General features: G+C 37.1%; 1 protein-coding gene across 11 annotated transcripts, besides 5 other annotated features; it reads left to right on the top strand.

The window, feature by feature from the left end:
- Positions 55,716-56,010: a silencer, noted in NCBI's record as "tiled region #5946; K562 Repressive DNase unmatched - State 1:Tss". NCBI's record gives its function as "represses a minimal TATA promoter and a strong SV40 promoter by Sharpr-MPRA in K562 cells {active_cell/tissue: K562}" and the evidence as "EXISTENCE:reporter gene assay evidence [ECO:0000049][PMID:27701403]".
- Positions 55,716-56,254: a biological region, named in NCBI's record as "Sharpr-MPRA regulatory region 5946".
- Positions 55,743-56,254: an enhancer, noted in NCBI's record as "H3K27ac hESC enhancer chr6:99395705-99396216 (GRCh37/hg19 assembly coordinates)". NCBI's record gives its function as "activates a minimal SCP1, AML or CMV promoter by ChIP-STARR-seq in primed H9 embryonic stem cells {active_cell/tissue: H9 hESC(primed)}" and the evidence as "EXISTENCE:reporter gene assay evidence [ECO:0000049][PMID:30033119]".
- Positions 56,137-135,548, top strand: FBXL4 (F-box and leucine rich repeat protein 4). Of its 11 annotated transcripts, NM_001278716.2 has the most exons (10): positions 56,137-56,277; positions 69,204-69,321; positions 76,261-76,378; positions 77,023-77,606; positions 86,364-86,709; positions 98,413-98,657; positions 104,602-104,815; positions 123,459-123,530; positions 128,356-128,668; positions 129,642-135,548. In NM_001278716.2, the coding sequence occupies exons 4-10, from the start codon at positions 77,095-77,097 to the stop codon at positions 129,803-129,805; spliced, it is 1,866 nt and encodes a 621-aa protein (NP_001265645.1). In that variant the 5' UTR covers positions 56,137-56,277; positions 69,204-69,321; positions 76,261-76,378; positions 77,023-77,094; the 3' UTR covers positions 129,806-135,548. The 11 variants fall into 11 exon arrangements, 9 of the variants coding, with proteins under 9 accessions (NP_001265645.1, NP_036292.2, XP_016866215.1 ...); NM_012160.5 differs by lacking the exon at positions 69,204-69,321; XM_017010726.2 differs by lacking the exon at positions 76,261-76,378.
- Positions 56,308-56,617: a silencer, noted in NCBI's record as "silent region_17413". NCBI's record gives its function as "represses an Ori minimal core promoter by ATAC-STARR-seq in GM12878 lymphoblastoid cells {active_cell/tissue: GM12878}" and the evidence as "EXISTENCE:reporter gene assay evidence [ECO:0000049][PMID:35858748]".
- Positions 57,058-57,247: an enhancer, noted in NCBI's record as "active region_24852". NCBI's record gives its function as "activates an Ori minimal core promoter by ATAC-STARR-seq in GM12878 lymphoblastoid cells {active_cell/tissue: GM12878}" and the evidence as "EXISTENCE:reporter gene assay evidence [ECO:0000049][PMID:35858748]".

Here is a 144,179-nt window from a genome sequence, read left to right as displayed (position 1 = left end):
CCATGCACCTCTTGAGGAAATCAGGCAAATTGAGGGCAGAGATTGTGAGGAGCAGGCAAGAATCCTGAAGCAGGAACTCTGTGACACTAGCTGCTCTAGAAGAGAGTGAGTTGGGAATGGATTGGGTGGAATCAAGGGGAGAAAGATCTCAAGAGGAAACAGATTCTCCCATTTAAAAGTGAATAAACCTGATTCTGCCTGTCACTCAAGGAGCTCCTTTAGTGTGATGATTTAATCTTCATAAAACTTGGACTTCATGAATATCAGTGTTTTCAAAGCATTTCATATTCATTTTATGATTAATAATCACCACTTACAAAACTATAACACAAATAGTATTTTACTGTTTTCTTATCAAAGAGGCAACGGGAGCTAGAGAACTTGAGAAATTTAACCAAGGTTACTCAGTTTAGTCAGGAGAAAGCTTAGTCAGGATTCTGATGGCAAGCCCTTAGGCAGTACTATCTCTGGGTACATAGTTGGAAAAATATACATGGATGATATAGGATATTCATCTCCTATTAGTGTCTGAGAAGGTGTGACTTTTCAGATATGAATAGGACAATTAAAAAGAAAGCACAAGATCTATTCTTTATAAAAGTGAAATAATTTCAATAAGTTATTCATGGATTTGATATTTGATTAGTGTTATTCTAATTCTGTGATACAGTTGGGTTCCCTTGGACCTTTTAATACAGGGGAAATTTCAAAGCTGTGGTAAAAGTGATAAAATATCTAACAAAAACATAGTTTGCATCAGTGCTAAATTGTGATTTGTATAATTATTTCACCCAATCATTCAAAAATAGCATTTAACATAAGGAATCTCAGATTTTTTTTTCTCAAAAGTGTACTTGTCCCCAGTCTTCATCAGGGCACCCTCCAACAATCTTTAAACCTTAATTAAATAAGGGCAGGAGAGAGCATCAGGCTTGGGTTTAGGATAAATATCCCTGGCTTGAACAGGAGATGTTGCTTTAATGACTTGGAATATGTCCAGAAAGCTCAGACTGGCTAGCAGGCAAATCTGACAGCTACCGGATCTTGCAGCAATAACATTCTAACCAATTAAAAGCTGAGCTAGAAATAATGGTTTGTTACTGAATGGTGTTTCAGAAACCAATTGGTCCAGATTAACCAGAGGATTAACTTTTCCAACAGAATTTAAAGGTCACAAAAAACTGACTAATTAAAGAGAAAAGCATTCAATTAGAAGGGGAAATCTTACATATAGAAATTAGTTGAACAGACCTTGCTGTATTATTTATAGATAACTAAACTGCTGTCTTATTTTATGGCAGGAGTTCATAGCCAAGGATAAATATGTTCATTATTTTAAAAATTAAATGAGCAATCAGGTACTTCTAAGAAATTCGTCTACTGAAAAATGGCATTCGTGGGTTTCTAACATCCACAAGTGTGTTCATTTTTTAAAAAGATTTTTGGGCCGGGCGCGGTGGCTCACGCCTGTAATCCCAGCACTTTGGGAGGCCGAGGCGGGTGGATCATGAGGTCAGGAGATCGAGACCATCCTGGCTAACAAGGTGAAACCCCGTCTCTACTAAAAATATAAAAAATTAGCCGGGCGCGGTGGCGGGCGCCTGTAGTCCCAGCTACTCGGGAGGCTGAGGCAGGAGAATGGCGTGAACCCGGGAAGCGGAGCTTGCAGTGAGCCGAGATTGCGCCACTGCAGTCCGCAGTCCGGCCTGGGCGACAGAGCGAGACTCCGTCTCAAAAAAAAAAAAAAAAAAAAAAAGATTTTTAGCAGGTAAATACAGCCTACTGTTGACTGATACTCAACTCTGATGGAATCAAAGTCAAGTTAATGGTTTGGCTTTTGATATGTGGGGGCATCTGAGATCAGCTCTTCAGATGGCTCTTGCATAGATAAGATCATGCCAGTGGTCCATTCTTATCTGGGCCACTGAAACAGGTGTGTGCGAAAGGAAGGCTTCAGTACCTTCAGTGCAACTTGCCAGGCTTTCACCCACTGTATCGATGATGACATTTCCTCATTGAAAATACCACTCCTTTAAGAATCCCTCTTCCTGCAGTTACCTCCCCCAACAGGATCCATCTCCTGTGGGAAACTGTGCCCCTCACACACATAGTAAGAGTAGCTTGCTATGGGTGGAAGGATGTTGACATAGACTTTAACTGAATTAATGGTGTACAGGTAAGCATTAAAATGATTTCTTGTTAATATTATTTCCTGTACCTAGCACAATGCCTGGCACATAGTGGGTTTTAATAAACATTTGTTCAGAGAAGGTTGGGTGTAGGGAGTGGAATTGTACAGAGGGAAAGAGAGAAGGGTTAGGCTGAAGGAAGCAAGGTATTGCTACAGACTGTAAGGAATTAGAATGGCCAAATAACCCAGTCAATTTCAGTTTTTATTGTACACGTGTAGAACTTGAGTTAAGTGAACTGGATTTTGATGTGACAAGTACTATTGTGTCAGAGGTGTGTGCTAGAAGTTAAAGTATGACATCCCCATTGGTTAAAGGAAACCTTTTGATCTCTCTCTGTGATACGTGTCAACAGCCCCCAGTAGGCATCATTTGATCCAACCCAAGCTCAACAAGAGATCACACTGGATCTACCAACAGACAACCAGGGAGCGGTCAATTTCCTGGACACTCCCCTTTGGTTGCTTGGCCTAATGTTCAGTCCAGCTGGAATGTTCGTACGAATGGGCTTGAACACTTGAGCACTAATAGCAGCTCCTCATGGATGAAAACCAGACTTTATGTCCATATCAAGGAGGTAATTTTCAACAAGTGTACACTGGTTTGGTTGTACTGACTGTTAAGAGATCAAGATATTTTTGTACCAGTGGTAAACGTCTGCTGCCACAAGCACTACCCACCCTCCTATACCGAGTGCTCCCAACTTGCTGCCTTGGTCTCCCTCACTATCCAGCAATGCCCGACCCAAAATGGTTCTTCCCAGACTCTGGACCATAGCTGCAGCCAGTGTCCATTCTTAGGGGTCAGTTGTTGCATGGTTTGAATATTGCTCCTGCCTACATCTGTGCTATGCTCTTTTCAGTTACTCCTCAAGTGTTTTTGTGTTTCTTCCTCACTGATTCAGTCCAGAGAGGTTACCACATTCACTCCTGTTTATTAGAAGCATATAAGCAAACTACCTGCAGTTATCAATGAAGCAACTAGTTAACATCTTTAGCCTATCGACACAGAGACTGGGCCCAAATATCCCAAGGTGAAGTTTAGAAGGCAGTCGAACTAGTTTTCTTTATACCAAATACACTTTGCTGACTGAATTATTTAAGTTGGCTAGTTAGGGAGACTGAATAAATCAGATAGTTGACAATCTCACTTTGTTCTAGGTAAACCTTACTGTTAGCATTTTATAGAAAGAAATATAAGCACTTCAAACATTTTTAGCATTAGCAAAATTCCTTTGTTGATAGTTCATTTTTCTAAGCTATCAATTTGTTTTCTTTCCTTTTAAATCAATTTTATTCAAATTGTAAGAAGTAACCATGACCAAATTAGTTGACAAATGTCCATATTTTAAAATACAAAGCCCTTATCCTTCTAGTAAAACTTCAGCTTAAACTAAAGTTATTCTTCATGTATGGTGGCAGAATGAGCCTGAGCACAGCAGTGTTTGTTCCACTTCTAAGACTCAGCTGAGCTACAGTTGATAGGTTTTGCCAGAAGTACATTCAACAAATGCTGATTGAGTTCTTATTATGAGCCACACACTTTTCTGGGTTATATGGATTCAGCAATGAGCAAAACGAGGTCCTTTCCCTCCTGGGGCTTAAATAACCCTAAACTACTATGCTATTGACTAGAAAAGAATCACAAATTCCTTAAGTGTTTTGAAGAGCTTAAAAAAAGATTCTGCTAAATTATTTTTTATCTTACTTTTCATTAATTCTAATACTTTTCCATTCTATATTGTATCCCAGCTGGCAATGCATAAACCTGTAAGGAATTTTTAAAATTTTAGAAAGATTCTTCTGGTTGTATTTACCATTTACTTATGCTACAAATCATTAGATGTATTCCTGCAACCTGTTAATAAACTGCTTTCCCCTACATGTTTCAGGAAAGGGCCACCTTATTTGTTGGCTTTGGTAAAATGTACAGTGCTTGGGAGGATGTCTCCATCCTAGAACCCTCCCTGCACTGTGCTGAATTAGCCCTCACATCGGCACCTCTGAATGCAAAGCTCTTCCCCGCTCATCTCCACCTGTGGAAGCTCTATCTTCCTGGTCATTTACAGAGTAACTTCTTTGCTCCACACTTTCTCCTTTATACATGATATGAAAGGGGAAAAAGGTGGGTTATTACACCTATCTTAGTTTGTCCATCTGCTGTAATAAAATACCATAGACTGGATGGCTTATAAACAACAGAAATTCATTTCTCCTAGTTCTGCAGGTGGGGAAGTACAAGATCAAGGCACTGGCAGGTTAGATGTCTGTTGCAGGCCTGCTTCCTCATAGATGACACCTTCTTGCTGTGTGCTCACATGATGGGAGAGGCAAGCCAGCTTTCTCAGGCCTGTTTGTATAGAGGCACTAATCTCAGCCATGAGGGCTCTGCTCTCATGATTTAATCACCTCCCAAAGGCCTTTAAATTCCTAATACCATCACCTTGGAGATTAGATTTCAATTTATGAATTTCAGGGAAGCACAAATATTCAAACCATAGCAACAGCTATGTGAAGACCAACACTTCCTTCAAAGCGTTGCTCAAGCATTGCTTGCTCCAGTAACCCTTCTCAGATTCCCTGGGATGGAGAGCACATCTCTCTTTCCTCTCTGCCATGGTTCATTATTTGGTACCCTAGGGCACTTTGTGTATGTGCCTGCCTCTTCCTCTAAAGTTGGCACTTGTAGAGGGCAAAAGCTGTATTTTAATCCCTTTTGTATTTCCCAGAGTGCCTAGCACAGTGAGCTATACAAAATAGTCACCTAATAAATGCTTATAGAATAGAATAGAATAAGTTAGTGTTAATGCAATCCTTTATCACTCACTTGAAAAGATGGAAAGAGAAAAAATTGGATTGAGCTAAACCATACTATGTTTGCAATATACTGTATCAGACATAAAGGTTGTTCAACGTATTTGTTTCAAGTTTCTTCTAGAGCATTCCTTCAAATCCTAGATATACTGTAGACTGGAGTGCTGAAGTGAATTACACATGAGGTGCCCAGTCTCACGTATACAGGATTTACAGAATTCCCTGTGCTTTGTGGGACCCCCAAAATGAGGAAAATAAAGCCCATCAAACTTTTTTTGAAATCCACTGGAGAGGAATAAAATACAAAAAGGCAATCATGCAGTAGCAGCAGCAACCAGGCTCTCTAAGTTGTGTCAAACTGCCTGACTAGTTAGAGTCGTGTTCAGGGCGTCTCTCCCGCCTGATTCTCTAACTCTCCCTCTCTCCCTCTGCTGCCTTGGGAAGCTTGCTCTCATTAAAAGGGATGAGAAACTAGCCACATCATTATATTCACTTAAGGCAGAGTTTAGCTGGTCAGTTTTTGCCACTGTCAGTAATAGTTGCCACTTTGGGATTTTGAGCTCTTATTGGCATCATGGTTTGGGTTGGGATTTTTATTTGTCTTACTTTGAAATTTACATGTCTTCAGAACAACTAAAATTCACAAGAACAAACTAATTAATGGATTCCATTTTTGACAGCTACAAGAAGACGGATGAGAAAGTAACATGCTTCTGGCAGCGTGTTATCAATTGGGAGGCAGCAGTGCATTCCCTCTATGTGGAACAGTGAGCTGGAACCGACACTGACAGATGACATGGCCCTTTGACAGTGACGCCTGTATGAGCTGACAGCTCCACTTGCAGTCAGTCAAGTCCATGCTTTGCAGTGAAATTTTAACGGGCTTGATTTGCAGAATATTTTTTGTCTACTTCTCAGCTTGTGGTAGAAGTGAACAAAAATTTCAAAGCATTCACATTAAAAGAGGATTCTAGGATCTGTTACCCAACCTTCTTTTCCCCTCAAAGCTAATAGTAATAATAGTAAATAAAACATAATCTTGGGGGCAAAAACCTGTAGGACATCTAGAAAAGGGACAATTCTCCTCCTGAAAGTTAGGTTTTCTATAATGCAAGGTAATTTATATATTATTAAAAATCTTTTAGGAATGATGAGATACCAAATTTCCCAAATTAATTATAATTTAATCATAAAATACGTGTGTATGTATGTGTATATATATACACACACATGTGCATATACACACACAAATAATATTAAAGGAGACTGATTTAATTATGCTTTTAAAACTTATTATATGATCAAGTAAACTGCTTACAAATACTAGAAAATATTTTTCTGTAAGAGAAAGAAACTTGCTCATTCACTTTCAGGTTTTAGGTCATGCTTTCCATTTTACCTTTTTACAATCTATTCTCTTTGAACAAGACATAGGCATGAAGCTGATTTCCTGTGTGACTTTTGTAAAGTTACTATTCTGTGTTTCAATTCCTTCACCAACAAAATGTAGCTAATCACCCTGTCACCACCAACATCCCTCACAGGCTAAGAGCAAGAAATAAGGGCATCAGGGGTTGCAAACTAGTGAGTGGAAGGCCAAATTGGACTGGCAGGGGTGTTGTGAATTTTTGCATTTGAATGCCCCTAGGCTGGGCAGGCACCTCCAGTTTACATAGCCTCTGCTCCCTGTCTAACACTGTATCTCTTTACACATTTATATAACTTGCTTGGGCCCTGAAGGCAATTGAATTTGTCACTGTGGCATCATCAACCAATGTGTTCGCACTACTCATAGAAACACATAATAATTCTAACATTGTTGGTTTCAAAAGACTCACCATAAATGGATAAAATAAATAGAATATAATGATGGAGACAGGCAAATACAAATGAAATAGACATACAATGACAAAGAACAGCTAAAAAGCTAATATTGATATATAATGCAAACTCTGTTCCTAGGGTAATAAGCTAGCACTGAGCCACACACTCTGCAACTGTCCTAACTAGTCCTTCCTCTTGCTCCCCACTTCCCCATAAACAAATGCAGCAGAGAGCTGAGTCTAGCAATCTTATGCCAGGCAAAGATAAATGATTCACTTGTTATTGGGATTATCTAGCCAATTAAGGTGACTGATTCAACTGCTATGGTTTTAATGTTTGTCTCCTCTAAAACTCATGTTGAAATTTAATTTCCATTGTAACAGTATTAAAAGGTGGGACCTTTTAGAGGTGATTAGGCCATGAAGGCTCCACCCTCATGGGTGGGAATGTTGCCCTTGTAAAAGGGCATGTTCAACCTCCTCTTGTCCTCTTTTGCCCTCTTACCTTTGACATGGGATGATGCAGCAAGAAAGCCCTTGCTGCAAGATGCCAGCTTCTTGATCTTGGACTTCCCAGCCTCCAGAACTGTGAGCCAGTAAATTCCTCTTTAGTGTAAATTACCCTGTCTCAGGTCTTATGTTATAGCAAAATAAAATGAACTAAGACACCAACCTTCATATATGTATAATTATAAATGATTAAAGAAAGTGACATGGAAAGCATATTAGGAGAGATGAGTTTTTGAAAAGTCTTGGAAAAAAAAATTCATAGATTGGCAGAGGAAAGGAAAAAGCCATTTTATGCAGAGAGAATGGTTTATGCAAAGGTTCAGAGATGAGAAAGTCTTGAGTTACCATTGCTAGAAAAGAGCCCAAACAGTTCATAATGAGGAAAAGATAAGGTTGGGTTCCCTGGATTAACTACATATACAAAGTATTACAGCAAGTTAATTTGTAAGGAAACAAAATTCACAGACTGCATACAAAAACCAAGCAAAATATAATGGCCTTCCATTTGTTTTATGGTAATTGGACATTTATTTCATAAAGTAAGTACTGCTATTATACCATGACCCACGATAAAAAGGAAAACTTCTCAGTTTACATTTCACCCATCATAACCTTGAATATTAAAATAAACTTACATGCTTCATTAACTAGAAAATAATTCCCTTCCATACTTTGAATTTGCCTAGGGTGTGGTTCTCGGTGAAGACAAGTTCAATTGATATGCTTGAAGAATTCTAATTAAGAAACAAGGTAATTTCAAAGGTATGACATTTAATGTTTTACTAGCATCTTTTTAATGCCTACTTTTATTCCATCCTTCAATTTCTTGAAACTTTATATGATTTTTGAGATTTAACTTTGTGATTTCTATATCAATTAAACCTTATTGGCCACCTCTTATACCAGAGATGAAAATTATCATAGGCTGATAAAGAATATTTGATTAGTACCTAGTATGCTTAGAATAATGCATCAATGAATATTTGTCAGATATCTATGTGTTAGGTGCCCTGGTGATGAAGCAGTTGATAATATAAAATAGATAATTGTGGAAATAGATTTCCTCATCAAATTAATGCTCCTTGTCGGGTTTCTCTTTTTCTTTAATCTCTGAACAAATAGTTTTTATTGGGAAATCCATTGATCAATTATATGATAGAAAAACACAAAGTGGTTATACTATAATATCAAGTATTCAGGTTACATAAGAGTTTAAAATAAGATGAGTAAATTGCAAGAAATTATTAAACATTTTCCCATTATAGATTGAAAAACAGAGGAACCAAAATTCAAATGAATAACTCCACTCAGGCAGCAGGGAGGTATTTAAGTCAGCTGGGACTCTTACACACTCAGGACATGCAGGGCTCTTGTCAGATCTCTCATTGCCATTTCTGTGGACTACAGACCATTGCATTCCCTCAGTGGAACTGAAAGCCTATTTGTAGGAGAGCCACAACCCAACACCACATTGTATGGGAATGAAAAAATGAAGCCAGTCAGGAAACACATGGTGAGGTGGATTACTTTTCTGTGACTGGATTCCTCGCCCCTGCCATTTTTAACCAGGATAACAAATGTTCTTTGTTTGGACATCATTCTGAGCATATAAGGATTCAGGACAGGATTACAGGTGGCTAAGATCAGAAGTAATGGTTCCTGAATTGAATGAGCAATATGTTCAAAACATTAATCTTTAAATTAAGTAAAAACTCTATTTGATTATTTCTGTATACCTAAATCAAGTTATCTGTGTTATGAATTTCCAAGAAAATAGGTTGTGTGGAATTATGTTGGTTGGCATATTCCTCTTTCCTCATTAGTCAAGATAAAATTGAAAAATGGAACGTTATCTGATATTAAATGACAATTTTAATTAATAAGAATTCCTTAATAGCAAATATAACTAGTAATGAGTATATTAACTACAAACAGTCTTTGTTTTTGAAAACCTATTGACTTCATTTATTTATTTTTTCTTTTCTTTCCTAAACATAATTTTGGACTCAAGTGCTTCAGTGTTTGCCTTCTCACATCTTCTGGGACTCCACTCAGTCTGTCTTACAAGAGCCAGGAAAACCAAGACAACAGCAACTGAGTCAGCTCAGGCTACAGATATCTTCCCTTCCCCTCTTCTTTTCTTCATTCATTTAACAAACATTTATTGACTGTGTGTTGGACTGTGCTTAATGCTGAAGACACAGTGATGAACAACATAGTCATGGTCACTGTCCCCTGGAGCTCACAGTCTCAGCAGAGGCAACTACTCAAGCAGTTACAATGCAGTATAGGAGGTGCCATAATAGGGAAACATAGGAAGGGAACCCAACCCAAAGGGCTGGGAAGACTTCCTGGAAGAAACGACACTTAAGCAGACACCTCAAGGATAAAAAAGAATTGGCCAGTGAAGAGGTGGAACATGTTCCTGGCAGATGGTACAGCATATGCCAAGACCCATAGGCAAGAGACTCTGAAAGAAATTCAATATGGCTAGAATAGAATGGTGGGGATGAGACTGAAGTTAGACAAATAGGCAGGAGCTAGATCACGTGAGGCCTTACAAACCATGCTAAGTTAAGACTTCATCCTTAGAGCAATGGGGGAGCCACTCCAGGAACTTCTATTTGAAGCACATATACATTATCTATACTCCCCTTGATGTCATGGGCAAGGAGGGGAAGGGGGACATAATTCCTTTCACTGACAAATACCATATTATCCTCTTTATCTCATTATGGGCTCTCTCTTTCTCCCCCCAACTCCCCCCCCCAAGTGTGTATGTGCATATGTGCTGGCAGAAAAGAATTTCCCATCTATCTGGCATTCTTTCTCCCCCAAAATGGTCTTCCAAAGGACTCTCTGTCTTCTTTAGCCTCCAAACCTCCTGTAGGAAAACAACCTGTTGCATGGCAACAGTGATGCCATCTGGAAGCAGAACTGCTATGATGACCGATGTTTCATCCCTGCATGCCACAGTATTCTGCAGCAAGATCTTCAAACTATGCTCATAGCATAGATAACCCCTCATAAAGAAACAATACCTGTAGCATGGACAACTCTTCATGAAGATGCTTACTCCCCAGTGATCATGAGATTCAAAAGAAAGTATGCAACACGACCACCTGCACATATTTCACCAAAAACACGATGTCTCCCAGCCACTGAGACATCGTGTCTGTTGGTAAGTCCCTATTAAATGTTTCTCTTTGAGAAACTAGATTTGTCAGTCTCTTTCTTCAGCTTCTCAGCTTCTTTTGTCTTTTGGGATATGTTTGCATAGATCTGTCACCGTGGAACACCTCCTTTCTAAAGTGAGTCTTCATTGATGATACTATAATATAATATATTATATTTATATTATATTATTATTGTTTCTTTTTTTTAAGAGACTGGGTCTTATTCTGTTACTCAGGCTGGAGTGCAATGGTGTGATCATAGCACATTGCAATGTTGAAATCCTGGGCTCAAGCCATCCTCCTACCTCAGCCTCCTGAGTAGCTGAGACTACAGGCATGTGCCAAAATATATATATTTTGAAGCCCTACTATTGCCAGTCATTGTGCTAAGCAGGGAGATAAAATTGTGGTCAAAGACACACTCTGCCTGCTCATTTGGAATTTACATCTTTGTCACAGTTTCTTAAAAAAAACCCCACTAAGTTAAATAAATAATAGATATTTTCCCAGTGATAAAGGAGTAAAAGTTTAGAAGCACAGAGCAATTTTTTTTTCCTAAAAAGAACCCTTCAGAGAATACAGATCTGGATTGAAATGAATTATTGGCTCATGTTTAAACCCTGTTGACATGATGATAAATAAATATTTAGGCAAGTTATAAACTGATGTGTGAAGGCCACAGCAGTATCTTAACTTCCTCATCCCCTCTCCCTGCTTCACTCAGAAATGTTTTGTGAAAATGTTTCAAACTGCTGTAGAATACTGTCACACCAAAGGCAGGTTTCCAGGAAAAAAAAAATGTGGCAGCAGCTTCTCTGCCACCACAGAGATGAATGTTTTTCAGTTATTTATATCCCATAGCATGTGACTGTATGGCAGGCCTGAAGGTGTTAGAGAGCAGGAGAGAATAGGGTACTTTCACCAAGGAGAACACGTGAAAGGCAATTGAAACATATGGTGACAAAAAGAGGAGACATGAAGGCAGGAGAAAATAAAATGTATGCAGTTTTTCACAGGATTCAATGAAGATGCATATTAATTAAACCTCACTTGAGAAATTCACATCCCATAGGTGATACGTATTTTGCTGATATGATGGGAGGTTGACTCTAAGCTTATGATAATTAGTCAATGAGTATGTATTGACTGCTTTTGATTTGTACTGGATGGCGCAGGGACATACAGAAGAACAGAAATCCAATGAGGATGTGAGAGAGTTTTGCTTTATCTTATTTCTATGCCACTCGTTCCCACTCTCTGGTGGGGAGGAGCAACTGATCCCTGGGGTGAAGCTGCCAACACCTTGGAAAACACTCAGGGTCAGGTACTCTTCCCTCTGGTTTCTCTCATGCTGTTCTGGGACTTCCTCATATTGGCCAAAGCTTTAGAGAGTTAAAAAAGGACACTTCTGTAATGAGGCTGTAGATGCTGCGATATGGACATTCTTTATCCAGGAACACTTGGGATGGGGTTACCATCTATTGAAGGCTCATCTGGCTAACAGAAATGCTGGGGAAAACTTTTACTGAATTGAAAGTGCGTTTCAAGTAATGTTCCAAAATCTGACTATCCATCAGAATCCCTGTAAGGGCTTTTAAAAATATGCACGCATAGCCTAATACCTGACCTACTGACTGATTCAGAAGATTCAGAGCACCAGAATCTTGATTTTCAAAAAGATTCCCCAGGTGAGTCTTATGCAACCTACACTTTGATATGTTTGGAAAAGACTAAATGGCAACCCATACAAAGACTCTGCTGTTTAATACTGAACACTTTACCTTTTGAATTTCATTTCATTTCAACAATGATATTTTAAATATCTACCGGGTGCTATTCAGAAGCCATCTATAAAGATGTTTGGAAGTGTTTTTTGTTTGTTTGTTTTTGAGACAGAGTCTCACTTTGTCTCCCAGGCTGCAGTGCAATGGCACAATCTCGGCTCACTGCAACCCCTGCTTCCTGGGTTCAAGCGATTCTCCTGCCTCAGCCTTCCGAGTAGGTGGGATTACAGGTGCCTGCAACCACATCTGGCTAATTTTTGTATTTTTAGTAGAGATGGGGTTTCACCATGTTGGCCAGGCTGGTCTTGAACTCCCAACCTCAAGTGATCCACCTGCCTCGGCCTCCCAAAGTGCTAGGATTACAGGTATGCACCACTGCGCCCAGCCCAGAAGTGTTTTTTTAAATGTAAATTAACAACTGTAATCCTTAGCCTGTGCTGAGCCTATCACAGACATCAGCTAAACAGTTACAACAGCCCTATGAGGTAGATACTACTATTATCCCATTTACAGATGGAAACACTGAGGCTTAGGCAGTTTAAATATCTTGACTAAGTCACGTCAGGATTTGAATTCAGGTAAGTATAACTCAAGAGCCTTGAGCTCGTAACCTTTCTGCCTATTGGATCTCTCTATATACTTTACCTTAGAAAGAAACACTATTCAGTGTATTGTTAAAGTAACTGGAAAAATTATCGCTTTCTGGATAAATGCTTTAAGTGGGCTACTTGCCTAAAGAACTATTTTTTAAAGTTAAATTAGTGGGTGAGCAATATGTCAGATCTACTCACAGGTAAGAATCCAAATTTATAATATTGCTGAATTAAATATTTATGAATACGAGTAGACAGTTTCTTATTTACATAGATCGGTGTGAATATAGCCAAATATAGATGTCTATAATTTTTTCCTCAATCAACCTTTTCCTAGAATTCCTACTTTGATATATTTTAGCTGACTTATATTTACATCAATGCTGTGGTGTTTATGCACTTCAAAGTTGGCAGATTTTAAGGTATCTTCTAAATTTGCCTGTGTCCAAATTTAGACAAATAACAAAATGACCTTGATGCAAATGCCACACTTTATTGAATTATGGGAAATAATATATGTGACCACAGAAGAGGGTACATCAGTTTGATCATGCTTTTTAAAATTATCTATTTTTAGTACAGACCTATATAAAATAAATGTTTTCATATAAGGTTATGCTGTTTGCTAATGATTTTGTTTTGGCCAGAAAAGAGAGTATGAAAGATAAAAAAGCATTTATAATAAACCCGTTGGAAACCAATAATATATGTCATAATCTGAGAAAATCCTTCACTTTTTAATTACATATTTAATTATAGTGTGACTGAGCAGGTTACTTAACCTCTTTGTACTTCAGCTCCCTTATCAGCAAAATAGAGTTGAGAGTAGTACCCTCCTCTCTGGGTGGTAGAAAAGATGAAATGAAATAGTGCATGTAAAGCTGTTTCAACAGTACTTGTCACAGAGTAGGCACCCAATATTAATGGCTCTCATTATTAATTCAATTCAGCAAATATTCACTGAATGACAATCATAAAAACAATTGATCATTTTACAAATAATAGCTTGTATCTCAGACACTAAGCCACACACTATATTCATATTATCTCATTAAATGTTCATAATAACTCCATAGAGTCAGTATACTTTTAATCTCATTTTACAGATGAATAGACAGGCTTAGGGAGGTGATATAGTTAGAAGATGCTGATACCAGTGTTTTAACAAGCAGTCGAACTCCCTGGCCCTCCTGACTACCAGACTGTGACTCTATATCTAGTACCACACCTGGCACTGGAAGGCAATGGTGAGTTGAAGAGCCAGGGTTGCTTACCCTTGGGAAGGCTACCGTCTAGAAGAGAAGGCAGCCATCAATCAAAACATTACAAAAATAATTATGATCTGATGCTTTTCTGAGGAATTGACATTTAAACGGATTACAGATCCCCCAAGGAGTTAGCCTAGTAAAGGAAGGGTGGTAGCCACTAGGGGAACATTTCAGGTCAAAGAACAGTACAAGCAAAGCCCAGAGGTGGGAAGGAACATGGCTCACTCCAGGAAATGCCATTCAGCTTGAAACAGCAGAACACTCATGTGAGGAGATCACTTTTAATCCAAGCAATAATAACAGAGGGAGATATTCCACAGAGGAAGAACTTCTGAGTAATGGGGCAAGAGAATCTTCCAAATCACAGTCAACACAGAAAACATGTAAAACCTAAAACCTGAAGAGTTATAATTCCATTCTTGTCATGGGCACCGCAGACATTCATGGACACGAGAAACTCATAAACCTAACGAAAAGCAGGATTTTATAGGAGTCATTTGAAAATAAATTTGCATGTAAAGGGTCATGCCTCTAGTCAAAGGACCAGCAGATTATGGTTTGTAAGCCAAATCCAATTGTCTATCTGTTCTTTTACAACCCACAAGCTATGAATAGTTTGTGCATACATTCTTTAATGGTTGAAAATCATTCCAAAAGAGAATAATATTTCACAACGTATGAAAATCAGGTGAACTTCACATTTTAGTGGCCATAAGTAAAATTTGAGTAGAACACATCTACATCCATTTATTCATATTGCCTCTGGCCACTTTTATGGTACACAGGCAGAGCTGAGTAGTTGTGACAGAGACTGCATGGTCTGAAAGACCTAAAGTATTTCCTACCTCCTATATGGCCCTTTACAGGAAAAGTTTGCCAAGCCTTAATCCAGCCTATCGTCATTGCTGAGAACTATGTAGTTGCAAAAAGGAATTTTAAAAATCGGTACAAATGCCCCAATGTCTACAAGGCAAAAAAGTCTTTGCATTTTAAAACCTAGACTTTGAACCATTGCAGAAATCGAAGGAGCAATCTCAGTGCAATTAGTGTATAATTTTCTATACAAAGAAATTGCCAGCCCAGCAAGTTCTAGTGTGGATCTGTGATGCAAGGCAGAGTTAGTGGCTGTCTTGCTTGCCTTTGTCTATCCAGTGCCTAGACAAATGCCTTGTTCATAGTAGTATATGTTCAATAAATATTTGTTGGATGAACCATTGACATGTCAAATAGATGAGGCAGAATCAGTATAATGAAAGATAAGGCTTTTGGGCAGCATTAGAATAGCAACACCACCCTAGCTTCCTAGCTGAGAGCCTCACTGATTCTTTAGTGGTAAAAGACCATGGTTATACCTATAATCAATTGTGGAGCAGTCTGGTATTGATAGAGTAGAAACATAATCACTTTTCCCCTTTCAAATCACAGCTTTTAACTACAATCTGAAAAATTTTTCTTTCTCATCATTCCATAAGAACATTATCAACAGTCTCTTTTGATTAAAAAGTCCATTCTAATTGAAACTTCAGTCTCACACCTGATTTAGTGTTCACTTCTTCTTCCCTCCCCAGCATCAGCCTGGCATCAGCCTAGCTTTGATAGAGGGACTTGGCTTCTTCCCCTTTTCCTCTCACAGGTTTGCACAAGGAGGAGGACAATGTAAAGGGAACAGAAGCTCTTATTTACCTGGGTGTAGCCATGGGCCTGTCAGCTGTCTCTGCTTTCCTGGCCAGGAATGACCCTCTGGGTGGCAGGTATCCATATCCTGTCTCTCTCATGAGATGAAGGTGTTCCAGGTGTTCGACAATGAGGGTTCTTGCTCTTTAGGAGACTTTGCAGGGATGTTGCATGTCCCACTGCACCGTGCCCTGACTTTTGAGGCTCACTTGGCTCATCTCTTCCAATGCCCCTACTTTCTTCTCTAGGAATACACCCCACTATGTCTTGATTCCAGTGTCCTCTCACTGTTGAGTTAAGTTCAGCTAATTATGTCCTTTGTGTCCATTTGATCCATGGAGAACCCAGCCATCTTTGCCAGACCAAATGGTGGGAGTAAGGCCACTTGTATAGTCTTCTCCTCACCTTGCCATCTCGCTCTGTTCTTTCTACTCAAAAAGGCACTGCGAGTAATGTAAGTACATGTTCAACCAGAGAGTGAGAGGCCAGTCTCTTCTTTTGACAGACAATCTCTACAAGCAATCCTCTTAAAGCCTTCTTCCTAATTTGGAAACTGTTAGGAAAGAGGAAATAGAAAGAAAACTCACAGTGTTCCCCACTGAGTTGATAACTTATGACTCCAGTAATTCCTTTGAATTCTCCCTCCCTGTTGTTTGGCCAATTCTTAATAAGCTCTGAGGAGGTATTTGTTTTTAATTGTTTTCTGATCTCTTTATAATATGAGGTAATTGATTCCTCTTTAGTTTCAGTCTTGGGTCCTAGATGCCAATTCCAGGGGAATAAAAAATATTTCTAATTAATATCTTATTATATCTTTCACATTTTTCAGTTTACTGTTCACAATTTATGCTACCACCTGACATCTTGAGGGGAGGAGGGGAGGCATTTCCTCAAACCCCAGCTTCTGAACACAGGCCTCCCTTCTGGCTCTATAAGTCTTCCATCCCATATATTCGTATATTCTTTCTGCTGATATTTTTGTGGCTTACTAGTGCCAGGTGCTTTTTGGGGGATGGGGGCAATAAAGAAAACAGAAAAATTGGCTACCCCCATGGAGATTACACTCTAGTTTAGAGCAAACATTCTCCAAACATTCTAGTTTAGAGCAAACATTCTCCAGGAGTTTAGCCGTAAGTCCTTTCAGGTTCTAAGGTATAATAATCTACCTACATGAATGTCCTGGGCTGGCCCAGATTCTTGTCCTTCTTCTGTCTGTCTGTCTGTCTCTCTCATTGACTAATTCTTAATCTGTCTTAGCTATACTCCTTTGGCTACCTACAAGACCTCTTTCTTTCTAAAACTGTCCTCTGCCTCTTGATCCACTCCACTGAGTTTAATTTTGATCTCTTGTACCCTGAAACGAGAACCACTGAACTCCTGGGTGATCCACACCGCTTCCTCATCTTTTAGAATAGATGTCTCCTGCCCCTTTGCTCCCACAGCTTTTGGCCATGCCTCCATTAGAGCATTGACCATACTTGAGGTCAGGGACTAGGTCATTCCTTTTTGTAACTCTCTCCCCCTCACAGACGCACACATACCACCAACTCAACCTCCATCACCATCACCCCCACCCATGCTACAGCTGTCAACACTACCATCTTTGTGCGTTGGACAGAGTAAGAATTCAACAGAAACTGTTTGAGTTGAACTGTTTATCTATTAGCAATTAACCTTTCACAATGCCAATGTAGTCTTTTAATAACTCTGCCAGGTCATGCAATATAAAGCCTCTTCCACTTCCAAGCTGGCAATGAGGACAATTCACTGCAGATGATTCTATGGGAAGTGACTGACTCTCACTGCTCAGCTCCCCAGTAGCTGTGACTATTGTAAGAATAACCAGAGGCCTCCAAATTCCATGTCCTCTTATGATCCATGAACTTGAGAAAGATAGATACATAAAGGAGAGATCTGTTTCAAAAAAGCTTTGCAGTGTTAAGCCAGCCTTTGAAACCTTATTTATTGTGTTTCATAATACGTCAATTTAGGACTCATGTTTGGTCAACTCTGCTAAAAAATGTTAGAATTGCAATCTGAGCTTCCTTTGTTAGTTTGAATTTTCCATAAAAGAATTTCTTCTATAATGAAAATAACCAAAAGGGCTTTCATTCATGAAAATATTTGAGGCATCTGAAAGCCTAGTACATGTAGGAGTACTTTTGTACTGGTCTTTTTGAAGGCAATTTCTTTTAACTCTTTTTTAACTGTATCAAAAATGTCATGACAGCTCTCTCGGTACTTGCTTCTTTACAAATGACCAAAAAATAGATGCTAATTTTATAAAAATATATTTCACTGGGAATGGACAAAAGTGAAGGGTAGATCAAGGTTAGTCACAGTCAAAAGAAAATAAAGATCAAAAAGCCTCCTGGGGTAATATGCTGAAAAAAAATGAATTTTCCAATGCCAATTTATGGCAAATTTTCTATGTCAATTACTGATTAAACAAAAGAATAAATAGAGAGCTTTACATGCCACTTGTTCTCCACCTGACTTGGAGAAATTGTGAACTGTACACACTTTCCCTAATTTTCCCCCTCGTTACTTGAAACTGAGCCAAAGCCTTGGCCATTGAGTTAGAGAATTGGAAGAGCAATCCCTGGAACCCTTAGCCACTCATTGTTCATTAGTAATGTGGTCTTTCAGGAGATCTTGGAGGAAAAAAGTCAAGTTTAACATTACAGAGGAGAATGTAAAGGAGGATTACATGAGGGATAGACATGGAGGGGATGATAGTCATTAATTTAAAGTGGTTTAGAACAGAGCTGGCTGTTATTTGTTTCTACTTGAGAAAACAGTAGATGATTACCCTGTTAATCCATTCAGTCATGTTACAAATATTTATTTTTCATCTATTATGTGCCGTGATGAAGAGAAATAGATAACTAAAGCTAGAGAAAAAAGCACTCAGGTAATAAAATTAAACTCACTTATTTTTAAATTTTTAAATTTTTAAATTCTGGCTTCCATGAAACCTTAAACATTTTTATATTTCTGGGGTTTTCTCAGAATTATGAAAGGCAAAGCAGAGAGGTTATGTCAGTGTGTTGTTGAAAATCACAGGATTGGTGATTACATTTGGTGTATCTCATAAAACAAAGTAAGTATCTAACATATTAGAAAATTAAAATTTTAATAATAAAATTGTTTATAATTGTAATAATATGTTAAGAGGGAGATTCTTTCCTTTCTATCCCTACAGAATAAATTCCAAACAAACATATATGAATAATTCAATAGCTTAGTAATTAAAAATACAAATTAAAATAGCGATGAGATACCTTTTTGCTTCAAATTGATAAATATCAATTTACAGTGATAGCGACTGTTGTTGGTGAGAGTTCTTGAAAATAGGCAACCTCAAATAGCTATTGGTAGAGGTGTGAAGTCATACAGTCTTTCTGGAGGACATTTTAATAAATATAAAAAGCTCTAAAAGTATTCATTCTTTTTAATCCCGCACTTCTACTTTGAGGAATGAAAGCTATACAAAGAGATAAATATCCAAGGATGTTTATCACAGCATTACTTAAATAGCTCAAAATTATAATCCTCTAAATGTCCAACAGTAGAGAATTGCTAAAAAAAATTAGATTGTATCCATATTTTGCTATATTTTAAAGTAATTCAAATCACACTGTAGAATTGTCAATGCATGGAGAAATGTTCACAATGTATTAAGCAAAAAAACCCTAAATGATGTAGAAGTGTATTAATATGTGTGAATTAGTCTGCTTGGGCTGGGCTGGCGTAACAAATACCATCAACTGGGTGGCTTAAACAACAGAAATTTATTTCTGGTAGTTCTGGAGGCTGGAAGTTCAAGATCAAAGTGTCAGTTGATCTGGTTCCTGGTGAGGGCTGTCTGCCTGGCTCACAGATGGCTGCCTTCTTGCTGTGACCTCACATGGCTTGGGAAGGGATGTGGCAGGGAGTTCTCTGGTATCTCTTCTTATAAAAACATTAGTCCTATCAGGCTAGGGCTTTGCCCTTTTGACCTCATTTAATATTAACTACCTTCCACAGGCCCTATCTCCAAATACACTGGGGCTTAGGGCTTCAATATTTGAATCTGGAGAGTACACAAGCATTCAGTTCATAATAACACATATATTGTCAAATATACAATGTGTGCTATATATACGTGGGAAAGAAGCCAGAAGGATATACATGAGGTATATTAAAATGTTAACAATGTTTGTGTTTGGGTAGTAGGATTAAGGGTAGTTTATGTTTTTTCTTTCTTTGTACATTTCTGTCATTTCAAAATGTTCTATTGAAAATGTATCGGAAAAACACTACAAACAGCATATGTGTTTTTAATTTCGACACCATAGAACCAGCCCTCACTGAGCAGACCATGTGCAGAGCAGGCTGCCCATTTCAGGGCTGGCCCTGGAATCACTCTGGGCAATGTATGCACAGCACAGTAGGGAACAGAGAAACTTGCTGAACTTCCAAAGGAACCCATAAGAGATAATACAAAGACAAAGCTTTCATGGGATTTCAAGAAACAGCTACTTTTCCAGGAAAGCCTTATTATAAACGAGGTTTCCAAAGAATATGAAAGCCAAATAGGAATAACTAACGCTTGAGTGGCACTTTTAACTTTTCCAAAGCACTCTCCCATTTATTAATTCATTTGATCTTCATAACAACTATGCAGGCAGGGCGTCTATTAGTATTCCTATTTTAACAATGAAGACATAAAGGTAGAGAGCGATTAAGAGGCAAACTCCAATCACAATTAGCAAAGTGGGATCCAGATGTCCCAGCTCTCAGTCCAGCACTCCTGCCCCTGCCTGGGCACCCTCACACATAACACAGCCTCTGGGAAAATCTAGGATTTTTTCAGCTCTTATTAAAAGAAAAAATTTCCTTAGCTTTCTTGTGAAAAGAATGAAGCCAAATAGGGCTGTAAGAAATAATGTAATTCAAAAGGCAAAATACAGCCTGCTATCACCCAGACGGAAGGCTTTGCAGCTAGTGTGTTATGTGGTTATTTCTGGTCTTAAGAAGGTGTCAGTTTTTTCATTGACTATATACTGTTGCTCATTTGCCCTGAGACCCAGACAGGTAACAACTCTTTGAAAGCTAAGTGTAGTGAATCCCACCATGGTAAAGTGCTTTAGGGACAGTGAGTTGTGTAATATAAAATTAAATGGTCCTAACCTCCATCTTAATTAAGAGTGATTTCCTATCTAAGGATATTGTTTTATATACTAGATGACTTCACAGTTCTACTTAAATGCAGTGTAAGAATATAATCTAAATCATTTTTTTTTGTTTTAAACCCTCAAATATGGCAGCTTGGGAGATAGTTTACAATTCTATTTTTAATGAACTGATTTAACTATAGATATTATAACTGCAAATAAAACACATTTACAAAAAGCTGTTGTCTTTAGGATTGTAAATCTGGCAAGGTTTTCAGCAGTAGAGTCTTAGATAAATAAAAAGTTGCATCTTTTTAAACTGTGGGTGTTAATTGGGCTTTTCTTATCATCATGAAGAATAAAAGCAGATGTTGATCTGAAACAATGCCTTATCATGCATAGTGGTCTTAAGGGAATGCATTTTCTTTGATGCCCTTATTTGTTCTGATTTATTATCAGCCAGATTTACCTGCTGGTCACATACTTATTCTGACTTGGAAATACCAACCAATGGTAATTCAGGAGATAGCTATTACTAGAGAGAAAGTATCCAACAAGAATGTCACAAACGTGTTTTGTCAGTGGACTATAGCCGTGTCAAGGTGAGATAAACTAATCGTTTCACCTTGACATGCTAAATTAAGTAGTGTGAAGAAATCAGAAGACAATGGTGAATAAAATGAGCTGAGTGAATAACTTGCTATTTCCTTGCATAAATAAATTTTTTTGTGATGATTAGAGCTTAGTGAATAAGGTCAGGGATGGGGGTGGGAGAGGCAATTATTTCACATAACAGAAGAAAGCATCTATAATTATTTCATGATGACTATTTAGAGTCAAACAGAAGTTATCAGAAGGGATGTAGTTGTATATTTATTTAGTAAGCTAGGAAAGGCAGACTTTGCCATTCAAACTCTGAAAAGTTGGATTCAAACCCATCTCTTTCCAAATGAAAAAGAAATACTATAAACATGGTCATTTAGGAGAAGATCAAGTACTAAGAGAATGAATGTAAATACTAGAACCTGTTGGGTTTAAAGCAAGTAGTAGAAGATGAACAAAAACAAGAAAGCTTGCTCTTGTTGTCCTCTCTTTCTTGATTGTACTCTTTTTCTCCTTCATTTAGTTCATTTCACTTCAAAGACAGTATTTATTGAGCATTTTCTAAGTTCAAGGTTCCATGCAGATAGGCCCTGTGAATGCAGCAGAATCAGTTACTACACACCGGGAACTCTAGGATAGGGAGGTAGTTCTAGTAGATGAATTTCTTGCTTTATTTAAGTGCTGCCCAACTGGGAGACTTTCCACATCAGATTGGATATGAAAAAGTAGCCTCAAAGCAGCTAATCAAGGCTGAACAAAACAAATACATATTACTAGATAAAATGTTGATGAGCAACAGCTGCTTTTTGGGAGTGTCCATTTAGCCTCTCCCTCAGCTGTGTGTGCATATGTATGTACATGTACATGTTCATGTATATGTGTACATGGATATGTGAGTGAGTACATGTCTGTGTGTACATATGTGTGTATTTCTGTATGTATATATATGTATGTGCCTCTAGTAGATCAACAGTCAGTATGGCATGGAATCTTGCAAGTTTAAGTGCATAAGTCCAGGACTTTAACAATTCTACTTTTATATTACTATTTATTCTATTTCTAAAGTTGGTGATTTTCCATTGTGTATGTATTCTAACAGAAAGCTTCCCCAAATTTCCCTCACTTACATTGTTCCCACTTGCGGGTTTACATTATGCCAACATTTTGGTTGAAACTTCTCTTGCCTACCCTAACTCTCTTTGGTTTATACTCTTTTTTTTTTAACCAATCCTGACTGAAAAAATACTTTACCAAAGCTAGTGCAGCACACATGTACTTGGAATTTTTTTGCTTTCCTTACAGAGGAGCAAGCTGACAATGTCACTGAGAGTTGTAACATTGCATTTTTTTTTAAATGGGGCAAAGCAAGGTCAAATGCCAAACCTATTATGCTTGGCTGCTGCTTACAAGAGTGTGAATTCAGGTTTCCTGCTTAGCACCATGTAAGTGTCATGACATGCCATTGTCATAGGAAGGGCACCGGGCTTAGGCTATGTAGTGAAGGGAGTCTTCCTGGAGGAGGCACTGTCTAAACTGAGATGTGAAAGATGAGTAGGAGCTAGTCAGGCAAAAGGGAGAGGGAGAGAAAGCATATTTCAGGTAGAGGGCCCAACAAGGGTTATTTCAGAGGTTAGAGAAAGTTATACGTTTAAGAAGCTTGTATTAGTTTGCTAGGGCTGCCATAAGAAAAGGCTGGATGGCTTAAACAACTGAGGTTTATTTTCTCAGCATCCTGGCAGCTAGAAGTCTAAGATTAAGCTGCTAGCATGGTTGGTTTCCCCTGAGACCTCTCTCCTAGGCTTACGGATGCCTACGTCCCCTCTTGCTGCCTCTTCACATGGTTTTTTGTGTGCACACTCGTATCCCTGATATCTCTCCTTTTGTGATTAAATTTCTTCTTCTTATAAGGACACCAGACAGACTGGATTAAGGCCCATTTTAACAGCCTCATTTTAACTTAGTCATCTCTTTAAAGGTTCTAACTCCAAATACGGTCACATTCTGCATTTGTACTACACTGCATAAATACTGGGGATTCAACATATGAATTTTGGGGGCCACAATTCAGCCCCATAACACAACTTAATGCAAAATTCAATATTATAAAAGCACTTATTAAAGACAAAATATATGCCTAAATCTTACAACCAAACCACAACATCAAACACATCAATATTCTGAGACAACTCAAGAGATTGCATTAACTGTTTCACAAGGAACTACGGGTCTATCTCCTCTCCCTTCCAAATGGAACTGAAGACAATACTTTTTCTACATGAGTTGAAGATCTGGGGTTAAAAACATCTTAGCAACTTGATAGTAGCAGTTTCTGGAATATTTGTTAGAAAAACAAAACCTCTGCTTTAAACCTGAAGGACTTTGGGGAAGAACTAACAACACTACCACGTGTGATTCTTGTCCAAGCACCTAGAGTGACATGGCCGTGAAAAGGCCTGTAGGCCAAGAGTCACTTTTGTTAGCTGATGACACAGAGTGTCATCATTTTTATTAAGACTAAAGAAAGTCTGTACATGTATAGAGCATATGCTGTCTGGGTAAACTTGTAATGAAAAAGGTAATCACAAATAAGGCTTGGGCCTTTAGGGCATATCACGATGGTCTAACTAAGAGAGTGACCTCTGCCTGAGCTGTCAAGAGACACAATTTGAGTACAACAAGTTCTGCTGCTTACTGTGATCCTGATGTTGCTTTTGGCACTGATATTCTGTGATTCTATATCCCTAGTATATCAAGTCATGTCTGAAAAGTATCACAGCTAAAGAGTTAAGCTGTACTTATTCTTTGTCAACATCTCCAATCACGAACGATGAGCTGACGTCAGAAAGCTGGCCTCACATACCCCCAGCCCTGAGACCATGGGGATGGCACTATTAACGGTAGGACACCTCACTTTTCTTTTCTGGGTCTCTGGGCACTAGGCAGTGAAACCGTGCAAAACTTAGAAAGCTCTTGCCTTCATGATTTATGGCTATAGCCACTTCTTTATTCCCTTACTTTCATAAGCACCAAATTCTGTTAGAAAACTTAGGGGAAAATCTGCCAATCCTGGACTATTTTGAGGTTTCTTCATCATCTCTTGACCTTTGATTTGACAAGCCAAATAGCAAAATGAAAAATGGGCTCTGTAGTCTTGCCTATGATTACCAGCCAGGACAGGCAGCATCTGGAAGGAAAAACAAAAAAGCCACCAACCATTTGGAGTAAAAGGCTCTGAGCTAGTAGCAAAGGAGAAACTTGAGAATTTGGACACAATGTCCCAATAAAGGAAAGTAAATTATTTTAAGTTTGACAAATTATGTTTCTAATTTGCATCTATCTTTGTGAGATAGAAATGGAAGCTTCAGGAATTGCATGCTGTTTTAAGTGGCCGTCTGTATCAGGCACATCTTAAAGGGTAATTTTGACATTCTTGACTTCTACGAGAGTGAGGCTATTGGGTCTATATAATCTACTTGGTATTATTAATATCTTTAAGATAGTCTGCAAAGTTAACATTTTAAAATTTTGCTTGCCAACAATCATGATTTTCCTGTATCGTGTTGTAATTTTGTATGAACATCAAGGTATTTCAGTATTGTTGACAGTTTTCCATTCTTGCTATATATAACATGTCTAAATTTGAAAGTGAAAGCAAAGTAATGAGGAAATTTGCAAAGCACAGAAATATATTCCACTCGTTCCCTTCCTGAATTTTTCCTTGCAGGTAAGGAAGAAGGTGCAATGTGTCAGTTAATCTATTTAAATGAAACCATAGCTTTTTAAGATTTGAGGGAAAATATTTTTCAGACATTTACATACATAAACAATTGCTCTATGAAAGCTAAACTTAGTCATACAATCTACCTAGATCTTTAGAACATGCACATACATTAAACCACTTCAAAATTAATAAAACTCTCTAAATTATGCATGGCGCAAAGGGTGAAAAAAGTTGATAACAGGAACTGCTGCCTGGCTGGTGCTATGCATTTGGTAATGCACTGAGAGCAACCCTATGGCTATGCACTAGAGAAGATCATAATAAGGTATAATTGTTGCTTGCTCATTTGTTCGAACTCTAAAACTATATCAAATAACACTTAATTATACACATAGAATACCATTACAGCAAAGAACTCACACTTGAATAGCTCAGTATAAGTGAGGACATTTAATATTATTTGGCTCCAATAGGTGCAAAAAAGATACAAAGTAGCAGCTGCTAATTAATCTGGAGTTCTAGGTTTACAACCTCAAAAGAAAATCTAAAGAATATTTCCTGGAGTTTGAATATGTAAAGTTTTAACTGCTCCATCTGGTACATGCCCTCTGATTACCCACAATGTTGGCTGGCAGTTTGAGGGACGCATTTGATAGCCAGCCAAGTTTAAAGGTCTATTGGAGGTAAAACAATGCCCACCCTTTAACAAGAGTGCCATTGTTCCTTAACAATGAAGCTCTCTGGCTTATTTGAATGTCAACAATTCAGAAAAGTTGATGTTTGGAGCCATCAAATAAAATGTTTTTGTGAAACAGTTTATTATTTCAGTGGTAATTATTTGAATCATTCATGGTAAAGGATGTTTGCTAATGAGAGCTTGGCTGCTGTAAATTCCAGAGAGATTGAATGCTCTTTGTGCTGACAAAAAGACCCAAATCACTGGAGAGTGACTGACTGGACAAATCATTCATCTATGCAAATGCCAGCTGAAATGGTCAGATGCATTTATTACCCTCCTCATTATAGTAAACAAGGCAGGAATCGTGACTGGCAGTTATCAACTTGCCCTGAAGTATGATTTGTTCTCCTACTACTATTTAAATGAGAGGAAAAAAGGCATGCCACCAGGGACTTTGTTGGTTTATAAAAGAGTAAATGTCACATAGCCCAGTGCTTAAAGACTTTTGATTGACAAATGTTTTATTTGACATATCAAACAGTGATGGTTTTCATATCAAATAGTCCATATTTGTTAGCAAAAATCTTAACCCCTTGAAGTTTGGCCAATGCTTTTAGCTCGCTTCTGCCAATGCTTAGAAACTAGAACACAGATGGCAAGTTACATTAAAGGCAATACCAAATATCTCTACACATAATGTGCAAAGACCTAAAAATACTCTGCATTGGGTGACAGAAATGACACAGTGTTTTATCACAACACATATAGTGTAAAATGTTCTTCTGAACTGATAATGCAAATTAAAGTGATGTTGACCTACTTGCACTTACTAAGTATTCTTCTGCTGTTTAGTGCAAGATAAGCTAAACATTAAAGAATTTATACAGCATATGTCACAGTGAAATCTAAATTGTCTGGTGTAACTCTTCTTAAATGTCACAACAGTGTCACAACACGCTCAGGGTTTCAGGGCTTACAGTTAAAGCCACAGCACCCTTACATAACCCCTTGTTCTCATATGCTCAAAACTTTTCCCTTCTTGTTTCCTGTGACTTAAGTTTTATATGCTTCATTTCAGCCTGGTTGATATTTACAAGTATACCTCATAATACAGAAGCATGCCAGGCAGATATGTGAGCTTACAGAATTTGTAATCGAGGTTGTCACTTGATAAACATCATATGACAACTTGCCTGGGAGACACTTAGGGCGATGTGTTCCCACACATGCTCTCCTCTCCTTTGTTGCTATATTTTAGGCTGTCACCACTGCTGGAGTTTGGTGCCTCTTCATTCTTTGAACTGCGATGGAACTGTTCATTTTCAAAAGCCAGAAGTAACTACAATCACTGGAAAAGGTTCTAAACAAACCTAAAACTGTGGTTTGGTTTCCTAGCATAGAATACAATATGAAATTTTCATGGAAACGAAAGGTTTTTCAGGCCATTGTGTTGCATTCAGTTAAGCTGATGTATTTTTTGGCTAGTGTATTATTATTCAAAACATGAAAATACATTTAGTAGCCTTCACTGATATAATTTGAGTATTTAAATATGCATTTTATCAGAAGGAATAATAGCATCCCTCCTTTAAATATATGATTATAAAAGTTTGGTGGTTCTTAAGTAAAATCATATCATCTTGGATTTGAACTTTGTCCATAGAAACATTTCTATTTTTATGATAAGTTGTAATCACAAAAGAGAATATAATTGTTAGGGGATGACACTTATTCCTAATGCTCCTGCTTCCTTCCATGTGCATGGGGGGCCATCCATTAGGAAACCCTCAGCCTATGTTGTCCCCATCACTCAGTGGTTTCTGGGCCTGGTGCACTTGGGAAAAGACTATCCTTTTCTCTGACTATCACTTTGGGGTACATCTGCCTGGAGAAAGCATGAGCTCTGATCTGCCCCTGGAGGGGGAAGGTTGGATCTTCAGCTCCTCCTGACACTGAGTGTAAATCTGCCTAATTCTGGGTGCAGCATTAGGAAGCCCACAGGAATGCCATGGTCTTCAGTAGTTCCATCGGAAATTTGATCGTTATCCTGTTGACTCTTTTATCTCTCAGTCAGTTCAGAACTTGGATGAGCAGAAGAAGTATATTAATATTAATGTACAATGAAATTTATTTCATTAACAAGGTTTTGAGAACATATTTCTTCTGCACAGGATGGCACAAATGAATTAAGAAAGTCTGGACTCAGCTGGCTCTGGTAAGTTCAGAGATTTGGGGGTTGAACAAGAAAGAGATGGGATCATGGGAAGTAGCAACACAAAATAAAGTTACTGGGTAGTGCCTTGATAGGGCTGCATGAGAGGGGAAGTCCCTTCTAGCGAGCTACCTTCCAGTAACAGCAGCAAGAGGCCACCACCTAAAAAAGGGTATAGGGCAGGGAAACTCACAAGGGAGAGGGCAAAATCAGAGAGGGGGCTTCCAGGTCTAAGTGATGTTGCTCAGCAACAAGGTGGGGTGTTTCTAGGTCAGAGAACTCTGAAAGGCAACAGAGTTTTGGCATCTTTTATAGCTACAGGCTTTGTCTTATCTATGGCGAGCAGATGTTGGGTGCAGTTTCATGGAGTATATAAGTAGGTAGGCTCTGAATGGCTAAAAATATGTTTATTTGGACTATATTTAATGGATGTGAGGTAATTTGGGTTTGCTGTTGGCTTTGGGCTAATGGTTCCAGCCTACTGTGAGGAAGTAACATTGGAGCCATTCTAGGCTAATAAACAAGACCTGTCTCTGGCTCACTTACATAACACTGGCTCAGTCAAATTTCATTTCTTTTAGAGGATATATATATATAACAAATGCACTAGGCTTTGTTCTCTAACTCACTAAAATTTCTCTGGGGTGGGAGATTTTGGCTTAAGTAGAAGGGAATATAAAAGGTCCAAAGTGAAAGCACTTTTCTGATCAAATGAAAACTTGTAGTCCTGAAATCACACTATGTGCATGGCTCCCTATTTCACTTTCTGTATGGGCTGAGAAGTACATTTCTTGATGGAAAGCTTCCTGAGGGCATACTGCTTCAGATCAATGGCACTTACTTTGGCTTCAGCTATCGACTTTGCAGTTTTTCATTGACAGTGAGATTCCATGTATGAATTTGTCTAGTCAAACCTGGACTAGACCAGCTATTTTTCTTACACTGTCTATAGTCAAACCCTGTCTTTTGGTCTGTGGTTAAAGCTGCTCCTTAAAGAAATAATCACCTTTGTCACAGGGCTTTTGCTGAAGAAATGGTCTCATCTTGCATGGTAATTTCTGTGTATTGCTATTGATGATAAGTATGACATGGTTTTACTCTTCTGGTTTATGCCCCAAACACAGCCTTCATTTTCCAGCTATAAGAGTGTCTTCATCCAATTGACTCTCCCTATTGAAATTCTGCCCTCTGAAATGTTACCTTGGTCACCTTTGGATGATAGGATTATGAGCATTGAGATTATTTGCTACTTTAGCCCACTTTGTATTGTCTTTATGCTTTGCTATGTTTCATTTTATAATTAAGAAAAGACTATGAAGCTATAAATAGAAAATACTCAGATTCAAATGATGTCATCAGTTGCTCTCTGGTTCCTCTTTCTTTACTGCTGGACTATGCTTTATTTATGTTGATCTTATTCTCAGTCTTACATTCTTTTCATTTATGCAAGATGGCTGCCAATTGTCCTTGGGGTTACAGTCTTCCTGGCTCATGCCCAACAGGAAAATGTGAGAATATTAGTTCCAGGATTCTCATTAAAAATCCTGAAATTTACTTTTTTGGACCAGGTTAGGTCATGAGTTTATTTGAACCAATCATTGTGGTCATAAAATATGATGTATTGATTGGCTTAGGCCTGGGACTACCCCCTAGGGCCAGAAGGAGAGCCTCACCTCACCCCAACAATGAGAACTGAGCATGGAGGAGAGAAGCATCACCAGTCAGGAATTATCCAGTGAAGAACAAATGTCCACTCTGTGTTTCTGGCCACCTTCATGTGAAGTGGCCAAAAGAATAGTTACTAACACTACAATGTTGGTAGGATTCTTATGACTCTCTCTAACATATCTGAGTTACCTTTTCTGTGTTGGTGGCTATGATTTTTGTCATAAAGATTTTTAAAAGTTATTTCATTTTTCAGAAGTTCCATATAGTTTCATGTATAGCACCTTGAGTTTCAGTTATTCCAGAGCAAAATTTAAAAATAACAATACATTAGCACACATAAAGTTTTGTAAATCATGCAGACCTGCTAAGTCAACTGTTGATAGATCTACAGTGGGAGACTGAATATACAAACAGGCATTAGCCAGGCTGTGCATAAAAATAGAAGTCTGGCCCACAGTGTGCAGTAATCAGTCCAGGAAACTAACTCATTATCTGCAATAACCAGCATGGAAGCCAGTCTGCTGTAAGTCAGATTTGTAGGAAGTAAGACCACGATCTCTAGCAATTGATTCTGGAAGCCAAATAATATCCTTTGTAACAATTGGCCCCAAATGGCCAGGATTTGATTAGTAACAGAGAGCTTCATAGTTTTTGTTCTTGCTCCCAACTCAGGACCAACCAGAGAAAGCCAAATTTGAACCCTTAACCAATCATGTGGGATGTCCCACTTTTAGTTAGTCTGCCTACAGCTTCTCCATGCCAACAACCTCCAATCAGGGCATACCTAAAGGTGTTTTTTTTTTTTTTTTTCCTCAACTATAAAGCTTTCCCATTCTTCTGCCTGCCTGTGAATCTTTGCCAAAATGCAAGTGATGGTGGCTGACTCCTTCGATATATTATAGCAAGTCCTGAATAAAAAGCCTTTGTTTGTTCTCTTATCGATGGTCTTTATTTCCATAAGTTACTTGAGAAACCACCTAATCAATAAAACTTGTATCCTATAGTCTTTTGTATGCCTGCAAATAAATCTGTAATTCTGTTCACTAAAATGGTATTTTTCAGTTACATAGTAGCAGATATTTAAAAAATATTAATTCTGGCAGGGTCCTTATATTGGTATCTCTATTTTACAAATGAAGTGACCTAAAACTGCTAAATTGAGTTACTTATAATGAATAAAAGGCAGAGTTAGGATTTGAATTTGACAGTTTTGTTTCACAACTGATCTTTAAACAAACAGATAATAGAAACTATAAGAGAAAAATAGGGCTAAAATTAGATTTCTTTTTTATATCAATGTCTGAAGAGAGAAAAGATTGAAGTTTATAAAATAAAGAAATATATCTATACTATGGATATCCTCTGATATTTGAAAGGCAACATTAAGACAAATGAAATAAATTGCTATTTTGTTTGGATGACATAAAACATATTTCTTAGTTGCTGTGTTCTTTGGACTGGTAAAGGATAATAGGAAAGTGGAAGAATTGTGTAGTTAAGCAAAAATCAAAGGCCTACCTACTTACTTCCCAGGACTCATTATATCCATCTTAGCAATCATGGACAAGCCACTTTACCTCTCTGGACCTCAATTTCCTCATCTTCTAAAATGAGGTTTGTAACCTCTATCTGCCAGACTATTGCAGGGATTAAATGAGGTAACGTGAGAATATCCTCAGTAACTGGCATTTAATACATACTGGTTCCTTTTTCCTCTCTGTTCAGGGTGTTGTCACTATCAGAATCATAGCTGTACATAGATGGCATAGTATCATCATCACTGATTTGCCAGTCAGTCATTGTCTCTCCAGATTGGATTTCTCCAGGATAGGAATGGAAACTTAGTTATCTCTGTAAAATTAGTGGCTGCTTGGACATAAACACTCTGCAAATGATCACTAATGTAGATAATCTTGGACTTCAGGAAGTATGTACTCCACAAGAAAAGAATAACGTGTGATATGATAAAGGAATGACATAAGACAGCAAAAACTAAAGTGATAAAATAGAAGGCACTGAGTAAATGAACAAAAAAGAGTAGGTGATGTTGGGAAAAACATCACTGGAGATGGATGAGCCTTGAGGTAGACATTAGCAAGGGAGAGGATTTTGCTACTAAAAAAAGGTACAAAATGTAGTGCAAGAGGAATGTGTAAAGGCATAGAGGTAGAAATAGACATGAATGTCTTGGAGGGATGCTGAAAATATAAGCTTAAGTAGCAGAAAATTCATCTGACAATGAAAAGAAAAAGAAGATTGCATAGCTATGGTCACTAATGTAGATAATCTTGGACTTCAGGAAGTATGTACTCCACAAGAGAAGAATAATGCATGTGATGTAATAAAGGAATGACATGAGACAGCAAAAACTAAAGTGATAAAATGTGAGGCACTGTGTTTATGTCCTATCAGGCACTAGTGATACAGAGATAACGAAGTTTCCATTCCCATCCTGGAGAAATTCAATCTGGAGAGAGAATGACCGGCAAATCAATAATGATGATACTATGCCATCAATGTACAGCTATGATTCTATTTAATCTGTTAAATGGGGTCTTGAGTTTGTCAACAGGTATGTCTGAGTACCTAATAATTGCCTATGCTTGCAACAGCCTACATCCTCTGCTAAACAAACAAAAGAAAGTCATTAACATAAAAACAGACTATTCAAAGAGTAGAGCCAGAGTCCTTACAAGGGCTCCCAAAGCCCTGCTGTTCTGATCCTCCATGGTGCTGCCCTGACTGCCTCTCCTTCCACTATCCTCCTGGCCTGCTCCACTCCACTCACACTGGCCTCCTGTTTCTGGAACATTCTAGGCAATGACCCACAGTAGAGTCTTTGCCCTGCTCTTCCCTCTGCCTGGAATGCTCTTTCTTTCTGGCATTTCCTTCACATCCTTCAGGTTTGTGCTCCTTTCTCACCTCCAGGAGGTTGGCTTGATCTCCACCTTTAAAACAGCAGCACCTCCAGCCCACCCTACTCTCTATTCCTTCCTACCCTGCTCTACATTTTCTTCTTCTCAGAGCACCAATCACCTCCTCACCTATCATAGATGTACTTATTTGTCATGCTTATTGTTTTATATCACCACTCTGGTGTAAGCTTCATGAGTGAAAAGTCTTAGTTTTGTTCACTGAGGTATACCGAGTACCTGGCACAGAGTAGGCCTCAACAAGCAATCATTCACTGAATACATGAAGAAATAGAAAATATTCAGTTTTACCAAATGAAAACAAGAATGAGGTTCCAGATTCAAGTAAACCTCTCTCTAGAAGTCAGTTTTAGGATTATTGATATTTTAGCATTTTAATTTAAGATCCTGACCATTTTACTACTCAGACCTATACAGAATCTGGACTTGTATTTTTTCATTCATTTACTCCACTGAAAGTCATTTGAACTTTATAAAAGTTGGAGAAAAAAGAGAAAATAATAGATGGAGGGCCACAGATTTCACACTGACATTAGCTGCAGCCAAGGAGACAAATGCAGAACAGAAAGCCCTCAATCAATGAACTTAGTTTCAAATGTGTATTAAGAAAGCCTGAAGTCTTAATTCCTTTTCTCAGAAATGTAGAAAGGTCAGGAACCTTGGTGACAGAATTTTGTTTGATCTTTCAGCTGAGGTTTCCAAGTGTTTTTCAGATATTTAAATGTGGATAAAAAGGTCAAACATCTTGAACTAAAAGTTATGACTAGGCTTTAAAACTTGGTGCGTTAAACAGCTACACAAACTAAATCATCGTTCATCAGGGAGCAAGAGTAACTTAGAAACAAAAGCTATGACACTTACACATTGTCAGCACAAATGGTAATTTGGCAATCAGCTTAATTCTGGGCAAGAAAACTTCTTTTGCCAATGGGGATAATGGTTCTAAGTATAATGAGAATCTTGTGCCAAATGGAAGAAAATAATTTAATCATACACTAAAAATTCAAAGAGAAGTTTCTTATTAGGATGAATAATATTATTTACCCATGGTACTCCAATCATGTGTCTTTGGTACTTTAGACAGGACTTAAAAATTGAAACACAGGAGTCATCTTTAATTTTTGTTTTTTCTTCTTAATACACTGTATTATATTAATCAATCATCAGAGTTTATAAACTTTTCTTTTTTTTTTTTTTTTTTTTTTTTTGTGAGACGGAGTCTAGCTCTGTCACCCAGGCTGGAGTGCAGTGACACGATCTCGGCTCACTGCAAGCTCTGCCTCCCAGGTTCACGCCATTCTCCTGCCTCAGCCTCCCGAATAGCTGGGCCTACAGGCGTCCGCCACCACGCCCAGCTAATTTTTTTGTATCTTTAGTAGAGACAGGGTTTCACCATGTTAGCCAGGATAGTCTCGATCTCCTGACCTCGTGATCCACCCGCCTCAGACTCCCAAAGTGCTGGGATTACAGGCATGATCCACCGTGCCCGGCCAACTTTTCTTTTGAAATAGAGTGGGCTGGGTCAAGCAGCTCCCTCTCCATCTCCACGTCATCACCATCTCTGTTCCTGTCCTCGGCCACCACTGCCATGGACCATTTGCTGGGTCCCCACGAAGTGGCTCAGGAGCTCTGACCCTCCCAAATTACCCTTTTGAAAATTCACTAATGCTTATACCTGTTTTTTGCTCTGGGCAGGTGGTGGGGTCTGAATACCTGAGATCAGTCATATGTCACTGCATGCCTACATGACTTCAATAGACTAAATGTTCTATATGTGGACACTTAATTCCTAATATGATAATATTGGAGATGGGGCCTTTTGAGGTGATTTGGTCATGCTAGTGGAACCCTCATGAATAGGATTAGTGCCCTTATATAAAAGAAACCCCAGAGCACTCCCTTGCCCCTTTCTGCCATTGAGGTTAGAGTGAGAAGGTACTGTCTATAAAGATATTATGAACCAGAAAATGGCCCTTCTCCAGATACTGAATCTACCAGTGCCCTGATCTTGACCTTCCCAGCCTCCTGAACTGTGAGAAATAAATTTCTGTTGTTTATAAGTGCTATTGTTTGTCCCCACCAAAAGTCACATTGGAAGTTTAATTGCCAGTGTGGCAGTGTTGGGAGGTAGAGCCTAGTGGGAGGTGTTTGGGTTATCGGGGTAGATTCCTCATGAATAGATTAATGCCTGTTAATCTTTGAAGTAAGTGACTGAGTTCTCACTCTCTCGGGAATGGATTTGTTCTCTCAAGAATGAGTTGTTATGAAGTGACTTGTTTAGTCTCTCTTTGCACATTCCACTTGCCTTTCTGCTTACCCACCAAGTCTTGATACAGCACAGCACATGACATCACCAAAAGCTGAGCAGAGGCTGGCACCATGCATTTGAACTTTCCAGCCACCACAATCATGAGCTAAAAAAACCTATTTTTTTCAAATAAATTACCCAGCCTCAGGTATTCTATTATAACAACACAAAATGGACAAAGACAATAAGCCACTCAGTTTATGGCATCTTGTGATAGCAGCCTGAACAGACTAAGACAATGACTGACCCCCAGTAAAAACCCTGAACCCAAGACTTAGTTGAGTTGCTTGTTTGATAACACCTCATATTTGTTGTCACCTATTGTTGCTGGGAGAATTAAGTGTGTCTTTGTGCAACTCCATTGGGAGGGGACACCTAGAAGCTTGTGCCTGGTGTTTCTTGAACTTTGCCCTATGTCTTTTTTCCCTTTGTTGATCTTTATCTGTATCTTCTCACTGTAATAAACCATAATTATGAATATATCAGTTTTTTTGACTCGATACAGATGCATATGCATGCAAACCAACAAATTATTTTTTAAAAAGTAATCACATACTTAGATTTCAAACATCATCTTTTCAGTCAAATTTATGTTTATTACATTATAAACTATTTTCATCATCTACTATGCCATAGTTTTCCTCTAATTTATGGGACAGTCAGGAGATCAAAGAGTGAAAACATTAGAAAGTGACATCTGCTTTGGGCATTACCCTCAAAAGTACAACCAGCTGGGACATATCCAAGTCCTCAATAGGCCATGCTCTGTTTCATACAGGCAGCCTCTTTAGGATAATGGGGCAATGCCAGTGGCTCATATCAACCCTATTAATATGAAGTGAGTTTCTTGTTTGGTGAAAATGTTTTGTAGAAGGAAATGAGGGTTGTAATGTATTCAATGAGTCAATGAAAAGAGTTTATGGCAAAGGCATCAGGTGTCAAAGGTGGGTAGGGAAAGCAAATCCAAATTCAGAATAATTATCTATTCCCATAAGGACAAACTGCTCTGCCATCTATGATGAAAAGAGGCTAAAATGATCAACTTGTCAGCTGAAATCTGTCATTTTCCACCCAGTCTTATGCTCTAGCTACTTTGGGCTCTTTGTGGTTCCCCACATGTATCACACTATTTCACAACTCTTGGTGTTCGTGCATACTCTCCTCTGTGCCTGGAATACCTTTCCATTGCTTCTCCACATGGGTAACTGCTACTCGGATATTATGTAGTTTTTTTTTTTTTAACTGTCATGCTTAACAGAGTGGAAACACAGTGAATGTTTTTGGATTAAAATGGAAGATGATATTACCAAAAGAGAATAGAGTGAGAATAAAACCTGATGAAAAACCTTGGAGAATACTTAAATTTAGGCCATATGATATATAATTCTCTATCCAAGGCCTAAATATATATATAATGATATATTATATATCACTACATATAATCAATATATAATTATATATAATATATATCATTATACTATTATATATAACATGTGTTATCTATAATAATAAAATAGATTATATCAATTATATATATTATGTATAATATATAATACATATAGTACACTATTATATATCATTATAAACTATATATCTCCAATACTGTAACTATATTTGGCTATATATATGTGATGTGAAGTCAAAGAAGTGAGAGTCTCAGGAAGGAGAGTTGATTGACTATCAGATATCGCAGAGAAGTCAGGGGACCTAACTGGATCTCATTCTCCAGGCTCCTCATTGGACTTTATTCTCAGACTGACTCTCTCCATAGGATGGTCACTTCCAATTCAATGTTTATATTGTCCTGTTTAAGAATTCCAGTGAAAAAAAACAGCATCTGTTTCCCAATAACTTCTTCAAGAGACCTAAGTCTAACACTCACTGACTCTGATGAACCAGTCACTGGCCAGAGGGACACGGTGCTCTGCTGGGCCAATCCTGATTCAAGTGGCCAACCCAGAGCTATTGGGATGGGGTAAGCCCCATCTGAATTTCTTCAGTGGATTTTCCCTAAATAAAGTGCAGGTGGGCCAGGTGCGGTGGCTCATGCCTGTAATCTCAGTACTTTGGGAGGCTGAGTGGGGAAGATCATTTGAGCCTAGGAATTCAAGACCAGCCTGGGCAATATAGGAAAACCCCATCTCTACAAGAAAATAAATAATAAAGAAATTAGTCAGGCATGGTGGTGCAAACCTGTGGTTCCAGCTCTTTGGGAGGCTGAAGTGGGAGGATCACTTGGGCCTGGGAGTTAGAGGCTTCAGTGAGCCATGAGGGTGCCACCGCACTCCAGCCTGGGTGACAGAACAAGAACCTGCCTCAAAAAATTTTTTTAAATAAATTTAAAGAAAAGAAAGCACAGGTGCTGTCACTAGAGGAACGTGAATGAGTGTTAGGCAAAAACAATAGAAATCTACTCTAGCAGTACATGAAGTAGCATAATTCTCAGTGTAATTAGTAAAATACTCTACCAACATGTAGATCATAAGAGAAACTACGGAAAGGAAAATTATTTTTAAAAATTCTGTACACATTTGAATCTATCTCCCTCTTTTGGTGTGGAATGGCAAAATGAGTTAAGTCAGCCCTTTCTGAATTGTGAATGGTGGAGAGCCATCAGTGCCTCTGGAGTGACTGGAGGAGACCTGTGTGAATGCTTACCTAGAGTTCTGTTTTTGAGGCAACAAATTCAGGACATATGTGTGTGTATGTATGTGTGTGTATATGTTTTCCATACTATCCCTTAAAACTGGCTACAATATATATTTCAAAGTCATAGAAATTAAATTCACTATTTTTTCATTCATTAGTTATATTTTTATTTAAGCTTGAAATATTGGTTAGGAGAAGAGGGTACAACAAAACCATATTTGTATCTATCCTATTATTGCCCATATCTGGCTATATCCATGATGCATTACTTCAAATAATAAAATCTGGCCAGAGCACTTCCTATTAGTAAATCCAGCTCCTCATATCAGCATCACAAAGGTATTCTACTATCAATGTAATATGGATTTTAGAGCAGTAAGGGACTGCAATTCTGCACTTATCATCTAGCTGAGACTGGTCATTTTACAAATGAATAAACTGAAGGTCAGAGAAGTGAGTAACTTGCCCAAGATCTATCAATGTCAGAGCCAGGTCTACAGCAGGAAGACTGGGACTAGAATTGTGCTATTGTTATTATATCCCAACGCTCAATGCTCTCAGAACCTAATGGAAACATCCATAAACATTTACATACATGTTGCATTTTGATATATGTGGTCCAGTCAAGAATTCTGATCTTTATTTGAGTCTGTCTCAAAATTTGAGGGGTGAGATACTTAGTACACAGGAACTCATCTTATATCATCCTCCTCTTCTACTGTTTAGCCTGAAATTCCTAGGAGCTTATCAGTCTTTTATTCAAGATCTCTGTCTCTCTCTCTCTGTGTCTCTCTCTCTGTCTCTCTCTCTTGTTCTCTCTCTCTCTCTCTCTCTGATCCTGAACCTTCACCATCCATTATCTTACTCTCTCAGTTATCTGTTTATTCCATGCTACCTTTACGTGACACATTCTCGTGCCACTCACAACTATCTAGGGATTATTGTTCTTTCTTCTGCTTTGACTTTTTTATTTTTTAAAGAGAATCCATGTAGATGTTGTACCTGTTTTCCTCTAAGAGCAAGGATGGGTAGAGAAAGTACCAGGAGAAGCTAAAAAGGGCAGTGGGAGGGAAGGCGTACATCTGTGGAGGTGTATAGTAATGATAATGAAGAGCATATCCTTATTATATTTCAAATCTGGGCTTGCTCTCTCAGTAAGCAGAACTGCAGCTCACCCTTGCTCACGACATCTTTGTTCTCATAAGAAACGATTGTGTGGATTTACCACCAGTCAAAAAAGAATGCTCCATTTAAACAAAGTTTGGCTCAACCATTAGGTTGCCTTTGGTTCCTATATCAAACTCTTCTCCAATCTGCAGTTGCTAAAGTGGCAGAGTTGTTTTGCTTGAAGCTGGAGGCATATCTCATGCCAGCTTTTGAGGGGGGATAAAACACAGTTTAGTAGACTCTCCTTAAAAAGTGGCTGAACATCCTGCAGGCTCTTAAGTCTTCATGGACTTTTGTAATATGGCAAGCACACTCCTCCTTCCTACCCTACAGGTTGTACAATGAACTTAACTATCAATAAATATTCAAATCTACAGTGCATACCCAGTATGGTTCCAGGTGTAGCTAAGGTAATGGTTTCTGTCCTGTTCTAGTTGGCTACTCTTCTTGTATCGAGCTGGCTTATTGAATTTTTTTTCTGTGTTCCACGCTGTTCAGGTTCTCTATAGTCTGTGTGTTACAGATCACGGCTTCATACCAGAGCTGTTATTGTCAGTTCCAGAGCATGGGAAGCCTTTCTATCAGTATTTGCTTCTTTATCAGCTGTATTTCTCCCTGACAACACGTTCAGCAAAATGCCTGCTGTAGCTGCTTGTTTTCCTAGGAGTGGGGTTTTTATATCTGTGCAGTGTTTTCTGCTCCCTACTTTGTCTCCCTGTACTCTATACCCTCTCTGCTCCAGGGCAGTGCTGTGGGAAGCACTTTGCAACCCATTCTCCATTTCTGAGAGAAAGGAATAGATAGAATTAGACCAAAACAAATTCCTCCACTGTACAGAATGTTTGGAGTTTATGATGCTTTGTGGAGTCTCAGGGTTTTATTGTTTAACCACTTCATACCCATTTTAAAAGTAGATGATAGTTATGGCAAACATGGAATATGCATGCATCTTCCTAGTTCAAATTTATCAAAACAAATGACCTTTTTGTATCACAGGATGATGATATGATTTTTCTCTTTTGATCTATTAATAAATTTTCTACTGTCAAATTAACCTTGCATTTCTGAAATTAATTTACTAGGTCATTCCCTAACATTTAAAAATATTTAAAGTAATTAAGTGTACCTTTTGTTTAGGAGTTTTGAGTCAGTTCTTTTAAGGGCGATTGTTCTGAAGTTTGTGCTTTCTTTGTTAGATGGATGCTGACTTCATATAAAGAATAGAGACAGTTTCTTTCTTTATCTATGTTCTGGACCAGTTTATATAGCATAGAAACAATTTGTTCCTGGAAAGTTTGAAATAATTCATCTGTAAAACCATCTGGGTCCTGCACATTTTTGAGGAGTAGTTCTGTGACAACTTTATTTTTTCCATGAAAATTGATTTATTTAGGTTTTCTACCTCTTCAAGGGCCAATTTTGGTAATTTATTTTCTTAGACTACTGTTCATTTCTTTAAGATTTTATTAATATAGAGTTGTGCAAAGTACTTTCTTGGAGTTCTTTTAATAGTCTCTTGGTTCCCTTTTCATTTCTAAGTTTGTGTATAGGGCACTTCTGACAGCACAATTGGTTCTTGTACAATAGTTAGAAGTCAAGTCATGCTTAGGCAAATTCTTTTTATCCTGTTTATACAATCTTACAAATTAGAGTTCTGGTTCTCTTCATACTATAAAAATACCAATGTTAATCACAGAAGCAAATGCAAGGAAAGTACAAAATAGACTTGTTAACTAGAAGCAAATATTTATAAATACATAAAGCAAACATTTAGAATAAAATATAGATTTCAAATATTTCAAATACTCCATTTGAAGGATTTTTCTCTGTGGAATTACACTAGGTAAGCTTTTTCAAAATGAATTTAGAAGGTTTGGATTGAGGTTTTTTTTTTTTTAACTTGTTTTCTTTTGCTTGAAAAATACCTTGAGGCACACAGAGGTACTGTTCGTTAATCCAGTGAAGATCTGCCTTGAAAATTTCTATTGCACAAAGTTATTGAAGGATAAATTCCGGAGGATGGGTTTATTTTCATGATAATTCTATATAGCTGATCACAGGATGACAAGGTAGAGGTGAATCTAGAGACAGAGGCAGGGAGCGGAGAACAATGTGTCATGGATATTTTGTACCATATATAGAATTCAAGGCCAGATCTTGTAGATCGTGGGAGGCTATTGAAGAGTTTTAACCATTTGTGTGTTAGGTTGGTGCAAAAGGAATCATGGGTTTGCAATTGCTTTTAATTGCAAGAACCGCAATTACTTTTGCACCAATCCATTTTGCACTTCATAAATACAACTCTGACAGCAATGTGAGGCATAGATTAGAAGGAAGAAAGCATGAAGGCAGGGAAACCAGTTATAACAGAAGGGAAATAAGTTAGAGGTCAGAAGGGTCAGATCCAAGTAATATTTAAAAGGCAAAAGGGCAAGACTTAGAGACCAGTTGAATGTGAGGAGTAAGGGGAGAAGAAACATTTAGTTTGGTTTACAGATCACCCATGGCCTGAATAATTGAATGAATTATGGTAACAATTCAATTACTTAAGGTAATTCAGAGAGACCCCTCCATTTTAGGATTATTTTCTCAATTTTTTTTTTAATCTAAAACTGCCACTCCGCCTCCCTAGTGGGTTTCAACTGGAGTACAAAGTAATGCCTAGTGCCTGCACTTGCATTCTCAGCTGAGAGACTCTTACCCCAGTGACCTCTTATGCCTTCCCAGACATCTTCTCTGTATACTGAGCTTGTCAGATGGTTACCAATATAGCATTACCAGATGACTCGCTTTACCATTTTTTTGAGTACTCTGTAGACTCTCAGTGAATGTTTATAATGTTAGTGAATGCAATCCTCAGTTGTCCTGGGCAATTTAAAGAATTAAAATTATTGTGTATGTGCTCCTTAGAAAATCACTTTCTGATTTAGAATTTCTTCACATACCAATCTGTACTCAAAAAGTATTTTCACAGTCTTGATGAAAGCAGGTGAAATTCTAGATAGAACACTTTGAGGAAGGAGATGCTTTACTGTTTTTTCCATAATCCCTCTCTAATCACCAATCCCAAAATACTCCAGCCTTTTTCTCCCTTTGTCTTAGTCTGTTTTTTGCTGCTACAATAGAATACCTAAGACTGGGTAATTTATAACGAAGAGAAATTTATTGGCTGACAGCTCTGGAGGCTGAGAAGTCCAATATCAAGGTGCTAGCATCTGGGGAGGGCCTTCTTGCTGTGTCATCTCATGGTGGAAGGAAGAAGGGCCAAGAGAGGACTGAAGTCATCCTGTGATAACGGCACCAATCTCATCCATAAGGGTGGAGTCCTCATGGCCTAATCACCTCTTAAAAGTCCCACCTCTTAATACTGTTACAATGGCAATTAAATTTCAACATGAGTTTTGGAGGGGACAAAAATTCAAACCACAGCACACCTGAAGGCTTTTGCTCATGCAACTGTCTTTGTTGGGAAATTCTAGAAATTGTACCTATTTTTTTAAGCTCAGTTCAATATGCCAACTGCTTTAAAAAGCTGGTCCTAGTGGCAATCTTGTCTTATTTTATGCTCCCATGGAATTTTATTCATGATACTTTTAAACCCTCTTCTTGTGGGTTATTTGTACACATGGATTATGTCCTTGGCTTGATAGTGAGGTCCTTGTTAGTCTTTATTTCTCCTACAACATTTAGCATAGTGCCTTTCACATAATAAATCATCAAAACAAATTTGTTGAGTTAAATTTGAGTTAAATTTCTAACTGAAAAGGAATGGTAAAATATTATAATTAGGTTATAATATTATAATAAGTTTTATATGTTATATATTATGATAAGCTTTAGGTATTTTAAGCTGATGAGAGGCCTTGACTTGAGACTAGGGGTGTGTGTTCATGTATATGTGTGTGTGTGTGTGTGTGTGTGTGTGCGCGTGCACATGTATATTTCATGCAATATACATTGATATGTCATTTCCTTCAGCATTTCTATAAAGTATTGTTCCCAGTATTTGGACTTAACTTTGTGTATAAATTTGAGAAGGGTCTGAAGGGCCTACCTGGGAAAAACCAAGGAATTTGAGTGATGACAAGTTAAGACACACATCTAGTGTTAAATCTGGATAGTAACTGGAAGTTTATACTAATTATTCAGGTCTGATTACAAATTAATAAACCCTTATAGCAGCTAAATGTGAAAATTTGAACATCAAAAGTGATAGCAAATATTATAATAAAGAGCAAGAAAGAAATTTCAATACTTTACTATAGCTCCTACTTTAATTTTAAAAATGTATTAGCATTTTGCTATCTCAAAATATTTGCTAGATATATGGAATAGTGTCTATTTTGGAAGTGAGATAAACCACATAAAATAGTTATTTAGAACAAGTACACATTTATGAATTATATCTCACTAACAATATAATATACATCTTCCATTCAATTATATTAATATCAATTATTTGATATTTGAGATTTTTTTTCAGTTGCAGCATTCCAACTAACGTAACCATCTCTTTCCATAAACAGAGATATGTGTTAATTTTACACTAATTCCTAAGATGATTAATTGATATATTGGATGAAATGCTTTAAAAAATCTGAACCTTGATTGGTGCTTGAAGTAACAAGTCCCAAGCCACGGGTTAATCAAGAAAACTATACATTGGTCTTCATCAACATATCAAGAATCAGCCCACCAATAACAGAATCATCAAACATGTACATTTACTGTGGAAAATTCTATTACCCTTAACTCAGCTTGAAAATATCAGTGTCTTAATAATCTCTTGTTTGATATAGACTAGAACTTTTCCTGTGGAGAGAGCATAGTTCTTTTGCACATTTTCTTTGATTAACTACATTTAAGAGCAGATACCATTATCCACACTTGACAAAATATCTAGAAGGTGAAGTAATTCAGCCAAGGTCACACTGCTAGAGAGAGACCTAAATCAGCTCTAGACATCTTGGCTGCAATTAACACTCTCCTGAATCCAGAAATAAGTTGGAAAACATATATTTCTATGCTTGGACAGTTCCAAGTTATTGTAAGGTCCCAGATGATGTTGTCACCAACCTCTGCTTCCCTCCTAATGCTAATGAAGGGTGAAAAGTGATGGAGGAGACATCTGACAGGATTTTTCCTGGAAAAGGGTATAGATGAGAACCTGAGACATAGCTATGTGTCCCACTATTGTGAGCTGTGGATTGGCAACAAACATTCTATAGTATGGTTTAAGTTTGCTATAATGTGGTCATTCATGAGTGTGGAATGAGTTACAAAGCACCCAAGGCAATACGTGTCCCTTTTAATATGCTGGAGAACAACAGTTGCCATGGATGTGTTCTGGGGAGTCCCTGGTGCTGGTTAATGATAAAACAAGAGGTAGGAGAAGTTTGAAGGTAAGGTGAAGTTGGTAGAGTTGTCCTAGGCTCTTGGTATAATCCTTCCTCAGATTTAATTCTGGTGCCTGGTTGATACTTTTATCTTACATAGAGGGTGCCAGATAATGGGGAAAAGGAAAGAAAAGAAAAGAAAAAAGGAAAGAAGAACATGGAATAGAAGTGTGGTTGGTATTAGATCTTGATTAGAAAATGAAAGGCACATCTACTTACATTTCTCTATTGTATGGCACTGGAAGTGAAACCTATTTGTCACCAAGGACTAGATGCTCTTTAGAAATCATTCTTAGTTGTATCATTATTTTATTGCACTTAAGTAAAGAGCTTTTGAAAATTATAGAACAATAAAATTTATTCCCCACATGCCATATTCTCATTAATTGCCTTCTGTGAATGCGCAGACGTGTGGCTGTTTTTTTCAAACCGATAACTTAAGGCAAGTAAAGTGTTGACAGCAACAGGTAAAAGAGCAAGACATCATCTTTTTAGATATAAAAACAGCAAAGCTCAAAGAGAACGTGAACTTACTGATTCAACGTGTTTTCAGAAGATGAAGGTCTGTTAGAGTCCTGAAGAAAACAAGACTGAGAAAACTTTGCCCATAAATCAGCAATTACTGGTAGTTAGTCAATATTACAGATTTGATAAAGTGCCAGAGCGCACTAATGATATGAGAACATTAAGTATTTGGTCACAAAGTCACAGCAAGTCCTTGCTCAGATTTACTTTGGAGCTGTCTGGACTTGGAGCTGTTGCTATGAATAATAAATCTGATGTTTTTCTTATGCCCTCATTTCTGTGGCATTGTGCTGCACTCACACTTGGTGAAAACAAAGGCAGGCCAAAATGCAACAGCAGCTGGAGACGTGACGTTACTGGTTTAGAATTTTTACATATAGAAAGTTAAACTGATGAAGCTCATGTATTCTTGGTAATGCCAAAATTCTGTCTCCCAAATTCTGCTGATATTGGTTACTGGGTTGCTCAATTGCTTGCAAGAAGGGCCAGGTATTTAGTCTTCTGAAATGAAAGGAATGCCCACTTGTGCCATCACCTCCTAGGTTTTTATCTTGCACCTGCCTTTACAGTAAAATGGAAATACAATATGGAATACCTCTCTCCATTCCCAAGGAAATCCAAAAACTGTCCAAATGAGTCAACACAGATATTTAACAAGATTCTATCCATTTGCTTTGCCCATGTCTCCAGCTAAAGTTAAGGCATTGCTTTGTAATTTTAGTACCTGTTCATGGTCAGTCTTCGTAGTTCAGATAAAATATTCTGCAAGTGGAATGGCCTACAACTTTCTACTCAGGGGGTAGTTCTGGGTTCAGTGACATCTGTTATCACCTGGGAGCTTGTTATTAATTCAGAACTCAGGCCCCACCCAGAATCAGAATCTGCATTTTAACATGATCTCCAGAAGATTCATAAGCACATTAAAGTTTGAGAAGCAGTGGCCTATAGGACTTTTATTACTTTTACTGCAAATGGTATTTATCAGGCATTTTATGTAAAAGAATGCCTGCTTAGATACTTATGATAGCAGTTGGAGGCACAGACAAATTGGAATAGAATATCATACCAAACACAATTTATATGTAAGATCTAACTTTTAGTTTAAGTAAACATAAATTCTTATTAGTGAGTGAATAAAATACTAATACTGTTATTGTCAAAAAATGGCCTCTCCTACCATCAAAATGCTACCTTCAAAGAAAGTAGCTCAAAACTCTACTCTTCTGAGTTTCAAATACTTGTGTTAGTCCCCTAAAGAGGTTTTTTTTTTTTTAAGTAATTGCATTAGGATTCCCTTCTAGCTGCACTAATGGCTATGGAAGAATATTCATTTTTAGGGAAATAGAACATACAAATATGAAATTAGTTCAAGACCTCTCATCCTATAAAATGGTCCAACACTATATGAATAGCAATCTACTTAGTAAATAGTAAATAAAGTGCTTGGTTCCATAATGAATTTATCACACTGATCATCGTTAAATCTTGTCTGATCCAGCTCCAATTTGTTTATACTGCCCTGGCAGCCACAGGCATTCTCAAAGGGCAAGAGGCCAGGAGCCAGGCGGAAGGAAAAATGCTGCCTGCAGCCCTTCCTGGATTATCATCCTCTTGTAATCCTAGTGGCTTGCTTTGTGAGTCATCTGTTTTGGAGGAAAAGACCGCTACTCTAAAGCAATCAAATTTCTTACCATTAAAGGCTGAAATGATAAGCAAGAAAAAAATAGTAAGAGAATGATGTATAATAAGGAGCTTTATTTATCCTTGGTTACATTTTTTTTATTATTATGCTTGAAGTTCTGGGATACATGTGCAGAACGTGCAGGTTTGTTACATAGGTATACATGTGCCATGGTGGTTTGCTGCAACCATCAGCCTGTCATTTACATTAGCTATTTCTCCTAATGCCATCCCTACCAACACCCCCACCCCCTGACAGGCCCCAGTGTATGATGTTCCCCTCCCTGTGTCTAGGTGTTCTTATTGTTCAACTCCCACTTATGGATGAGAACATGTGGTGTTTGGTTTTCTGTTCCTGTGTCAGTTTGCTGAGAATGATGGTTTCCAGCTTCATCCATGTCCCTGCAAAAGACATGAACTCATCCTTTTTATGGCTGCATAGTATTCCATTGTGTATATGTGCCACATTTTCTTTATCCAGTCTATCATTGATGGGCATTTGGGTTGGTTCCAAGTCTTTGCTATTGTGAATAGTGCTGCAATAAACATACTTGTGCATGTGTCTTTATAGTAGAATGATTTATAATCCTTTGGTTATGTACCCAGTAATGGGATTGCTGGGTCAAATGGTATTTCTGGTTCTAGATCCTTGAGGAATCGCCACACTGTCTTCCACAATGGTTGAACTAATTTACACTCCCACCAACAGCATAAAAGTGTTCCTATTTCTCCACACCCTCTCCAGCATCTGTTGTTTCTTGACTTTTTAATGATCGCCGTTCTAATTGGCATGAGATGGCATCTCATTGTGGTTTTGATTTGCATTTCTCTAATGCTTGGTCACATTTTTGATCAGCACATTAAAGAGGCAAAGGCATTTGCACCTCAAAATTCTAGAGACCTTCTACCAATGTATAACCAGAAGAAAAGAAGGGAAAGCATATTTTAAAAATCATTTTCTTTATTTCTTTTTAAATGACTTTGAAACAGAGGAATTTTTCCCAACAAGGCACTGAAAAATCTGACCAAGAAACCCCTTAACAGTTATAGTATCACAAAGGATGATATTTAAAGATGCGCTTTTAGGGAGCCTCTTATCAGATTACCTTTTTCCTTTCACAAATTATTCAGGAGAGATATAGGGCTGCCAGATGAAGGAAATGCATTATTGAAGGGTACTGGGTTTGGGGAAAACTTTATAATACAGTCTCATTAATTATTATAATTATTTAATTTTGAAATACACAAATTATTCTTGAGTCATTTGTATTTACTATGTACATTATATTACTTAAATATTAAGCATAAGGGGAAATATATTTATGGCTCAATAACAAGAACAGGATTCACTTTTGTATGTTTCAAAGGAGATGGGTAACCCAGGAAAGCATTATCTTCCATTTTTTGTTTTAAATTCACAGTTTGTGTTAACATGGGGAAGGAACATTAACAGTTGTGCAAGGGCATGTATAAAATGTATATAAAAAATCCATGTATATAAAAAATCCAGAGTTTATCTGGATAATCCAGCCCCCTCAAGTCTTCCACAGAGGACAAAATAATTGCAAGACATTGAAGACCTTGAATTATATGGAACATTCATGTTGAAACTCTCAGATAATCACTTGTCGCTTTTGAGTTACCTGTATGGACAGAAAATCCTTGTTTTTCTATAGATTACCACGTCACCCTATGAACAGACCACAGGCACCTGCCTAATACAGATACACAGGAGCTCTTTCAAAAGCAACTCCACTTAAAAAAGGAAAAAGTAGGGAGGAAAGGAATTGTAGCCTCAGTTGAGCTTACCCAAGGCCCTGGCCATAAGCTTCGTTTTCCTAGCTGTTGGTAGGTGTAAAGTTACCTCAGGAAGAGGGCTCTTTGGTCCTTTGTCTCTAGGTAGTATTTCTCCTGCATTACTCCTGACCACTGACAATCTTGATTAATGCTAAGTTTTTGAGTATATAACCCAGGCTACAGAAAAAGGGACAAATCAAATCAAAACAGCATAAACAGAACAAATTAGAAAGGCTTTTGTTTTTTAAATATATTTCAAGATATTGCTTGTAGGCCTGTGTAAAGTCAGTTTTAAGTTTTATCATATTATTTTAAATAATCTTGTAATTGGTATTCACTTATTAAGGATATTAGAAATTGTTCAGTGTAAGCTGCAAGTTAAGAGACCTACATTCAAGTCTTCACTTTGCAAGCAACTTGTCACAAATCTTTGGGTAAGTCATCCAGTCTTTCTAGGCTTTTCTTTCTTCCGGTGACAATTAAAAGGGTTAGACTAGAATGAACTTGAAGGTTCTATTCTGACATTTTGTGTTGGAAAGGCTCAATTACTGATCTTCCACATGTTTTAATAAATATTAATAAAATTCACACATTTGCATACTACCTTGTAGCTCACAAAGTACTTTCATATATATGATCTCTTTTAAATCTCTCCAGTACCTGTGAGTTAGGAACGTTTCATAAAAGCAAGAAAACTCAGAGAAGTTGCAACTTATCTAGGATCACAGAACTACTAAAATGGCAGAGCTGGATAGCAGGTCTTCCTACTTCCAAGCTCAATTTTTCCTTCTATTATATTCAGCTACTTCAAGGTTATGGTAATATGGGAGCATATTTAGTTAAGTTTATTGAAGTGTAAAGAAATATGACATCATTAAAAAAACCCAAATTTCTGGATTTAAAGTCACAGAACTAGATTTCATTGACAGCTCTGTCACTCTGATTTGGGGAATTCATTTTGTCTCTCCAAGCCTCAGTTTCCTCATCTATAATAAAAAGAATTTGGACTCCATGGATTTGGGCTTCTTCTTTGAAATTCTAGTTTTTGGGCCGGGAGTGGTGGCTCACCCCTGTAACCCCAGCACTTTGGGAGGCCCAAGCAGGCAGATTACTTGAGGCCAGGAGTTTGAAACCTGCCTGGCCAACATGGTGAAACCCCGTCTCTACTGAAAAAACAAAAATTAGTGAAGTGTGGTAGTGCACGGCTGTAATCCCAGCTACACGGGAGGCTGAGGGATGAGAATCGCTTGAACCCAGGAGGCAGAGGCTGCAGTGAGCTGAGATCACGCCACTGCACTCCAGCCTGGGCAACAGAGCGAGACTCTGTCTCAAAAATAAATAAATAAATAGGTTGGGCGTGGTGGCTCATGCCTGTAATTCCCAGACTTTGAGAGGCAGAGGCAGAGACCAGCCTGGCCAACGTGGTGAAACCCTGTCTCTACTAAAAATACAAATAATTAGCTGAGTGTGGTGGTACACGCCTATAACCCCAGCTACTCGGGAGGCTGAGACAGGAGAATCACTGGAACCTGGGAGGTGGAGGTTGCAGTAAGCTGAGATCATGCCATTGCACTCCAGCCTGGGCGACAGAGTAAGCCTTCATCTCAAAAAATAAATAAATAAGTAAATTCAAAAATTAAATAAATAACAAAATAAAATAAATAAGTAAATACAATAAAATTATGGTTTTCTTTTTAAAAACAGTGACTATTTCTAGATTAATAAATATTAAGTGGAACCTTTTTATGGACGATAAGAGGTTAAAGAAAAAAGTAGACTACAAAATTAGTCCTACTGGCTACTATTCATGCTCTTTGGCCACTGGGATATTAAAAATCTTGAACTAATATGATTGACTGAACTCTACTTTCCAGCAAACTAGTTAACCTAAGATTTCACAGAAGGATAAATTATTTTAGTGGAGTTATGTAGAAAATATATGGAGTTGCATTTTCTGAAAGGCCTTGACTTGAGAGAAGAACTTTCTTAGAAATCAATGATAGAAAACCAAAGGGACTTACTGTGAAGACATTTTTGGCCCTCTGCAATGTTCTGATTCTCTGCCCTCTGACATTGTCATGCATACTTACAATCCTGAAAGTTAATAATTGGTAGACATTTTATTTTAAGATAAAGAAAAATTACTTGAAAATAGTAAAGGGGATGATGGTGAGTGTTTCAAGAGTTAGGGACAAAGAAGAGTTTTGAACCTGCTGCTTTTTTTGCCCGCCTCCCCATCTGAGTAGAACATTGCAACTTTTGAAGCTCACATAGAATAGATCATAACTAGCTTGCTGAGTTGGTGACTTTATGCACAATTAAGCCTTGTTGGGACTTTCTTTATTTGTGATAGTGCTGTTACAGCGTGGGATGCTATTCATTTCCAAACAACATTCCATTTAATAACGAGGCATTAGTTCACCCATTAAATCAGGGCCATCACTAACTGATAAGCATCACCCTTTTTTTTTTTTTTTTGGCCTCACTTGGCTCTCCTGCCCAGCAAACAAAGCATGGCAACAACATGGCCCTTGAGATGTAAAGGTTGGAGGAAGGGTAGATTGAACAATGATGACCAAAATTCTATCTAGTCACAGAAATCTAACATTCCCCTAGGCTTTTCCTTTCTTTAAATAAGAACTTTTTATTTCTAAGCAGTACTTAAAGTGCCATTACAAACAAAGCTAAGCAAAAAAACTAAATAAATAATAGCACCAACTTCCACATCTCTTAAACATTAAAGAGATGAAAATGTATGGAGGGAAATGCAACAGATAGGCACCCAAAAGATAAGAACAAGAATGTTAATAGCAGCATTGCTTACAATAATCAAAACTAAAAACAGCTCAATGTCTATCAAGAGTAGAATAGATAAATAAATTATGGTATATTTATGTAATAGAAACTCAAGAAACTATCACTACACTTGACAACATGAATAACCCTCACAAAGCTAATGTTGTGAGAAAGAAGCCAGACTCAAAAGAGTGTGTAATGTATGATCCCATCTACCTAAAGGACAAAACTTAGGAAAATTAATCTCTGGTGTTAGAATTCAGGTTACCTTTGGGCAGGAGTAAGGAGAAGAGATTTAGGAGAGAATCTGGGAGGTTTCTGAGTACTGGTGATTATCTACTTTTTTGTCTGAATGGTGAATACAAGGGTATGTACACTCATCTTTTGCATTCTTTTCTGAATATACTTTATACTTAAATAAAAACTTATTTAGAAGTTATCTAGGATTAAGAAACCACTGTTAGACTGAATTTGAGCATTGAGTTGATGCTTATCAAATCAATGAAGTCTCACCAGCAACCATAAACAGATCAGTCTTATTTACTTATTATATTATTTTTTAATCCAGTTTTAATTTTACAATAGATTTAGATTTACAGAAAAGTTGCAGTGAATAGACTGACATTTACAGAAGAATTGCAATGACAATACAGAGAGTTCCATACATCACTCATCTAGTTTCCCCTTATTGTTAAGAGCTCATGTTACAATAGTATGTTTATTACAACTAAGAAATCAGCACTGGTGTGTTATTATTAAATAAATTCTACTCTTCATTCTAATTTCACTAGTTTTTCTACTAACGTCCTTTTTCTGTTCCAGGATTTCATTCAAAATATCATATTAGATTTTTTGAAAAGATAAGTAAAATCGACAAACCATTAGCCAGACTAAGAAAAAATGAGAAATGACCCAAATAAACAAAATCAGAGATAAAAAAGGAGACATTACAACTGATACCAGAGGAATATAAAGATCATAAGAAACTATTAGGAACAATGATATGCCAACAAATTTGGTAACCCAGAAGAAATGGATAAATTTCTGGACACATACAACCTACCAATACTGAATCATGAAGCTATAGAAAATGTGAACAAATCAGTAACAAGTGGCAGATTGAATTAGTATAAAAGGTCTCCTATTAAAGAAAAGCCCAGGACATGATGGCTTTACTTCTACCAAACATTTAAATAACAAATTGCAATTCTTCTCAAACTCTTCCAAAAAACTGAAGAGGGGGAAATACTGCCAAGGTCATTCTATGGGGCAGGCATTACCCTGATAGCAAAATCAGGCAAGGACACAACAAAAAAACAAAGCTTATAGGCCAGTATCCCTGATGAATATAAATGCAAAAATCTTCAACAAAAGAGATCACTAACGATGGTCAAGAAGGATTCATAGCAGACATGCAAGAATGATTCAACATAAAGCAAATTAATAAATGTGATACATCACTTTAACAGAATGAAGGACAAAAACCACATTGATCATTTCAATAGATACAGAAAAACATTTGACACAATTCGTTATTTTTCTCTGATAAAAGCTCAATGAATTAGGTATAAAAGGAATGTACTTCAGTACAATAAAGGCCATATATGACAAGTCCCCAACAGCTAATACACTGAATAGACAAAAGTTGAATGCTTTTCCTCTAAGAACCAGAACAAGACAAGGATGCCCGCTTTCTCACTTCTATTCAACATAGTACTGGCAATCCTAGCTAGAGCAGTTAGGTAAGAAAAAAATAAGGCATCTAAATTGTATAGAAGTTAAACGGTCCTTGTTTGCAGATGATATGACCTTATATATATAGAAAAACCTAAAGACTTTACTAAAAAAAACTGTTATAATAAATTTAGTAAGTTTGCAGGATGTAAAATCAACATACAAAAATCAGTAGCATTTCTATACACAGAAAGCACACTATTTGAAAAAGACATCAAGAAAACAATTCCACTTACAATGACTACAAAAACAACCCATAAAATAAAATACTTAGGAATAAATTTAACCAAGGAGGTGAAAGATCTGTACACTCAAACTATAAAACCTTGATGAAAGAAATTAGAGAAGATGCAAAAAATGGAAAGATATTCTGTGTTTATGGATTGGAGGAATAGTTAAAATGTCCATACCTACCCAAAGCAATCTACATATTCAATGCAGTCTCTAACAATATATCAATGATGTTCTTCCCAGAAATAGAAAAAAAAATCCTAAAATTTGTATGGAACCACAGAAAATCCTGGATAGAGAAAACAATGTTGAGCAAAAAGAATAAAGCTGAAGTCATCACAATACGTCACTTCAAAATATATTACAAAGCTATAGCAATCGAAACAGCATGGTAGTGGCATAAAAACAGACACATTAACTAATGGAACAGAATATAGAGGCCAGAAATAAAGCCACACATCTATGGTCAATTGCTTTTTTTACAAAAGGTGCCAAGAACACACAATGGAGAAAGGACAGTCTGTTCAACAGTGTTGGCAAAAACTAATGTCCACACGCAGAAAAATGAAATTAGAACCTTATCTCTCACCATATAGAAAAGTCAAGTCAAAATGGATTAAAGGCTTAAATTTAAGACCCAAAACTATGAAACTTCTAGAAGAAAGCATAGGGAAAAGTCTCCATGACATAAGTCTGGGCAAGATCTTATCTTTTTGGTTAAGATCTGAAACACATAGGCAACAAAAGTGAAAATAGACAAATGGGATAACATCAAGCTTAAAAGCTTCTGCATAGCAAAGGAAACAATCAAGTGAAGAGACAACCCACAGAATGGGAGAAAATATTTGCAAACTATTTATTTAACAAGGGATTAATAACCAGAATATTTTATATAAGGAGCTCAAACAACTCAATAGGAAAGCAAAAACAAAAACAAAAACAAAAACAAATAATCCAATTAAAAAATGGGCAGAAGATCTGAACAGGCATTTCTCAAAAGAAGACATACAAATGGCCAACTGGTATATGAAAAAATGCTCCTTATCACTAATCATCAGATAAATGCAAATCAAAACAATGAGATATCTCACCCCAGTGAGAATGGCTTTTATCAAAAAAAAAAAAAAAAAAAAAAAGCCAGGAACAAAAGATACTGGTGAGAATGTGGAGAAAGGGGAACCCGTGTGCACTGTTGGCAGGAATGAATATTACTAGAGCCACTGTGAAAAACTGTTTGAAGATTCTTCAAAAAACTAAAAATAGAACTACTATATGATTCAGCAATTCTACTATTGGGTATAGATCCAACAGAAAGGAAATACATATATCAAAGAGATATCTGCACTTCTATGTTTATTGCAGCACTATTTACAATAGCCAAGATTTAGAATTGACCTAAGTGTCCGCGCAACAGATGAATGGATAAAGAAAATGGGGTACATATACACAATAGAATATTATTCAGCCATAAAACCCTCCACAAAATCCTTTTATTTGCAACAAACATGGATAGAACTGGAGGTCATTATGATGAGTGAAATAAGCCAAGCACAGAAAGGCAAATAATGCATGTTCTCACTCATATGTGGGAGTTCAGAAAGTGGATCTCAGAGACTGAGAAGTATTGGGGGGGTGGGCCATGGGGGAGCAAGGGGAGGTAAACATACACTTAGAAGAAACATACACTTAGAAGAAATAAGACCCGGTGTTCCATAGATCAGTAGGGTGACTACAGCTAACATTTATCAATAGTACATGTCAAAATAGCCAGAAGAGAACAATTTGAATGTTCCTAGCACAAAGAAAAGATAAATATTTAAGGGGATGAGTAACCCAGTTATGCTGATTTGATTACAGAAATGAATCAAATTATCACATATACCCTGAAAATATGTACAGCTATTATGCATCAAAAAGTTGAAGAAAATAAAAATTTTAATTTTTTTGTATACAATGTATATTGCATATCATATATTGATTCTGTTCATATATAAGTAAATATCCTTACTGGTTTGCCTCATTGGAGCATTCAGACAGCAAATAATGTGTAGTTCAACATTTTATTAAATATTTTCCATCTTAGTGGATATTTTGTAACAAGATAAATATGATGCAAACTAAAAAAAGTGCCAAGGGCGGGCGCGGTGGCTCACGGCTGTAATCCCAGCACTTTAGGAGGCTGAGGCAGGTGGATCACAAGGTCAGGAGATCAAGACCATCCTAGCCAATATGGTGAAACCCCGTCTCTACTAAAAATACAAAATATTAGCTTGGCGCCCTTGTAGTCCCAGCTACTCGGGAGGCTGAGGCAGGAGAATCGCTTGAACCTGGGAGGTGGAGGTTGCAGTGAGCCGAGATCGCGCCACTGCACTCCAGCCTGGCGACAGAGCGAGACTCCGTCTCAAAAAATACATAAATAAATAAATAAAGTGCCATACTGAATCTACCAAAAATAAATCAAAATGAGTAAGAGAGGCTGCCAGACCATCTTCTTCATCAGAGGTAATGGTCAGAGGCTTCTGAACGTTGGTATGGAAATGAGCCTGCAGGCAGGATTTGTATGCAGGGAAGAGGAGGTTTGTAAACTAGGTGAATTATACCTTCAGAGTGCATATAATGTATATTATACTTTTCCTCTACGTATGCGTACCAGCCGTATTACCTATGTATCATCTGATCCACCAAGTCTGGACTGAAGAAGTCCTTGTAGGACCACACTACACATGGCGAGCCGGTACTCGGAAGGGATTATTCCGAAGAGGATTTGTAGACACTACCCGCTGTGTATGACCTAGGCCCTTTACACGGGCACCACTGGAGCTAGGAAGCCAGCAGAAAGCTCCTCCCCCTGGCCTGGGAGCGGGCTGTCCGTAGGACCCAGAGCACCTCCCATGGGAGAAACGCCCGGCTTTGCTTCTGGCCCCGCCCCGCCTCCCTCCAGGCCCCGCCCCGCCTCCCCGGCCCCGCCCCAACCCCGCGGCCCCGCCCCTCCTCCCCGGCTCCGCCCCGCCTCCCCGGGCCCGCCGCTCCTCGCGGCCTCCGCGTCTTCCTTCCGGGTCGCGCTAGGCCGGGCTTGCGGCGGTTGTGCCGCATCTAGAGAGTCGGGGAGCCGCCCCCGCACCCAGGCCTTCTCGCGCTGCCTGGTCGCTGGTGAAGCCCGCGGCGCGCGCCTCTCCCGGACCCTGCAGGGTACGGCCCTTCCTTTACTTCTCCCTCCCGTGGGTCTCTGTCTTCTTCCTTTGGCGCCGGGGCGGGGCCGGGGCCGAGCCAGCGCGCAGCTCCGCGCTTTGGGGAGTCTGGACGCCTGGCAGAGGCCCCCGCTGCCCGCCCCTCCCCGCCCGCGGCCCCGCGCCCCCGCGCCTCCGCTTCACGCTTGCGGGGCTTGCTGGGGCCCTTGAGAACTGCTGACGTGCCTCGGGCTCTTTCTACGCTACAGTCTGCCTGCAGGCTGTGAGGCGTCGTTCGGACGTGTGCGCGGCTCAGGGTTGTTTACACCGCGGGGGACTGCGGGTCGCCCCACACCCGCGCTCAGTGCTGCGCCGGCAGCCACGCGTCGGCCACATGCCCGCCTGTGCTTGTGATTCCTGTGCCTGCTGCCTTGATTTCCCTCTGACATCCGATGGTTTTTGCCTAACCAGGCCTGTTTTCTTTCTTCAGGACTGCTACAGGGTGCCCAGCTACAACCTTGTTTCTGTGTTTAGGTTTAGGGGTGCCCCTAGAGTGTGATGATGACCATCTACTTGGCCTCCTTGTCGACATATTTATAACGGGTGGTTTTGGATTTCCTTGATTTCCCAGTAATCATTGCCACAAACCTTCGAGATGCATTCACAGATTGAAATACAGTATACAAATAACTATTATAGAAGGTGAAGATGGTATAAGCCTGTGGTCAGGTAGTTGCGTTGGCAGGATGCCCGTCTGGCTTTGTGCTCCGGAGGGCACATTACCACCAGGTGCAGGGATCTCTGCTTGCTTTGGTCTGTTCACAGACACAAGCTGCCTTTTCTGGTTCTTGCGTGCACTCCTTGGTTTCTTAAGTTCAGCTATAGGTATATATTTTTTTCTTTCAGGCTCACTTCCTGCCTCCATTATCCTGTACCGCATATTGTATCTGTTGGTTGAGTAGAGAGAGATTCATCCAGAGTCATCAGCGCTCCAATAGTCCTTTATCAGATTAAGGACTTGAGGGAAATGTGCATTATGCTTTAGTAGGCACTCTAAAAGTTCCTTGAATTGGATTCTTCTTTCCATACTTATGTTCTGAGTACTAACTTTGTTTTAAACTTCTGCGCCAAAAGTTGGCTTTTCTGAACTCTGCATTTTCAAACTCTTCCCTTCTGTTATTTGAAAATCAGATAAGTCAACTCATTGTAAGATGGATAATTTCTTTACTCACGCCGTGATGAAATAATGCGATTATAGTACTCTGTACAATGGTACATATGGTACTTGCACATATGGTCAGTTAACAAAAACTGCCCCTTCTTTCTTTACTGTGTTAGTCTCATCCTCTTAATGTTGCTGCGGTTAACATTCTCGATCTTAACTTCGCGGATCTAACACAGTGTCCTTTAAAAAAGGCCTTTATCTACATGAATTGTATATAAATATCCACCTCCGTTTTCTTCTAGTATTGTTAATGATCTTATTTATATTTAATGTGAGATAAGAAGGCTCTAACTTTATAATTTTGTTAGTGACTCCATCATCATTTGTTGGAATTCTATTTTTCCCTGCTGATCAGTCCTATAAATACCATAGGCCCTAAATTCCCGTGTATTCTTGGGACTTTCTGAACGGTCTAGTATTCTTTGGCTCCCTGTGGTGATCCTGGCTTCTGTGATGCTCTTATTGCTCTAGGTTTATAATGTGTTTTAATATCTAGGGATTTGAACGATGCCTGGCATATTGTAGACATCACTAAATATTTTTGAAATGAACACATTTAGTGGGGGCAAGTTGATTCCCTTTCTTTACCTCTTGCCTCCCTCCCCCCTTTAAAATTTTCCTGCCAGTTATTGAGATTCATTTATTTTAGCTTGCTTTTTCCATGGTCAGTTGAATCATTAACTGTTAGTAAATAAATCCCTTCTGTTGCTCATTCAGAACTTGCGACTAGAGTTGCTCCTTACAGTTACATAGAGAAGCAGCCTGATTAAAAATCTGCATGCCTTTTGACTTTGCACCGTGTCATAGTAACTGTAGTGTGTCTCTCCCCATCACCTGTGATTTAGGATGTTCTGTACCTGGTTTCTAAGAGAAAAATGGTTATCTAAGAGATAAATGGCTGTAGAAGTGTTCCCTGGGATATGAGGAAGATATCCTCATATCCATTTGTATTTTACCATCACAACTGGATATCTAAAATATAATAAATTTTACACTGGACACTTAAAACTTTATTAGCCCATGAAATAAATGTATGCATTCTTTAAAAAAGATCAAGCAATACAGAAATCCTTAAAGGAGGAAGTGAAAGTGCTGTGTGCCCACCTACCCAGTAACCTTGTTCCATAAAGATGATCACTGCTTGCAGATTTTAAAAATAAATATATTTAAGTCTACTTTTGTTTCATAAATGGCAGTGTACCATCTATAATTTTCTATAGCTTCCACTTAATAATAATTGATAAACATCCTTCTGTGTCAGTGCATATAATAGTATCTTGTCTTTTTTGTAAGTCTTTTGGTATTTCATTGTAGGAATAACCCAAAAGTTATTTAGCCAGTCCCCTGTTGGCATTATTCCAAATTTATTACAAACAGAACTGCAAGGATCATTTTTGTGTTTATTCTGTATACTGTCATGTTTGCATGTTAGTTCATTTCCTAAGATATGGAATTGCTAGGTCAGAGGCTACACATAAGTGTTAAATTATGAGAGATTCTGCCAAAGTGCTCCTCAAAAGTTGTTGGTAAGAGTAAATTTATACAATTTGTTAAAATATTGCTTTTGCCATATCACATTGCCAAGAATTGTCAAGGATCTGAGATCATACCCTACTTGCAAGCTAACAGTTTCATGGAAACTGGCAGAAAATATGAGACTCCTGACTCAGAGACAAAGCACAACAGGAACGGTAGCCAGAGGATCATCTTATGCTGATTTGCTGGAACCCTGATTTCCACAGGGTGATGTGATAAGAGCCCAGTGACACTAGCAGATGAAGTAGGTTATGTTACAGGAGAGGAGTCCTTAGTTTAGGGAACCTGAATCTTTCATAGTGGGCTGCAAATAAAGCTGTCTGATCTTTGCCAGAGAGGGAGACATTATCTTTATTTTCCCACATGGTAAACAAACCTGCCCTCTGTACCAGAGGGAGACATCTCTTTATCTGCCAAGGCTATTTGCTATATAAACACCACTGAAAAGATAAAAAATAAAGGCCGTCAGTGCCTCTACTTATATGATATGCAGAAACTTGAGAGGCCTGCTAAGATGAAATGATTATTTTTTATATTTAGTAATTTTATGGATGAAAAATGCTATTTTATTGTTTTAGTATTGCATTTCTTTGCTTATTGATGAGGTTGACTATCTGTATGTTTGTTGGTCATTTGTATTCGTTTTTACTTGCATGATCATATCCCTTGCTTAGGTTTCTGTTGAAATGTTCCTCTTTTCTAATTGATTTGTAATAGCTCTTTACATATTGTGGCTATTAATGATTTGGTTCACCATTTGCTAGTATTTTCTCATAGTCTATTCTTTAGTGTTTCTTGGGGCTTTTGCTTTATAAAAATCTTTAATATTTATGTTGCCAGTTCTGCTGTTGTTTTCCTTTACGGCCTCTGGGTTTCCACCGGAAGATTATTAAAATACTCTTTGTACACATTCTGTTATCATAGATATAGATTTTTAAAAATGGTTGCTATGGCATACTATTACAAATTTATTTTTCCAAATTGCTGGACATTTTCCTAAAACATTTATTTTGATAAACTGTCCTTTCCCTGTTATTTGATTTGACACATTTGTTGTAAGATACTATATCCTTAATTTGTTGTTTTTCTCAAAGCCAACAAATTAGTAAGCAAAGTATGTTAGATGTTTACTGTGATTATGATTTTGGTTGAATTCAGCCTTAAAGATAATATGTGTAATTGTTCTTAGTGGATTTTATCTTAAAGAATATGAAGTATCTTTTTTGCCCTGTTTAGTGATTTTTTGGCTGGGAGTCTACATTGTCTTATATGACTTTTGCCTCTCTGTCAGTTTTGTGTGTACCTGATAGGTCTTTTTTGTCCATATGTTTATTATGTTTATTTTCAGTCATTTTACACCATTTTGCTTTACTTGCCTTTCATAAACATCAAACATTCATGTAACTGAGCTGAACTTTTATTTCTCCCTGAAATCTTCCCCCTTGCCAATTTGGAAGTTTGTCTTCTTTTTTTTTTTTTTTTTTTTTGAGACAGAGTCTTGCTCTGTCACCCATGCTGGAGTGCAGTGGTGTAATGTGTAATTTTGGCTCACTGCAACCTCCATCTCCTGGACTTAAGTGATCCTCCTGCCTCAGCCTCTCAAGTAGCCTGGACTGCAGGTGCATGCCACAATACCTGGCTAATTTTTGTGTTTTTTGTAGAGATGGGGCTTCACCATGTTGCCCAGGCTGGTCTCAAACTCCTGGGCTCAAGTGATCCACCCGCCTTGGCCTCCCAACGTGCTGGGGTTACAGGTGTGAGCCACTGTGCCCGGCCTGGAATTTTGTCCTTTTTTTTTTTGTTTTACATTTTATAAAACTTTTAAAAAAGATCATTGTAGATTCATATACAGTTGTAAGAAATAATACAGAGATCTAGATCCTGTGTACATTCACCCAGTTTCCACCTATGGTAACACCTTGCATAACTACAGTACAATATTATACTCAGGAAATTGACATTGATACAATCTATAGACCTTATTCAGATTTCACCAGTTTTACTTGTACCCATCCCTGTGCCTGTTTAGTTGTAAGTAATTTTATGTAGATTCCTGTGAACACTACCACAGTCAGAATATACAACAGTTCCATCACAAGGTTACCTTGTACAAAATTGGGTTTATCTCTTAATAGGACAATTTAATCTAGTCATATTAACTATTTTTTCCCCTCTCCTGCAAGTTTGGAAATTCTGAAACCATCTATAACTGACTCTTTTTTGCCCTCATTCTTCCCATTAATAAGTTGAGACCTGGATCTCTTGCCTTCTTTACATTCTTGGTTTTATTGATTTGATTTCTTTTCTATAGTTGTAATATTCTGTTCCCACATTGCTATAAAGAAATACCTGAGACTGGGTAATTTATAAAGTAAAGAGGTTTAATTGGCTCACAGTTCCACAGGCTGTACAGGAAGCATGGTGCTGTCATCTGCTAGGCTTCTGCGAGGCCTCAGGAAATTTACAATCATTGTGGCAGGCAAAGCAGGAGCAAGGGTCTTACATGGCAGGAGCAGAAGGAAGAGAGTGGGGGATGCGCTATATGCTTTGAAACAAAAAGATCTCTTCAGAACTCATATGAGAACACCACTAGGGGCATAGTGCTAAACCATGAGAAACCACCCCCATGATCCAATCACCTTCCAGGCCCCACCTCCAGCACTGGGGATTACATTTCACTGTTAGATTTTGATGCAGACACAGATGCAAACCATATCAGTAGTTCTTCTGTTTGTTTGTTTTTTTCTAACCATTTTTTAAAATTTTGCTAGTATCGTATCACTTAGATTTAACTATAAGGTCACTGTTACTTGAATAGTATGTCTTCCCTGTTTTTGAAGTATTTAATTCTGTTGTTTTTTTTTTTAACTGGCATACATTTTTAAGTAATAGTTTCAGGAAGAGTTATGGGAAGTATACTTGCATATCTAGAATATTTTTTATTTAATTTTGTTTTTTCTATGTGAATAAGAGTTTGAGCCATTTTTTTTTTCCTTTAGAATTTCCTTGAACTTAAATTAGCTTCAGTCTTTATCTTATATAGATGTTAGGTTTCTTGTATATGTGCTCTAGGTCATTTATTTGTCTCTTAATTTTCAATTTATTTCAGTCACCACCTCTTCTAAGAATTTTTTTAAGTTAGTTTGTGCTTATTTCATGGATCCTATAACCTATTAATTAACACTAAACAATGATTTTTAAAAAAAACTATTGTCCTAATTTTGGCTTTAACTTTTCCTGAATGCCATTTGCTGTAATTGCTTAACTTGTTTCCCTGTCTTTAAAATGGTTAATTCTATTCAGACATATAAATGCAGATCTATGTTGACCATCTTGGTCCTGGTCTGAAGTATTTCATGTCATGAAGGTCACTATTCTGTTTTCCAGACAGGTAGTTTCCTAAGGCAAGATGAGTGGTTGGGGCTGTGTGAGCAGGCTTTGCCCTGGGCAGAACAAGTGGGCAGAACATGCCAACTAGTAGATATCTTTAAAGAGAACAGACAAGTAAGCTAGCGTGTGCATAACCAAATCAATACTAGAGTATCGGATTTACAGCTTGACTTGTTTTGACTGAAAACAAAAGCACACAGAACAGTTACATCATCCTAAAAATTCCTTGTGTGGCCCCTTTGTGGTTACTTTAGTCAATTTCTCTTTCTTCCCTTAACCCTGGGCAATCACTGATTTATCTGCCTTTCCTATTTGCCTTTTCCAAAGTATCACATAAATGAAATCATACAATATGTAGTTTTTGCATCAGACCTCTGTCACTTAACAAAATGCATTTTAAGATTCATCTATATTATTGCCTGGATTGGTGGTTCTTTCTTTTTTTTTTTCCTGAGTAGTAACTCATTGTATGGATGTAACACTGTACATGCATCTGTCAAGGACATCTTAGATGTTTCCAAGTTGCAACAATTATGAATAAATCTGCTATAAACATTTGTATACAGGTTTTTGGTTGGATGTAGGTTTTCAGTACACTTGAGTAAATACCTCGGAATGGGATTGCTGGATGGTTTGGTAAGGGCGGATGGACCTTTATAATAAACCGTGAAACTGTTTTTCAAAGTGGCTATATGATTTTGCATTCCCACTAGAAATGTTTGCAGAATCTAATTTGGTATCTTAAAATTTGATTAATTTGTAGTTAACTCTTCCCAGGTCTTCCCTTAAGAGCAAATACTTCCCAGGTCTAAGATGAAATACTTTCTCAGGGTTTACTCTTTTGAAACTGTACTTGATCTTGCTCTTCGGTAATATGTTTGCTAGGACATGTACAAGTATCCCATAAGAGAAAAAAAGATATTTTCAAGTAGATGAAAAGGCAAGCACAGACTGGGAGAAAACATTTGCAAAAACATCTGTCTAACAAAGAAATTGTATCTAGTGTGTGTAAAGAACTCTTACAACTCCATAGTAAGGAAACAACAACAAAAAAAAGATTAGAAAATAGACACTGCACTAAAGAAGATATAAATGGCAAATAAGCACGTGAAAAGATGTTCCATGTCATTAATCAATTAAGAAATTCAAATTAAAACCACAGGGTATCACCACCCACCCACTAGAATGGATGAAGATTGACAATATTAACTATTGATGAGGATGTGGAGCAACTGGAACTCTCATATGTTGATGTCAGAATGTAAAATGCTACAGCCACTTTGGAAATGGCTTGATACTAGAAACAAGCCAAATGTTTAGCAACAACTGAATTGATATACCAATGTAGCTGACCCTTGAACAACATGGGTTTGGACTGTGAAGATATGCTTATATGCAGTTTTTTTCAATAAATATAGAAAAATTTTGGAGATTTGCAACAATTTGAAAAACTTGCAAATTGTGTAGCCTAGAAATATCAAAAAAAGGTATTTCACAAATAAATAAAATATATGTAGATACTAGTCTATTTTATAATTTACTGCCATGAATAGCACACATATATATTATAAAAAATTAAACTTTTTCAAAAGGTAGTCACACACTTACAGAATGTACATGCTTCCATTTGCAGTTCAGAGAAATGTAAACAAATGTAAATTCAGTATTAAATCATAACTGCATAAAATTAGCTGTGGTACATACTGTACTACTGTAATAATTTGATGATCACCTCCAGTTACTATTGCAGTGAGCTTAAATATTGCAGGTATCAGCTTCCAATGCTGTGTGAAGCTAATCATCGACACATGAGCAGTTTGTCTCTAGTAAATTGTGTATTACAGTAAGAAGTGATTTCTTGTGATTCTCACGTATTTTTCATCATGCTTAGTGTAATACCATAAACTTTGAATAACACCATGGGACCCTTAGAAAGTGCCACTGGTAATGTCGGAAGTGATTCCAAGTAGCAGCGAGAAGTCATGACATTACAAGCAAAAATGGAATTGCTTGTTATGTACCATAGATTACAGTCTGCAGCTATGGTTACCTGTCATTTCAAGATAAACGAATCCAGCAAAAGGACCACTGTGAAAAAAGAAAAGAGAATTTATGTAGCTGTTGCTACAACTATACCAGCAGGTGCAAAACCTTGCACTTTTTGTGAAATACCACTTTATCTCATATTGAAAATGCAGTTCTTATGTGGGTGCAGGATTGCTATAAGAAAGACATGCTTGTAGACTCTAATATGATTTGAGAGAAAGTGAAGTTAATGTATGACAGCTTAAAGCAAAAAGAAGGTGAAGGATAGAAAGCTAGAGAATTTAATGCCAGCAAAGGATGGTTTGATAATTGTAGAAAGAAGTTTGGCTTTATGTATGTTAAGATAACAGGAAAGCAGCTGCTACTGTTCAAGAGGCAGCAGATGATTTCCCAGATACCATTAAAATAATTGAGGAGAAAGGATATCTGCTTAAATGGGATTCTTTCTCTCTCTCATTTCATTTCGTTTCGTTTCATTTCATCTCCCTTCCTCCCTCCCTCCTGTCTTGTCTTTTCCTTTCTCTTCTCTTTTTTTTTTTTTTTTTTTTTTTTTTTGAGACAAGGTCTTGCTCTGTCACCCAGGCTGAAGTGCAATGGCATGATCACAGCTTACTGTAGCCCCAGCCTCCTGAGGTGGAAACAGTCCTCCCAAATAGCTAGGATTACAGGTGCACACCACCACACTTAGCTAATTTTTTATTTTTTATTTTTGTAGAGGCAGGGTCTCCCTATGTTTCTTAGGCTGGTCTTAAACTCCTGGTCTCCAGTGATCCTTCTGCCTTGGCCTCCCAAAGTACTGGGATTACAGGCATGAGCCGCTGTGCCCAGCCTCAGTCAGGTTTTGAATGCAGACAAAGTGCCCTATTCTGGAAAAAAAAAATGCCACAAAAGACATTTATTATTAAAGAAGTAAAGCAAGCACCAGGATTTAAGGCAGGAAGGGATAGACTAACTCTGGTGTTTTGTGCAAATGTATCTGGGTTTATGATCAAGACTGCTTATTTATAAAGCTACTAACCCCCAGCCTTAAAGGGAAAAGGTAAATGCCAGTTATCAGTCTTTTCGTTATGTAACAGGAAGGCCTGGACAATCAGAGTTCTTTTTCTTGATTGATTTCATCAATGCTTTGTCCCTGAAGTCAGGAAGTATTAATACCTTGCTATAAGGGACTGCCTTTTAAAGTTCTTTTGGTATCAGACAATGTCCCTGGCCACCCAGAACTCCACGAGTTTAACACTGAAGGTGTCGAAGTATATTCCACATGTCCCCAAATGCAATGTCCCTAATTCAGCCTCCAGATCAGGGGGTTGTAAGGAACTTTAAGGCTTACTATACATGGTACTCTATGGAAAGAACTGTGAACTCTATGGATGAGAACCTCAACAGAGAGAACCTGTAAGTTTGGAAGGATTACACCATTGAATATGCCATTGTTACAGAAAAAACTGTGAAGGCCATCAAGACTCAAACAATAAGAAAACTAAAGAAAACTCTACCAATAGTGTACATGACTTCACAGGATATATGACAGAACCAATCAAGGAAATCATGAAAGAGATTGTAGATAGGGCAAAAAAAAAAAAAAAAAAGGGTGCAGGGGGAGGAGGATGAAGGGTTTCAAGATATGGATCTTAGAGAAATTCAAGAGCTAATAGACTCCACACCAAAGGAGTTAACAGAAAACAACTTGGTGGAGACGAGTGTTTCTGAATTAGTGCCAGATGACGAGGAAGAAGACATAAAAGAGGCAGTGCCAGAAAACAAATTGACATTAGACAATTTGGCAGAAAGTTCCAATTATTCTGGACAGTTTTGACTTCTTTTACAACATGGACCCTTCTATGACATGGACACTGAAACTAAAGCAAATGGTGGAAGAAGGATTGGTACTGTATAGAGATATTTTTGGAGAAATGAAATAGCAAAAAGTCAGGCAGAATTTATAGTATATTTCCACAAAATTGCACCGAGTGTGCCTGCCTCTCCTGCCTCTTTTTACACCTCCTCCATCACTTTCACCCTGTATCCTGAAATGGCAAGGACCACCCCTCCTCTTCCTCCTCCCTTCTCAGCCTACTCAACATGAAGATCAGATCGAAGACCTTTGTGGTGATTCACTTTCACTTAATGAGTAGTCAATATATTTTCTCTTCCTTATGATTTTGTTAACAGTACTTTTCTCTAGCTTACTTTATTATAAGCATAAATTATATAACTTACAAAATATGTTAATCAACTGTTTATGTTATTGGTAAGCCTTCTGGTCGACAGTAGCCTATTAGTAAAGTTTTGGGTGAGTCAAAAGTTATATTCAGATTTTTTTTTTTTTTTGAGACGAAGTCACCCAGGCTGGAGTGCAGTGGCACAATCTCGGCTCACTGCAACCTCTGCCTCCCAGGTTCAAGTGATTCTCCTGCCTCAGCCTCCTGAGTAGTTGGGATTATAGGTGTGTGCCACCACAACTGTTTAATTTTTGTATTTTTAGTAGAGACAGGGTTTTTCCCTATTGGCCAGGCTGGTCTCAAACTCCTGACCTCTGGTGATCCACCTGCCTCAGTTTCCCAAAATGCTGGGATTACAGGCATGAGCCACTATTCCAGCCTATATTCAGATTTTTTTACTGCATAGGGGGTCAGTGCCCCAATCCCATACATTGTTCAAGGGTCAACTGTATAATGGGATTTGATTCAGAATAAAAAGGAACTGAACTACTCTTAACACATAGCATCATGGGTAAATCTGGAAGATAGACTGAACAAAATAAGCTAGACACAAAATAATACAGTTGATCCTCAAACAACATGAAGGTTAGGGGTGCCAATCCCCCATGCAGTTGATCCAGCTATAATTTTTTACTCCCCATAAGCTTAACTACCACTGAATAGCCTATGGTTGACTGGAAGCCTTACTGATAACATATACAGTTGGTTAATATATGTTTTATATGTTATATGTATTGTATACTGTATTCTTACAATGAAATAGGCTAGAGAAAGAAAATATTAAGAAAATCATGAGGAAAAGAAAATATATTTACTCCTCATTAAGTGGAAATAGGTCATCATAAAGGTATTCATCCTCATTGTCGTCATGTTAAATAGACTAAGAGGGAGGAAGAGGATGGGTCAGTCTTGCTGTTTCAGAGATCGCAGAGACAGAAGAAAAGGCACATATAAGTGGACCCACACAGTTCAAACCTGTGTTAAGGGTTAGCCATACATACCATATTATTTCACTTTCATATAATTCTGGAATAAAGGACAATCTGGTTTGTAGTGACAGAAAGCAGATCAGTTTTTGCTTGGCATAGGTTGTGGATGGGTGATTGACCAGGGATCCTTTTAGGCTAGTGGTAATATTCTGTATCTTGATTTTGGTGGTGGTTATGTTGGTTTCTGTCATTGTCAAAACTCATCAAATTATATGCTTAAAGTGGGGTACATTTTATACTAAAGTTAATTTAACAGTATTACACCATTTTAATTAGTTGCTATTTTAGCTATAATGGCAAGCTATGACAGGTGTATTGTCCTTGGATTTTTGTTTGGCAGGGTGTAAATCCACTATATTTTTTTCTAGGTAAAATGTTCTCTATGTTAATGTACAAAAATATATGGCTAGTATTTGGCTAAAGTAAATTCACATAATTAGTATGACTTTAACAAACAAAATATCATTTTTTCTTTCTTCAGTAAGTTCCTTAAATTTATCCTCAGCCAGATATCTCCAATTTTTAATATTTTAGTTAAATATCATTGCATATCTGCTAAAGATTTAGGGTTATTCCAGAGTCACAGTTCTTCTCATTCAGATGCCTTATTCTTTTTTTTTTTTTGAGACGGAGTCTCGCTCTGTCGCCCAGGCCAGACTGCGGACTGCAGTGGCGCAATCTCGGCTCACTGCAAGCTCCGCTTCCCGGGTTCACGCCATTCTCCTGCCTCAGCCTCCCGAGTAGCTGGGACTACAGGCGCCCGCCACCGCGCCCGGCTAATTTTTTGTATTTTTAGTAGAGACGGGGTTTCACCTTGTTAGCCAGGATGGTCTCGATCTCCTGACCTCATGATCCACCCGCCTCGGCCTCCCAAAGTGCTGGGATTACAGGCGTGAGCCACCGCGCCCGGCCCAGATGGCTTATTCTTACCCATCGTTAAACACTGAAGAAAAAGGTAATATATAGGTAATATAACAGTGGAATCTATTTCTAAGTTATGTTGTATCATCGTACCTGTGTAATTAGAAACATATCCTTTCTTTTCACTTTGTGAGATAGCATGTTGGGCAGGAAGAGGGTTTCCAGATCCATTATATCAGAAAAAAAAAAAACAAAAAACCATTCCACTCATCCTATAGCTCTACTTAAAAAAAAAAAAAAGATTCCTTCAGTTCCTTTTTCTGCTTTTCTTGCTACTAAAGATTGATTATGAAATATTTCAGAAGTTTAGATATGCTTGTTAAAGAAAGTCTAGGAAAGAAAGAACATATTCTGCAGAAGTAACCTTTCTCAATTCCTAGTTTAAATTGGTTCTAAATCTTATCTCTTGTTTTCTGATAAATTCATTCCTACTTGACTTCTTGGGTACCTCTTGCTTAGTTCCTGCCCTTTATTCATTAACTCACCAGAGGTTTTTGCACAGTCTAATGTATTCCAGACTTTTTGGATTATTTCCTTGCATTTTTGAGATCTACCTTGATTCCTCGAAGAGAGTGGTACTGTTTACCTCTGGTTTTTGAGATTTTTGCTCTGCTTTTAGATTTTTCTTCCTGGCCTGGTTCCCTTGCCTTCTCCATTTGCTTCATTCGCTTGGATTTTCAAGAAGCTTTGAAGCTGGATAGGAGTCTCCAGTCTTCCTCTTGATCCATATGTTTCAGGTAAGAACGCCACCTATTTTTTCTACTTTGGGGCCTTACTGATTAAAAAATACAGTCATAATAAAAATGTTTTAACTGGGGAAGAATTTACTTAGAGTAAGAGAGAGGCATATAAAGCCTTAAGATACCATCCTGAGTAGTTTCCATGCTGACACTGTTAGATTTTTTCAATGTTAGTTTTTTAAGATCTAGTACAATTAGAATATCAATAATTATGATGAAGAAAAAGCAGAGCTTTTTCTAATGCTTGGCCTTTGCTCCTTTATATCACATCTAATACGAGAACAATATTAAGCTGTCTTATTACCTTTGCTGTTATATTACGGCCTGTCTCTTCTGTCTCTCTCTCTCTTTTTTTTTTTTGAGACGGAGTCTCACTCTGTTGCTCAGGTTGGAGTGCAGTGGTGCGATCTTGGCTCACTGCAACCTCCGCCTCCCGGGTTCAAGCCATTCTCCGCCTCTTCTCTCTTAACTTGTAGGTTATCTCTTTAAGAAATTCTTTTTCAGCCATAGTTTTTCCAGTTCTCCATAATCAACGTACTGTTTTAACACAGATTTGGAGTGCAAAAACATCATTGTATTTGAGGAAATGGCTTTCTTTTACCTCTCTAATCATCTCTTTCATGAATCTTTCTTTAATTTCAATCAGAGTTTCTTTGTGACCAGAGTCAAGACTCTTTTATGTATTCAGAAGCTGCTTTTGTACTAACAGAAGTTACTACTTTTTTCATTCTCTTTGAACAGTAAAATTTCAATATATGTACTATTCCTTCTTGGATGGCTTCAAAGAAGTTCATACATTTGATTCTTACCTATTGCGCTTCAATTTTTATTACCCGTTTCCTCTCTTTATCTCTGTATCAAGATATGGAACATTTCTTGTGTCATTTTTTGGTTTACATGTGCCTTAGGAAGAGTTGCTGGTTTCATCTCTGTGTTTATTTTAAACTTATTCATTTTAATTCTCTTATGCCATCTACTCTTCCAGTCTCCGTAAAACAACAGATGTTTATTGAGCATATATTGGCATGTGCTAGACTCTAAGGGTATGGTTATAATTAAGGCATGTTCTCCGAACTTGGGGAGTTCATAGTCTATTCAGGTAGAGAAATATTTCAGCATGTAAGAAATAGCAAATAATACGAACATATAAGAGCAGAGGAAAGGTGCATGGTAGATAAAGTATGAACCTGACCTTGAAGGATGAGTAAGAGAGTGCCAAGCATTGGAAGAGAGGGGGCATTCCAGAGCCATCCAGCCTCAGTTGAAGATTTCAGGATGCTGAGGCATGAAAGCAGGAGTGCTGCTGAGGGCATGGTGGAGGTTCTGGTGGGTCTACAGCAAGGGTAGTGGGTGTGGACATGAAAGGGAAGGGGAAGGCGGGCTCAAAGTTAGATAGAATGTTCTTGTATATCATGTTATCAAAAAGACAGCCTTCCTTTAATGGTACCTCTGTGTATATGAGAAGAATTAGGAAGAAGAAAACCTGGGAGGAGACTGAGAAGTTACCAGAGGCAAGAGGGGGCATAAGAGCACAAGTTGGTGTAAAAGCTAGAGGGGGCCAGCCAGGAAAGAGAGCTGATAGGAATTTCAGATGCTACATCAAATTCACATTATCATTCCCCTCTTTTCTCCATTGATGCTTTCTTTCATTCCCCTGTTTTGATTTCTAGATTCAACCAGAAAAGTCCTTCCTCAGAATAGTATGTCTTGATCAGTTTCAGCAGGATTCAGAAATAATGAGCATTTAAGGGTTGGCCTTTTTTCTTGATTCATTACCACATTGAGCATTCTAATTACATTTTGGTACTATGTAGCAAAGCTGTCTAAACTTGCTTTTTTTTTTTTTTTCTATGACTTCATTGACATGTCTCTGTGGGCTCTTTTGCAAGTAAATATTGTGTTACAATTTGCCTTGTATGTATGCCTGTGCCTTATTGCCTGTCCTTTTTGTGTTTTTCCATGTTTTTTCACTGTAGTATAACTTGAGAATAATCCTCTTTTGAGTTTTAAACTTGTTTTCAGGTTCTTTCATCTCACTGTGAACCTAGCCTTTACGCTGTCCTGGCTCTGGTTCATTCTGATTGCTGCCTTTGTTATTTTATTAACAGTCCTTTTCCTTCCTCTTTTTCCCTTCGAAGTACAAGCCGACTTCTCGGCAGCTCCTGCCATCCTGCTTCTCTCCGCCTCATCGATTCCCCATCTCACTTCAAATCTCAGTAGGAAACATATGTTCTCCCTTGTCTATACCTCTTAATTTCTCTTTTCCACTATTACTGCTTTCTCTGTAATTGTATTATTTAACTTCGTTAAGCATTTTATAATATGGAAGATGTGGTTTAAACCTAAGTTGTATTATAATAAAATCATGTTGTATAAAAGCAAGTTGTTTCCTAAGGAGTATGAAAGTCTCATGATACAAGTTAAAATGGCTGTTGTTTTGGTATTCCTTGATTGTGCTAGTATAAATGTTCAGTGTAGAGAATTTCTCACTTCATAGTCATTGCTTATCAGTGATTGGATTAAGCAACAAATGAAATGAAGATCCCCCTAATTCTGACTTATTCTAAATGGAAAATAATATTTTTATATGTTGTGAGTCCTTAAAGTAGCTTTTTGAATGAACAAAAAAAGAAAATGTCTCCCAGAAGATCCATTTTATAATCACTCTTTTGGACAAATTAAGTGTTCCTGACTAATATTTATTTATTTGCACCAGGTGGGAAAAATAATTTTATCTTTGAATCCCATTCTCCTTATAAAATAGAGTTATTGTATCTTTTACACTTGGTTCATTGCCCATAGGGATATTCATTGGTTACCACAAATTGCCTCCATGCCTTGGCAAAAGTCCAGACAGCGCCTGGACAATTTGGACTTCTGCATTGGTCGTAGCTCTCCACATGAGTCCTGAGACAATGGCTCCATTCCCTTTTTCAGCTTCATTTCCCAGGGAAAAGTAGAGAGAGCTATCCTTTCTTCTCCATATGTTCTTCCCCACCCCTAAAACACTTTTATGTGTCATCTTAGCAGATTGGAAAGGAGTTTAGAATCAATGAAGGACGTTAGCAATGGGTTTGTACATTTCTCTTTTTTATTTCTATGCCTTGCTTATTTTCAAAAACAGGTTTTAACTTCTATAACATTTTCCAAATAGCACTGCTGGAAAAAGAATAAATATATTTGCTTTTTTGGTATATCAGACTCTGCATTTCCTTCCTTTAAAAATTTCTTTTGCCATTTTTAACTTTATTTCCTGAAAAAATTAGCATTAAATATTATTTTTATCCATAGTTGAAAAAAACTAAAGCATCCATTTTACATTTCTATATTGAAGAAGTTTGAACATATAACACATATATTTACAGTTTATAACTCACTTTTACATATGTTGCCTCAATGCAAAATTTTGCTTAACTTTAACACAGCTTAAACATAATATTGCCCATATGACAGTCTTGCTTTTGATATTATCTTATAATCTACAATGGTAAAAGCTGGGAAACAGTTTCAAAGTTTGTAGCTTGGTATGTCAAACAGAATTTGACTTTCACAATTTGTCTAAAATCTTTTTGCCAAAAATGCACAACACAGTTTTATAAAGAAAGGGGGAGGAGCTTAGTTGAAGCAATTTATAGACCGTGGAGTGAGAAGTGATGTCCAGAGATTAAGCAGTCAACTTATTCATCCACTGTGGCAGATGGTTTTCTGTCCTTCCCTTGATGGTTTCCAGGAATAACACATCCATAGTCTTCTAAATTAGCTGATTTGTCAATTGATTTGAATACATGTTATAGGTTGTTCTTTATTTCCTAAATTTTATTTTTGCAGTTTAACTTGTTAATTCTTTTTCTTTTTGAAAAGAGAATAGTCAACTTCTTTGGAAAATGGTTCTTAATTTATCTGCAGCCCTATTTTGAAATAAAGTGTATATGGTAAAAGAAAGATTTGTACCATTTCAATTTTTTTTGTTAAGGATTGAGACTTGAATGGCAAAAAGTTGTCTGTCTGTTTTTGAGACGGGGTCTTGCTCTGTGGTCCAGGCTGGAGTACAGTGACACGATCATGACTCACTTCAGCCTTGAACTTCTGAGCTCAAGTTATCCTCCAGCCTCAGCCTTAAATATATATATTTTTTAATTTGACAAATTTATACTTGTGGTAGGTGAAATGTTTGAATAAAGAAGTAATATAACAGGTAGTTATTTTTCCCCCAATTATAACATGACATACTTCAGTACTTGCTATTATATGTCCTGAGGTGAATCTGGTTCATTGACTCATGAGCACATCCATTAAGTGTGTGTTACAGAAACACCTTATTTATTTATTTGTTTGTTTGAGACAGGGTCTGGCTCTGTCACCCAGGCTGGAGTGCAGTGGTGCAATCTCGGCTCACTGCAACTTCCGCCCCGGCGGGCTCAAGTGATTCTCCCACCTGGGCCTCCCAAAGTGCTGGGATTACAGGTGTGAGCCATCATGCCCAGCCTATTTATTTTAATATATGCTTTGTTGCCCTTCTTTGGAAAAAGTCTTATTCTGGTTATTCTGTTATTTCTTGTTCTTGTGCTGCAAATCCCTCCATTTGGTGAGTCCACTGACTATCTCTCATCATGGTTCATTTTCTATTCTGGTCTGTAACTTTTTACTGTGATGCATCATTAGTAAAGGTTTAGTCTGTTGTATGTTTTGGAAGCATTCCTGCAAAGAGTTTTCACATTTGCTCTTACCAGGTCCTAAAGTTTTACCAGTTCAGGACTACTTTTCTTTTTTCAGTTTTTGGCATGAGGATAGGGTGGGATTCTAAACCATGAAGGTTGTGTGAATTTAGGCCCACACTCTATGCATGGTTCATGCCTCATATGGTTCTGATTTCCTCTGGTGACTTTCCCCCCATTGCCTTAGTTGATGTCATGCCTACTTGGGTTTCCTGGCCAGTAAGCTAAGTTTTTATAGTCCTGGTTTCATGGATAGGGTGATCCTTTCAGAGTTTTGACTTTATGAAGGTCCTTCCAACTGTGACCTGTGTCTTTAAATAACGTCTCTGAATGGGTGTTAGGGAGTCCCCTTGTAACCATTATGGCCTGTAACTGGTTCCATGAGTCATGTTAGCTTCAGCCCCTGACCTCTGTTCATTGACTTTCTTTTTTCTGCTCATTGACTTTCTTTCTTTCTTTTTTTTTTTTTTTTGAGACGGAGTTTTTCTCTTGTTGCCCAGGCTGGAGTGCAATGGCATGATCTTGGCTCACTGCAATCTCCACCTCTTGGATTCAAGCGATTCTCCTGCCTCACTCTCCCGAGTAGCTGGGATTACAGTCATGTGCCACCATGCCTGGCTAATTTTATATTTTTAGTAGAGACGGGGTTTCTCTGTGTTGGTCAAGCTGGTTTCAAACTCCTGACCTCAGGTGATCCACCTGCCTCAGCCTCCCAAAGTGCTGGGATTACAGGCGTGAGCCACCATGCCCAGCTAACTTTCTTCTTAGTTTCTTACTACTGTGGATTCTCTGCACTTCTTTCAAGTTCAGTTATTTAAGTAGTGTTTCAGTGCTTATATTTTTAAATATTTCATTGTGTTTGGATCTGTTTGGGTTTGAGAGGCAAAAGGATGCTGTTATACAATTTAAAATTATTTTAGATTTTTATAATTTTTAATTTGCTCATCACCTATCAACATGTCAAATATTTTGTGCCTATTATGTACTGTGTACTTTGAGAAATAAAGATCTTTGGCTAGATTCCCTCCTTCAAGAGACTTATTCCTAATATAAACCCTAGTGGAACTAAGGTATATATCTCATAAAAATGCAGTGCCAGTAGGTATCAGAAAGTAAGGCTACTGATGTGGAAAAAAGTGGTTGGAAAAGAAATGATAGAGGAAGCGAGACTTAACGTAAAATACGAAGAGTGGTTAGAACTTGATTGGGTTTGCTGGGTTAGACAAGAAGAGATTGGTCCAGCTTGAAGAGAGCCTTAAAATACCAAACCAAATAATTTAGATTATATCTTGCAGATAAGAAAAAGGCATTGGAGGTTTTTCAGTGGAAGGGACATTTAGTGCAAATAATGTTTTATAATCTTAGTGCTGAAGTTTTGGAAGACTAGTGCATTGCTCTATTAAAGAAAAGTTGGGGCAGGGCGTGGTGGCTTACACCTGTAATCCCAGCACTTTGGGAGGCCGAGGCAGGCAGATCACCTGAGGTCAGGAGTTCGAGATCAGCCTTGCTAACATGGTGAAACCCTGTTTCTACTAAAACTACAAAAAATTAGCTGGGCATGATGGTGTATGCCTGTAGTCCCAGCTACTCAGGAGGATGAGGCATGAGAATCGCTTGAAACCAGGAGGCAGAGGTTACAGTGAGCCGAGATTGCGCCAGGGCACTCCAGCCTGGGCGGCAAGAGAGACACCCTGTCTCGAAAAAAAAAAAAGAAAAGTTGGTACATCTCCCTTCTTAGAAGTTAAACTCAAGACTTTACAGGTACAAAAATAAGTTTGTTTTATAGTTCCTTGTTGTCAACAAAAGTTTACCTACTCAATGAGGATGGGCCCCAGCCTATGTTGTAAATGAGTGGAGCTGGCTGGGAACGAGAGTGGCCACTGAGAGAGCTCATGCCTCTTGGGATCTTGTTGATTGTTAAAGGTTACAAACTAGATCAAATTTTTAAAAAACACTGTTTGGCCTCAGTGAAATATGTATACAAACATAGTTTGAAACAAAAGCTGTGAGTTTGCAACCTCTTTATAGATAGCGTTCATTATTAAATCTTTATTATATTCTATCATAACATTTAAAAAATACATTATTTAAAATTGTGTACAAAATAGAAAAATGTGGCCTGTTTGATTTGAAGGGTTGAATAAGTGGCTATTTATAATTTTGGATATTTTGACTTTGTGACTTGGACATAAAAATATTTTCCAAAACTCTTTTCTTACAGGTAAAAGAATGTCACATGTCAGCATTTGTACCTGAAGTCAGCATGCAAAGTTCAGGGTACCTGGATGAATGCCAACTTTTGCATTTCCCATGTGTATCCTGTGACCATTCTATCTGGGGTGAGTGATTTCTAAGAGTAGCTGGCAACAAACCAGATGCCAGCCAGCCATGGACTGCCCTAACAAATAATGCTAGGAGTTATAAATTAAACACTGATCTGTGATCTGTGATGTGTAAGGCAGTTAATGTAGTTCATCTGGATTAACTGTCAGCACCAAAGAACTATATTCCCATAATGTGAAATCTGAATTCTGTATGTTTGAAAGAGAGTAATAATTAACAGTAGGGAATTTTTGTTAACATGTAAAATTACAGCAATGTCTAAGATTATTTTGAATTTACAGCAGTATTTTAGTGGTTCACCATATAATTTAAATAATTTTAATTTTCAGATTCAAAGACTTAGTATTTCTTGAGTGATGGTTATAATTTTGTATAAAATACGGCTTTTTGGATTGTATATCTTCCAATTGCCTTATAATATAGTTTTGCTTCCCATATTGTATGCATAACAATATTTAGGTTTCTTAAAAATACATTAGAAAATTTATTTATACCAGACTTCACATTTGTATTTTAAAACTTGTTTTTTTAGTTTCATTCTGAGAAATTACATTGAGGGTAGAGCCTGTTCATTACCTTATCCATGCATTTTTCTGCTTATTTAAATTATTTTACTTCACCAAGCCATTCATTTTTTTAGAACATCCTTCAAAGAGTTCATGCATCTTACTGAGGACACCTGACCTTTTGAAGCTTCATAATTCACATCTAGATGTCACCGGTCTTTCCCATGTTAACAGTTCTGACCATGTTTTATTATATATGCCTTCGGCGCCGAGCCAGGACAGCTACAAGAGGAGAAATGATGAACACCCATAGAGCTATAGAATCAAACAGCCAGACTTCCCCTCTCAATGCAGAGGTAGTCCAGTATGCCAAAGAAGTAGTGGATTTCAGTTCCCATTATGGAAGTGAGAATAGTATGTCCTATACTATGTGGAATTTGGCTGGTGTACCAAATGTATTCCCAAGTTCTGGTGACTTTACTCAGACAGCTGTGTTTCGAACTTATGGGACATGGTGGGATCAGTGTCCTAGTGCTTCCTTGCCATTCAAGAGGACGCCACCTAATTTTCAGAGCCAGGACTATGTGGAACTTACTTTTGAACAACAGGTGTATCCTACAGCTGTACATGTTCTAGAAACCTATCATCCCGGAGCAGTCATTAGAATTCTCGCTTGTTCTGCAAATCCTTATTCCCCAAATCCACCAGCTGAAGTAAGGTAAGACTAATTTTTTAATGACCTAAGTTATATGGTAGAAAGGTTTTGGTTGTTAATATTGGAGATCTTTTTTATTGCAAGCATTCTTTTAAGTAACTTAATTGAATTTGATTTTGAAAATTTTCCTTAGTTTTCTGATGGGGAAGAGAGATCACTCATATAAAGATTTAATTCAGGCTTTATACCTGTAATACCTCATACTGTAATATTCATGGCTTATGATATTTGTATCTCATAAAATTTACCAAAACCAAAAAGCACAATTTGAACTCATAGGGACATGGGCCATTCTGGGACGTTAGTACGAAATATGACTTTGAAAATATTTTCAAACAGGCATCATGTTACTACTTTTAAATCTTTTCAACAACTCACAATAGGCCTGTGAGTGACACTTCAGAGGAGGTCCTTAGGGGATTTGGTTTAACGTTAGTTGAATGTTTTTGCAACACCCATATTCATTTAAAAATCAATGTTGCTTTAAGTAATTCATGCATTCTCCCTACAAGCCTGTTTTGCATAACAGCTCCTTGGCTGTCGTTTTTGTCATTCAACCTCCTAATTTTACAAAATATTAATATAATGCAGTCTCACATGTACCCTGTTCTCCATGTGCCTAGGACCCATTCCTCCCTCGAAGAAACCACTTTTATCAGCTCATTTTGTATCTTTCCAGAATTTCTTTGTGCAGACACAAGCAAATACAAATATAATTTTATATTTTTATACACAAAAGTAAGCATATTTATCACACTGTTCTGTACCTTGTTTCACACAGTAGTATATGTTGGATCTTTTCTTGTAAGTACAAAGAGAGCTTCCTCATTCTTTCCTGCATTTGCAAGTAATGCATAGTGTGTATGAACCCCAACTTATTAACTAGTCCCCCATTGATGGGCACTTAGTTGTTTCTAGTCTTTTGCTCTTATAAACATTAATGCAGGGAATGACCTTATCATAAGTCACTTTGCATGTGTGCAAGTATATCTGTGGGATAAATTTCCTAGAAGAAGGCTACTCAACCAAGGATAATTTGATAATTTTGTAATGTTTAACATTTTTTTTTTGCATTTTAACAATTTATTCTTAGTTACATTTAATTTTAATTTTTAACAGTTGTAATTTTCATATGTAATGCCAAATTTCTCTCCAAAGAGTCTGTACTATTTATATTCCCACTAGCAGGGCATGTACATGGGTGTTTTGCCAAAGCCTCGCCTACAGAGTATGTTTATAAATTTCAATATTTTTGCAATTTAATAGGTGAAAAATGTTATCTCATGTTAACTGTTAAAATTCTTTTATTATCTCTGAGGTTGAAATCTTTTCATATGTTTAAAAGCCATTTATATTTCTTTTTCCTTTAACTATCTGATCATATTATTTGCTCATTTTTTCTATTACTCATGGATCTTAGCAGTTTCTAGGACTTCATATCACTTTATTAAATCACTCGTTCATTAAATATTTTAGTGCCTACCTAATGTGCTAGGTGTTGTTCTAGGTATTAGAGATGTGTCAGCGAGCAGTGAACAAAATAAATAAAAATTCCCGCTCTCATTCTAGCCTGAGAGCAGATCAGGGCACCTGTTCAACTGTAGGGATGGCCAGCTGCCAGTGCAGGAGGAGGCGGGCAGAGGTCAGCTGCTACCTCCGTAACATGCAGCTCCTCTGATATCTCTGTCCCCTCATCTCTAAGGGAATACTTCCAGGGCCTGCCAGAAAACATACAGAGTACAGCTCAACTTGGAGATTGCTGGTATAATCTTTACTTTTTTTTCCAGAACTACCTAATAATTCATTGCAAATAATGTTATTAGTCGTTTTTTAAACTCAGAAAGCCAGCATACCTTAATTAAAATCAGATTTTTGTTTTCTCCCTAAGAGGAAAAAATGGAGTAGGATCTTTTGTTTTGTTTTGAGACAGGGTCTCACTCTGTCGCCCAGGCTGGAGTGTAGTGGCACGATCTTGGCTCACTGCAACCTCTGCCTCTCGGGTTAATGAGATTCTCCTGCCTCAGCCACCTGAGCGGCTGGGATTACAGGTGCGTGCCACCATGCCTGGCTAATTTTTGTATTTTTAATAGAGATGGGGTTTCACCAGGTTGGGCAGGCTGGTCTCGAACTCTTGACCTCAGGTGATCCGCCTGCCTCGGCCTCCCAAAGTGCTGGAATTACAGATGGGAGCCACTGTGCATGGCAGGATCTTTTCTTATATGAGAATTGTTTTATTAGGACTCTGACATTCTTCTTACAAAGTTACCTACTTTTTTCCAAAAATCTGAAAAGATTTAGGGAGGAGATCAATGGAACATGTAATGTGTTTTCTCCAGTCTAAAACTTAACAGCTGCATAACTAATTTTAAGTACAAATCATGCTCTTGGGTTACTGAGAGTTACTGGTATATGGTTGTGATTAAAGTTAAAACTTTATTTATACCTGTATCTCTAATTTTCTTTACTGATTTTCAGCTTTAGTCTACTGAAAATACCATTACATTTTAAGAGAAAAAAAGGTGACCAATATATTATTAAGATATAAGAAAAAGCCTTTTTAAATTTTACTGATTATGAAATCAATAGATGTTTCATTGTTTAAAAATAATCTAGAAAATACCAAAAAAAAAGGAAAATATATATGAAAAAAATCTGTAATTCTTCTGCCCAGATTCAGTAACTGTTAACATTTGGGTGAATTTTTTATACAATCAGAAACATTTATTGAACACCCTCTCTGCCAGTTCACTGCTAGGAACCAAGTAGAGAGTCAGACAGAGATGGCTCTTTTTTGAGCTTACAGGCCAGCCTAGAAGAGGACCATGAGGAACATGTATTGGCAGAGGGGAGAACCTAATCTGTGGGCTCAGAGAAGGCTTCCCTGGGGAAGTGACTTACCTGGGACCTGAGGGTTGAGTGAGGCTCCAGTGTGGATAGGAAAGGAGGAGAGACAACAGCACATTTGAACGTGAGATCATGAGCTAAGATCATGGTGTTTGAAGAAGTGAGAAAAGTCCAAGAATGCAGAGAATAAGCTGTTGGCAACTGGAGACATGGGAGTAACATTCTTAAGATCTAAACTAGGGGTTTCTAGACTTTGGGATTTTATAGATTTTTTTGGATCCAGCTTCCCAGAAGAATATCTTGAGGTGACTATTCCTGTGCAATTTTTATGGAAATTTTTGTGGAAATTTTTTTATGAAGATACTCTAGGAGAAGCTAGTAAAGGAGTAGGGAAAGCATGATGGGAAAAATCAAGCAAGGATGCAATATCATGTGAAGTCCCAGTCTGCTGGGAGGCAAAGTTGCTAGAGAGCTGGGCCCTTATACTCCTGCACCAGCCAGACTTTTACCATGGGCTGGAAGGGTGGGAAAGGGGGACTGTCAATCTTCTAGGCACATGTCACTCCCTAGATGAAGCCCAAGGTAGTTCTGTGAAGAAGGTTGTAAGTGTAAACCCTTAGGAGCAAAGCAAGCCCATCTGCAGGGTGGCACATAGAACTGATGAGATGGGGGATGTGCATGTGAATGGAGTTCAGGTGGGAGGAGTCAGTCACAATAAACTAGTAACATAATAATCATCATAAAAATTAGGGAACTCATAGACTTGTCAGATTATTTACTTTGCTAAATTAACATACAGTAAAAAGACAAACAAAATGCCAATGTTACCTGTCATCACCATTATTTCATAAAAGTTTATGCATCTGTTCAAAAAAAATTAACCAGTGAAGAGCTTGGTCAATTCTGAGTTAAATGACAAAATCATGTTTTTTGGCCCACAAAGTCGAAAGGACAAGATCATGACAAATTTGTGAAATGATTACTCAAGCAACTCAGTTTATACCAAGAAATCAGCATGATCAGAATCTTGAATAAAGATTTCTTTCAATGTTATAAGAACATATATGTGTGATAGGTGCATACTAAATGTGCATTCTCACATTTAGTGATGGAAAACTCCGTCATGTACTACTGTTTGGGAACCCAGTGGGCTACAGTGTCTATTATTTTAATTTTATATCCCTCCCTTAGGAGTTAACAAACAAGAATGTGTTGGAGTAGCTCAGGAATTTGCAGGAAATTGACTTCTTTTAGTCCCAGAACATTTAAAATTTAAAACCAGTCTTTTCCTATTTCATGTGATTGCATTTCTTTGTTCAGTAAATGAAGTGGAGAAGTTACAGGTAGTTCTACCAGATCTTAAAGTCTCCTCATTTCTTGCCTAGTACCTTATTAAGAGCAAAAGAAAAAGGCCTGGCATGGTGGCTCACGCCTGTAATCCCAGCACTTTGGGAGGCCGAGGGGGGCGGATAACAAGGTCAAGCGTTTGAGACCAGCCTGGCCAACATGGTGAAACCCCGTCTCTACTAAAAACACAAAAATTAGCCAGGCGTGGTGGCGGGCACCTGTAATTCCAGCTATTCGGGAGGCTGAGGCGGGAGAATCACTTGAAACCAGAAGGCGGAGGTTGCAGGTTTTATAGAGTGCCCTAGTCCTGTGAATAATATCTTAATGGATGCTTATGTAAGACTCAGAAAATAGGCTAGCTCAGGGTTACCATTTGGAAGAGAGAGACAAGGAAACGGGGAAGAAGAAGATGACAAATAGAGGTCAGATTAAAGAAACCAATTGGAATAAAGTTATTTGGGAATGAAATTTAATGATGTGGAATTTTTTTTCAGTGTTCAAAGCACTCCAACTATATAATATTGAAATTAAGAAAGCAGGGAGAAAAAAAGAGGCTTTCATAGAATTTGCTACCAAATCCAGTTGCTTAAGTAACGATTTCACAAATTTGTCATGACCTGGACCTTGGTCATGTGGGCCAAGAAACATGAGTTTGTCATTTAACTCAGAATTGACCAAGCTCTTCACTGGTTAATTCTTTTTTTAAGCACATGCTAGTTTATTAGTTTCCAATTAGAGATGGGCTGGGAGGCAGGGAGTGAATAGATAGACCTGTCAGAATACTTGTTACTTTTATTTCTGTTTTCCTATTATTCCTTCACTTTCAGCTAGTGAAATGGAACAGGGTTGGCAAGATAACTTTCTTTGCTGGCTACTAGATATACTTACTGGCTAGGATAAATTTTGGTTGCAAGGAAGCTTTTTGTACTCATCTGCCTGGCTTCAAGCCTGAATACAGGTTAGAAAACTTGCTTTCTTTGGTTTCCATTAATGAAACATCTCTCTTCCTCTCATCTACCCACTGCTTCCTGGTTGCCCTGGAGAAAGTTTCTTAGTGGTATAACAGGTCAGCAGTCATAGAGTGGTTTGTTTCTGAGCACTGGACACATAGTAGTCATCCAGTACAATCAACAGAAAGAACATTAAATGGGCTGTGTTAGTTACTATCCCAGAATTGAATGCTCCAGATGCAGACTGTAAGCCCAGTCTCAAAGACATTCCAGGCTGAATTTTGCACATGTGATACTTGAGATTTAAAATACTTAAAGAGTACATTAGAGTTTGTCAGATTTGTCCAGTAAATAAATACAGTGTATGAGAATAATATTAAACATGTAAATGTACTATTACAAAAGCCATGACTTAAAGGAGTTTAATCATATCAACACTGCCCTGGGGCTAGAGAATTAAAAGAGTTGAGCTTTCTCCAGAATGTGTGTGTGTGTGTGTGTGTGTGTGTGTGTGTGTGTATGTGTGTGTACCCATATGTACATGTGCGTATGTTTATGTTTGTTTTCTTGTTTTCACTGACTAGTTTTTATTATTCTGGCTTTAGTTTTCCAGAATAAAAAGAAATTCTCATATTCTCTTGTTGGGTAAGATAGATACCTTTCTCATTTTAACTTAGAAATGATACATTTTAGCTCTATTGGGGAATTTTAAACAAAAACCTTAATGCAGGTAGCAGAAAATCTATTTGTATTGGTCTCATAGTTAATTCAAATAATTTTTCTGTCTTTTTTTTTCTTGTTACTTTTTAGGTTATCAAGAAAAATAAAAGTAAAATATAGAAACTAATGATTTACTTGGAAATTTTTAATATTTAGACATATTTTTAAATCTTTCTAAAAACAGATACAATCCTGATATTCCACTTTAAGTATAATTTTTGCAGATTCTGATATATATGTAACTAAATAATCTTTATGCGATATAGAAGTCAGAAGCAAGAATGATGCTAAAATAACATTAATCCTAATATGTTTAAACATGCTAGAAATGTTAAGGAAGTCAGTGTAAAGCATCATCTTAACCCTGTCTGTTTTGCATGTTCTGCAAGGTAGCTAGAGAGGACTTTTTGTAGATTAATGCATTATTAAAATTGAATATTTATGTTCTAATCAATGTCTTTATGTTTATATTTATAATTTTTAATTTGATTTACATTATAATGCATTTCAAATTATACATGAAGACCTGTATTGTGTGCATATTTATTTATTGCTAAGAACTTGGCAGAGGTTATTTCTTTATTATATTTTCAGTGTTCTTCTTAAGCCTCCCAAAACTCCCCATTGAAACTAAACAACAAAGTAGGCTGGTTTAGTTCACATGTGCTGTAAACCAGTATAGGTGGTTATTTCACAGGGTCTTGAGGGGTCCTTGTTTCTTGGAGATGTTCCTCCAGCATCGTCTGGTGTCAATTTGCAGTGGCGACAAAAAAGTAAGACTAAAATTTGAATTTCTTCATGTATTCTATAATTTACTCTGTGATTCTTGGAAATAAGGTATCCAAAATTAGGCATACATTTTCTCACCAGCATTGTTTTAGATGTTTCATGCTTCTGTTCCCTAGCACCTATATGGCTAGCTCTGTTTTGCTGCATGTATTTACATTAGAGTATTCAAATCAATTCCTTCGTTAGGAACCCTTGATTTTAGCAGTTAATCTCTAGGGACATTCTTAGGTTCAGGATGGCATTCCAGGTTTGCTTTTCTGTCTTGTCACCAGAAGAAGATACCCAGCCTGCTTCTCTTTCCTCATTAAACCTGCCACAGCCTGCTCTATTCTTTGGAACTCTTTCCCTGCCTTGCAAGATTGGTTATAGGGTGTAACTAATTTATCCATTGCTACTTTAATGTTGCCTCTGAATACAAATACTCACAGGCTGTTTATGTTTGATGGATTTTATTCCTACATTTCAGGAGAGAATCAGCAAAAATAACAAGTATGGGATTTTAAAGGTTCTAGAAACTGTAATAAAAGTCCCTACTGCTAAAGTTCCCTATTCTGTGGTTCCTGATTCCCTTCGTGATATGTTTATTAGAATTCCTTTGGAGTTTGCTTTTATTCCTGAAGGTAGAAATTGCCATACTTCCCTCTCCATTCTTCCAAGATTGTGGCTGTATGCTTTTCTTGGTCCCTTCTGGGCCTAAAAACAGTAGGAGTACCTATATGTTGATGGCTTCTATAATTTTGGCTCTGATTTCTCCCTTGAGTTTCACATTTTTTTTTTCTTTCAGTTTCTTCTATGCGTTGCCATTATCAGTTTTTACTTAGATCTCAGTAGGTCATTGGGCCAGGGAAATAAACGAACAATTTATTGGTGGAAAAAAATCTCATATGATTAATGAATATATAAAAAAATTAAGTGCCATTAGTAATCAGTGAATTACAAATTACATCATAAGGAGATATGGCTCACTATGAAACTAGAGATTATTTTTAATGCTTTCAGTGATCATTCTTATGTACTATTGGCATAAGCTTTTTTGAAAGCAATTTGTAGTGTGTATTGAGAGACTTAAAAATATTCTTATTCTTTGATGTAAAATCTTTATTAAAAAATTTTACTAGCAAAAGTAAATAATTAGGAATAGAGAAAAGGTGATAATTGAAGTATTTTTAAATGTTTCTAATTTTCTCTTTATTAGAAATAATATTAGAGAAATAGTTAACTGACATATGAGTATATTAAGTACCTGATGATGCTATTATTATGAAGAATCTTTAAATAATTTTGGAAAATAGTTTTATAAGAAGACTTATCTGGAGATGGAATATAAGTTAGGCCTTGAAGAATAGATATGCAGATAATAGTAGGTTGGGCATTTCATGGGGAGGAAGATAACACGAGCAAAGACATAAAGGTGGAAATAAGTTTATTGCATGGAAAATAATGATTAATCTGGCTGGGAAGCAGGAGTTCATTTGGAGGAATAGGAGAATGTTATTCCCCTTTTATGTCTTTAGATATTTGCTAGATACTAAGGATATAAGGATAACTTAAATATAGCAAAAATGGAAATTCAGGAGAAGGGCATATACAAGAAACAGTTTCTTGAAAAATTTGATGAAACAATGATTTGATAAAATAAAGAGAAAAAGATAATATGAAAGTTTTGCATTTATATGAGGCTAGTGACAGAAATGGAAAAGCTGAAGCAGGAGACCTTTGTGAAGCAAAATGATCAGTTTAGTTTCCGCAGTTGGTTTAAGCCATGCACACAGGGAGCTTCATCTTTGTGTGTTTTATTCTTTGGGTTTACTTATCTTGTAAACTGTAATGTTGTTCAGATACCTCTAACTACATGTTCCAGTTTTTAAACTGATCAATGTGAAATCTGTAAAAAAGGACTGTTTGGGGACTTATAAAAATAAATTAATAAGGTCTGTGGCATTTGGTTTTTTAAAGTTTTTTATATCTTGGGAACAATACTTATATTGGATTCTATTTATTTTGATGACTTTGTTTCACACTGTGACATATTGGGCATGGGTCTATAACCTTAAGGGACCAGTAGATCTCATTCTAAACTGTATTATAGGGAAGTTTCTTTTTTTGGCAGATGGGAGATTCTTTGGTCAGAGAGACCTACGAAGGTGAATGCTTCCCAAGCTCGCCAGTTTAAACCTTGTATTAAGCAGATAAATTTCCCCACAAATCTTATACGACTGGAAGTAAATAGTTCTCTTCTGGAATATTACACTGAATTAGATGCAGTTGTGCTACATGGTGTGAAGGACAAGCCAGTGCTTTCTCTCAAGACTTCACTTATTGACATGAATGATATAGAAGATGATGCCTATGCAGAAAAGGATGGTTGTGGAATGGACAGTCTTAACAAAAAGTTTAGCAGTGCTGTCCTCGGGGAAGGGCCAAATAATGGGTATTTTGATAAACTACCTTATGAGGTAAGCCAAAAATATTTAGCAGCAGTATTGGATATAACACTATAGATTTTTAATCTTTAGATATTAATGTTTACTGAGCATCGGTAATTGAGCATTGGTAAGTTATATATAATTTGATGTGTTGTATATTTTGATTTTGGAAAAACTAGACAAAATCATGTTTTAACTAATTTCACTGCTTTTGTTTTGGTTTGGCATTAGTGTTTCTGGGTAAACTATTAAGTATATATTTTCATATTGCTAATTAATAATAACCAAATACAAAAACCAGTAATAAGTAACAATCCACTTTAATTCATATTACACTTTAACTGTGGGCAATACATGCTTAACTTTTTATTAGTTATGTTAAAGATGATTTGCTATTAAAAATAAGAATATTAATAAGATTGTGAGATGAATGCTTATTCTGTTTAATCTGTAGTTTCTCTAAGTGTCATTTTTTTTCTATACTAACTCTATTCTATATTCTCCTAACTGTAATTTTTGGTCTAGGCAGGTAGTGCTATTACCTTGGAATTATTAATACTTTTTTTTTTTTTTAGTTTTTTTTTAATTATACTTTAAGTTTTAGGGTACATGTGCACAATGTGCAGGTTAGTTACATATGTATACATGTGCCATGCTGGTGTGCTGCACCCATCAACTCGTCATTTAGCATTAGGTATATCTCCTAATGCTATCCCTCCCCACTCGCCCCACCCCACAACAGTCCCCAGAGCGTGATGTTCCCCTTCCTGTGTCCATGTGTTCTCATTGTTCAATTCCCACCTATGAGTGAGAACATGCGGTGTTTGGTTTTTTTGTCCTTGTGATAGTTTACTGAGAATGATGATTTCCAATTTCATCCATGTCCCTACAAAGGACATGAACTCATCATTTTTTATGGCTGCATAGTATTCCATGGTGTATATGTGCCACATTTTCTTAATCCAGTCTATCATTGTTGGACATTTGGGTTGGTTCCAAGTCTTTGCTATTGTGAATAGTGCCTCAATAAACATACGTGTGCATGTGTCTTTCTAGCAGCATGATTTATTGTCCTTTGGGTATATACCCAGTAATGGGATGGCTGGGTCAAATGGTATTTCTACTTGTAGATCCCTGAGGAATCGCCACACTGACTTCCACAATGGTTGAACTAGTTTACAGTCCCACCAACAGTGTAAAAGTGTTCCTATTTCTCCACATCCTCTCCAGCACCTGTTGTTTCCTGACTTTTTAATGATTGCCATTCTAACTGGTGTGAGATGGTATCTCATTGTGGTTTTGATTTGCGTTTCTCTGATGGCCAGTGATGATGAGCATTTTTTCATGTGTCTTTTGGCTGCATAAATGTCTTCTTTTGAGAAGTGTCTGTTCATATCCTTCACCCACTTTTTGATGGGGTTGTTTTTTTCTTGTCAATTTGTTTGAGTTCATTGTAGATTCTGGATATTAGCCCTTAGTCAGATGAGTAGGTTGCGAAAATTTTCTCCCATTTTGTAGGTTGCCTGTTCACTCTGATGGTAGTTTCTTTTGCTGTGCAGAAGCTCTTTAGTTTAATTAGATCCCATTTGTCAATTTTGGCTTTTGTTGCCATTGCTTTTGGTGTTTTAGACATGAAGTCCTTTCCCATGTCTATGTCCTGAATGGTAATGCCTAGGTTTCCTTCTAAGGTTTTTATGGTTTTAGGTCTAACGTTTATGTCTTTAATCCATCTTGAATTAATTTTTGAATAAGGTGTAAGGAAGGGATCCAGTTTCAGCTTTCTACATATGGCTAGCCAGTTTTCCCAGCACCATTTATTAAATAGGGAATCCTTTCCCCATTGCTTGTTTTTCTCAGGTTTGTCAAAGATCAGATAGTTGTAGATATGTGGCGTTATTTCTGAGGGCTCTGTTCTGTTCCATTGATCTATATCTCTGTTTTGGTACCAGTACCATGCTGTTTTGGTTACTGTAGCCTTGTAGTATAGTTTGAAGTCAGGTAGCATGATGCCTCCAGCTTTGTTCTTTTGGCTTAGGATTGACTTGGTGATGTGGGCTCTTTTTTGTTTCCATATGAACTTTAAAGTAGTTTTTTCCAATTCTGTGAAGAAATTCATTGGTAGCTTGATGGGGATGGCATTGAATCTATAAATTACCTTGGGCAGTATGGCCATTTTCACGATATTGATTCTTCCTACCCATGAGCATGGAATGTTCTTCCATTTGTTTGTATCCTCTTTTATTTCCTTGAGCAGTGGTTTGTAGTTCTCCTTGAATAGGTCCTTCACGTCCCTTGTAAGTTGGATTCCTAGGTATTTTATTCTCTTTGAAGCAATTGTGAATGGGAGTTCAATCATGATTTGGCTCTCTGTTTGTCTGTTATTGGTGTATAAGAATGCTTGTGATTTTTGTACACTGATTTTGTATCCTGAGACTTTGCTGAAGTTGCTTATCAGCTTAAGGAGATTTTGGGCTGAGACAATGGGGTTTTCTAGATATACAATCATGTTGTGTGCAAACAGGGACAATTTGACTTCCTCTTTTCCTAATTGAATACCCTTTATTTCCTTCTCCTGCCTAATTGCCCTGGCCAGAACTTCCAACACTATGTTGAATAGGAGTGGTGAGAGAGGGCATTCCTGTCTTGTGCCAGTTTTCAAAGGGAATGCTTCCAGTTTTTGCGCATTCAGTATGATATAGGCTGTGGGTTTGTCATAGATAGCTCTTATGATTTTGAGATATGTCCCATCAATACCTAATTTATTGAGAGTTTTTAGCATGAAGCGTTGTTGAATTTTGTCAAAGGCCTTTTCTGCATCTATTGAGATAATCATGTGGTTTTTGTCTTTGGTTCTGTTTATATGCTGGATTACATTTATTGATTTGCGTATATTGAACCAGCCTTGCATCCCAGAGGTGAAGCCCACTTGATCATGGTGGATAAGCTTTTTGATGTGCTGCTGGATTCGGTTTGCCAGTATTTTATTGAGGATTTTTTTGCATCAATGTTCATCAAGGATATTGGTCTAAAACTCTCTTTTTTGGTTGTGTCTCTGCCCAGCTTTGGTATCAGGATGATGCTGGCCTCATAAAATGAGTTAGGGAGGATTCCCTCTTTTTCTATTGATTGGAGTAGTTTCAGAAGGAATGGTACCAGTTCCTCCTTGTACCTCTGATAAAATTCGGCTGTGAATCCATGTGGTCCTGGACTCTTTTTGGTTGGTAAGCTGTTGATTATTGCCACAATTTCAGATCCTGTTATTGGTCTATTCAGAGATTCAACTTCTTCCTGGTTTAGCCTTGGGAGAGTGTATGAGTCGAGGAATTTATCCATTTCTTCTATATTTTCTAGTTTATTTGCATAGAGATGTGTGTAGTATTCTCTGATGGTAGTTTGTATTTCTGTGGGATCGGTGGTGATATCCCCTTTATCATTTTTTATTGAGTCCGTTTGATTCTTCTCTCTTTTTTTCTTTATTAGTCTTGTAGCGGTTTATCAATTTTGTTGATCCTTTCAAAAAACCAGCTTCTGGATTCATTAATTTTTTGAAGGGTTTTTTTATGTCTCTATTTCCTTCAGTTCTGCTCTGATTTTAGTTATGTCTTGCCTTCTGCTATCTTTTGAATGTGTTTGCTCTTGCTTTTCTAGTTCTTTTAATTGTGATGTTAGGGTGTCAATTTTAGATCTTTCCTGCTTTCTCTTGTGGGCATGTAGTGCTATAAATTTCCCTCTACACACTGCTTTGAATGCATCCCAGAGATTCTGGTATGTTGTGTCTTTGTTCTTATTGGTTTCAAAGAACATCTTTATTTCTGCCTTCATTTCGTTATGTACCCAGTAGTCATTCAGGAGCAGGTTGTTCAGTTTCCATGTAGTTGAGCGGTTTTGAGTGAGTTTCTTAATCCTGAGTTCTAGTTTGATTGCACTGTGGTCTGAGAGACAGTTCTGTTCTTTTACATTTGCTGTGGAGTGGTTTACTTCCAACTATGTGGTCAATTTTGGAATAGGTGTGGTGTGGTGCTGAAAAAAATGTATATTCTTTTGATTTGGGGTGGAGAGTTCTGTAGATGTCTATTAGGTCCGCTTGATGCCGAGCTGAGTTCAATTTCTGGGTATCCTTGTTAACTTTCTGTCTCGTTGATCTGTCTAATGTTGACAGTGGGGTGTTAAAGTCTCCCATTATTATTGTGTGGGAGTCTAAGTCTCTTTTAGGTCACTGAGGACTTGCTTTATGAATCTGGGTGCTCCTGTATTGGATGCATATATATTTAGGACAGTTAGCTCTTCTTGTTGAATTGATCCCTTTACCATTGTGTAATGGCCTTCTTTGTCTCTTTTGATCTTTGTTGGTTTAAAGTCTGTTTTATCAGAGACTAGGATTGCAACCCCTGCCTTTTTTTGTTTTCCATTTGCTTGGTAGATCTTCCTCCATCCTTTTATTTTGAGCCTATGTGTGTCTCTGCACGTGAGATGGGTTTCCTGAATACAGCACACTGATGGGTCTTGACTCTTTATCCAATTTGCCAGTCTGTGTCTTTTAATTGGAGCATTTAGTCCATTTATATTTAAAGTTAATATTGTTAGGTGTGAATTTGATCCTGTCATTATGATGTTAGCTGGTTATGTTGCTCGTTAGTTGATGCAGTTTCTTCCTATTCTCGATGGTCTTTACATTTTGGCGTGATTTTGCAGCAGCTGGTACCGGTTGTGCCTTTCCATGTTTAGTGCTTCCTTCAGGAGCTCTTTTAGGGCAGGCCTGGTGGTGACAAAATCTCTCAGCATTTGCTTGTCCGTGAAGTATTTTATTTCTCCTTCACTTATGAAGCTTAGTTTGGCTGGATATAAAATTTTGGGTTGAAAATTATTTTCTTTAAGAATGTTGAATATTGGCCCCCACTCTCTTCTGGCTTGTAGAGTTTCTGCCGAGAGGTCAGCAGTTAGTCTGATGGGCTTCCCTTGGTGGGTAACCCGACCTTTCTCTCTGGCTGCCCTTAACATTTTTTCCTTCATTTCAACTTTGGTGAATCTGACAATTATGTGTCTTGGAGTTGCTCTTCTTGAGGAATATATTTGTGGCGTTCTCTGTATCTCCTGAATCTGAATGTTGGCCTGCCTTGCTAGATTGGGGAAGTTCTCCTGGATAATATCCTGCAGAGTGTTTTCCAACTTGGTTCCATTCTCCCTGTCACTTTCAGGTACGCCAATCAGACATAGATTTGGTCTTTTCACATAGTCCCATATTTCTTGGAGGCTTTGTCCGTTTCTTTTTATTCTTTTTTCTCTAAACATCCCTTCTCGCTTCATTTCATTCATTTCATCTTCCATCACTGATAACCTTTCTTCCAGTTGATTGCATGGGCTCCTGAGGCTTGTGCATTCTTCACGTAGTTCTTGAGCCTTGGCTTTCAGCTCCATCAGCTCCTTTAAGTACTTCTCTGTATTGGTTATTCTAGTTATACATTTGTCTAAATTTTTTTCAAAGTTTTTAACTTCTTTGCCTTTGGTTTGAATTTCCTCCTGTAGCTCGGAGTAGTTTGATCGTCTGAAACCTTCTTCTCTCAAGTCGTCAAAGTCATTCTCCGTCCAGCTTTGTTCCATTGCCGGTGAGGAACTGCGTTCCTTTGGAGGAGAGGCGCTCTGCTTTTTAGAGTTTCCAGTTTTTCTGCTCTGTTTTTCCCCCATCTTTGTGGTTTTATCTACTTTTGGTCTTTGATGATGGTGATGTACAGATGGGTTTTTGGTGGATGGCCTTTCTGTTTGTTAGTTTTCCTTCTAACAGACAGGACCCTCAGCTGCAGGTCTGTTGGAGTTTGCTAGAGGTCCACTCCGGACCCTGTTTGCCTGGGTGTCAGCAGCAGTGTCTGCAGAACCGCAGATTTTCGTGATCCGCGAATGCTGCTGTCTGATCATTTCTCTGGAAGTTTTGTCTCAGAGGAGTACCCGGCCGTGTGAGGTGTCAGTCTGCCCCTACTGGAGGGTGCCTCCCAGTTAGGCTGCTTGGGGGTCAGGGGTCAGGGACCCACTTGAGGAGGCAGTCTGCCCGTTCTCAGATCTCCAGCTGCGTGCTGGGAGAACCACTGCTCTCCTCAAAGGTGTCAGACAGGGACATTTAAGTCTGCAGAGGTTACTGCTGTCTTTTTGTTTGTCTGTGCCCTGCCCCCAGAGGTGGAGCCTACAGAGGCAGGTAGGCCTCCTTGAGTTGTGGTGGGCTCCACCCAGTTTGAGCTTCCCGGCTGCTTTGTTTACCTAAGTGAGCCTGGGCAATGGCAGGCGCCCCTCCCCCATCCAGGCTGCCACCTTGCAGTTTGATCTCAGACTGCTGTCCTAGCAATCAGCGAGACTCCGTGGGCGTAGGACCCTCCGAGCCAGGTGCGGGATATAATCTCCTGGTGCGCCGTTTCCTAAGGCCTTCGGAAAAGCGCAGTATTTGGGTGGGAGTGGCCCGATTTTCTAGGTGCCATCTGTCACCCCTTTCCTTGACCAGGAAAGGGAACTCCCTGATCCCTTGTGCTTCCCAAGTGAGGCAATGCCTCGCCCTGCTTCGGCTGGCGCACGGTGCGCTGCACCCACTGTCCTGCGCCCACTATCTGGCACTCCCTGGTGAGATGAACCCGGTACCTCAGATGGAAATGCAGAAATCACCCGTCTAATGCGTTGCTCACGCTGGGACCTATAGACTCGAGCTGTTCCTATTCGGCCATCTTGGCTCCTCCCCCCACAATACTTTTTTTTTTTCTTTTTTTTTTCGAGATGGAGTCTCGCTCTGTTGCCCAGGCTGGAGTGCAGTGGTGCCATCTCGGCTCACTGCAAGCTCCGCCTCCTGGGTTCATGCCATTCTCCTGCCTCAGCCTCCCGAGTAGCTGGGACTACAGGTGCCTGCCACCATGCCTGGCTAACTTTTTTTTTGTATTTTTAGTAGAGACAGGGTTTCACTGTGTTAGCCAGTATTGTCTCGATCTCCTGACCTCGTGATCCACTCACCTTGGCCTCCCAGAGTGCTGGGATTATGGGCGTGAGCCACCGTGCCCGGCCTGGAATTATTAATACTTTTTTGTTTGTCTAGTCTGAAGTCCTGTTTTCAGTGTGTCCCTACTGGGGTGTTTCTGAGGTATTTTAGCATCCCAGGCTCCCAGATATCAAATGCTAGTAGCATTCTAGGGCTGTGTGACATGAAAACCTCTCCCCACCAGTTTCGAAATATTCCTAGGGGTGAGAGTAGGGCCAAGCATTTCTGTCTCCCACTGAAAACTACTGTGTGGTTAAAAATGTATATCAGTTTTCTTTTTAAGGAAACTTTATAGACTCAAATTTTAACCAACTTAGATATCCCTTTTCCAAATTGATGTGTATTTCAGATTTCATGGAAATAACACAAATAGCTTAACTTTCATGAAACAGTAAGATAGCCTTTTGAATGTCTTAGAGTAATAGTAACTATAATGCCTCTCCAACATATTACAGTTAAAATGCCATGGCACATCCTGTGAAGTAGCTAAAGTTGCCACATAAAGGTGAATTTAAGTGTCCAAGTTAATTTGGTCTTTAAGCCATGGGACCAGGATCCCACCCAGACCTCATGTGATGGAAAGGGAGCTTCACAGATTGGACAAAACTGGCCTTTACTGGGAGGAGGGAGGAAAGATGAAGGAAAAGCTGGGTTTGGGGAGAGAGAGGAGCATGAGATACTGACAGTGTTGCTCCTCAGGGCTCTGCGGTGGGTCTGTTGTTGCAGCAGTGGGAGCAATTCATCTGGAGGAGAGTGAATCGCTGCTTTGATTCTTACCCACTTGCAAAAACTGTAAAATAGAAATATAATTTCAGCAAATACATTTTAAACAGTTTATTGAATTTTATCCAGACCTGATAAAATGCTTGACCCATAGAATTTGAATGAAGGCCAGAAGACACTTGAGGCAAAGGGAAGAGAAGGTACAAAGATGAGAAGTGAAACTGTGTGACTTGTTTGGAAACTCCAGTATTTCAGTGTGACCAAAGCATAGGATTTGATAGGGGAGGCTGCAGGAGATGGAATTGGATGGAGGCTCAGGGCTGCCTCAGTGCACAGCTCCATGCACATAGATGACAGTGATTGGGACTCCCTGTCTTTGGCAGTGTGGAGTCTATTCTGCTGCGTCATAGAGGTCTGTTTGGGTTTCACCAAGAGATTTGCATTTTATCCCTTCAGCCAGTGATCTTCAGGGTGGTCCAGTATACAGCCAAATTAGTCAAGGGGAGTCACAGATACTTTAGACTTTGCAGATAATTTACTTTTGCTAAAAAATTAGAACATGCCCTAGAGTAGGAAAATACAATAAAGTAAAAATATCGGTTTTCCTTAATCAGTGTATTCAATGAAGTCCCAATTAAAATGCAAACAGAATTTTTTAAAATTGAAGTTTGCCTAAAAATATGAAAATACTCAGGAACATTCTGGAAAAGAAGTGTGATAGAGGAGTATTAGTCCTGATTCTCATTTGCAGTCAAACAATCCATGACATTCCAACACATATGCTTTAAAAAACTTAGTTATTTTACTTGGAGGACTATTGATATGGGAGAAATAGCATATAGATAAATGGAACAGAATAGAGTCCAGGAACAGGTCAAGAGGATAGTGGGAAATGTATCGACAACTCCCCTGGGAAAGTGTTATGTTTCTGTTGTTAAAAAAAAAAAGAAACACAAATAAAAACAGTTTTATATCTTTTCTTCCTTTTTTGTCTTTCAGAATAAAAACGTTTTGATACCAATGTTGTCTAGGATATAAGCAAAAGGGTACTTTCATACAATTTTTATGGATATATAAATTGATGGGAACATTGTGAATGGCAATTCTCCACTTGCATCAAAACTTCTAAATGCATGTAATTTACTATAAGGATATATTTTCAAAGTTTGCCAAGATGAACATACATGCATAATACATACACACAATGATATTGCAGTATTATTTGCAATAGGAAAAAAAGCAGGACATACATCAATGAGGAACTAGTTGAATTATGTCACTTCTATGAAACGGAAGGAGGTGGGTCTGTATGTGCAGATATAGAAAGATCTATAAGATATATCATTAAATGAGAAAAGCAAGTTGCTGAATGGTGTATATAGTATCATTCTTTTAGTGCAAATTCAAGAACAGAATTTCATACACATTTATTTGGAAGAGATCAGAAAAACAATGATTATCTTTGGGGAGAGGGATGGTTAGAACTGAGTGTAGAGAGGAAGAAACTTCTTATTTTAGACCTTTCTTTAATGTTTGGGTTTACTTTTTACTTGAAATTTTTGATTTTTGTTTGTGTAATATTTTACACATCAACAGGTGTATCTGGATGATGAGATTTGTTAAAGAAAAATTATTCAATCGTTCTAGGTATAGGGACCACTACAATGGGATTTTGCAGTGTCTGAGAGAGATTGGGTTCAACAGCATGGGCAAGTGGGAATTAATAGCCAAGGAGCAGATTAGAAAGTCAGTAAATTACTAAGAAAATTACTAAGAAACATCAGGAGTAAGGGAGATTCTGGCTACACCCTCTTTAAACTTATTTTAAAGATCATGTTGTTGTTACTCTGCGTTTTGTGATATTTTGGCTTAAAACAGTGAAAATCTGACCTGAAATTAATACTGAGCCTAGATAACAAAATAAATTGAAGAAGAGCATTTAGGTTAATTGCAAAACAAAAAGTTTAGCTAGATAAATACATTAAATTAAAAAAAACCCTCTCTCATCTAAATAAGATTTTTAACATTTAGCAAATATTTAATATCTTTTCCTTTATATTTGTTAGTTCAGAATAGGCTATTTAAGCAGTTCTTTGAAACTAGAAGCCCCCAACTGTTTAGAAAAAATAAACCTTGGACTAGTTCAAGAAGATAATTTTAATTAGAGATAACAATCTCTTGAATTCTGCCTTCTTAATAATTCTTGTATCTGTTTGCTACTCCATCATCACTGCCAGCTGCCTTAAGCAGACCCCTTATTTCCTATTTCCTAGAATTCTGTATTAGCCCCATGGCTGGTTTCTCTTCCTGCCTCCTTGCTCCCAGTAGCACGCCCACAATGATCTTTCTGAAACACAAATGTGAACATGTCACTCTAGTTTAAAACCCCTAGTTTAAAACCCTTCAGGACTCCTCATTGCTTTCAGGATAAATCCAAGCTCCTCTGTGAGGCTTTCATAACACAGTCTTTGCCACTAGACTCTCTTTTCACCTGGTTTGCCCCTGACTCTTTGAAGCTGAATGTTCCAGCAAAAAACTATCATCAGAGTGAACAGGCAACCTACAGAATGGGAGAAAATTTTTGCGATCTATCCATCTGACAAAGGGCTAATATCCAGAATCTACAAAGAAGTTAAACAAATTTACAAGAAAGAAACAACCCCATCAAAAAGTGGGCAAAGAATATGAACAGACACTGCTCAAAAGAAGACATTTATGCAGCCAACAAACATAAGAAAAAATGTTCATCATCACTGGTCATTAGAGAAATGCAAATCAAAATCACAATGAGATACCATCTCATGCCAGTTAGAATGGTGATCATTAAAAAGTCAGGAAACAACAGATGCTGGAGAGAATGTGGAGAAATAGGAATGTCTTTACACTGTTGGTGGGAGTGTAAATTAGTCAACCATTGTGGAAGACAGTGTGGTGATTCCTCAGGGATCTAGAACTAGAAATACCATTTGACCCAGCAATCCCATTACTGGGTATATACCCCAAGGATTATAAATCATTCTACTATAAGGACATATGCACATGTATGTTTATTGTGGCACTATTCACAGTAGCAAAGACTTGGAACCAACCCAAATATCCATCAGTGATAGACTGGATAAAGAAAATGTGGCACATATGTACCATGGAATACTATGCAGCCATAAAAAAGGATGAGTTCATGTCCTTTGCAGGGACATGGATGAAGCTGGAAACCATCATTCTCAGCAAACTAACACAGGAACAGACAACCAAGCACCGCATGTTCTCACTCATAAGTGGGAGCTGAACAATGAGAACACCTGGACACAGGCAGGGGAACACACTGGGGCCTGTTGGGGGGTGGTGGGGCTAGGGGAGGGATAACATTAGGAGAAATACCTAATGTAGGTGACGGGTTGATGGGTGCAGCAAAACACCATGGCACTTGTATACCTATGTAACACACCTGCATGTTCTGCACATGTACCCCAGAACTTAAAAGTGTTTTTTTTTTTTTTTTTAAAGCTGAGTGTTCCTGGCACAGGTACACTGTACACTTTCACTTTGGAGCTAGGTCTGCTAGGCTTTAGTAGCATTCTGTGTATCTTTTTGTCAAAGCTATTAAAACGTATCATTGTCCTTACCAATCCCCACTGGACTGTAAGCACTCTGAGAATGGGCACTCTTTCTTTTCTGTCGCCAGTGTCTGGCACGTAGTAGCTGTTCAGTAATGCTGAGTATGACAAATTGTATTAGTCAATAGATTACCAAAGTGTATCTTTGCACCTAAGAAAATGAGTAGGCAATGTGAGGTGAGTATACTTTGAATAATCTTGAAATGCACTACAGTCAAATGCACGTATGATTTCTTTTATTTGGATAATTCTGTTGGATGTTTATTTACTATGTGAAAATATTGTTATAAAATGTATGACACTTTTATTCCTTATTAGATTATGTTATATGTTTCATAGAATGATACTGCTTTTCACTCTTGATGATCTTGGTTTCTCTGTCTTATTTAGCTTATTCAGCTGATTCTGAATCATCTTACACTACCAGACCTGTGTAGATTAGCACAGACTTGCAAACTACTGAGCCAGCATTGCTGTGATCCTCTGCAATACATCCACCTCAATCTGCAACCATACTGGGCAAAACTAGATGACACTTCTCTGGAATTTCTACAGTCTCGCTGCACTCTTGTCCAGTGGCTTAATTTATCTTGGACTGGCAATAGAGGCTTCATCTCTGTTGCAGGATTTAGCAGGTTAGTACAAAGCCTTGATGAAGTTTTTTTCCCCCCCAGCAGCAGGTTATACTTATTATGTAGTGGTTTTCATAATAAAAGTTTGAAATTATGTAACATGTACTTACAAAAATAAAAAGGAAATATATTTTGAGTGTCATGTTTAGAATGCTGCTGCTTATAAAAAAATAAGTGTTTTACTATCCTCTTCAGCTAAATTTTATATGAATATGAAGGGAAACTATACCCTTTACTTCATGTTTCTTAAATCCCAAGTAACTTTCAGCAGAGCTCCTGTTTCTTCTTTTTCATATTTGCAGCACAGATGATTAACACATTTTAAAAACTATTTCCAAATCAAAATCTACCTCTCTAATGTGATTTGTCAGAAATGGAAAACAATTTATTATAGAACATTTTTAATTAAATCTTAATTACATGTGCAATACATCACCCAGATTTAGAAGCTCATTTAAACTAATTATGTTGAAAATGCAGTTGCATGCTAAATAGACGACCACACTTGCAGACCTGCCCAGGTGTTTCCGCTCCTTTCTATTTAAGCATTTAGTTTCCTTACTATTAAATGTCACCTGTTAAGCATTTGAAAGCTTGCACAAGTGCATATTCATTTAGTAATGCCATAGTAATTTTTTCTTAGGATACAAACAGGTGTTTTTCTCCTAACCTTGATCATGGTTTTTCTCATTGTATGTTACATATAATCCCAGCATTTTCATGAAGTTAAATAATGAAGAAGTAGAAACTTTAGAGAAATTTTCTGTTATTTTTAATTAATGAATACTCTTGTATTCTATTTTTAAAAATGAAAAGTGAACTGTAGCAATCCCTACACATATCCCCAGTGTACATTCTACAACAGTGGTTTATGAATTAGAAATTCGTATGTGGAGCCTTGTTTCCTCAACTTAGATTATAAAAATAAAGATGCAGTTCCAGAAATAAAGATTTGATATTGTTAGATTTAAATGAAGTAATGATGTTTGAAATAGTAACAATGTGTTCCAAATACTGAGCTTGATAGTTTATGCATCAAAGTGAAAAATAAACCAAGTAGTAATGGCTAGTAGCACATGTTGAAACCATGGATGCACTGAGTTTCTTTTCTGCCAGAAATTGAACCAGGAGAAGGGGTTCATTGCTAGATATTTGGCAGCTGTCCAGTGAAACACAGTTTAGTCCTTTCTACTTCCCTTTGCCCCAAACACACATATTTCAAATTCTTTTCTCTGCTAATAGGACCAAGAAAGAACTGAAGCTAATGAAGTCTGTGAATATTTAGAGTATACATTATCATAAACCAAGACTAACTGAATATGAAAACAGAACAAGTGGTGTCAGTAAGCATTATTTTACATTATGTAGACCATTAGGGTATTTTAATTACCCTCATAGCTCTTTCCCAATGTTTTCCATTATTAAGAATTTATTAAACGTTTGTTTTCACCCTTTGTGTGCAAGGCATTGTAGTGGGTGTTGATCATATACAGAGACATGAGATATATAATATAGTTCCTGCCTTCAGGCTACAGAGAAGATAAAGATATTAAGATAAACATATAAACATATCCCTTATTTTTATAAACAGAGTAACAGGGTAGTAACTAATGTGTAGACATTAAAGAAAATATTAGTCGTGAATGGCTGAAGTCCAGCTGTACTGGCAAAGTGCTGCATATGACTGTGATAATAACGAGTAAAATATAAAGCTAATATTAATCAATTTTAAAAACTTTATGCAGCTTCTGGCGCTTGAGAAGAAACATCACTTATAAGAAGAAAACTTAGCCATGCCATTTAAAAAATTTTTATACTAGTAATGGATAAAGATCTTTTGCAAAGTTAGAGTTTCTATCTACTTTCTAACCCACAATTTATCTTCCATTTTCAATTCACCCAGGGTAGTTGCTGTAGAGCAGTTTGAATAATCAGAAAAAGCCATATATAAATTTAAGTTCTCATATTTTACTGTAGTATTTCAGCCAGTAAAATCATAAATCTTGATGGCATTCCTTTAAGTGTAGTCACTATTCCCATTAAGAAAAGAAAAAGTTGAGGTAAGAGGGAGAGAGAACCTTTTCTTGTGGGGGGCATATTGGAGTTTTGCCTACTGATTACTGTTGGCCCCCATGACTTGACTGCTGAATTGATAGTTATTATGGCTTGTAGGCAGCATTCCCAGAATAAACAATAAATATGCATGGCTTGATTATTAATGAATAATCTTTGAATAAGTATGGTCTATTTATGCTCAGTACTATGAAGAAGACTTATTTGTAATACTTTAAAGAAGAAAAGCACATTTAAAAACTAGAGACCAATGTTGATGAGCTGCTTTTTGAACAAATCTTTGGGAAAAAGTTGGATGCAGTTTATTTTTGTTGCTTAAAAGCCTTATCTCACAAGTTAGAACTGTTTAACTAGATTTTAAATAACTTTTTAAGAATTGTTATTATTCAGAATAGTGGAGAAATAGGTTGCATTGGAATAAAGAGAACTTAAAACTTTTAATCAGTTATTAAAATCCTATTCTAGCTACAGATTTGTGATTTATTACTTTGAGTACTGTTCATGCATATCATTACTCATTAAAATCACATCTATTATAATTCCACTTTTCTAGTATGGTTCCCCAAAGTCTTAGATGTTCCTTTCCCTGCCTGCCTGTTTGTGCTTTGGAACTTAATTGTATCATTCTGTTCAAAAAGCCTTAGGTTCATTTTTTCCCTACCATTTTTCTTCAAATATTTGCTGAATGGCCTTGATCTCCCCCTCAGTTATGTGTAGGTTTTTACTCTAAACTCCTCTTACTTGTTCTCGGTAGTTTATATTCATTCCTTTAGGAAACATTCTTGGATGCGTTCTAGATTCGAGAACTTTATTAGGTATTTTGACATAGAGCTAAAGTTTTATGGTATAAAGAGCTTATTTCCCACTAATATATTTATTCAGTTGCCTGCCTATATTTTATACAGTTGTGTCTTAGATTGTCAACTCTAGAAAGTAGAGACCATTTTAAGGTGTTCTTTTCCCTTCTTTCTATCATTGTTGGATAGTACCCATATACAGTTAAGCAGGAAGTTTTGTTTTTAATGGCTTTATTTTGGATCAGCTATATTAAATAATGTTCCAAGTTATTTGGGATTAAAATTATCTTGAATATATTGTTTTAGAAAACTCGGTGAGGGTCAGCTAAAAAAACATGAGATTAGGAATTTAGAAGTCATAGATATTTATATCTAATTCTTCTCTTTTATACTTCAGGCAATTTCTGAGGACTATTACCTTTTATTTTGTGATAAGTAAACTCAAGTCATTCACGTGATCTTAATTATTTTAGGATGCAAGTTACCATTTAGTAAATTGCTTCTTATGTACTTGTATTATTTTGGACAAATTAATCACCTCATAATGATAAGCAATTTACTTTTCTCTCCAGAGATTCCTTTTCTCATAGCAGGAGACTTAGTCTGGGATTGTTTATCTGACTTAGGTCCTCTCATAAAACCTTCAGTATAAAAAAATACTTTGTGAGCATTCACAATGTAGAATGAATTGACTGCAGGAAGTAAACAAGCTGAGTTCTCCTTTCAAATGATCAGTGGCACAGTTGAGATGAAAAAATACATATATGTAATTATGCATTAAAGTAAAACCTGCATGAGAAGCATTAAGGAAAGAAGTAAGAGCTGTGTTCAGCTAATTGAGTCTGCTACTGTCTCTGCCCTCTTGGGATGTAGATATGAAAAGGTAGGTAGTATACATTTTGAAAATTTAAGTAGAGATAATATGAGGATATTAAATAATCTGCTCAGAGTAAAAATATGCAATATGGGATTCTTGAGAGAGAGAAAGAAAGTCAGAAAGGTAGTATAGGTATAGACTTTATCTTATTTTGCTTTCAAATTCCATCATTCATTAAATCAAGTTGGGAAGTTTCCTATTGTCTCCTAACAGTTTGCTTTCTGGTATAAAGCCAGAGTCTTTATAGTGACACACACTACGTCAACTGTCCCTCATCTCTGATCTACTCATCTCGCCATCATTTTGCGCCTCCTGCATCCCCCGTCTCACTGTTCTTCACTCTGCTTGTTATCCTGCCCTGGACTGCCCTTCCCTTTGCCTAGAATGCTCTTCCTCCAGATACCTGCTTTGCTCACCCTCTCGCTTCCTTCAGGGTTTTACTCACCACATCTCTGAAGCTTCTCTGACTACTCTGTCCATCCTTGACACTTTCTATTGCCCTTCCCTGCTTTTATTTCCTCCTGGGCACTTTTCACAAATTTGCGACTTACTTTACTCATTTGGTTATCATCTCCTTCTCTCTTCAAAACATTAGTAAGCTTCATGAGAGCAGGGATTTTGTTTTGTCCACTGCTATCTCCCCAGTGCCTAGACTATTGCCTGGATGATAGTAGAAGCTCAGGGCATATTTGTTGAATGAATGAATGAATGTGCTTCATGTAGACTGCAGTTTAGCTAATACAGCTAGCAAAGGAAGCAGCAGTGAGAGGGGTTGGAGGAGATCCAAGAGAGGGAGTTATGTGAGGAGTGTCAGAGTTTTAAGGAAGGAGTGTGCAGTTGTATGAAATGTCACAAATCAAATAATACAAGTTTGAATTTAGAATAAACGGGTGTTCACGTGTAAATAAGATGTGCAGGCTACTGGGTTATTTACAATATTTAAATTTGCAGCAACTGAATTTTTTTATTGTTTAAATGTGAATTGGCCAAGATTTAACTTATACTTAATGTTTATGGGGTGCTTTGACCTTTAAAAACTGCATTTGCGTAGTATTTCAGCTTCAATCCCACGAGGCAGTGTGGTGAATGTTGTTACATACTTCAAGTCTGCGTTTACAGCTGAGGAAATGCTAAGACTTGAGTAGATGCCTTTTCCAAGGTCTCTGCTAGGAACTAGTCAAACAATGCAAAAAACTCCATCTTTTAACCAGTGTTACTTTCTTTTATTTACACAACTAATCTGATTTAGTCAATTTTACTTTGTATGTGTATTTGTAAGCTCATTAAATCATTTAGGAATAAAGATGTGGCATAAATTGACTAACAGTATATTACTGATGTGACACTGGTGGGAAGATTTATGTCAAGAGACCTGGACAGGCATAATTGGTACACTGTTAAGAGGGTTCAGTTTGCTTAGTTGATAAAGTTTCATGGATTCAAATACTCCTAGATTCATGTTTACTTTTAGATTGTTTTCAGGGGATGATCATAGACAGGACTATTTTTCCCCCAACTATAACATAACTGACATAAATATTGTGGTAACTACTCTGATAAAGCATTTTGTGACCTTCATCTTGGTTTATTTCTATATATTTTATGTAAAGCTGCAATTGAATATTTTCAATATCAAGCAATCTAGCTGCTAAATAGTAACAGCTGCAAGTACCATAACAGTGCTGTAGTTAAACCCACATAGACATTTTCTGAGCTGAGAGGAGCCTAGTCTGATTTGTTTTGAGGTTATTTAAATAAGTTGTTACTTTCGTGTGCAGTGTTCAAAATATATTATCCAGTACTTGATGGGTACTGTTGAGGGGGAAATATCTCCCAAGAGTTTAGAGTTTTGTTATGTTTTGCTGTTTTTTTTTGTTTTTGTTTTTTGGCTTTACCAACTCAGATGTGAATTATAGGTAAGTGGGAAAAATATATCTTCTACTTTCTTAATTTTCCACTTAGCATTAGCTGACTTTTTATATGATGTGAATTCATTTTGTTCTCTCAAGTTGATTTTTTTAGCCTAACCATTCATATTTCAGTATGCAGTGAATAAGAATTTAAGCAAAACAAATTTTACATTTTCCCTAATAGAAATCTATTCTTTCAAATGTATCTACTTAGAGTTGCTAAAATTCCAAAGTTCTTGCAAAAATATCTTTTAGTTTTATAAAATTCACATAGAATGTTGTTTTGGCAGGTTTCTGAAGGTTTGTGGATCCGAATTAGTACGCCTTGAATTGTCTTGCAGCCACTTTCTTAATGAAACTTGCTTAGAAGTTATTTCTGAGATGTGTCCAAATCTACAGGCCTTAAATCTCTCCTCCTGTGATAAGCTACCACCTCAAGCTTTCAACCACATTGCCAAGTTATGCAGCCTTAAACGACTTGTTCTCTATCGAACAAAAGTAGAGGTGAGAGTAATTCATAATTTTCATCATTGCTATTATGGTAGCCAACTGAAGATTTGGTTTTCTGTAATTGCTCATAATAATGTGTTTTTTATTTTTAAATCAAGTTTATGATGCCTTCTGACTACTCTGAAATCAATAGAGCTGATTCAGTCATTGTGAAGTTATTTCAAACCTAATATGCTTTTAAATTATAAGGAAATGTTCTTCTCTATGCTCTTAAAATTTTTGTGATGCTATTTATGTCCCCAGGAAAAAAAATAAGCGTTGGTTGAGGTAAGCCAAAATGCTGGCAGGGAATGAATTAGAGAAAGGTAGGAGGATAATATGTAAGAGGACATTTGCTTGCAGTGGGAGGAAGCAAAGTGATATTTATCCTGGACCAGACTTGGGGGTTAAAATTTGTAATACCATAGTTAATGAGTCTCATTTAAAAAGGAATCATGTCATATATATTAGTCTACTTGCTTTTTCACTAATATCTCTAGGACATGTTTCCAGGGTCAGTGCATATATTATCTAACTCTTTTACTGTAATAGTGTATGTTATACCATAATCTATTTAACATTCTCCAAATGATCAACATTTAGTTTTTCCAGTTGTTTTCCTTTTACAAACTACCTAGCACTAACATTCTTCTGTGCATAGTTTTTTTTTTCTTTTTTGAGACGGAGTCTCACTCTGTTGCCCAGGCTGGAGTGCAATGGCATGGTCTCAGCTCACTGAAACCTCCGCCTGACCAGTTCAAGCGATTCTCCTGCCTCAGCCTCCTGAGTATCTGGGATTACAGGCACGTGCCACCATGCCCAGCTAATTTTTGTATTTTTAGTAGAGACGGGGTTTCACCATGAGCCTGTGCATGGTTTTACACATACTTACTATTACTGCTGTTGGATAGAGTCCTAGAGGTGGTATTGCTAGGTTAAAGAGTATGTACCTGGGCCCCTGTAGTACATACTGTTTGTCATATACTTTTTCCCTCTGCTGCATGCATATTGGCCTTCTTTCTATTCCTTGAATGTTCTGACCTGGTCCCAGCTCAGGGCTTTTGTTTTTTTGCCTGTCTGGAATGTTTGTCTAGCTCATTATGGCTGCCCTTTTTTCAGCTCAGTGTTCAACTTGCATATTTTTTTAGAGATGGCTTCCTGGATACTGTAGCACCCCTTCTAGTTTGTTTCCTTCATATCATCAAGTTTCATTTCCTTTTTAACATCCTTGTCACTCTCTGAAATGATACTTGTTTTCTTGCTTATTTTCTGTCTTCTCACATTAGGATATAATGGTAGAAGCCTTGTTGGTCTTTTTCATTGCCATATTTCCAGAATCTAGAATAGTACTTGGTAAAGATTGGCCATTCAGTAAATATTTGTTAAGTAAATGAATAAAGATAACCAAATTACTTTTCCAAAATGATATACCAGTGACTTGGGAGACTGGATTAGTTCTGGTGGGAATGGTTTGGTTCCCAAGAGAGCAGGTGGTTGTAAAGCAAGGATGCCTTTTGTGTTTGGCCTCTTTGTACTGTCTGCCTCCCCTTTGATCTTCTGCCATGTTAAGACACAGCAGGAAAGCCCTTACCAGAAGCCGAGCAGATGACAGTGCCATGCCCCTTGAAATTCCCAGCCTCCATACCTGTGAGCTAAATAAACTCTTTTTCTTTATCAGCTACCCACCCTCAGGTATTTTGTTATAGCAACACCGAATGAATTAAGATGGCATTATTCTCAATTTTGGGCAAAATATTTAGCTAGGCTTCAACAGGTGACCTGGCAGGGTGGAAAGAAGACTTTGATTCTAGTTCTAGCCCTGCCAGCAATAAGCTTGGTAATCTAGGTGAAGACATTGTCTCAGATTTCCAGATTTTTTATTTGTAAAATGAAATAATTATTGTCCCTGAATGCCAGATGATATTAGCCTGTGTTTTCATTGGTCTGTGGTGAAATGACTCCCCATTTGTGTGGGTATAAAATTGCTAGCTATCTTTTCTTGGGTAGGACTGTTCATTCTGAAATTATGCCATACCTGCTTTTTACTGGCACATTTACTATTTTATGGGCCTAAGTACTATAAACGAAATCCTCTGAGCAAGGAGGATTTAAATGCCTCATTTAAAATTTTCTGATTGTTTAATAAGAAATATAGCAGGCATAATTATTAAATGTAGTTATTAAATGAGCCTTTGAGAAGAAAAATAGGGTAAAAACCAAAAAAATATTAACTTGCTAGGCATCTTATATCTATTGTGGCTTGTGAAAATATATCCCATGAGATGTTTTTGAAATGTTGTATAGTAATGTGATCTAAGTGTCAGAGAATTATTAGTCTACAGTTTTCTTAAATTTGTTTCAGACTGATAGATATGACCAAATTTTTTAAGTGTGATTTATGAGGATTAAGAAGATTTCATATCTGAAGAGTGGAAATTTATACATATGTACCTAGGTCTAGATAGCATAAGCTCTGGTTTCCCTCAGTTACTTAAATACAGATGTAAAATCATTGTATGAATATATTAAATAAAATTTAGGTTGTACCCTCTGTTACTTCCTATTAAATTTTTTTTATTGGCTCATCTGGTAAAATATCATAAACACTACGTAATTTTTCTGACATTGAATATGTAGAAAAAAATTATAAAACTGAGTTTTCAGTGATCTATGGTTGACTTAAAATTAAAGATGCTGTTATTTTAGTGATATAAATGGCAAATGTGAAATTTAGAAAATCTTACCCAGGCAGTGTTTACTTTTAATGCCTCCGAACTCATTGCTTTCTACCTATACTTCACTCTCTTATTGTCTCCTCATTCTTGGGATCTGTATCAGAGTCCCACATGGGCACTAAGTAAATTAGAAAAAGGAGAGTTGGCAAAATAATCAGCTGATTTCTTTAAAAACAAACAGAAGCTACAGCACTAGTATTCATGGCAATCTGTAAACACCTCCATTGTCACTTAAGCAAAGCGTTATGTCACCTCCTTCTTCCTTTGATACACACACTCCTTTTACCTTGCACCTAATGATGGTGTATGAGAGCAAACAGAGAATGAGAAGACAAGGTGTAGGAGACTGGTCTCTCTTTAAATGTTCCACAAAATCACTGGCAGTATATTCTCATTCTAGACTCTGTTTTGAAGAAGGAGCAGTAATTGATTTCAAATGCCTCTGCTTGCTCTAAGGACATACGTGAAAAGAAAAAGAAGATAATAATTTTAGTTTTCTTGGAGAGGTTATTTTGTTTTAAAAGGGCTACAAATTATCTGGTACCACTTTAACCCTGTTTTCCTGAACCCTACAAAATTCTAAAATAAGCAAAAATTAGTATTAAAAATATGGATTGTATTATAGCATATTAACTTCACAGAGACCAGTTTATGATACAATACTGTTACATTTTATGTGCCTTTACATAATTTGCATTAATAAATATAGTATATTTATGCCATTTTACAAGACTTAGACAAGTCCGTATGCATAATGCATAAAGCTTTTGAGGATTTTGAAGACCTGGATTTTTAGTCCCAAAGTTTGGGAAAAAGCTACTGAATATATTCTGTTGGCTGTCCTAGATATTTTGCATTATTATTTCTTTACACCAGTCTGAATAGGGTTGGTGGTATTCTCATCTTTACACATAATTAAATTATGGTCTCAAAAGATTAATAAATTGCCTGCTGGCACAAGCAATAGAGTCAGGATTTGAACTCAGGTCTTGTGGCCTTGGTGTTGTAGTTAAAATTATAACATATATAAAAGCATAGAATAGTAGTTATTCTGATAGCTTGGCTATTTACCTAAAACAAGGATTTTCTTTACTACTTACTATTTCTAATTTGTAGTTGGTAAGGAGATACAACATAGTAACTAACATATACAACATTATAATCCATGATAAAATACAGACTATTATGTTTATGTTTTATAAATATCTTCTGCAGGAAAACGGATTTTTTGTCTTTTTACTATGAACAAGCTTAGTTTGAAGTCTTAGTTGTTCTGAATTTATAAATCACAATTTGTTATTCAAATTACATTTAGAAACATTTAAGTGAAAGTTTGTAGAATCAATACATAATTAACTGCTTTAAGTAAGTAGTTTATATAGGCCTACTCTCAATTTTATACTGTAATGGAGAGCAGCATTGAGACAGATAATCCTCAAAATAATTTTGACATGTAAAATGATGTGTTGTTGATAGCTAGGTGATGTATTCTTAAGTCGTTAGCCATAGCCAGGCATGCAGCAGGCCTGATGACTCAGTAAGAATGAGACCTCAGGAGAATAGAACTGTGGCAGGGTCAGAATTGTCTTGTATGCTGATGTGGGTCCCTCCCTGCATCAGTGGTTGTTCAGAATTTTTAGCCTTATAAGATAGTAAAATATAGTTCAACTTGGTTTCTTAATTTATTTCATGAGATCTTTTTCTTTCTTTAGATGTGTTTAGGATTACAATGAAAAATGACTTCATCAGAGAAATAACAAATGTCTTATAAATTTAGCAAAGAAAATTCACTAACTAAGCTATGTGCAGAGTCAGTGGCATATATTTGTTGAATTTCATTAGACTCAGAGCATTAAATACATGCTTAGTAAAGAACAACATACTATTACATCAATAAAAGACAGAATGGACGGGTATACAGTAAGCCCAAATATATGCTCGCATTGTCACAGGCTTGTCCTTAGTTGGAGGGTGATCTGTGTTGGGAAACCTTTTTAGAAGAAATTACTCTTGAGCTGAGATTTATGCCCTGTTTAGTGTGTAATCCCAGAATTACTAGTGAAATGGGTTGGTAAATAGGGTAATTTTTTTTCCTCCTGAATTTGGTGGATCTTTTAGAGTTGAATAGACAGCACTTTCTGCAACAGATGGGGATTTAGACAGGGAGGACACTTTAGTTGTGCTTAGTTTCTTCTACCATCCGTGGCATGGAAATAATTAGGTATTATAATGATTTAAAGGACTTAAGTTCAGTCTTTTTGGTTCTTTTCTTTTCATAAGATTCTTATTAGGTACGATAAAGCATTGATTGCAAGTACTTCTTTAACCATACATGATGATGTATTTTCGTGAAAGTAGAGCTGTAAAAATCTAGCCCATTCAGCTGGGCTCAGGGGCTCATGCCTGTAATCCCAGCACTTTGGGAGGCTGAGGCAGAAGGATCACTTGAGATCAGGAGTTCAAGACCAGCCTAAGCAACATAGCAAGACCCCATCTCTACAGAAAATTTAAAAAATTAGCTGGACATGCCCCTGTAGTCCCACTCAGGAGACTGAGGTGGGAGGATCACTTGAGCCCAGGAGGTCGAGGCTACAGTGAGCTGTGATTGTGCCACTGCACTCCAGCCTGAGTGACAGAGCAAGACCCTGTCTCAAAAATAAAATAAATCTGACTCATTAAATTGATTTTTAAATACTTGAAAAAAACTTTTATTTTGAAATAATTTCCGACTTACAGAGAAATTGAAAAAAAAAATGATTTCTTATGTATTTTCACCCAGGTTCCCCTACTATATGCATAATTGTTTTAGTGAACCATTTGAATATAAGTTGAAAACATAATAACCCTTTACCCCTGGGGCATTATAAGTGAAAGACATAATTTGCCCCTAAAAGGGCATATATCTGTAATGTACTTTCAAATACTTGTGTTATGGGCTGAATTGTATCTCCCTGAAATTCGTACATTGAAGTCCTACCCCCCAGTACCTAAGAATGTGACTGTATTTGAGACAGGGTTTTTAAAGAGGTAATTAAGGTTAAATGAGGTCATTAGGGTAGAGCCTAATCCAATATGACTGGTGTCCTTAAGGAAGAGGAGATTAGGGGACACACACACAAGGAAGACCATGTGAAGACAATGGAAGAAGATGACCCGCTACAAGCCAGTAAGAGAAGTCTTAGAGGAAACCAACTCTGTTGACACCTAGATCTCAGATTTCTAGCCTCCAGAATTGTAAGCAAGTAAATTTCTGATGGTTAAACTACCTAGTCTATGATACTTTGTTATAGCAGCCCTAGAAAACTAATACACCTTGTATAGGATAGCATAAGAAAAGTTTTTTAACATAGTGCATGAGAGTGTCTTTAAGATAAGTCCCACACGTACTAAAACAATCTGGACTAGTTTTAGAAGTTTGAACCTGTTTACCTTTTCTCTGTTTGGGGAAAAAAAAAATCTGGAGTCAGGGGTGAAAGTGGGGCATGATAGGTAGCTCAGTAAGAATGTTATTCTGTTGCTTAGCAGCAGACTGGAAAACCAGGAGTGTTTTTTAAAAGTTGGAGTTATAAATGGAACACCTGCATCCAGTTTTGATTGCCTCACTTCAAGAATGATAGAGCATAAATTGAAAGAATCTGAAGAAGTGAAAAAACTGATTATAGGTATTGTGGGGGACTAGTATATGACAGTAATCCATAAGTATGGTTCAGCATCTGTTTACTTGGCCTACTCAGCTGTGTCGACAGTTTCAAGGACCCCTCTGCTTTTATCTTCATGAACTAGAAGACAACAAAAGAAGTTGATCTTTACTTCTGTAGGATATTAACACTCTCCTATTTTTTTCTTTCTGTGCCAGTTTATTTGGCAGAGCATATATATAAGTAAAATTGCACACCAGCCTGACTGTTAATGAAAGCAGCTGGGCTTTCTACAAAAGGTGTATTAACTGTCTTTTGAAAGAGTGTGATTTAATTTAGTGCTACGAATTTGTTTTCTGACATGCGTATATGGTGGTCTCCTTACTGCATTCTTATTTGATTTAAACAATACATTATTGTATTTTGGTAAGTAGAGCAGGGATGAGCTTTCTTTTAAAAGAGCCATTGCAGCTAACAAAGTCAGACTATAAGACCAAACTGATTGGCAAATGAAGAGGGTGGCTTCTCACTTACAGAGCCAGTGCTGGTAACTAAGACGAGGGTGAGAAATTAAAATAGAAAGAACCGGCTTTGGTCACCTAAATTAACTAATGCAGGATGTTGTTAGTTGTCATCTAAAATGCAGTCTATTTAAAATAGAAATGTTAATATAGCTAGATAATATGTAAAACAGAAAGATATTAGTAATTACTTTGTTCTTAAACACAATCAAGAATCAATAGTTTTAATAGCTGATAATAAGTTTAATTATCACAGATAAAACTAACAAACTTTCTTAGAGTCCTTGGTATGTGTCTCTAGGCTATATTTCTGTATCCTGATTGGCCTTGTAGAACTTTCAATGGGAATAGGTGACTTGGTGGGGTGAGTATGTGTGCCCTGAATGAATGGACTGTAGTCCAGTTACAGTCAAGAAGCCTAACTTGTGAGTGCAGAGGTGGGGAAGATAATCTTTTAATGGGGGCAGACTCCTTATCAAACACAACCATGACAGTGACCAATAAGCCAGGTGTAAGAAATCTACCTGGAAAGGACACCATTCATTAGAGATGGCTGATTAACCCATCCTCTCACAGTTGGCATGTCCTGAGGAAAGCCAAATTAAAGTTATAGGACTGTTAATATGTAAACTGCCATGTCTTTAAATTTTTTTTTTTTTTTTTTTTGGTAGAGATAGGGTCTCACTGTGTTTCTCAGGCTGGTCTCAACCTCCTGGGCTCAAGTGATCCTCCTGCCTCAGCCTTCAAGTGCTTGGATTATATGCATGAGCCACCACATCCAGCCCCATGTCTTTTTGACTGCAAATCTCTGCATCCATTGTAGGTTGTTATGCAAATTGATCAGTCGAGTATCTGTGAGGAAAGATGTATTCGACTATATTATTGTAGGAAAGATCCAATACAGTGATAAAAATAGGCTTCAAAATGAGACTGCAGGGCAAGGCAAAGGTGTGTGAACATTTAGTCTTAGATTTTGTTTCATCACACACAAGGATTTTAAGAATTTGACAAATTATCTGAACCTTAAACTGAAACTTGTATGTTAGAGCTAAAATTCTGAGTCTGTGGTCTAGGGTAGCTATTAAACATCTACAGTTAGGTTTAGAGAACTTCTTTTTCCTCAAAGGCAGTGTAAGGAACTTTATTAATTTTTGCAATTTATGATATTTAGCCTTTTCTTTTTAGAGATCTGTCAGAATTCTAACTCTCCACCACAATGTTGATCTTAAAGTTGTGAAAGACAATATTATTTTCAAGGTGATTATGTATCAGTATATAATCTATACCATATTGTGTATTTGAACTGTATAAAAGAATAACTTCTAATAGATGGTTCATAGCAAATCTGGACAAAGTAATTGGATTTAAATATTCTAAAATGGTGATTATTTCTACATATGTTTAGTTTCAAGTACTTTAAATAGTTCTTAAAATACTTCAACTTTTTTTTTGTTGTTTTTTTTTGTTTTTGAAATGGAGTCTCGCTGTGATGCCCAGGCTGTAGTGCAGTGGAGCGATCTTGGCTCCCTGCAACCTCCGCCTCCCTAGTCCAAGCAATTCTCCTGCTGCAGCCTCCCGAGTAGCTGGGACTACAGGCGTGTGCCACCATGCCCGGCTGATTTTTATACTTTTAGTAGGGATAGGGTTTCACCATATTTGCCAGGCTGGTCTTGAACTCCTGACCTCAAGTGATCTGCCGGCCTCAGCCTCCCAAAGTGCTGGGATTACAGGCATGAGTTACTGCACCTGGCTTTCAACTTTTATTCTATATTCTTCTTCACCAAGTTTATTGAAATTGGAAGAGTGGAGCCAAAAAAAATTTAATTAGAGAAAGATTTACACTTATACATGTATTTTACACTCCAGTAATTGAGTGGTTGTGTTCTTAGGATTTCTTTGGAGACATTTGTTATGCAAATTTATGAATTTTCATTTAGTGAATATACTTTTATAAAATTTCACCACCTTACTCTGAGATAGTGCTCTGATGTGTTTGAAATGTAGTATAATCAATGAAAGTACATTTGTTTCTGATCACGTTATATAACTAGTCTATATTTTAGCTAGTCTTTGTCTGTAATATGTACACTTGTTACCTATCCCTTATTAATATGCTTTCTAGGAATCATGTTTTAGAATGGAGAATACTAATTTGGAATCCTACTGTCCTATATTGAGTGTTATAATTAAGGGTTACATTCTTTATTAAAGATAACCAACAATTCTTAACACTGAGCAAAAAAAGTCATAAACTAGTTGTAACAGCTAAAAACTTACATTAATGTAAAATAGCAAACATATTACTGCATACATTGATTATACAAGGTCTCAGTATATTATAAAATGTACAGGTATGCATAAATATAATTCTAAGCTATAAATCTGGACTATCTAAAAGTTATATTTGAGTATAATAAATATTGGTTATTTTTATTAAGTAGTTTTGCTTAGCACTTTAGAAGCCTGGAGGGTGGGAAGTTATAAAGTTTATGGGTAACGTTTCTTAAAAAGCTGTCAATGAAAATTTGAATTAATGCCTTTTATCTATTAATAAATTTCTTCTTAACAAGTAAAGGCATTAATAATAATTCTTTATAACTGAATGGCACTTCATATCTGCATACACCAAACTTCCACATCTGTTATCCATCATTTCACTAACTAAAACTGTTTTTGAAATTGAAACCATTGTTTTTTTTTTTTTTTTTTTGAGACAGGGTGTCACTCTGTCACCCAGGCTAGAGCAGTGGTGTGATCTCAGCTCACTGCAACCTCTGCCTGCCAGGTTCAAGTGATCCTTCTAGCTCAGCCTCCAAAGTATCTGGGACTATAGGCATGCACCACCGTGCCAAGCTAATTTTTGTATTTTTTGTAGAGATGGGGTTTTGCCATGTTCCCAGGCTGGTCTCAAACTCCTGAGCTCAAGTGATCTGCCCACCTCAGCCTCCCAAAGTGCAGTGAAATCATTTTCTTAGCAGTAGTCATTGTAGTCATTGTAGTAGTCTGAGTATTTGGAAGCTTCACTAAAGGACACTAGGGGGAATAAACTTGCTAAACAAACAAGAAGGCAGTTGTGAAAGTAGGGGGAAACAGTCTTCCTCCTGTTATAATCATTGGAGTATGGTGTTTATGGACTAATTCCTTTGCAGTCCTTTCCTGAGTTGTATAGGAAGGTCCGGAACCCTGATGCTATAAGCATGCTTTACAGTTGTTTTTGCCTAATTGCATTAATAAAAACTGTTCACGTTGAACTTGTCTCTTGCCTTTCTCTCCAGTTATAACTTGTTATAATATTTTGCTGTTTACTTCTTTACCTTTGGCATTTCACAATGGCTGAGTGTCATGTGACCAACTTGAATATTTAATTATGTGTTTACTCTTCCAGTTTGATCCCAGGTTAAGAAGCGTATGCTTCTTATGTGTGGCGAATTGTTGAATTTATTACTTGAAGTTATTCATTGGGTTTTGAAGCTGCTGAACAGGGTTAATAGGTAGATTTTAGGTGGAATGTAAAATAAATCATTGTTTATGAACATGTATTCTACTGCTAGATGACAGCATGCACCTAGAGTATGTTTTGGTAATTCTGTAGAAGAAATTATCATGGACCCAGTCACTCCTTAGTGAATGCCTTGCCATAGTTGTTTAAGTAAGGTTGCCCTTTGTTTGAAAATTACAAACTCATTTGAAAATGAATCTGCTGCCTTGCACTATTAAAGCTGCTATTTTAATTATATTTTAGTTTTATAGAACTACTCTTGTACTTCTATTGAATGAGTTTTGAGACCTAACCAGCAGAATGTGTAGACTTGGGGACCTGAAAGATACTTTATGTCTTAAATAAGAGGTTCATAGAATTTTTCACTTTTCATTTCTGAATAAATACTGTGCCATTTTCACAGTACACCTAATAATATAGCTTTGATCCATCCATTTGTGTGTTCTAGATATGTAGCAGTGCTGCATATACTCATTATAGTAGAATTGTTTTGTTCTCCTAAGTAGAGATTGGCAAACTTTTTCTGTGAAGGGCTAGGTAGTAAATACTTTAGGCCTTGCAGGCCCTATGGGCTCTATCACAGCTACTCAATCCTGCTGTTGTAGTGTGAAAACAGTCACAGACAATACATTAATGAGTGGGAATGTCTGTGTTCCAGTAAAACTTTATTTACAAAAACAGGCAGTAGGCTGGATTTGGCCTGTGGACAGTAGTTTGCCAACTCCTGCTCCAAACTATTGAGTTGGTGGTCTCTACAAAATCAGGTCCTTCTGTATCTGGAAATGAAGAGTTAATTTCTCCGTAGTTTATTCTCTTTGCTTTGACATCAGTAACAACATTTTAATTCTGAATACTAATAGCATGGAGAAAGAATATTTTAAAGATATTTTAGGAGGAAACGGGTTAACTGGATTTAAAGACATTGTAAACTGATTCCATAGGCATGTTCTCTAAACCTGGGTACTCCCAGAGTCTCTGGCTTTTGCTGATGAGCTTTGCTGGAGAAAGCCATGAAACTGTGTTAATTTGTGCTTACTCACCTCAGTGCTACCTGTCAGCCCTTTGATTTATTTCTATTTGACCTCTTGTTAATTCCTCACAGTATCTCTTCCAAGGTCATCATTGTTCTTTCCATTACCATCACTTCCATCTCGCAATATCTTGGTCTCAGCATTTGATCTCACGTCTCTTATTCAGCAAAGATCAGTTATATCATTCAACATAAATCTCTTTTATTCTATGTTAATTCCTTTTCAAGCTGAGGATTTTAAAAATGATAGTTCTAATATTAAATGATTTTTTAATTCCCAGTTTAATGTACAGACTAAGTTACTGTAAAATATTTGCTGTGAATTCCTCTTCTATGACTTGAAATTCTCCCAGAGAAAATAATGCATCTACCATTTCACAAATGTTTTCTAGACATATATAATTAGACTTCAGTTCAAAAGTGAGTTAGGAGGATATGCTGTTAGGTCTGTGCCTTAAAGTTACAATCTTTAAGATACACAATAAGCAGAAGTTGTGATTTCTCTGAAGAACAGTCCAGACAGGTTAATATAGTATTCTTGACAATAAATATTTTTTCTTACCATTATCTTACTTTTTTTGTTTGTTTCTTTTGCAGACAGGTTCTTGCTCATTCGCTTAGGCTGGAGTACAGTGGCATGGTCACAGCTTATTGCAGCCTTGACCTCCTGGTCTCAAGCAGTCTTCCCACCTCAGCCTCCCAAGTAGCTGGGACCACAGGCATGTGCCACTATTCCTGGCTAATTTTTTTTATTTTTATTTATTTACATTTTTTGTAGAGATGAGTTCACACCATGTTGCCCAGGCTGGTTTTGAAATCCTGGGCTCAAGCTGTCCTCCCTCCTTGGCCTCCCAGAGTGTTAGAATTATAGGCGTGAGCCACCACACCTGGCCTTACTCTTACTTTTAATTCAAAGAACTGATTGTATAGGGAATTTATCTCAAACTGTATCATGAGAATCTTATTGTCCCAGTCTGGGGATAATCAGCTAGGTGACAGTGTTCCAAGCCACCCCACCCAGGAGTTTGGATGGAAGTCTTAGAGAAAGAAGAGATTTTGTTTTGGGCAGATATACCAAAAAGTATATAGTGACCTGGTATTGGCCATGCCTCCTGGTCAGAACTGAGCTAAGCCTTCTACTGGTCCTGCAGTATCCGCAGTGCCACTGCAGAGCAGGACCTCTATACCTTCAGCAGAAGTCCTGGTTCTAGAAGGGAGCAATGTGCAAGACCCTTAGACAAGGAGGAATAAAAAAAGATGGGGTCAGGAGATGGCAGTTCAAAGAAATAGTGAAAGTACCTTGTGAAAAAGAACTAGAAATTTTGAAACATAAATAGACTAAAACAAGAACACATAGTTGTGAAAAAAACTGATTGGAAATCTAGCAAATAAAGTATAGTCATTAGGAAATAATGAATAGATGTGATAAATTCTAAATTGGACACAGGATTACTAAATTAGAAGAGAAGTCTGAGGAATGTACTCAGATTTCTAAAAGGTATGTCAGACACTGCTGTAAGTTTTATACACACCCACACAATCTCAATCAATAAATCTCTCTCTCTCTCTCTCTCATTTACTCCTAAGGCAAGGCAGTCCTACTCATTTAATAAATATATATTGTGCCTACTATATACTAGTGACTCTGTTATTTATCTATTGCTATATATCAATTGCTTCAAAATTAGTGGCTTAAAACAACCTACATGTATTATCTCACACGTTTTCTGTGGGTCAGGAACCTGGGAGTGGTTTAGCTGGGTAGTTTTGGCTCAGGGTCTCTAAGGAGGTTGCAGCCAGGTTGTTATCTGGTGCTTGACTATGGCTGGTGGCTCAGCCTCCAAACTCAGGGGGATGTTGCTACAGTTCCCCTTCAGCTTGTGACCAGAGGCCCCTGTTCCCTCCACACAGGCCTCTCCATAGGCTGCCTGAGTGTCCTCATGACATGGCAGCTGGCTTCCCCACAAGGGATCAAGTTGGGAGGGAGGAAGCCAAGACAGGAGCCACAGCCTTTTTATAACTGTATTAGGAGGGTTCCAAATCAGAACCAATAGGAGATAAAGATATTTATTATAAGGAATTGGCTGACATGATATGAGGCTGGCAAGTCTCAAAATCTGCAGGACGAATTGGCAAGCTGGAAACCCAGGAGAGCTGATAGTGTAGTTGTAGTCTGACAGGTAGCAGGTTTAAGACCCAGGAAGAGCTGATGTTTCAGTTTATAACCAAATTCAGGAAGAAACCAGCGTCCCAGTTTGAAGGCCATCAGACATTGTTTTTTTTCCTGAATTTGGAAGAATTCTCTCTTATTTGAGGGAGGGTCAGCCTGTTTTTTCTATTCAGGCCTTCAGCTGATCAGATGAGGCCCACCCACATTAGGTAGGGCAATGTGCTTTATTCAGTCTACTGATTTAAATGTTAATCTCATCCAAAAACAACCTCACAGAAACACCCAGAATTGGCAGGGCGTAGTGACTCACACCTGTAATTTCAGCACTTTAGGAGGCCGAGGTGGGTGGATTATGAGGTCAGGAGGTCGAGACCATCCTGGCCAACATGGTGAAACCCCACCTCTGCATAATATAAAAATTAGCTGGGTGTGGTGGCACATGCCTGTAATCCCAGCCACTTGGGAGGCTGAGGCAGGAGAATCGCTTAAACCAGGGAGTCAGAGGTTGCAGTGAGCTGAGATTGTGCCACTACACTCAAGCATGGGGACAGAGTGAGACTCCATCTCAAAAACAAACAAACACCCAGAATTATGTTTAACTAAATATCTGGGTACCCCATGGCCTAGTAAGGCTGATACATAAAATTAACCATCATAAATGTAATATTGAAAGTGACCTATATCACCTCTACAATATACTGTTTGTTAAAAGTGAGTCGCTAAGTTAAGCCCACTCTCTCAAAGGGAGAGGAATTAAGCTCTACCTCTGGAAGGAAAGCATATAGAATAACACGTGGACATATTTTTCAAACCACTCTAACCGCTGGTACTAGGAGACTCCAGTGTTATACTCCAGTGTTCATTGAATAGAAGTTACTGAAGAAAAAAATGGAAGGAATGGTAGAAAAGTAATATTTGAAGAGAGAATTGTTAAGAATCATTATCTTTCATGAAGAGAGATATGAGTCTTCAGATCAAAATGGGCACTTGGGGTTTTAAACAAAATAAATGAAAATACATTTTTAGACAGATTGTGATGTAATTGCAGGAGATCAAAAATAAAGGGACAAGAGCTATCAGAGACAAAAGATATATTACCTGCAGAGGAAAACAATTAGATTGACAGTAGACTTCTTATCAAGTAAGAGACTCATAAGCAATGGAGTAATGTTTTCAGAGTGTTGAAAGAAGGTAACTGTCATCTGAAAATTCGAAGTCTAGCTAAACTTTCGTTCTAGATTGAGGAAAAATCTCAAATATGCACAATAAAATTTATTTTAAAAAAAGATTGAGGGTAAACATTAAGTTATTTAAGTTTCTGTCTTTCTGATTCCCCATTTATAATGATAGGATAGGTAAATAACGGTATTTACCTTATAGGTTAACTGTTCTGTTCACTGTTATATCCCAAGTGCCTAAACGGTGCCTAACACATAGTAGGCATGCAATAACTGTTTATTAAATGAATGAATGAGTGAATAGGATTGTTGTGAGGATTTATATATATAAAGAATTTACAGCAATGCTACCTGACATGTTAATAAGTACTCAATAAATGTTTGTTGTTAAGATTTTATCACCTGTAGACACTCAGTAAAAGAACAATTAAAAATATTTCTCAACAAAAAGACAAATTCTGTAAGGAAGTATCAGATATAAAAAAAAATTATGACACAGAAATTGATAAAATGCTAGTAAATTAACTAATGACCATGGAGGGGAGATTAATTTAAGAAAAATTAATCTTTTTGTATTATTTCTAAAAGGTAAAAACTAAAACCTTTAAGGTGATTCTAAAGTTCACATGAAAGAGCAAAGGGCCAACAGCAGCTAAGAGATGTTTGAAGAATGAGGAAAAGCTATTTGCCATACTAGATTTAAAGACTTATGAAGTATAATAATTAAGACAGAAATGTTGGTGCAGGGAATGGAAAATAGACCAGTGAAACAAAATGACCCAGAAGTAGACTCATGCGTATATGGAAACCTTATATATGACAGAAAGCATTACAAATCAGTGGATACAATGAAGTCTTCAATAAATCAAACTGGAACAATGTGGGGAAAATGAAATTTGATATCCTACCATATAAGAATCAATTGTAGTTGGGTTAAAAACCTAAGTGCAAAAAAGAAAGACTCTAAAACTCTGATTTTAAAAAAAAAGAATCTTAGATTCTTCCTTAGCTAAAGAAGAACTTTTTGGAAAAAACAACAGGATACAAACATAAGGGGGAAAAGGATTAATGGCACATTTAATATAGTCATATTAAAATTTAAAATGTTCACATCTCAGAAAATCCAGTAAACAGTGAAAAGACATGCCTCAGAGAAGGTATTTATAGCTGATATAACTGACAAAGATTGGTATCCAGCATGAATAAAGAATTCCAGAAGTCAAGAAGGAAGAAACAACCCAATGGAAAGAAAAATCAGCAAAGGATGTGATTAAGCAATTTACAGAGCAGGAAATATGAATGGCCAATGAACATATGAAAAGATCTTCAGTCTCACTAGTAATCATACTAATGCAAATTATACCATTCTGTACTCATGAGACAGGCAGATATTAAAAAGGATGAAAAGTCTACGTATGTTGGTAAAGATGTGGGGACCTAACAGTCTTACAGTACTGATGGGAGAATAGGTTAATTTAAGCACTCAGAAGAGCTATTTTGCAAAGCCAAATAAAGTCAAAGAATACATAAACACCTGGAAATTCTCCTTCTGGTGTGTTCTCTAGAGAAATACTCTTCTATAAATGCACAAGGAAGCACATAAAGGAATGTTTATTCTAACACTGTTTGTAATGGTGAAAATTGTAAGCAACTAAATATCAATCAAATGAGATTGTATGCTATTATATATTTGCATAATGGAATATTATACAATTTCTAATGTTAATATTATATGCTACTTATGGATACATAACGTATAGTAAAATTGTATATTTTCAAGCATGTTTTAAACACCAAGTCATAATAAAGGTTACCTCTGAGGAAGTACGTGAATGGATGGAGGGATACAAAAATGTAGTGAGGTAAACAAAATATTGAGTTGATAAATTGAGTGGTGGCTACATGGTTATTATGGGCATTCTTTTGGACCCTACACTTGTTTGTATATTTGAGATTCTTCATAGTAAGTAATTTAAAAATAAATTACCAAACAAGTTTCATTAAAGATTAGTGGACTAGAGCTATATGTATCAACATGGACAGATCCCTCACACTGATGAAGAAGATGCAGAAGTATATTCACATCGTAATACCATTTATATAGAAACCATGTAGAACAATATTATGTGCTACTTATGGATACATAATGTATTGGAAAATTATATATTTTCAAGCATGTTTTAAACACCGAGTCATGATAAAGTTTACCTCTGAGGAAGTATGTGAATGGATGGAGCCATACAACAATGTAGCCAGATAAGCAAAGAATGTCAAAATGTTAAGAGTTGACAAAACTGAGTGGTGGCTACATGGGTGTTATATTGGAACCTATACTTGTTTGTGTATTTGAGATTCTTCATAGTAAGTAATTTAAAAATAAATTACCAAACAAGTTGTGTGAATTATATGTATGTGTGTATTTATCTCTATGTATGTGTATTTTTTAATTTAAAATTTCTTACCAACAAGAATTTATGAGATTCTTTCTAAAAATTCTAATATTCTCTGGATCTTACTTAAGGGAAAATCTTATAAAACAACCTTTTAATATGGATATGGTCCTGTAATTAAAAAAAAAACAAACCTAATGTTATGTTCCTGTCTGTTAATTAGTTAACATGGCTAAGTATTGTGAAGAACCTGAAAATTAAATTATCTTAATATACCCTTTCTAATGTTAACATTCTGAGAGCTACATGGGATTGTTTTATAAATGTTGTTATGTTGAAACTTAAGTATAAAATCAATATAAACTTTTTTTGTTTAAATTCAAAGAAATGCTCAATAATGAAATAATTAGACTTAAGTATAATAGTCCTCTGTGGCCTATTGTAACTATTATTATTTTTGCTTTAAGTAACCTTACATTTGAGAAATATTTTATTACTTTATTTTCTCAATGAGAATCTTTATCTGGGATTTGACCAAATGTTTTACATTTTCATTGACACATTCTTCACCTTTCCCTCAACTGATAGTTTTTAGTTTCTGATCACTTGGAACAGATTTTTACAGAAGTTGTATAATATCTTAATTTTTAAATATATTTAAAAATGTATAAGATATTTTGCCATGTAAGTTTGAATAGTTTTCTCCTTAATTGATAAAAGAAAAATTAGAAATTTGAATATTTTGCATTATTTTGTTTTTCACAATTTTTCATAGCAGACTTTTTTAAAAAAATATTTTAGGGTGCCATGATTATGTAGCAGTCTTTGGGTTTCTTTAGTGGTGAGACCATTTTCATTGCACAGGATAGATGGGCTTAAATGGCAGGAACATGACTAGAAAGTACATATTATATATATTTCAGTCAGCATGTTGCTACTGACAGGTGCTCAATGGTTGTTGGTATCCTTGTCAGCAAAGAGAATCCTTTGACATTAAAGTCACCAGCTCAATCCTGATTTGGGGTGACTCTATTGGCAGTTCCATCAAGCTGCAGCTGATCAGTGAATGTCAGAGCTGCAGCCATTCTTCAGGAGTGTCACCAGCCTGCTGCGGGTTTTTTGTCTTTTTGTTTTTGTTTTTGGAGGGAGGAGTGGTTTAGCTTGTCTTGTTGTTCAATTGTAGCCAGACTTTCAAATTGCTTACCTTTGGGAAATGAACCGAGAGGTCATAGGGAATATAGGTATCTTTAGGGCATCCAAAACCATACACAAAGTGATTACTTACATGGAGACTAGTAATGATTACCTTGACTCCAAGCCAATCAATGGTGGAGCCTCTGGGGACTCATTAAATGGCATTTGTGGACTCTGTAACCTAGCTTTTGAGCTGCATTTCAGGAAAAGCAGTGACAGCCTTTAATGTCTAATTGACCTCTTCTCTTTGTTTCACTTTCATTCACTTTCCATATTTGCCTCTGATGTGGTCCCTAATGGCAGCAAACAGCACTGCTCAGCATTTTGAACTTCTGTTCAGAGCTTCAGCACCTCAGTTTAGGCAGTTGTGTCATGGTAAGTGTTTGAGAATTCTTTATACTACTCAATTACTTGTTCTCTTTTTCTTCCTATGGGTGAAATGTATCCTGACTCACCCTACCCCACACACACCCACAGTTTTTCAGATTTATGGTTCTCTTCTTTGTCCCTTGCTTTCAAACATTTTTCTTAAATTGGAAAGTATGTCTTTGAAACACTGACATTATTTATCCATGAGAGCAAGGAAAGAAGTATAGTGTGGTGGAATAGAGTATAGTTCTGCCTCAAGCCAGATGTTGTCTCCGACAAGCTAATCACCTCTCTAGGTTTCTTCACAAACTAAGGTGTTAGTCATACCTAAATGCCGATAGTTCAGTAAGTTTTTCACTAAGCTCATTTTAGCTTTTAAATCCTGAGATACTTTTCTTGAAATTTTAATGATAATAGATAGGTTTATTTTATCTGTTTGTTTTTGTGTTTGTTTTACTGTCCTTACTGGTCAAAACAGAAAGATTAACACCCTATGTTGGAACTCTTTTTTGTGTGTGGAAATTTTACTGGTCTGTGAAATATAAAAGCCTAGGGACTGTTGGACTAGATAAGCTTCAAAGTCCTTCCAGATTTTTTTTTTTTTTTTTTTTTTTTTGAGATGGAGTCTTGCTCTGTTGCCCGGGCTGGAGTGCAGCGGCGCGATCTTGACTCACTGCAATCTCCGTCTCCCGGATTCAAGCAATTCTCCTGCCTCAACCTCCCAAGTAGCTGGGATTACAGGGATGTACCACTATGCCCGGCTAATTTTTTTGTATTTTTAGTAGAGATGGGGTTTCACCCTATTGGTCAGGCTGGTCTTGGGTTTCACCATATTGGGCAGGCTGGTCTTGGGTTTCACCATATTGGGTAGGCTGGTCTTGAACTCCTGACCTTGTGATCCGCCCGCCTCGGCCTCCCAAATTGCCGGGATTACAGGTGTGAGCCACTGCGCCCAGCCTAGTCCTTCCAGATTTAAAATACGATTTTATGTGCCCTTGAAAGAGCTCATGGAAAGAGTTAAATGTTTTAATCTAAACCACATAATTATATAGCTTTTAAATAATACTGAGATATAAAGGACAATAGAAATCTTGTGTGGAGAAGGTGTGCATGTGTGTGTTTGTGTGCACACATACCGTAAGTGAATCTTCCAGTGTAACTGACTGGAAGAATTCATTCCTCCTCACTTCATCCCCTGTTCCCTAAAACAATGTAGGTTTAGGAGATCCCCAGACCATTCCATTTCTGCCTTGCATTCACTTAGTAGGAAGACTTGAATTAGCAAAATGATTGCAAGATTCTAGAAAACTTCTGGTATGCTAGGGAGTATTTGCTTTAAGTAACCTTACATTTTGAGAAATATTTTATTAGAGTCAATAGACAGGGTCCCTGACCTAAAATGAGTACCATTTGAACACCTCTTAGAGCTCAGTGTGGCTTCAGAAATGCCTCAAGATTTGGCAGTGTAGACTAAGTAGGCCTCTTTTGATGACATATTTATCTCTGTGTCCCCATGGTCTTTAAAATCTTGTGGTTAGGTCTTATTAAACCCTAAGTATGGGCTCAGGCCATCTCAGTCTCTAGAAACAGTCTTGGGAGCCCACTAGATTTTCCTCACTTCTGGTCAAATTCTTTCCATAGTAAGCCATTTGATAGGCTTCTGTGGGTCTCTTCAGTGACTCTTCTTGATGGACCCGATGACATTTGATGGCAGTTTCTGTCACAACAAACCAGCCAGTTACTGCCACTTGGATCTTCCTTATTGCTAGCCTGCTCTCTTTAGATTGGTAAGGACCATTTAACTTTGCTTAGATGTACCTTATTCTGCTTGTTATTTACCTCCCCTTAAACTGGAGCAACATTCCTTAGAAAATCAAGCCTCTGGCCATAGACTCTTTACTGTTGGAATTATATATATGCTTATAATTGAAATTGTATTATTTTAAGTTAGCATTTTCCAGAGTTGACCCATGGAAAATTACCTCTAAAGGATAATCAATTTTAAAGGCTGTGTATTTGGGGGTGGAGTGGAGATTCCTAATGAAATTAGGAAGCCAGGTATGGTTGCTCAAACCTATAGTCCCAACTACTCTGGAGGCTGATGTAGGAGGATTGCTTGAGCCCAGGAGTTTGAGGCTGCAGTGAGCTATGGTTATACCACCGCACTCCAGCCTGGTCTTAGAGTTTTACAATGGTGTGTGCTACAACAAAGAAACTGTTTACCTTTGCTAAAACCAGTGTTTTCAAACCTTGCCTGACTACTGAACTCATTTTTCTATATTACATTTTCCATATTACATTTTATTGTTGACTGTCAATATAATAGCAATGTTTAGATTTGTGATATTTATGAAGCAACTGTTCACAGTATACATACATAGAGCACTGTGCTGACTTTCCCATGGTGATTGTGATCTATTATATACCTTCGCTGAGTATTCACCTCATGGCATACTTTCTCTGTAGTGAGTTTAATGTAGATACTAAATTAGTTGTGTCACTTTTTTTCTGAAACTAATCTTTGTGCCACAAGTGCCAGTTAGACAGATTTGCAGTGACAAGAACTTCTGAGGAGCAGTGTCTCACCTGTAATAAACCTGAATATTCTAGTCAATGCCGTAAACATGTTTTTAGGACTACTTAGAAATATTTATTTTTCCTCTTGATTGGGAAAGAGACAAATTTTATCTATTTCTTTTTACTTCTAAAAATGACTTTAAAAAGTTTAAATTCCACTATTATATAATGCTGATTGAAGTAATTTAAAGTTGCCTAAATTAAAGAATCCTAAGACCTACCTGCTATTTTCTTAAGTTTCCTACTAATTATGTGATCCTGGTTAGGTCACTTAAATTCTTGCTGATAGTTCCTCTGTGACATTTGCCCTATTTTTAAAATTAGATAATGAATAAGAAAATAAATATGTCTAATATTTTTGGGGAAAAAAGAGTCCTGCATAATATCTAAAATTTAGAAGGAATTATAGTTAATAAAGGAGGGATAGGTTGACTTTGTTCCAGTAAAAAGTATTTAGTTTCATTTTTATTTTCCCAGCCCTGAATTTGGCATGAGTAGTGCTGTGATAATTTCACAACAACAACAAAAAACTCTTGAAGGAATTTCTCACTGTGTTCTATGCTAGTAGAGAATTTGTTCAAATGCTGCTGAGATTGCCCAGGCACAAATTGGGCACAGTCAGAATCATAGGTTTCATAAAGTTTTTAAATTTTTTTTTTCTAAGTAAGCTAATTGGCTGCCCTAATTATCAAACCCACAGTTTTGTATTGTTCAGGTATACTCACGTAAGGAGATATGTTCCCCCAAACCTGTTTCTCATAGACTTCCGCATGATTCCACCATACATACACTGACATCCAGAACCTTAGAAATCATTACCTCTATATCTAATCTGTCAGCCTTTGGTTCTAACTCAAAAATGCAGCCCCAAATCTGTCGGATTTCTTCATTCCATCATTGCCACCTTAATCCAAGTCCCTGTCATCTGTCCTTTACACTGTTGCAGACCTCTTCAATGAGCTTCCTTCTCCGTTCCTCCCCACTATAGGCCCATCCTCCAGACAGAAGCCAGAGGTGGTTTTGTGTCAGTTTTTATGTAAATAATAATATGTCACTCCTTTGCTTAGAACCCTCCATTGACTTCCTTAGTACTTGAAAGAAAAATCTAACTCCTTCATGGTCTAAATGTCCTGGCCACTGCGTGACTCTGCCCTCCATAGCCCGTCCTCTCCCTCACCACCCTTGGACTGTATGGATCTCATTTTTGTTCCTCGAATGCATCAACCTCATTCCTGGAGATTTCAGCAATTACCACCTCTTCCCTCAACCCGTGACACTCTGATCACTCTCACATCACTCTGTTTTATTATTTTCCCACTATATGTCACTCTTTGAATGTATTTTTTCCTTAATTAGTCTGTGTGTCTTTCCTAAAAATATGGACAGTGTCTCCTTTTTTCAGTTTACTGCTGGTCCTAGCATCTGGAGTGGTGCGTAGATGTTTGTTGAAAATACAATTAAACAAAAGAACAAAAAGAAATAATCATTGTAATTGTTTACTATTTTGTTTCCTTTTGATAATTTTCCTTGTGATAATTTTAATATCTGATTTTAGCAAAATCAAATGAACCTCTTAAAATAACCTATTTAAAGAAACATTATTAAAGCATGTAAAGCCCAATAACTGAAATGTTTAATCCTTGATTAGTAGAGTCTTGTCCTGTAATCATGAGGTAAGCACTGGACACCTCCAATAACTGACAGTTGATTAACATATTGTAATCTAAATTATTTTCATGTTGTATATGCAGTCCCCAAATGCCTCATTTAAGCCAAAACTAGTATCCTTATTAGTATTATCAGCATTTCCACATAGTGTTTTAGAGCCTACCAGATACACATCAGGGAGATCATATATACTTGCCAAAGTATATTAGCCATATATAAAACGGAGGAAAGTAGGTGCTGTCAATGAGTAGCAGCAGCAAGGTTGAAATGGTGGGCATAAAAGAAGAACATATAATCCTTTAATTCTTCATGAGAGACTGAAGACATAGACTGCTTTGGGATTTAATTCATTAACATCTTCTGTCTGGAGTGCTCTTAAATGGATTTTTAAATAAATGAGTACTCCTGGCTGTTTTATGAAACAGTGGCAGATCCGTGAGGTCAGTGGGCAGATCTGTATTAACAAGGATGTGGATTTGTTTACATGGAAGCAAAGCAATAGGTTATAATTAAGAATCTGACTTACTCTAAACAGTTTGCATGTCTGAGCATAACATGTAAAAGATTGGAATTATTTGATTTCCAGATTGAAGACTATGATGTGATAGCTAGCATGATAGGAGCCAAGTGTAAAAAACTCCGGACCCTGGATCTGTGGAGATGTAAGAATATTACTGAGAATGGAATAGCAGAACTGGCTTCTGGGTGTCCACTACTGGAGGAGCTTGACCTTGGCTGGTGCCCAACTCTGCAGAGCAGCACCGGGTGCTTCACCAGACTGGCACACCAGCTCCCAAACTTGCAAAAACTCTTTCTTACAGCTAATAGATCTGTGTGTGACACAGACATTGATGAATTGGCATGTAATTGTACCAGGTTACAGCAGCTGGACATATTAGGTAAGGTTACAATATATAAATTTGTTTTAAATGTCTGTTTCCTTGACAGAAAAGCCAATCTCAGACTTTTTGTTAGGAAAAAGAAAATTTTTGGATACAATAAAAATTTTATCCTGATAAGATGGCTTGGTTTGATAGGAAATGCAAGATAGATCAGTTAATATAGGGAATAATTATATATGTACTTTAATAAAATAGTGAGGACAATAACAATTTTATAGTTGAAACTGTAAAAAACTATAACCATTAATTCTTGGTCTACTTGTAAGAGTGAGAATTTACATGAGCTGCGCTCTCTATTTTTATTAAGGAGAGAAGAAATTAATTCATTTGTATAATGAATTCAAGCTAGTTTTTTTTAAGTTTCTTAATTAAAATTCTTGATTAAGGAATATCGTGAAATCTTTATCCCTGATAATTCTAGCGTTTAGGAATAGTTCTACCCCAGGCAGATCTATTGAAAATCTTTTCCAGCTCTGGGATTTCTTGAATCCTTGCTGCATTCATCAGAAAGGAACCCTGTGTAATTTTGTTGCTTCTTACTTTTAGCCAGGGGTGCTAGCAGTGTCACAGTAGTTATCATTGTCCACACAATTGATACTTTGTGAAGTCATATCGCACTTGCACATTTTACATCAAATGCATGGTGAAAACCATTTTGAACTGGGGTGACAGAAATAGGAAAGTCTGGAGGAGCTGATTTGAAGGGGTAGGAGGTAGGAATGAAGATAGTGGGTAGGATATTGGCAAGATTCAGGTCCTAGATGCTAAATTGGCTGGAAAATTCAACTTTTACTTTTTTAACAGAACCATTTCAATATGAAGTCATGTTTGAAAAAATGATTTTAATTTGTAAAGGGTTATTTTAAGTTCATTACAAACAATAAATCATGGATGGATTCATTGTTAGCACATTATATAAATGTTATACTTAAGGTGTTTTGTTTTGTTTTGTTTTGTTTCCCTTAAATAGGAACAAGAATGGTAAGTCCGGCATCCTTAAGAAAACTCCTGGAATCTTGTAAAGATCTTTCTTTACTTGATGTGTCCTTCTGTTCGCAGATTGATAACAGAGCTGTGCTAGAACTGAATGCAAGCTTTCCAAAAGTGTTCATAAAAAAGAGCTTTACTCAGTGACTTAATATATGTTCTGTATTAAAATTAATGTGCTTTGTTGGGGTTTAATTTTGGGATTGGTTTTGGGTTTTGTTTTTAGTTGTTTTAATGGTAAGAATTAAGACATTTGTAGATTTTAAAGAAAAATATGAAATTGTCCATTAAATCAAGTAAAAATGTGCACAAATGTTTTCATAAAATACTGCAAGCACTTCTCTTCAAGAATATGAGTGGATATTATTTTTACCTTATGTTAATCAGTGATATGCTTTAGTCAATAATATGATTGATAAAAGAATAACATGGAATCATGCTAACTTATTTTCAAAGGAACACTGAGCAATAAAGTATCGTGGCATTTATGCAAAAAAAAAAGTTAATTTTTTACACCTTCATGTAAGGATGTCTTATTAAGCCTGTGACCTGGCAAGTGTTTTGTTTGGTATGTACAAAATGGTCAGAGCTAGTTGGAGAATGAGACATGCTTTTCCAGCTGTTTGGTTATTTCTCTGGATTAACTGTTCAACTGGAAAATTTTTAGTTTTTCTAGCCAGGTGTGGTGGCACACACTTGTAGTCCTAGCGACACAGGAGGTGGAGGCAGGAGGATTACTTGAGATGGGATTTTGAGACTCTAGTGTACTTATGATTGCACCTGTGAGCAGCCACTGCACTCCAACCTGGGCAATATAGCAAGTCCCTTTCTCTTAAAAAAAATTGTAGTGTTTCCACTTTTCTTCTGATATTTTTGTCTATTTCACTACTGGATAATGCCAATATAAAAATTTGGGTATAATCAAGAATAAGAGGTAAACTACTAAATAAAAAAAGCTTTCCAACTGTTAGAAGCAGATGCCTTAACATTTTGTGAAAGGTAAAGTTTTGAGGTTTCTGAATTATATAAAAAAACATAAATGTGGAGATATATATTATATATACACATTATATATACATATTATAGATAATATATATCCACATTTATGATTTTTAATATATACATGTATATATTATATATTATATAATTATATATTACATTTATATTATATGTAATGTACATGTATATATTATATACATATATATAATTATATATATTATATAGAGAGAGATATATATCTTGCTAGGGTGTGTGGATGCTGGAATATAACGATTTTGCACTTAACAGGACAATGAATTTTGTTATACTACAGTTAATATTAGTTTTGTGTTCAAAACAGCTGTGCCTTTTCATGCCACAAAATATTTTCTGTCTACTTTCTGAGTAGCAGAATTAATTCATTTTTTTAACAAAACGATGTATGTCAAGTGTTCAGTAGTCACATGAGGAGAATGCTTCCTTTGTGCCTGGCACTGTTTCTTGTGCTTTGCATTGACTAATTCAATTCTCACAACAACCCTGTAAGATAAATGCCATTACTTACCCCCATTTACAGATGAGGAAACTGAGGCAAAGAAAGATTGAAGAATTTATTTATGATCATACAGCTGCTAGTGGCAGAGCCAACATATAAACCCAGGCCATCTGGCTTCTGAAGCATTGCATTAAACCTGTGCTTTTAGGTGTTCAGGGTAGCTTCTGGCTCTAGGGCAGAGGTCAGGAAACTTTTTCTATAAAGGGCCAGATAGTAAATATTTTAGGCTTTGTGGGCTAAGAGGTAAAACTGAGATTGTTATGTAGATACTTAAATAACTAGAGAGAAATAAAATTTGCACGAAAATTTTATTGACAAAATTCAAAACAATAATTTAGAACAATTTTTTTTGTAATACGGGTTTACTAATGAAAAGAATTAAATATTTACAGGGAGGATCAAAGTTAATGTTTCGTGTCATTAAAGTTGATTGTAAGTACTCATTTGTTAATGCTGATCTGTAATAAGATTTTATGTATTTTACTTCTGAAAATTCCTTGCAGATAGGTATTGTCAAATACTTACATTAATCCATGAGAATATGATTTTTGTTGAGCATATTCATCACTTGAAAGGTTACTTCTTCTCTGGATATTTTCCTTTTAGCATGTTATTACATTGCAGCTTAATCACTTCCAATTGAAGACTAGGCAGAAGCTCCTCAATTGCACTGTTAAATTGATTTTGAAAAATGGAAATTTCCTTTACATTTGCAAACTCCAAAAAATACTGCAGGCACTATGGTGTGAGCTACAAATTTGTGTGAGAGTGGAGATCTCGCTTCTTTGTCTTACCTTTTGATAGCACAGGAAATGTGTAAAGCAGCTTGTTGTTACTTGTAATTCAAACAATGTTGTCATCAAAATGACTTATGTTTTGCTTGTAAACACGTTTTGCCTTGTAATTTTGGCTTGAATTCATTTCAAAATTTTATTAAGTCTTGAGCAAAAGCTAAATTCCAAAGCCATTCAGTGTTCCATAATAGTGATTGAGGACATGTCTTCTTTTTCAGAAAAATGTCAATATCAGCCCTGAACGCAAAAGCTCACAATAGAACTAACACTATTATGCCAATGTGGTTGGGCAAATCAGCATATTCATCTTCTGTATCTGACAAAAGATAACTGAACCATTGATGTTTAATCTATCAGAAACTATGAGAGCAAATGAAGTTCACCATTGCTACCAGTAGTTCAGTAATACAAAATTGAATCAAATATATCCCACAAAGTACCTGCTGATGAATAATACAGTAAATAACCATAGATTTTAAATACCTTCTTACCTTTTCACAGGCTTTATAAATTTGACAAACGTAATCATTTTGCTTCACACATTTTTAACACCACCAGTTGTAACACATCTTAGCAGATTCTACTTCAGGTTGCATGAAATTTGTGTTTTCTTCTTATAAAATATTCATGCTTGTAATTGTGCCACACAGATAATTCATAGAGACTAATTTCAGTCACTTCAACGTTGGCATTGACTTATCAAATAAGCAATAACTAGGCAGTGTCAGTAACATCTGTTGACTCATCAAGAGCCAAGGAAAACCACTCAGGGTCATTTGCCTTGTTTTTTATTGACTGTTGATGTTGTTCCCAGTGTTCTCAATTCTTTAAGCAACCATTCTTGCCAAAAGGCTAATTTAATAGTCTTAAGTTTACTTTGGACACAGTCCTTCAGCCGATAGAATCAAACACAATTTAGTTATCGTTAGTAAAATGTTTTCCTTGCTTGGTTAACATCTGAGTCACTTTGGCTGCAACTTTATTTTCATTTTTGAGTTTGTTTTTTTTTTTTTTTGAGACTGAGTCTCATTCTTTTGCCCAGGCTGGAGTGCAGTGGCACAATCTCAGTTCACTGCAACCTCCACCCTGCAGGTTCAAGCGAGTCTCCTGCCTCAGCCTCCCAAGTAGCTGAGATTACAGGCACATGCCACCACACCTAACTAATTTTTATGTTTTTAGTAGAAATGGGGTTTTACCATGTTGTCCAGGCTGGTCTTGAACTCCTGACCTCAAGTGATCCACCCACTTCAGCCTCCCAAAATGCTTGGATTACAGGCATGAACCACTGCATCTGACCTCCCTATAGTATTCTTTAAGAACAGCTATAATGACATTGCATATTAAACATCATACTCTGACATCTAATCTGATTTTTAAAAATTCATATACTAATGTGCCTTAAAAATGTCACTTCAAGTCTACTTTTCTTTTTTTCTCTTGTTTTGATGTTATGGGTAAGCACTAGTAATAAAAAATTTAAAAATATTGTGGTATGACAACATATGTGGCACTCAAAATGCTGGTAACTGCATTACTGCAGTTTTTAGTGTGCCAAGTAGCAGTGCAAAATGATGACAGCACCACATAAGTCTCCTTTGCATTTGTTCAACTCTGCCATTCTAATGTGAAAGCAATCATAGACAGTACCTAAACGAATGAGTGTGGCCATGTTCCAATAAAATTTCATGAGCACTGAAAGTTGAATTTTACATAATTTTGATGTGTTACAAAATACTACTGTGTTAGCCATTAGATTTTTTCAGCCATTAGAAAATGTGAAACTGTTCTTATGAGCTGGCTGGATTTGGCTTGTGGACCAAATTTGTGACCCCTATTCCAGAGTATTTTCGAGTCAGTTAATCCATGTTTGCCCATTCCTAATTTTATAAACCACATTCAAACCTGTTAATTCGCTGTTATCATTCTCATTTTGCCATTTAGATTTTAAAATGAAGAGCAGTGTTTTGTTAGAAAAAACAAAATGTTTACCATAACAAGAAAGATGTGTAGACAAGAAAGATATTTATGTAGACTCTTTGTTTGTTAAATTTTGAAGCCAGGTGATGCATTGTTAGCTTTGACAACTGACTTAAATTTTTGTATAATTATTTATCTTTGCATTTTGCTCAGGTAAATTATCTTCCCAGAGTCTAGAAATAAAGATATCCCTGATCCTGTTTAAGAGCATAAATAATACTCTCAATGTAAATTGTTTTGAAATAAGATCTTAAAAATACAAAATGTAGACAATTAATATTCAGGTGCTTACTTTTGAGCCAATATGTAGCAGAGAAAAACTAATTTCTCTGTGGCAGTATTTTTATTTTTGGCATTTCCCAGGAATTAACTGAAGACTAAAACTCATATGTGAAGTGTAATGATACTAATCAAAGAGTCAGTAAAATTTCCATTTGGCTACCATGTATGTGTGTATATATTTATGTATGTATGTGTGTGTTACATATTTGAGACAGGGTCTCACTCTATTGCCCCAGGCTGGAGTGCAGTGGCATGATCTCAGCTTACTGCAGCCTCAGTCTCCCAGGCTCAAGCGATCCTCCCACCTCGGCCTCCCGAGTACCTGGGACTACAGACACCACCACACCTGGCTAATTTTTTTATTTTTTATAGAGACACAGTCTTTCCATGTTGCCTATGTTGGTCTTGAACTCCTGGGCTCAAATAATTTTCCCACCTTGGCCTCCTGTAGTGCTGGGATTACGGGCATAAGCCACTGTGTCAGGCCCCATGTATGTTAATAGTGAATGTTTGGCTTTTCATTTGTTACTTTCAGCTATTAAAGGATACCTATTACAGACACAGGAATTTACATTTTCAAAGTCATTTTTGACACATCAGTGCTGCATCTACTTTTCTCCTTTTAGCACATTTGATATTGATACTTCAGAGAAACTTTTTTAACTACCCTTAAAATCTTGTCAATGACCATTAACTGCCAATCATCACCTCATTTGCTTTTTTTGACAACATACTACTAGAAACCTAGGCTGTGAGTGTAAAACCATAACTGTTAGAATCATTTTTTTGGCAATAGCTCACATTCTGTTAAGAGTCATTTGCTTTAATCAAAGATCATGATTTATTATATATTTTTTATAAGTAGGGATGGGGCCAAGATTATTCCTTTGGCACAGCAGTAAGTGTGCTCAAGATCTTTGCCTGTAAGCTTGAATATTTGGCTTAAATTTTGTGCATATGAATACTGTTAAAGGTATATTTGACTACATTTTGAAAGGAAAAAGGTAGTCCTGCTAAAATTGACATTTAGGGATATTTTAATCTATGTATTTGGTAAAGTAATTAGTGAAGTATTAGTTATAAAAATTTTAAGGAAAACATTTAAAAGCAAAATAGTCGTATCAGATAAATAGAGTAGAATACACTAAAGATAAAACAAGTCTCTGTTACAAATGAAGTTGTCTGTACAGACGACTGAGATATTTTAATTTTATTTACATAAAAATGCTGTTCAATATCTAATGATTTCTGTTGTTTGTATTCTGTACTTTAGAGTAATAAAATAAGTTTGAGTATCTCATTAGTTCACTTTCAAAATTGATCATTTCAGGGCACTGCTGAATATAATGGAAGGTTTGGGTAAATAGGTTTGCGTCACAGCCCCTGTGAAATTACCAGCCTAGATGAGGAGCCATCCGCCTGTGTACAGAACTCTTTTTTTTTTTTTTTTCATTTCTCTCTCTATATATTTTTTATTATTATTATACTTTTAAGTTTTAGGGTACATGTGCACAATGTGCAGGTTAGTTACATATGTATACATGTGCCATGCTGGTGCGCTGCACCCGCTAACTCGTCATCTAGCATTAGGTATATCTCCTAATGCTATCCCTCCCCCCTCCCCCCACCCCACAACAGTCCCCAGAGTGTGATGTTCCCCTTCCTGTGTCCATGTGTTCTCATTGTTCAATTCCCACCTATAAGTGAGAATATGCGGTGTTTGGTTTTTTGTCCTTGCGATAGTTTACTGAGAATGATGATTTCCAATTTCATCCATGTCCCTACAAAGGACATGAACTCATCATTTTTTATGGCTGCATAGTATTCCATGGTGTATATGTGCCACATTTTCTTAATCCAGTCTATCATTGTTGGACATTTGGGTTGGTTCCAAGTCTTTGCTATTGTGAATAGTGCCGCAATAAACATACGTGTGCATGTGTCTTTATAGCAGCATGATTTATAGTCCTTTGGGTATATACCCAGTAATGGGATGGCTGGGTCAAATGGTATTTCTAGTTCTAGATCCCTGAGGAATCGCCACACTGACTTCCACAATGGTTGAACTAGTTTACAGTCCCCCCAACAGTGTAAAAGTGTTCCTATTTCTCCACATCCTCTCCAGCACCTGTTGTTTCCTGACTTTTTAATGATTGCCATTCTAACTGGTATGAGATGGTATCTCATTGTGGTTTTGATTTGCATTTCTCTGATGGCCAGTGATGGTGAGCATTTTTTCATGTGTCTTTTGGCTGCATAAATGTCTTCTTTGAGAAGTGTCTGTTCATGTCCTTCGCCCACTTTTTGATGGGGTTGTTTGTTTTTTTCTTGTAAATTTGTTTGAGTTCATTGTAGATTCTGGATATTAGCCCTTTGTCAGATGGGTAGGTTGTGAAAATTTTCTCCCATTTTGTAGGTTGCCTGTTCACTCTGATGGTAGTTTCTTTTGCTGTGCTGAAGCTCTTTAGTTTAATTAGATCCCATTTGTCCATTTTGGCTTTTGTTGCCATTGCTTTTGGTGTTTTAGACATGAAGTCCTTGCCCATGCCTATGTCCTGAATGGTAATGCCTAGGTTTTCTTCTAGGGTTTTTATGGTTTTAGGTCTAAAGTTTAAGTCTTTAATCCATCTTGAATTGATTTTTGTATAAGGTGTAAGGAAGGGATCCAGTTTCAGCTTTCTACATATGGCTAGCCAGTTTTCCCAGCACCATTTATTAAATAGGGAATCCTTTCCCCATTGCTTGTTTTTCTCAGGTTTGTCAAAGATCAGATAGTTGTAGATATGCGGCGTTATTTCTGAGGGCTCTGTTCTGTTCCATTGATCTATATCTCTGTTTTGGTACCAGTACCATGCTCTTTTGGTTACTGTAGCCTTGTAGTATAGTTTGAAGTCAGGTAGTGTGATGCCTCCAGCTTTGTTCTTTTGGCTTAGGATTGACTTGGCAATGCGGGCTCTTTTTTGTTTCCATATGAACTTTAAAGTAGTTTTTTCCAATTCTGTGAAGAAAGTCATTGGTAGCTTGATGGGGATGGCATTGAATCTGTAAATTACCTTGGGCAGTATGGCCATTTTCACGATATTGAGTCTTCCTACCCATGAGCATGGAATGTTCTTCCATTTGTTTGTATCCTCTTTTATTTCCTTGAGCAGTGGTTTGTAGTTCTCCTTGAAGCGGTCCTTCACATCCCTTGTAAGTTGGATTCCCAGGTATTTTATTCTCTTTGAAGCAATTGTGAATGGGAGTTCACTCATGATTTGGCTCTCTGTCTGTGTACAGAACTCTTAACAATCCATCCACATGCTATAAAATGACATCAACTTGGGTGCATTTTAAACCCTGAGATTACAGGAGTCTGCAACTACACTCTAAACCCTGAGATTACAGGAGTCTGCAACTACACTCTGTTATTTATTTCTGCCTTCTCAATAATTCCTCCAAATTAAGATTTACTTAAAAGTTTGATTTGCTACTTAAACCAAAATTTGATACAGTGTTTTCCTCCTTTTACTCATAAAGTATCATGTATTTGCCTTTTGTAGAAACCAATCCCTTCATTACTATAGTTCTTCAGTTGTTCCACAGTTCTTAGGCCCAAACTACTTTTGGTGAGCTAGGATGGAATGAATGACACAAGGTAAAACACCCGTCCATCTGTTTAATCGATATATATTGACAACAATAATACATTGATAGCTTTGAGCTAGGCACAGTTGAGGTAAGGGTGCTGGGTATAGAAAAGGCATATAAACAACCACAGAGCAATTTCCCAAAATGGTTATGTATCAAGACATTTAGGTTTCTTTACTGCTAAACTTCAGGGACTTTAAAAGGCTAATGGACACTGTGAAGGTGAGTTAAGATTTGTACTGTTTCCCAGACTTCTGTGAATATCTATCAACTTCTCTTAGAAATTAGTTTTTCAGAGCACAGTTTGGAAAATGCCACTAACAGCACTATAGGATGTATTATGAAAAGTATTCACTAAGGTCACTTTTAACCTTCTCGTTAAAGATTATGCATTGTAATTTTGTTTCTTTTAAAAGTATTTCTTATTAAGAAGAATCCTTGGAAGTTACTGATACTTTGGTGATGTGATTTTAAAAATATTTTTGAGCATGACTGCTTTTTATTTTGACCCTTAATTTCTAAGTCCAATTTTTATTAATGTATTAGATTTTTAGAATATTCATTTACTTTTAGTATCATAAAATTCTGTGAAATACAACTCATAGTCTAGTAATTGGGAATACCGTAAGGGCCTGCTGTTCCAGCTGATGATTTTAATATGAATATCTGTATATAGGATTTAACTGTCAAGTTGCTTTAATTAATATTTATTATGTTGTGCTGGTCCATAAACTATTTTAACCATCCATTGTATAGTAATAGAAAAAAGTAGAAATTTTAGATTAACTTCTGATAAGTGACTTTTTAAATTGTTTAATATGTAACTTTTTTTAAAAAGTATAGTAAAAATTCACTGCTAGCATCTGTTTTGCTAAAGTCTGAGAATGAAGGAAAAGGGGTAGTTTATCATGAGAATCATTTCTTTACAAATAAATACTTTAAATGTGAACCCTATTATATGTATAGTCATACATATATATATACACGTATATATATATATACACACCTACAATTACTTATTTCTTCTCCAGTAAATATATGCTAATTTTGTTAAACTTTTTTTTAGTGGGAAGTTATATTTCTATAGCATATTTATAAATTGCTGCTAAGATTACAACAACCAAGGCAAGAGAACTGTTAATACTAACATAAATTCTGACACACCATTCTTCTTACTTGATATGTTTTTTGCTGACAGATAACCCGCATAGAGTCAATATTGTTGAAGCCCTAGTAACTTCATTTGAAAGTCATAAAATAACTCCATCCAGTAAAACCTAAAATAAACGTTCTTAAGTCCTAATAATCAGAAATATTTGTCAAATTGAAAGAATTTACAATGTGTGTCCCTATCATATGTTATCCTCACTGTCAGCAGGGTATGTCTGGACATGTGCACAGAAAAGAGAAACACTTAGATTGAGGACGGTTCTGCCTTTGTCTTTCAAAGTGCCTTCCGCTTTACAATCTATACAGATTCCTTGCAAAATCAAGAGTCTTATTCATTTCCTGCTCTAGGTGCATCCATTTTACCAGGGCCTAGAGTATGAATGGAAAGTGCTCCTGGAGCATCATCAGGCCACATTCCTCGGTGCCTTCAGCCCTTCTAAACCTGTGTAGCAAGCCACTAGCCTCAGTTCTCCGTAGCCTTAAATCTCGCCTCATAAACCATCTGGGCGATTAAAAAAATATTTTAAACATTAAAATACCAAGTGCCAAAGAAGGTGAATTTCTTAAGCCTAGTGGTACACTGATAAGTGGTTAGCTACCAACTCTTGGGAGAAAAAAGCTCCAGTTTGTAGTGCTTCCCAATTTTTGTCATGTAATACTCCCATCTGTCTGATTTCAAGCTATCAATGTGAAGTCACTTAATGCTGAGTTGGAATGAGACGCACATACTTTGCTCTTTTGAGATGATATGAACTGGCTCCAGGTCCCCTCTGCCAGATAAAGTTATTAAACATTGATCCCATAATTTCTGAAAAATAGGCATAATAAGCTATAGCTGGCTTTCCCTCAGAGGTGGTATTATGTGTAGTTAAATGGTCCTTCAAAATCTATGAAATTCCTATTTGCCATCGAATACATTATAAGAATACAATTAAAAGAAATTTTCTAAACATTCAATAATCATGTAAGAAAATTAAGCATATTAAGAAAAGCTTTGAAAAATTTTATAAGAAGCAAATTATTTTGCTGATGTAAATCTGACATAAATCATATACATTGACAAGAGCATTGTATGTTTATGGGATTATAAGTTTTTAAAGAGTTTCCCTGTATTTCCATGGCTTTGAAAATTATATCCCCAGATAAATTGTGGCATTTCCTTTGTGCATGTTGGTGCAATTTTACATTATGAAATTGTCATGTAGATTCATTACACCTATTTTCCAAACAAAAATGACCATAATTCAAATATGTACCTATCATATACCAAGTTCTAAACTGTATAAAAACATTCTATCACTAATGTATTTGCAGGCACATTAATAAGATATTTACCCATTTTTATAACAAAGATTCTTGGTCAGAAAAACCTCAGAATTTTTACTTTTGATAATCTTTCTGTTTCAGGTACCAGACTTTTAATCCAGATTTGGGAGCATATATGTATTAGCTTTTATTAGAGTACAATGGGTAACAAACTACCTCAACTGTTTCAGTAGCTTTCAACAACATATATTTTTCATTGTGTGGCTTGTTGGCTACTGTGGGTTAATTGCTCTGGCTGCACTTCAGGATGTGATTCAGGTTCAGGTTTACTCTATTCAGGCCCTGGGCTGAAAGAGAAGGTCCTACCTGGGCTATGCCCTTGTAGTGGCAGAGGGCACTAAAGCAAGAGAACTGGCAGCACTGGGAAATGCATTGAAAAGCTCATCAAGTCTGTTTGCATTGTGTTGACCAAGCAAGTCATGTGGCTAAACCCAGTCATTGGTCAGCAAAGCTACTCTTCCTATAGGGAACTATTGTAAGTCACATCCAAAGGTTTTGGGAACAAATAATTCTGAATAATAATACCCAAGGTACTACAATGTACTACAAATATTTCAGCTTTCTGTAAGTAGCCAAAATATCTTAATATAAAACAAAATAACCTCTTAATTTTAAAAAAATAAGTATAATATTGAATACACTGGTTTAGGTTCAGAATTTTTAGAAAGATCCTCACTGTAAGATTTTCCCAAATAATCACCTAATTCCATGGGAAATAAAAAATAGGATAAACTAATAGAAATATTTCTGAAACAAGAGTCATGAGGAATCCATAATCAACTGTGCTACCTTTTGACTATTTAACTTTGCATCTCAACTTCCTCATCTGTAAACTAAGAAAGTTGTTCCACACTTTTACACTGTTGGCGAGACTGTAAACTAGTTCAGCCATTGTGGAAGTCAGTGTGGTGATTCCTCAGGGATCTAGAACTAGAAATACCATTTGACCCAGCCATCCCATTACTGGGTATATACCCAAAGGATTATAAATCATGCTGCTACAAAGACACATGCACACGTATGCTTATTGCGGCACTATTCACAATAGCAAAGACTTGGAACCAACCCAAATGTCCAGCAGTGATAGACTGGATTAAGAAAATGTGGCACATATACACCATGGAATACTATGCAGCCATAAAAAATGATGAGTTCATGTCCTTTGTAGGGATATGGATGAAGCTGGAAACCATCATTCTCAGCAAACTATCACAAGGACAAAAAACCAAACACCGCATGTTCTCACTCATAGGTGGGAATTGAACAATGAGAACACATGGACACAGGAAGGGGAACATCACACTTTGGGGCCTGTTGTGGGGTGGGGGGAGGGGGGAGGGATAGCATTAGGAGATATACCTAATGTTAAATGACAAGTTAATGAGTGCAGCACACCAACATGGCACATGTATACATATGTAACAAACCTGCACGTTGTACACATGTACCCTAAAACTTAAAAGTATAATAATAATAAAAAAATAAAAATTGTTCCAAAAGCTTTCTGAGGTCATTCTCAGTGTAAAGGTCTCATTCTAATGCTTTTTTATTGTCACCTAATTAACAAAGCATATCCTTCTGCAATTTTTATTATAGTTTAGCTCAGTTTTTCTTAGAATTATGGCAGAGCAATAAAACTTTAATTTTCTTTTATTCAAATCCCTCTTCAAAAATGGATTTGAGATAAAGTAATAAGATATGATCTTCCTTGTTTTTACTTAGTATTCAAATAGTGGAACCTAGCTTTAAAATAGTCAAGTCACTAAAATACTCTTCCTTTACAGTGAGAGTCACTGATACAAACATGTATGTGTAAGAACCATGTGGAAGCTTGTTTAAAATGTAAATTTCCAGTCCACAAACGCCTGGAGATTCTGATACTACAAAGAACCCAGAAAACTACATTTTTAACAAGTACCCCAGGTTTCCAAAGTGACCTAAGCAGTACAAACCATATAAATTATTTTGGTAATAGTGGGGAAAAAAAAACTTTCACATGCTGGGATACTACATACTTAGTATAATTAAAATTAGTTGTTAATACCATGTGTCTCATTGGTGTTTGTATTTTATCTTTATGAATTAATTTTTGTCACTACATTTAGTGTATTGGACTATACACTAGTCCAGTGCTATAAATTATCACTATAAGTGATGGTATTATGTTTGTATATAAATTTTAGAAATGTAGAAACCAAAATACCTTAATGTTTGAAATGAAAGTGCTTTGATTAGTATTAGCATTCCCCAGAAACATACAGGGTAGGTCAATCTCAGAATGAAATACTATGAAATGAGAACTACTGTTGAGTTATTACATCCAATCTCTTTGCTTCTTCCTTGTTTCCTTACAATCTAGTGCTCCTTTTAAAACATAGTCAGATTATGTCATTTCTGTGCCTAAAACCCTTCCGAATAAAAACCAAAGCCCTTTATCTTTGCTACCTGTAAAACTTATGTCCACAGCTCCTTCCCCTACCCCTATCCCCACCCCCAGCTCTCTGTACTATGCTCCTTGCTGAAATGCTCCGCTTAAAGTGCTCTTCCCCATATATCTTCACCACTCCAGGTCTCACTTTTTTCAGGTGTCTGCTCAAATATTGCCTATGCACAGAGGCCTTTATTGACCACCCAAAATAAAACAGCATATTCCCCTCTCCTCATCAATCACTAGCCCTTGTAACTTGCTATATTTTTATTTATAGCACTTATAACTATTTGACATGTTTTCGTTTGTGTCCACTCCTCTATAATTTTAAGCTCCTCAAGCACAAGGACTTTTGTCTTGGCACTGCTATATTGCCAGGACTTAGAATAGTGTCTGGCACATAGTAGGTACTCAATAAATAATTGTTTGACAAATACTGGTGATTATCCACAGCTTGGCCTGTCTCCAGTATAAGGCAAGGCTATTAAAATCCAAATTTTATAAAGTAGGCAATGTTTTTAAAGGCAGTTTTATTTTCTGTTAATTTCCCATCTATTTTGAAAGTCATTTTAATTTATTACTTTCAGAATTATCCCTTTTGCAAACTCTATTCTTTCCATCTTTTTCTTGTCTGTTTTTCAAATATATGAGATAATTTATTTTGAATTATGGCAATTGAAAGTTGATATTTAATTTCAACGGGTTTTAATTACTTATTTGAAATACGAAACTCCAACTATGAATTCAATGTAGTGAAAGGCACCAGATTTACATTCCCATAAAACTGAACACTTGACTTTCATGGCGTACATATATGGGAAAGGTGTATGGATGGCTAATAACATTCAGGATTTCCTCTGAAAACTAGAAATCTTCTTGATTAAAAAACTGACTAAAAGAATAATTTGGCCAGGTGCAGTGGCTCATGCCTGTAATCCCAGCACTTTGGGAGGCTGAGGTGGGCAGATTGCTTGAGCCCAGGAGTTTGAGACCTGGCTGGGCAACATGGTGAAACCCTGTCTCTACAAAAAAATAACAAAAATTAGCTGGGCCTGGTGGCACACACCTGTGATCCCAGCTATTTGGGAGGCTGAGGTGGGAGGATGGCTTGAGCCAGGAGGCAGAGGTTGCAGTGAGATCACGCCACTGCACTCCAGACTGGGTGACAGAGCGAGACCCTGTCTAAAAAAAAAAAAAAAAAAAAGAATTTGTTCCTCAGCATCCTCTGATACATGTACTCCAACACCACCATATGTACTGGTAGAGGTTATTATGCCATAAAGATATTCCTGTCTGTAATAAAACCAAGGTTATTTAGACAAAAGGTTCAAAGGACTTTGAAAATTGAAGGGAAAAAAAGTAGCTGTTGTATTAAATATT

The sequence above is a fragment of the Homo sapiens genome, chromosome 6 (genome assembly GCF_000001405.40).
Source record: "Homo sapiens chromosome 6, GRCh38.p14 Primary Assembly".
NCBI classification, from domain to species: Eukaryota; Metazoa; Chordata; class Mammalia; order Primates; family Hominidae; genus Homo; species Homo sapiens.
This window is presented reverse-complemented; position numbering and strand designations above follow the sequence as displayed.

Coding starts and splice junctions, on each gene's coding strand:
- FBXL4 (NM_012160.5), top strand. CDS start 77,095: ATGTCACCGGTCTTTCCCATGTTAACAGTTCTGACCATGTTTTATTAT. Junction 104,816..123,458: donor TCTATCGAACAAAAGTAGAG/GTGAGAGTAATT, acceptor CCCTAATGGCAG/CAAACAGCACTGCTCAGCAT. Junction 128,669..129,641: donor ACAGCAGCTGGACATATTAG/GTAAGGTTACAA, acceptor TCCCTTAAATAG/GAACAAGAATGGTAAGTCCG.